Source organism: Lotus japonicus, chromosome 6 (genome assembly GCF_012489685.1).
Source record: "Lotus japonicus ecotype B-129 chromosome 6, LjGifu_v1.2".
In the NCBI taxonomy this organism is placed as follows: Eukaryota; Viridiplantae; Streptophyta; class Magnoliopsida; order Fabales; family Fabaceae; genus Lotus; species Lotus japonicus.
The window spans coordinates 2409671-2525162 of NC_080046.1; the positions used below are offsets into that span (position 1 = coordinate 2409671).

The following is a 115492-nucleotide window of genomic DNA, read 5'->3' on the forward strand; positions in this document are numbered from 1 at the left end:
ATTCTTGCATCCAAACTCTAAGACGAATTCAGAGAGTGCTTAAAATACTTTAAGGAAAGTGATTTCATCACGATCAAGCCTATTCAATTTTTCTAACAATTCTAAGTCCATTTTACTGAAGAATCTATCATCATCTATTTATATACGCAAAAACAATATTTTTCGACCTTTGGTCAATGTCATATCAGCGCCACAATCATTTAGTTTCCATCCAAAGTTTTGAAAATTGGAAAACATTGATAGTAATTCGAAAATACTATTGTTTTAATTCAATAAAAAAAATTATATCATTTGTTTGAATATTTATGGTACATTTTTTATAAGCGAATATTTATGGTATATTCTAAAATACCCAATAATTACCTACTATATTTATATGAATCAATTAATTAATTATTTATAAGAATAGAAATTTTCCTATACACTCTATCTTCTTTAATGGGATTCTTGATTATTGATTTCTGAAATTATTTTATTTTTGGTCGAAATAAATTTCCACCAGTCAATATCAATTAATTATTTTCTTGACTATTTATTGCACGTATTCTAAGATTAACAGTAATTACCATCCATATATATATATATATATATGAATAAATAATAAATTATTTTATTAGATTGAAAGTTTCTTATATATAAAAACATCCTATATAATGTGTTTCATAATTATTTCATATAAAAAATATCACCTTTTAATCATAAAATTTGAGATAAATTGTCCACGTTACGTGTTTGAAAATACTATTGTTTCTTTGGTAATTTTTTTATTTTATATTATTTGTTCGAATATTCATTGTAAATATTCTAATAAACAATAATTATCTTCCATATATATGAATCAATTATTTATAATAATTAAATATATAATAACTCTCATATGAATTCTATATTTAAATGATGAGTTTACTAGTTTTTTTGAATTATTTCATTTTAATTGAATAAAAAATTTCCGCCGAACAATATTGTCAAATTAATTTTTTTTTAATATCTTATTCACTAATTCTAAGATAAATAATAATTACCTTTCATACATATATATGACTCAATTAATAGATAAATAAATTATATAAAATGTGTACTATAAATACATACCTATTGAATGTGTTTCATAATTATTATATTTCGAAAAAAAATTATTTTTATGCGTAATTAATTTACCATTAGTCAATATCAATTTAATTTACTCTAAGTTTCTATTTAAAATTTAAAATCTAAAATTTGAGGAGATCTCAATTTACTCCAAGAGTAACTCTTCAAAGTTACTCCTCATCTCCACCATTGGTTTTAGTAAAAGTTAACGGTTCAGATTTGTTATTAATGTGCCTCATGTGACAACTTAATTTGGTTCACAGAGGTTAATTGGTCTAACACGGTGGTGAGTCAGCAACTCAGCATTGATGAAGAAAAATGGTATCGCACCTTGTCGTAGCCAGATCTAACCTGCCTTTTTCGGCCATCCTCTTCCCCTCTCCACAATCTTCCAACCGTCATGAGGTGCCCTAAGAGCCACCACTTGTGCAATCGTGCTCCATTGAAAGGGGCCAAGGGGGTAAGATTATGGAGTGACTGTTTCTCTGCAACTTCTGAAACAAAAAATAAGCATAAAATTTATGCTACTGGCTGCTAAGAGCAATTTTTGTTGTAATCCATATCAGTCCCCCTTTCATATTATTGTTGTATTGATACTTGAATCAAATCATTCTTGATTTAGGCATTCATGATTTAGGCAAAATGTTTTTTTTTTCGTGCCTTTTGATTTCAATACCCTAGAATCTTAGATTTCCAGATCTCAAATCTTTGTTCACGCCACTTGTATTATTCGAAATTTAATTCTCATTTAGACGGTTTTTTGGGAAATAAATGGAATAAGAACTTAGTTGGATTAAAGGGTGATCAGAGGGGTGGCTATAGTAGGAACAAGGAAGGGAGAGAATACCTCGCCGAGATGAAGGAGATGAAGTAAAACTGGGCAGTGATCGGTGTCACAAGAAAATTCACATATAGATATTTTTTCAAGGAACGCAACTAAAAAGGGATATCACGTGACTGAATATAGGGGGATTAATCTTTGCCATTGACTTTGGTTAAAATGGAGGGCTAAGATGAGGAGTAAGTTTTTTAAGTTACTCCTGGAGTGAATGGAGCCCTCCTCTTAAATTTATACCCTTATTAGTTATTAGTAACTTTACTACTATTATAGGTGAATAACTTAATTATAATTATTAATTATATATAACATATCCTATAAATACTTTTCTAATGAATTGTATTTATTGTAGTATTGACAATTATGAAATTAATTGAGTGAGATTTGACTAATTTAAATTTTTTGTCCTTTGGCCACTCGTCTCCACGGGGGAAAGGACCCCATGTGACTAATCTGACTCGGGATACAGAAGTGATGTCCCTGGCCACAAAGATATTATTTTGAATTTAAATGAATACATTCATCTATTTGAAATTGTTTTTTTTTGCAACAAAAAAACCTTTTATGGAAAACAAAGATTATGGGAACATGCCTCTTCATCCCCATGAGCAATTATTCATATGATAGATATTTTATTATATGAATTTTATAATATATAATTTGAATAATCGTCATATTAATTTTTAAAAATTATTATATTTATTTTTTATTCATTAGAATTTAATAAAATATATTTATTGTGTACATATATTTCACAATTAATTACTAATTGTTTCAAATTTATTTTTAAATTATTGTGATTAGAATTTATTTCCTTTCTTAACTACTATAAAATTCATTAAAAATAATTTTGTTACACTTATTTTAAAATATTTCCTTTTTAATAATAAAAAAAATTACTAATTATTGTAAGAATTGTATTTCTATTCAATTTAGTATATAATAAAGAAAAAATGAATGTCTTCCATATATAAATAGCTATGTACCAAAAAAATAGCTTATTTTTTAATATATTATATTTTGTATACCATTTATAAAACATATTTTTATTGACGAAATACTATAGTCAAGAAGTTAATTATATTGAAATCATATAAAAATACAACTATATATCGCATAAAGAGAAATTAAAGTTAACCTAATAATACCATTGCTATATTAAATAATTGCCTTAATTTATTATTTTTATTATTTTATGTATATTTAAATTTTTTTAATAGTTATTTATCCTATTTAAGATATCAAAATTAAATACTAATTATTATATTAAATGTATTTTGAAATTATTTCTCTTTTAATAACTAAGAAATTAGTTATAAAAAAACTAAGAAATTGATTACTATTACTTTTTCTTTTGGTTACATGGACGGGTTAAGCCCCAAAAAGAAAAGTAAGTATCAGGCTACACCGATCTAGGGGAAGAACCTCCCCCAACATCAAGACTGTTCAAATGATGGCAATCACTAGAACAGAAGGGGAAGACATGAACCCCCATGGGTAACATCAGAGCCACACTAGCCAACCAATCCCCAACAACATTGCACTCTCTATTTGCGTAAGAAAAATAATGCTAAGATCCACCCTATTACACGCGATTAAAATATTATATACATTTTTTTCAAAGTAAAATATTATATATTTAATGAATACTCGCTTTGACTTTCAGTGTGTATACATCATAAATGGTTTATAAGAACCAAACTAGGACCCACTCTATTACACACGATAATCCGCAATGACAAACACATCTTGAATGATTTAATTACAAGAAACAAATAGGCGGCTATTGCACCCTTTCTTGTCTAAATAATCCGCCATAGAATTATCTCTCTATAAACATGTACAACACCTAAATAATTCACCTCAATCATGACAATATCAAATAAGTTCAAATCATTAAATAACTTTCAAAAGGGTTATTAAGTTTGAAACATATCAACTCCAACGCAAGAGTAGAGTCACTTTCAATTATCACATTCTTAAAGCATATGCATACACAACAAGCACCTCATGACAACAACTATATCTACATTTATAAAAGAGAAATTGTCTTAAATTTTACACAATAATAAAAATATCTAAGTTTGATAAGCCTTTCTCTCGATCTTTAAAAATAATTAATATAAAATATTGTAAGTAAACTCGTGCGTTACTCGTGCAATGCACAAGTTTATTTAAATACACATTTTTCCATTTATATAAACTTCGCCTGGCTGAGATGGTTTAGATATATAAGTTATTATCGTATGTCTCTTTTTAAAAATGAATTTTCAAATAAATATGAATTTCTTTTGAAAACATATTTTTGAAAATTCAAAAATATGTTTTCAAAAGAAATTAATGATATTTAATTATTTTTAATCAAATAAAAAAACAATTTATGATATTTTATATATAAATATATTAGTATTAGAACTTAAAAAGGTAGTTTTTTTGGTACATCAGAAACTTAAAAACAGAAAAAAGAAAGCTACAAGGCTAACAAATCCCTAGCCAGGATGGGATTAAGCTCAGGAGGAGGATCCTCCAGGCGAAGATAAGCACATTGGTGATCCGAACCTAACCCATCAAGACAGTCTGTTGCATCATTCGTAGTCCTAGGCACATGAACAAGATGAAAAATGTATTTATGAAACTAAATCTTTTTTATTTCAGTTAGAAAACTTAAAAGACATATCTTGCATATTGCTATTGAACATACAATAGGATAAGTAGTATGTAACGCCTCAATTTCTCAACCAGTGATCACATTAGTAGACTAACAAACTCTAGGGACTAGCTCATAATATTTTAAAAAAAGGTGATATAATTTTCGAAAACTCAATCCATCGCCTCGCTTGAGAAAGTAATTCAATTTTAATTTTTCGAAAACAATATCCTTAATTACGATAGTAATAAATACCCAATATTTAAATATATAACCTCAATTAAATTAATTGTCTTGGACCCATGTTTTCTCATCCAAAACCAAAAGAAAACTAAAATTCAAAAGAATGGGACTAGGAGTTTAGAAGTTCTTGTTATTGGGAGCAAGAGCAGTATATTGTGTTTTTGCAGGTGATAAATTATGTGAGCCCTGCAGTTGCAATAACAGATTCATTGATTTAGAAAGGGGAAAGGCTTGGTTTGTATTCTGTTAAGGGATTATCCTCAGTGGTGGAGGACAAGTGGTTCTTGCAATTTAAATATTTTGGTATTTAAAGGCTTGGTTTGTTAAGGCTTTTACGTCACTTTTAGTCATTCTAAAATTTCTTTGATCACTTTTGGTTTTTCGCATCCCGTTTCCTGTTCTTCCTCTTCCTCCTCCCACCCAAATCGCGGAGCTCTTTGAAAATGCTGGGAACGTCCAGATGGTTGAGTAATCACCAAGTTTTCTTTTTGATGCTTTAATTATGTTCTTCTTTGGAAGAATAAAAATGGGTTCGATGAATTTATATTGGGCTGGCCACACTTTAGATTACCGTTTTTCTGGTTGTGACATTTTTGGTGTTTTGAAGGTGATTTATGATAAATTGACTGAGAAAAGTAGGGGATTTGGTTTCGTGACCATGTCTTCAGCTGTAAAAGTTGAAGCAGCTGCTCAACGGTACAACGGCCATGTATGTTTATCACAATTTGTTTAGTTGTAAAGATAGTTTATGTTCAAAATTCCAATTTAGAGGAAGGTGTGGAGGAAGGGGTTGTGGAAGGGAAGCGAGGAGGAGGTGGGTGGTGGTTGTAGAGGTTAGTTGGGAGGAGGAGGAGGAGGAGGAAGAGGGAGAAGGGAAAAGGGATGAGAAGGACCAAAAGTGATATGAAAAGTCCACGTGCACCGGTCATTTAAGTACCACCGGCCATTTAAGTACCACGACGGCAATCATCCTCATTTAAATTTAAAAAAAAAAATCAAGGACCAAAAGTTATATTCAATAAATTTAGGGGCCCATGAACATATATTTAACCCTTATCATAATTATATGAAAATAATAAAAGAATAGACACTATTGGTGCAATTTTATTTTATTTTGAAATTTAATGGTGTGATTTTGATCCAACATTAAATAGTGCATATTAGGTGGACCTCAAATTGTTACCCAAAAAGTGATTGCATATATTGTTACCGTATAGGAGAATGTGTTGTCTTCCCATCTTCCTACTTTCTAATGGATATCCAAACGATCTCAAATACGTGTTTGGTTTTTTGTAAAAAACAACGTTTAGTGCATTGAAAATTGAGACTACACATTAGGAGGTGCCCAACGTGAAAAGAAGAAAGAAGCTCTGTTGGTGTTCCATTGGCATCAACTGAAAACCAAACATGTTTGGAAACACAAATTATTGTAATGCAACTAATCACAAAATACCAAACATCCTTATATTACCTAACAAGTGACAGTCTATAAGTGTTCAGTAAACAAGCTTGCACTTTTTTCCAATAATGGCTAAATTTGATGTAGTTTTACAAATACAAGAAGCACGCATTACAAGAGCTGCTAGTCTCAAGAGAGAGCACTACACAAGTTTATCCTCATACCCTTTAACTCTAATGGCAGATTTCATGCTTCTTATTCTCTAACCATGTGAGCAATTTGCTCCTAATGTCTACTCAATGATATCAACAAAGTTGAAGTATGAGTTTTCCTCTGTTTTCTCAGCATCCATTCCGCGTTTGAGCTTGTATCCTTTTTATCTCCATTAGTGATATATTGCACACACAAAAAATGAACTAGGGCTAGGCTGCAATCAATCAGAAAACCCCAAAAAAGGTGGCTACAGCAAAAATTAGAAACAGCCCTCCACCCAAGTAACCAACCTGATAGAAGATGAAGTGACTTCAATTAGATATCAAGTTAACACAAGCATTCAATGGCTAATCAGGTTATGACTTGTACCAGTTTTTCAGATATGTAGTTAGCAAGGAATGCTCCTCCAAGAATGGCAATAGTTGTTGCAAGTAGGTGTCCGGCAATTGCTCCGCTTGCTACACCCCAAGGAGACTGTAAAGAATAAGATATTGCTCATGTTAATATATTTATTTAGCAAAACATGTTATGAACCCGTTTGGATGCATACCATACAGCACTTATTGGAGTTTATTTAGTGCTTTTTTTATTAGATAAGACCCAATAAGTGCTCTTTGGTCTGTATTCAAACGAGCTCTGTGTTATTCTCAGAGCTTAAAACTGCACCTGAGCAGCCGCCAGCGCAATTGTTGCAAGCATTGAGCGATCTCCCCATTCCTAGGCAATTCCAGTTACTAAGTTAAAATTCATGCCAGATAACACAAGCCAATATAATATAAATGCTTGATTCTGTATAAGTAGTGCTGATTAGTCACAACAAACAACATGAAATTTAATGTTCCAAGGGGAAATAGTTTGAGACTCGGCATTCTGACATAAAAACAATGGAGATCAATATGAACATTTGAGCAAATACAACAAATAGTAAGATTTTCACAATGCATTAGTTATTAATACACTTTTGTTTTATTAGTGGTGAATTTACAATCAAAATTGCATGCTAAGCTGTTGCCCAAAACAAAAGGATTAGAGAAGAGAAGCCTTACAGCAAAAAATACAAGGCTGAATGATTTCCAGATAATCTCAAGTGGATTTGAAAGCCGTGTTGACGCCTGAAAATGTTTTGGAAAGACATAGTTAAAGGGTGAAATGACAGACAAATTGCCCGTATGAAGGTAAATATAATTTCACCATATATACCAGCCAAGCATATATTACTGAGTAGTTGAGTATTATAAACCGTAGCCAGAAAATTCATATCTTAATAAATGTCCAGGACTCATGTTTATAGGGTTCAAACCTTTTCTTTCACGAGCTCTTCTGCTTCAGCAAGTTCATCAAGTTCAGGACTGCTGTTATCACCTTTCTTTACCACATCTGATGGAAGATCCCACGCATCTTTTATTGATTTTAGGCCAAAAAACAATAGAAGAGTAACGGCCGCATATTCTCCAATTGGCAAGGCTGTAGATAGACCACACAAAGAAAAATAACATAAGATTAAGTTCCCCCGGAGTAAAAAGAGAATTCAGGCCTACAGATTACCTAAAAAGTATTCAATGAAAGTTGAACAAACACTGAAAAGAAATATGGCATACAAATCCAATATTAAAAGTAAAGTGAATAGTGAAGGCAGATTGATAGCCTGAAAATCAAAAGTTAGTTATTGTAGATGAATCAGTTGAAGAAGGTAAATGTAACTTTGCATTCACATGTGTTTCTGACACAACGCGTAGCATTTGTACGACACGTCAGACACTGTCATCAAGTGTCCTATTAAAAATGGAATTTGCTTAATGGCACGAAGCACTCTGCAAGAAAGACCTACAAAACCAATGTGGATTCCTTTCCATCACTTGTTTACTTGTATCATACACTGTCATGTATTCTCTTTCCTTTGCTGATGAGTTAAAATCATTTTTCATCATTTGTTGTGCAGATTGAATCGTGCCAACTAATGCTCATTAAAAATTTATTTTTTTAACACTTAAATAATGTTTGATACTTGAAGGACATGTATAGAAAAAATTCATTTTGCTTTTAAATGACTTAAAAAATATAAAAAATTAAAAATTAAAAAAAATTCAAAACGTGAAAATATTAAGTAACTTTTGAAGAAGCTAACTTATATTATAAAATAAAAAAGCCAATACTTGAAAATATTAAGAAAGGTCTCCAAAACACACTTCACTTTAGGAATGTTACTTCGGCGTTTTTTCATCCTTGTACCTCACACGCAGTATGGGGTCTATCGAGTGAGAACATGAGTCGTAAAAGGAGCTAATCTCAATTAATACACTCCCTACTCACATACACACACACACTTCACCTTGTGGAAAAAGGCTTTAGTTTTGTTGTAAGTTTGAATAAAACTTAGGTCTTATGGAACGTGCAGTGTTGTGTACAACCAGTTAGAGATCATTCCACTAGAGGTGAAAATTTAGCAAGTTCATTGTAGTTTTGACACCGGTACTGAATGCTTCACATGAAAACCAATTTAAAAAATGAGATTAGAGAAGACAAACCAAGCCATGATGTGAAAAGGAATCTAATGACAAAAACCATCTCAAATTCTCATTTGTAACTTGTGTAACATTTCAAAAAAACAGAATATACTATATAATGATTTTCCAATTCCTACTCGCAGAATACTAATTCATTGCCAAGCTGTGCCTGTATTTATCGAACAGATTACACTAAATGAGTACTGCAGTATTACACATCACCATTGATGTTGTGACCTGAATTAATCCACTCGAGAGACATGCTAATATATAGTAATCTTATCAGGATAAAAATACTATATTCTACAACTTACTTGTCTGGAACTGAGCAGGCACTGATTGAAAGATTCGGCCAATGACAACAGATAGGATTGACATGAGTGTAAGAGCACCAATTGATCCCAGTAAGACCTGGTCAATATATATAGTATTTGTTAAAGTGTATATAGTTATTTTCTGAAATATAAGTTGCACTGAGTTATGATAATCGAAGGAGGCTATGAGCACTGATGGGTAGATAGTCCCAAAATGAGTGTGGTGCTAGATTACCGATTAAAATGTGTTCTATCATGATTGAAACTATCTAATTCACAAACGAAGTTAGGAAATGCAGGAAGGAGAGGCAGTGATTTTTACACATCTTACTAGATGTCAAAAAAGTGTTTGATTAAAAATTGTTTGTCTAGGTATGCACATGGATCTCTTGTTAATTGTATGGGACTATGGGTACACTCAATGAGGGAGCTACTCAATAACCACCAATATATAGAAAGTTAGTATATTAAGTTGACTATCACTATCTATCTATAAATGTGTCAAGTATTATAACACTACCCATCAAGCCATTACAATATAGCACAGTTCAGACTCACATGATAGTAGCATACAGGAACAGAGGAATTTGCTAGTCCATAAAGTACAATAGAGAGGAAATAACCATAGTGAAGAAAATTTCAACCTAACAATAAGGAAGTATACAAGTAACAAATTAAAACAATAACAAAGAAAATTAGATATCATGACATCATTAATGAGAAAAGAAGTAAGAGGACTTACCAATCCCTTCTTATATTGCATTGCCAAGAGTGCAGCAATAAAGAATGTCTAGTCAAAAGATAAAAGATACTTTAGGTCCATGAATACACATAAGTGCAATGAATGTTTAATGAAAAATAAAAGCTTACCAATTCTACCTTTTTTGGGATAAGTTTGTAGCCTTACAGAACTAAAACCACCATAAAAGACATTCCAAGAAGGAGTAAAAACAGTACCAAATTATATTCTAAATTTGTAATCTATGTAAGATTTTTTTCATGACTGATTTCATATTTTCTTGGAGCCTGAAGAGTTCTGCTGATCCACATAACCAAAAACATACTAATCTTACAGTTGCTTATTAAGTTTTAAATTGTTAGCTGCGGAACTTGCAACCCCTTTTATCAGATTTGACAGAATGCCTCCTCTTAAATAATTCACTACAGCTGTACGATTAATGAAACAAATACAAGAAATGAATTAGGAGATATTGTATTAATATTCCTTAGGTAAAATGGATTACAGAATATAGCTGAAACACTAAGAAGAAGAAAAAAGCAAAGACACCAAGGAATATTACATCCCACTAAAAACGATTAATCCTTGACTCTTCCCCCCGGATTATCACTTTCCTATAAGTACATTCTCAATCTAACCACATTTCATGGGCCTCCCATGCATTGCCCACTCAACATAACTAATTTCCTAGATCCTCCTCCATGTGGGTCCCCCTTATTTCTCCTAGAATAAACTTTCCATACCTTAGGCTTGCTTCATTCAGCTAAAGGGTCTTATCACTCGCCACCCCTTGAGAACTTGACAAGGGAGGAAAAATTTCTCTCCCATGAAGCTTCATCATCAGGTTGACCCTTCCATTTGATCAGTCACAGAGTGACTCTAGCACCATTTTGTAATATGAACCCGGGTGGCTAACACAGTTTCTCGACTGACTCCTGTAGGTCCCAAGTGGTCTTCCTAGGAAGTTATAAGTAGCAGCTTTAATTAAAGCTATGTACAGTGTACACAGCCACGTGCCGGTTGGGATTGCAAGAGATAGTGGCACGAGTTTGAGGGTAATGGTGAAGGGAGGAGTTGGGAAATGGAGAGATTCATGGTGGATGTGGAGTAACAGGAGACTCAAAGGAAAAATGATTTAGAAACCTCACTTAAGCAATCCCTCACCTACAACCCTACCAATACAGTTAAAGCATAGTTCCTTAGAGTAAAGAAGAATTGCTTCTCTATGAAGGGCATTACCCACAGCATTCTTTGCTGAGCACAGGTTGGTATTCTCACTCAGTGAACTCTAGAGGATTAGCATCTTTAGAGCGCCTAAGTATCTGAGAATATTTTATCCCAAACACCCCCTCCCCACTGCCGGAAAGAATACAGTCTTCTGCATAAACCATTGTCTTGTTGATTCCTTAACACTACTTTCTATTCACAAGTTAATGATAAATTTGGTCTAACAACAAGCAAATGCCTCTAACAAACAACCATAGCATAAACTTAAGCAAACTGAAAATGATTTTACTAGTGACATGTTGAGGTGGTAGAATATAGGTTTCTATCACCAAGCTCTGTGATTCAGATATGTTTCATCAACCCAATAAATTACGCAGAAATACAAATCCCATAACCGAGCTCCGACTTAATAGCTTAAGCTATAAGAAGAGTAAATTCTTATATAGTATTGAAGCCTCTATGACCAAGTGGACTTTTCTCTTGGCCACACTCATTCTTCATACTTAATTAATAAGCAACAGAAAGGTAAGTGAACAAGCGACTATTCATTCGTATTGAAAATGTGACAAAAAAACATTATAGAACCACAACCAAATATTTAGGCATTTAGGCGAGAGTTACTTGACAAACTCATTTAACTTTATCCACAATATGGAGCACTTTTTATGCCTAAAGAATTTTTTAAACCTTTTAAAATCAATTATTTACTTAAAGTAAGCATCAAATAGAAAATTTTAAACAGAGAGGAACGACATAAAATCTTGGCGATAATAGTAAATTACCTTGTCCCCAATCTCAGAAACAAATATTAATGTAAATGCAGCAGTGAATCCTGATTTTGCGATTGCTTCTAGAACTGCTGTAGGTCCCCCTTTCAAAGAGGCTATTAGTGAAAACACAAGAGCGCATCCAAACAGCACAAGAGCTATAGAGATAGGATAAGGGATCCGATTAGGAGGTTTCACACTGCCAAAAAATAACATATATTTATATTAGAATTGTAACAGAGCCATGAATGATGAATGATCATAGTACCAAACAAAAAAATCAATTGAAAAGAATTTAATGACATGTCAAATCTCTCAAGGGAACAAACCCATAAACATAATATCTACTGTCAATCTGCTGAATAAATTGAAGAGTTTTTTTTTTTAATGCACTGAACATGTGAGATATCAGGGAGCAGGGATTTATAAACAACTAATCCTTAATTATTTCCAGCGGTGATATGAATACTGCTATTTCTCTTCAAATTATCACCTTTTATGGAATGCACATTTAATCCTTAATTAAAACCTTCTATGAACACTGCAGAAGGAACATATTTCACACTTCCACAGACTCGCCATGCTAAGCCAGTATGAGGCATACAACAAGTGTTTTATTGCATTGAGAAACACAATTCCTCATTCAAAAATACTAGAACGAACTTGATCTTTGATTGGGTCCAATATAAAGACGATGGTCATCTTAGATTTTTTGAAAAAACAACAACATAATATCACATGCCCTAGCATTTGCATGCAAGAGTAAAAGCACTCTAACAAAAGAATAAAAGTGGATAAGTAAGATTAAATGGGTCAGACACTCAGACTAAAGATTAAAATATGGAATTCCAAACAATCCTTAATTTCATAAGTAAGCATTGCACATATTACAAGGCAAGTTTGCAACAGAGTTTCACATGCAAAATTGAGATTTCAAGGGAGACCACACCATATAAACAACCATTACGCCAAAGAAACAGTGCTGAGACCAAAAGTCATCTCCTGATAAGTTCTTAACGAAGGCTGTCATCTCAATAGCATATGTACGGGTCTAAGGGGCCATCTCTTGCACAACCAAGTAAAATCAATCAAATAGTACTCACATTTTAGGTGAACTGTCATTGATAGGATTTCTTTCAAAGACATTCTGGCTGTCTTTCTCATTACTGCTTCCATGATCTCCAGATCCAACACCAACATTAGATGCTTGGGCTCGAATTATGCCATGGGCCAATTGCAGCCTCAATTTCTGTCTGCCTCTGACTATATACAACATCAATAAGTACCAACACTATAATTTCTATAAAATTAAAAATCTAAGCTGCTAACCAGTGCCCAATAAATGTGAGAAAGCATATAACATCCATAAATAAAATTTGATTCAGATTACTAGGATCAGAACCAGCAGTAAACATGAGATTAGCACAACAACTTAGAGTCATTATCTCACCAATAATGCCGACCAAAAAGAATAACATTAAAATCCAGACAACAAGGAAACACTGCCTCAAACAAAAATACAAAATCAACAACCATGTCACAAAATCTAAAATCATTGATCATTACAACCTCAAACAACATTTTTTTCTTATCAACAACACCACCAAAGTGTGAAAGTTTTGGTTTTGACACAACTGAATCAGATATCCAACTAGTGTTAAAAAGAACAGAACAATAAAGAAATAATCAATGTAAAGTTTAAACTAAAGAACTAGACCAAAACATCAAGCTTGAAACTTCAATCCAAGTCAAACCAAGATGAAACAAAATAAGATAAATGGGGTGTGAGAAAACATCACAAATATTGAGTAGAACTCACATGTGGTTAAGCTAGTGGTTTTAGAGGAACAAGCACAGAATGGTAATGCGTCCACCACTGCCAACAAAGGAGGAGGCTTTCCCTTAGAAAGCAAGGGTGAGTGAAGACCAAAACCTTTCATGTTTCACGAAACTGCTTCTACAATTTCATTTTTCAACTTGTGGGTATTTCGAATCCTAGACAACAAAACTCAGAATTTTCAGAAAGTATGAAACTTTGAATCAAACGAGGTTGTTTCTCGGTTTGGCTAAGGTTGATAGATGCTACAGAGAGAGATAGTTCTTGAAGGCTGCCACGTATGCAGAGAGAAAGATAAATGGACATCTAGTCTTTGTTTGGTTGAGAAAGAAAAGTGAGAGAAAGAAAATAAAAAATTATAAAGGGAAAAGAAAGAAGAAGTAGAAACTAGAAAGTGGGTGCGTTTAATGTGCACCAGTCAATTAGGTGGTGTACTCATACACCACCAAATTTCTGCGGGGAAAATACCAGATTGTCCCTGTCATCCTGGACTGGGCGGGACATAAAGAAGATTATGTCCCGCCCAAAATGAACAATAAACCATTGAAGATAGCCATGGCGGGAAAGGCGACACGACGAGCTTCATTGCCCTCCCTTAGATGATGGACCCACAAGCCAACTGGAAGATTCCTTTGGATTTGTCTTATATGTACAGGGATTTGGGCCCTGATTGTCAGGCCCAAATATAGGAAAGATCCATATCATGACCACCCCCTCTATAAAAGGGGAGGTCACCCACTTGTACGAAACCAACTTTTTCAGCTTTAATGAGAATATTCCTTTTATGGTAGTTTTGCTATTTTAGTGCTCTGCTAGGGTTTACTTTTTGTCTTTCTCTTACGTAAGCTTGCCCTAGTACAGAACACATCCCAAATCTCATCTTCACTGGAGCCCTGGATTTGGCACCCCAGGGCTTAGAAATGCCACCCCACTTAAGTGTGGGAAAATACCATAATGTCCCTGCGTGTTTATTTTCGGAACAACAATATCCGTAGGCTTTCGGATTCCGGTATTCCTAAATGATTCGGAAGGAACAGTTCCGAATGCTGTTAGTATTAAAACAAAACACGGTCAATCCCATTTCATTCCGAAACCTTTCATTCCGAAACCCTTCTTAGTCTCTCATTTCCGAAGCTCTCGCGATTTTCCCCCTCCAAACCTTCATCATCTTCGTCAACTGGAACGGGCTCCTGGAACGGTGCTCCGGTAGAGGTAAGAGCCTTCATCTTCTTCATCATCTAGTTGTTGTATTCAATTCAATTCGTATGTTAGGGTTTGGAATTCGAATAGTTTGGTGCGGTTTGGGGATGAGGTTGTTATTTGGGGTTTTAGGGATTTGGGGATTGTGGGGTGCGGTTTGGTTTAGGGTTTAGGGATTTATGCTGCTGAGATTACCATTGTGGGGTGCGGTTTGCTTTAACTCTCAGGGATTGTGGGGTGTGGGGTGCGATTTGGTTTAACTGCTATGATGAGGAAGAAATTTTGTGGATTTTGGGGTGCCATGAGCAGTCTTGGGTTTGGTCTGCTTGTTTTGGACTGCTGTTACATACATGAAACTCCAACATAGCAGTGAATATAGATAGTTTATAACTGAAGTTACATGAAACTGTTGTTACATTCAATGTTATTTTTTAGTCAATGATTCATGCTTATTGATCTAATATAGATAGTTTATAACTGAAGTATGAAGATCATTCCAACATAGCAGTGAATACACTCATTGACTTTGTTTCTGTATACCTGTCAATTGAACCAAGTTATTCTCTTCTTCCAATAACTTGGTTAGCATTAATGCATTCATGATACGTGAGTAATATCTTTGTACCTTTTTTTTGCTGCTGCTCTGCCCCCTTATATTAGAAAATATGCATTTGAATTAGAAGCTTTCATGGAAGAAAAGATTTCCTGCTGCTGCTCTGCCCCCTTATATTAGAAAATATGCATTTGAATTAGAAGCTTTCATGGAAGAAAAGATTTCCTGCTGCTCTGCCCCCTTATATTAGAAAATATGCATTTGAATTAGAAGCTTTCATGGAAGAAAAGATTTCCTGCTGCTCTGCCCCCTTATATTAGAAAATATGCATTTGAATTAGAAGCTTTCATGGAAGAAAATATTTCCTACTGCTCTGCCAACTGCTATAATTATAAGCTTTGCATTATTAGATTTTCTTTTAAACTAAAACTCTTTCTTTTATAATGACAATATACAAATGTCAGGGACTTATGAGATAAGGTGAAGGCAACATTACACATGCACTTTCAACCTCATTTATATTTGATTGAAGTTTTTTTTTTTTGATTACATGAAAGTATGAAACAAACACACTAGTATAATCTTTGGAACTCCTTCTTCAGAGCTTTCTGCAGCAGCTGCTTTAGCAGTAGTCCCTGAGAACTTCATGACCCTATTCTCTGCCTGTCTAGCTCCCCTGCATGACATTGACACATTTCACTTGTTAATAAAAAATCTGGACAAGACTATGAACCCAATTGATAAGAACTTTGTAATGCCTTTGAATTTGTCATTAAGAGATTGATTAATGATAATTTACCGGAGAATCAGCAAGGTTGATTTGGTGATGCAATTAATACACTATGATTGCAGTTGTACAATAATGTCTCAAATCTCAATACACTGAACTAACTTAACTGCCTCAGTTGCTAAAGCCTCAAAACCTTATATGGCTGTACTCATTTTGATAATGGCAATGTGCTATTCCCCAATTGCTGAGTCATTGTGATAATTGTGAAGTTAATTAGTTAGTCCATTAGATAGTTAGCTAGAAGGGGATTCAAAAGGATTGGAAAATCAAGGTAGGTAGGGATTCATTCTGTACAATTGATTGTTTAAGAATTAAAGAAGAGATTCTCTGTGAAGGAAAAAAACTTAGGTAGTATTTCATTCTCCATTTTCTTCAGTTTTTTCAATTATACATCTTCATTTGTGAACTGTCATAATCAATTCTTCATCTAATATGTGAACTGTCATAATCAATTTTGTTCCATTTCTGTTTGTTTCTTTTACTATTGATCATGTTTAAAGAAAAGTAGATCTAAACATCCTCAACATACTTGATACATGTTTTGCCCTCCGTACTTTCAGTTTTCATTCTTAGAAAACTATCTTCAAGTTGAGTAGCATTTACATATACTGGTTTATTCTTTTCAGTACTTAAATATGCTAGACATGCTTATTGATCAAGTATGTTAGATATTCTTTTTATTTACATATACTTTTGCAATTATCTGATGAGTATTATTTTTTAATAGATGGCTAAGAGGAAGAGCCAAGGGCGCAGGAAATCACATGTTGCTGGGAGCTCCCATGATGCCACGGAGGATGTTGAGGATCGCCACACAGCCCCGGATGATGTTGAGGATCGCCACAGACGGCTGCATGCTTCTTTTCGTAGAGTCAGAGGCAGATTTGGTGAGGACCAGGATGTTGGTGGGACATCAAATGAGGAGCGTCGAGACCCTTGTGAGATGATTCCTGAGCCTTCTCGTCAGACGACTCCCGAGCCTTCTCCGCCTTCTCCGCCTTCTCGTCAGACGACTCCCGTGCCTTCTCCGCCTTCTCGTCAGATGACTCCTCAGAGTTCGGCAGAGAGTGAGCATGAGGTTGATGTGGAGCATGAGGTTGATGTGGAGCTTCAGGTTGATGTGGAGCCTGAGGTTGGTGTGGAGCTTGAGGGTGATGCTGGAGCACGACGGGATGAGGTGCCAGTCCAGACAGAGGCACCGTTTCCAGGGGGGCCTGATGATCTGTCACTGTTGGTCCGTTACCCACATCACGTTGCACCGTGTCTGTGGCATCATATTATAGGCACCGACCCGCGTTACCCCGATAGAGGTGTGTTGAAGTTTGCCAGCGCTGGGATGAAGCTGGCAAAGCTGACATGTGAGGGCGAGGGAGACGATATGAGCGCTGTTCGTCAGCGTGTGGAGGGGACCGGACTCTATCCGCTCTTCAGTTGCACCTATCTGGAGATAGACACACCCCTTCTATCTGCCCTCGTCGAGAGATGGCATGAGGATACCAGCAGCTTCCACATGCCATTCGGGGAGATGACCATCACCCTGGATGACGTGTCATCTATACTTCATTTGCCGATGGGTGATAGGTTTTATACTCCCGGACAGGCCAGCAGAGAACAGGCAGCGGAGACCTGTGTTCTGCTCTTAGGAGGGGTAGCCACGGACTACATCATGGAGTTTAAGGCGGTGAAGACCATTGGCTTGCGATTCGGGTTCTTGCAGACTCTTTACACTAGGGCTCTTGCTGGTTAGTTGTACTGTATACTTAATTTATTTGCAACTATTATATGTGAATTAAATGATTAATGGTTTCTTTGTTGTACTTTAGAGCATCGGCATGACCATGCAGCACGGATGTGGCTACTTCACCTCCTCGGCTCGACCTTGTTTGCGAACAAGAGTGGAGGACACTACACTTCTGTCCATTGGATCGGCATGCTGCAGCACCTTGATCGGGTGTCAGAGGATGCGTGGGGCGCCATTGCACTAGCTACACTGTATGATGCACTTGGTCATGCCTCACGGAGGAAGACCAAGCAGATGAGCGGTTGTTCTTCCCTCCTGGTAGCTTGGGTGTTTGAGCACTTCCCACCCACCATTATTCAGCGGATTGAGGTCCCCGAGTACACGGAGGACCAGCCCAGAGCGTGCAGGTGGATGGAGTCCCGGGCTGGGCATGCTGGACTGATGGAGAGGCGAGTTCTCTTCGATGCGATGACGGCAGAGGACGTCATATGGACACCGTATGAGGAGCACAGGAGTCACAGAGAGCTGGACGTCCGAGCTTTATACTCAGGCTACATCCGGACTCCCATCCGGACGGCCGTGCGACCTCATCTTCCTGAGCGTGTGATGCGGCAGTTTGGGTACGTGCAGCCTATCCCGCGACACCCATCTGTTGTGATGGGCATGAGTTCTGCTGCGGAGGTCGTTGATGCAGCATACCAGGATTATGAGCCACACTTGATTCCAGGGGGGGTCCCTAGTATAGTGGATGGAGCGGCAGTAGATGATTACCTGGACTGGTACACCGGTGTATCTCACCGGTTCATCATCCCGGATGAGAGTAGGGCCGATCTCAGTGCTGTGGTAAGTGTGAACTTAATTTTCTTTATGCATTTGTGGTTTTGTGTATGCGGTTTACTAACATGTATATTGATTTATTTTCAGGCTTCTTTGCGTCGGGCCGTTGATTTGCTAGAGCAGGGACTTGAGGTCGACGACGGTCCCCCTAGAGATACACGCTCCCGCACTTTATTAGAGAAGTGCCTCACTGTCATCAGAGACTTGAGCAGGACCCAGAGCGTCACTTTCGTTGGTGTACGAGGAGGCAGAGGTCGAGGCAGAGGAGGAGGCGGAGATAGAGGAGGTGGCAGAGGCGGAGGCAGAGGTCGTAGGGGTAGGGTGGGTCGTAGGGGCAGGGGGCAGTGACATTATTATTATGTGTACTTTTATCGCACTATTAGTTTATACACGCTTTATTATCGGTCTGTACTTTTATCGCATTATTAGTTTGGATTTCACATTATCACGCTTTACTTGATTTGATTACATTTTTATCTCTTTTTAAATCAGGTAAAATAACAAACAAAATCCAATGGGAAGTGAAATAACGCACATAATCCAATTGAAGCAAAATAACGTACATAATTCAAGGGACGCAACATAGCCTACATAATCCAGGTCAAGGATTTTTTAAAGTTGCAAATAATTCAAAATTAGCCAAATAACATTAATCAATCTTCTGTAATGTCGGTGAATGTTTCAGATGGAGGTCCACAGTCACTGGAGAATACCTGTGACGAAAATTGAGATGTGTAAAAATCCACAGTCACTTTTATTTTAATTATATATGTGTAAAAAAGATTTCCATACCTTAACTATGTTGGGCAATGTTATGTTCAGGTAACAATTAGATTTTCTAAGAGAAAACACAGCTACCTAAAAGCAAAAAAGGAAGAAATAATGTTCAACTTGTCTAAAGAAGTGGAAACAATAGTCAAGTCGGTTAGAAATAATAAACCTTCTGGATAAGCATAACAGATCCAACATTTATGTCCTTCGCGAATTCGCTTTCAGTGAAAACCTTGTGATGGACACTAGCACCGACAGTGCCCGTAGGATCCTGAAACTCAAACCCATATGGCATTGACAGAGGACATTTAAATACCATGACATTGATGAAAAAGAACGCGGAAGATGGAAATACCTTCAGGGTAACTGACACATCGCCGAATCCGTTTGGCGTGCATGATTTGATAACTGCGACGATGAGATCGACCCTTTCTAGATGGTGAGTGATTGAACCCAGAGGAGTTGCAGATCCGCCTAATTGCAGGGCTGAAAGCCAAGCATTGGAGTGAAAATCGGGATCAGTGTCGTGACCGTCTTCGACGACGCGCCTAACAAATTGTTGGGTTGGAATGAGGTGTCCGTCGGTGGTGGAGCTACGTTGAATCATGGCGGCCTGGACAACACCAGCAGGGCCGGGAATGAGAGGACGAGAACTTGCAGAAGAGTTGCCTCGGAGTTTGCAAGGGCGGATGAAGGTGGGCAAATCTTGTTCCATTTTGATTTTGAAGGTTTCGTTGAAAGAATGAAAGGAGAGGATGAATACAAGAAAGCTTAAATCAAGCAAATTTATAGATGAAGGAGTAATGGGGTTGGTTGTTGTTGGTGGTTGATAGTAATTAGGTTGGCTGTGGTTGGATGAGAGTAATGAGGTTGGTTGTGGTTGGTTGTGGATAGTGATGGAGAGACTTAAAATTAAAATGAGAAAAAAAATTAACGTTCGGATCCCCAGATTCCGAAGTTGTTCGGATCCTATAAATCCGAACTGTCTCGGAAACCTAAATGTCGAAGATTGTTTAAACTTGGGGGTGCCAAATTTAAGTATATGACACGGAAATGGAAATGAGTCGTCCGAAAGATTTCGGACTCCGTAGTTCCGAAGTACTTCGGAAACCAAAGTTCCGAAATTTGCTTAACCAGTTAAAATGACAGTACCAGAAACAATGCAGGCAGAATCACAAGTTCTCATAACCAGCTACATTGCAGGGCAGAAACAGATAAAATGCACATGAGAAATAGTTTAATACTACATCATAATACTTTGAACTTCTAATTAGTTGTACATATGTCATTGCTACAAACATCAATCCTAGTCTCAATCTTCTCCAAGGTCTATAAAGACATTCTCTTGAGGACCACCCGTAGGATCAATCCAAGCATTCAATTCTGCCGTAAATGTAGCCAAACGCGCCGCATACGGGAAGATCCATTGGTCGGTGGGTTCTTTGGCCAAAAACGGCCATTGGGGAGCTATTGTTGGCATAGGATGTCCCGGCTTAAGCTTGAGCTACATTTGAGAGTATAGCAATAAAGTTAGATAAGAACAAAGTGGCTGAGTACAAAGTATACTAATTTAACGTGACAAGCGAGTGTAAGGTACTTCATAAAAGTTATACCTGAACAAAGTGGTTGGTGACGTGACCAACTGCTATAACGGGATGTACTTCCGGTGGGGCGCCTCCTCTCAATGGCAGATAAGTGTAACAACCTTTTAGTGAAATGGAGATGAAGACAACTTGCAACCTCGTAGCAATGAGGTACCCCATCTCCGGTAGAGACATCCACTTGTCTTCCGTTGCAATTGTACCAATCGGAAGGATGAGACGATTTTGTAGAGACTGAACCCTCTCATAACCAAATATGTTGCTATAGTAAGCGGTATTCTCTGAGAGTTCTACAAGCAACTCTTCCCTAATCAAAGGCCAACCGTCTTGACCTATGTCGGGTCTGAACAATGCAGCAACTGATCTATAACCACAATTACCATCTGCAATAACATCTATGACTTTTTCTATATATTGATGGAAGAAAGATGGCAAATCATCCAAGTATATGCTGGTGGAGGACTGCTTGCTCTTCTTAGACTTCTTGCTTCGAGGACAAGAGACTTTGTTAGGTGTTGGCTTGAGGCTATTGTTAACATGTTCCCAATAACAAGGATCACGTTGTAAGGATGGTTTTTGTTGACTAGGTGGTTTACTCTCCATAGCCTTGGACGAGCGCTTGGGCTTTATCTTCACTTGAGGAGGACACAGTGAACTACTAGAAGGACAATATAGCTCTTTTACCTTCCTCCTTAGCATACTTTGGCCCGCAACATCCAAAGTGTTGAAATAAGCGGTCAAGCCATCAATCTCTGACTTGAGGTCTCCTTGGTTTGAGGCTTGACTCCCAATGGGTACATGGTCCCAACCAAGTATCTTCCAGAAAGTATGGATTGCCTCATACGGAATTCTATCATAACTATGAAGTGCACACGCACAAGGAAGCCCATGGGTAACTTGGAATGCGCATCCACAACCATCACGCATCACTCTGTTCTGTTCATCTTCCATGAGTTGCATGGCCTTTCTGGACACAAATCCCCTGATATTTGTATACATGGGCGACTTGAAACGATGTTCTACAAGGTTGATACTGCGCTCAAATGATGCCTTGATTTCATTGTGTCGTACAGTGGTCAACCTATCCACTGCATCCCACGAGGCGCACAAGTCACCTCTGCCGTCTTTCAGCATCCTCTTCAAGGTTGAGTGTGCACTTTCAGCCCTGCATACAAAAGATCATACTCTATCAATTTCTGGTAATAAAGCAAGACTATGAAATGAAAGATCACAACCAATAAAGTGTGCATTGTACCTGTTACTCGTTGTAGTTCCAAAATGCAACACAGAATTGGTCCACGCACTCACAAATTTCTCCTTGTGCTTTAACCATGTAGTAGAAATGTAGGATATGAAATCTGGGAAGTCCTTACACATGACACACATTTCCTTCCATTCCTCATCAAATTGTTCCACTGTTTCAGCATAAATCAGGCATTTCCAGTTCTCCATCACTGAAAGGGCAAAATCATCCGTGCCAATCAACACTTTGCACTTTGCCTCCACATTCTTGTTTATGTGGAACCGGCATAATAAATTGGTACAATTGGGAAGACATTGCTTAACAGCACTCAGTAAAGCCAAATCTCTGTCAGTCACAATCACTTGAGGTAATCTGGCATCATCGGCAATAAGAGACTTCATGCACTCCAAGGCCCAAACATAGTCAATTGTGTGCTCCCTAACTATGTAGCAAAATGCTATGGAGAAAGTCAACCCCGTAGAAGTGAGACCAACCATTTCAAGCAAGGGGATCTGATATCTGTTTGTCTTGTACGTGCAATCCATGATGACCACATGAGGGAATGTGTTGAAGAGTCTGACCGCATCAGGATGAGCCCAAAAGAGATCCCTAATCTCACTTGAATCAGCTTGTTGCCTTTCAAAGTGAACATACTTGGCTTCTACCAACTTCTTCATCAAATGTTGCATTTCTGTCAATGGTCCCCTCTCCTCTTTTTTAAACCTTTTGTTGCAACTGTAAACTTGAGTGATTGTAGTCAAGTTACTTGGATTGTTTTCCTTCAATGCCGCTAGTATTTGTCTCGGTGGAGTCCAAGTACTAGTCATGGTGCCCACAAGCCCCTTCTCTTCCTCTGTTAGTCGACCAACGTAGGGGTGGCCAACTAGTGATTTAGCTGGTTCATGGTTGTGTTTACCATCCATCACTTTCAGCCACCACATTCTATCACCCTTCGTAGGTCGTCCTTTGAGATTAAACTTACAATCAGTCTTTTGTGATGCGGTCTTTTTGTACTTGAATGTATTCGGGTCCTTGTATGGCCTGTAAATACCATGCTTCGCACACTTAATAGTAACAAATACCTTTCCTCCACTTATAGCATAGTCAGACCTTGCAATCACCAGCACATAACCATTCGCCTTTCCAACATTCTTAGCCCATTGTTCAAGCTCATCACGAGTATCAAATATCTGTTCAATGATAACATATTGCTTTAGAAATAAAACATCCTACCAACCATCACTAATTATTCAATGATCATCACATCATTTTCCAAATACATAGTAGTATGTTCCAACAAAAATTATTCAATGAATACCTGGTCAGTTGTAAATAAATGTGTGGCGTCCACGCTTATACGAGGGGGCACCCACGGAATGATATTGCTAGGAGGCTCAACATTCCCAGAACCGCATGCGGCATCGCATGCGGCATCAACCAGTAAATCTTCTTCATATAGGTACGGTTCAGTCATTCAGCCTGCATGTAACAAACTGCAACTGGTTAACTACTTCGGACATTGGGATTCCGAACTCGTTCGGATACAGACAATCCGAACTCGTTCGGATACAGACAATCCGAACTCGTTCGGATACAGACAATCCGTATCAAGCTCGACAGCATCAGAATACAAGCAAACAATGGTGGTGCAAAACGAACTTCCAACAAACAACAATGAAATGTAACTACAATGATAAGTAAAGCAGGATATGAAGGGGGAGAGAAATGAAACTTACCAGAAGGAACTTGGTAGCAAGGTGGAACTTGGAAGGAGATGGTGGTTGAGGGTGGAGCAAGTGGAACTTGGAAGGAGATGGTGGTGAGGGGGAGGAAAACAAACGTGGAGGAAGAAGAGGAAGAGTGGTGGTGGTGGAGTTTTTTGAATCTGATTGTAATGGGGGGGGGTGGTGATGGGGTTGGTGGTGGATGAGTAATGGTGATGGAGTTGGTGGTGGAGGAGTAATGGTGCTCAAAAGGTGGCAGTGTGCGACAGGTTTTCGGATTCAACGAATCCGAAGTACTTCGGATTGTACGTTTCCGAATTATGTCTGTCATTTAAGTGTCAGATTCAACAAGGTATTATTCGAAACTTTGGATTCCGAAGTGTTACGGATACCCGGTGTCCGAAAGGGTAGTTCTGGCATTTTTTAAAAAATCTGGGGTGCCATTTCTAAGCCCTGGGGTGCCAAATCCAGGGCTCTCTTCACTGCTATCCCTAAACAAGAAACACCACACCAGAAGGAAGCACACAAGCTGAATTTCTCCCAAACCACTCGCAAACCAAAGCACAAATTTCACTGATCCTATCCTTCCCTTTCACATACGCTCTCTCAAGCTGCTCCGCCGCCACATTTCTCGAACAAACCAAGCTGTTACATTCGTTGAGGTTTTTACCAGAACCTCTCGGCAACGACACATAGAACGAACCAATGAAACTCTCCGATCGATGACCGTTCAGCAACTGCGTCTTGGGGAAACACCAAAACAAACCATTTTCAATCGCAAACCTGTGCTGAAACCCAATTCTCCGAAGCAATTTGATATGGTTGTTTAGATTGAATTTCAGTGCAAGATCTAAATTTCTGGAAGAGTCATATGGATTTTGAAAGCGTGTTCTAGGTATTGGAACAGACCAATGAATAATGTTACCAAAAAAAGTAAACTATTTGGGCTGCAGTTGACAACAATAGAAAATCAAGTGATTAACACTGGTCTCTGTTATTGCTCCGAAAAAATGAACTATAATATTGTTTGTAGGAATTCTGAAATTGTTACTGCCCATATTTATTTATTTATGTAAATGCCCAAAAATCACAGTAAGGCTCCTATTTTATGTAGAGTTCATGGACTAAATGTCTAGCTCAAGTTGGCAGTCCTCGTCAAGTTTCACCTCATAAACAATCGGTTGATGCCCCTCATAGTACATGTGCCCAAGTGACGCATACAAAACCTGAAAACCCAATGCACTCGCACAATCCCAAACACAGATCCACAAATTGTTGATACGTGTGATTGGGATACGATCCGAAATCGTAACCGTAGAAATCAACATGAGGTATGAACTGGATCAGATTTGTTACAAGAGCGTTGGAAATTCGGTTTGCAACCTTGTGTCCAATCTTGATTGTTGATCCAGCTATATCCTGGAATGCAAGAGCATTTTCTCTCAGATCTGGTATCGTAACTGCAAATAGCCAAATACTGTTTGGACCGCAAATCCCTTGAATGAAGCACGGTTCTTGCAGGATCTGCCCTGAAACGGACCACTCTTATTCTCCCAATGTCGCGACACAGCCACCGCCAGCCACTCTGATTCTCCGCTCACCTCCTCCGCAGGAGCGCTGATGAACTTCTTCATGACTATTTTTTTCATTTTATTATAATAGGGTTATGAATGTAATTTAAACCACCTATCTATCTTCAATCTCTGCCGTTAATTTTTGTAATATTATATCCTGTGGTTAATTTTTGTGGTGTATGAATACACCACCTAATTGCATGGTGCACATTAAACGCTCGTCAAGTTTAAAAAAGTTGTTTAGTATCAAAGAAAGTGAAAAGAATCGATTGCCACTTTTCATAAGTGAAAAAATCAAATGAGTGGGGTGCACCTATTTTATGTTCTCTCTCTCATATTTTCTTGCCTTTCATAAGGGTGAAAATTTCTTACAAAAATGTGTTTTCTTTCTTTGATTCATCTCTCTTATTATTTTATCGGCTTCCAAACGAATGATGGATGTTTTTTGGTATTTCTAGATTACTAAGTACTAGCTGACTAATTGCATGTTTGGATAGAAGTAACTTCAATTTAATTTTTAGAGTTGTACCATGATTTTGATTTAACTGTAATTTTTCACTATGCATCCAAATATGCAAAAAGTAATAATCATTTGTTTCTAAAAAATGTAATAATGATGTGTAAAATAAATAAATGTATCTAAAATGTCAATATGTGAAAGGTGCTCTTGGCTTTTTAGGATTAGTGGTTTACTTACAAAAGTGTGTTGTGCATTTTCAAGGTAAAAAACAAGTTATCTTGCCTTTTAGTGTTCTAGGTGGATCTAAAACAAGAAAACTAGCAATATTGTTTTTTAGTGCTAGAATCAAATACATTTGATGCTTCAGTGAGCAGCACTGATTCAATTGTGAAAATATGAATAAACACAAGAACAAGTTGTCTGGTGTTAAATTGAAACTTGAAAGACTAGTGCTCTGGTGAGTATCAATAAACTAAAGAACTGATGAAATTAAACTGCAGAAGTATTTCGAAGTTTATTTCTGCAATTAACCATTCATGCTATTTCGAATTTTTTCAATGCAAATTCTCATGAAATTTACTTTATTTTGCTCAATAAGTTCAAATTGATTAAGATCTTTCTCTCTCACAATTTATGAATTTGCTCAATAAGTTCGAATTGATTAAGATCTTTTCCTCTCACAGTTTATGATTAAATTTGAGATGAAAATTAACTTACGTTTGTCTTAATAACTCAATTTTTTGAACAACTTTTTTCGATGTAAAAGTGGAATATATAAAAATAATAACGGAATAAAAGAATTCGTTACATTTTAGAAATGGTGATGATTTGTCTTAAAAGTTTTTTTTTTGTTGAATAGTCTTTTAATATAGGCTTTACATAAGTAACATAACTGAAACCGTCACATTTCAAAAATGGTGACCATTTCTCGTAAAATTTAGGAGGCATATATTTTTTTGGGTGCATAAATTTAGGAAGCATATAAAAATTCATAATAGATATAGATTCCTTAAATTATGGATTTGAGGCTGAGAACAAATTCATAAACCATAAATTCACTATTTGAAGTAAACATTTTATTTATCTCATTGTTAACATGTTGACAATACTGTTCACCAGAAGTACACAAAATAATGCTTCAGATGGTGCTGGAAGACTTGAGAGACCTATTCGGATAAGGGAAGCCAACTTGCATATAGAAAAAGGCTGGCATCAATTGAAGCTCAAAACTACCCTAAGTGAACAACAAATTGCACTTAATTCAAGAAGAAGCAAAAATCATGGAGGGACTCAAGCATAGTTGCTATGCTTATTAATAAGAGGGGTAGAACAAAGTATGAAAACTCTATTGGTTCTTCTAAATATTTGACCAGTATACACAATAAAAAAAAAGATTAGAACTCTAAATTACCCACAGAAGAAAACTCTAAGCCCAAACGAAAAGAGCTGCTTTTAAATGTACATTCTAAAGCATGAATTCGTCCTCCCTGAAATAAAAGTAACATGATCAGCTTGTTTTTTCAAATAAAAGGATTCTAGAAAGACCAAAGGAAACACTTAGAAATTTGAAATTTAAATTGAATTTGTCCTTCGGGCCAATCCAAATGTTTTTGTGACCTGATCTAAGTTGAATCCTTACCTATCGAATCTCTTCGGGTCTAGGGACGGGTTCTGGTTTAAAAACTGACCCAATTAACATTTAGGACCGTCTAAAAGTCTAGTCGAACCCGTCCCACGAACACCCCTACTATTTTGTATGCTAAATGTGTCTTACCACTTTACAGCGCTTTTATTTAAATCGCTTTTATTTAAATCGTTGTAGTCTGTGTCCATACTCCATATACAAAACGGCTTTAAAATGTGTATCAGTAGTGACAGAATGTTTTGATGATGATCATTTAGAGCGCATTCTGTAAGATGCAAAAACGCTTGTGAAGGCGCTCAAGCACTTCAAAATGACAAAATAAAGCGCTATAAAATGACAACCTCACCCAAGCTTGCAGGTCAAGAAACAACTTAACCTATTCTTCCCTTAATAAAAATTATCTGGTGAAATCTTGGTCAGCTTTTCTATTAAACCTTTAGCAAAGCACAATGATATCCCTTAACAACAATAAGAAGTAACATGCTACATGACAGAGCCAAACTCACCAGTTACTCATGCCCTTAAAATTAAGGCCTCCGGCAAATTTCCACCATTGTAGATTCCAAGATTTCTGAAAATGAAAGTTTTAATATTATGAGATGATTCGACTGAAAAAACAGATATGAAGAGACCATCCCTCATAGAGATCAACAATTTCAACCTGGAGAACGAATCAACAATTTACACTTTTTACCGAATTATCAGTGCGTAGGCTTTTCCCTCCCCCTCCCTCTCTCAACATATCAAATCAAAGTAATATACAACATAATTTACAAACCAAGCTTCTTTGGTCTCAAGTATGTGGAAGAACCCTTTCTTAAACCTGGCACGGAAGTTTGCTGCTGATGCTGAGCCATCTTTTCCTTCTCCTTCTGTTTCCTTTTTCTCTCAACCTCTGCTTGTACCTTCTTCAAATTCTCCATCTCCTCCTCCATGGCTGTTTTCTTGTTTCTTCTTATGTTCCAGTATAACATGTATCAGACTCCTTAATAGACAAAAACATGGGTCCTAAGATCCCATGTATAAGAAACAAAACCAATCAATTAAGGTTTCAAATAGCACCCATAAGAGCCTACAAACGAAGACGATAACAAAGAGAGAAAGCATATTGAAAAATGGTTTGTAAGCTTTTAATATTTTGAGAAAATGATGTAGAAAAGGAATTAGATGCGAATCCCATTTACAAAACATGCTTGACTCTCAATTGTTGAACTTGCAGTAAATATGCTATCAAGGAAATAGGTCCTCTTTTCATCATAGTATCCAATTCAAAAACCAGATCAGTGTGATTATTTGAAGTGTTCTTGATAAATATGCAACATTTCAGAATTAAAATAGGTAAGAGAGAGAGAGAGAGAGAGAGAGAGAGAGAGAACAGATCGGGAATGCCCCATCTTCTAATTTATGCCTGAGCTTGCTCAAAGCCTCAGCATCACGACCAGTTAGCTCTAGACTCTCAATTGCATTTCTTAATTCTCTACCCTGCAACATAGAATGATGGATGGAAACAAAGATTAGATGCCACTCATGCCAGAATTAGTGAAACTGTTCAAATCATAATGATAGCACCTGAGCTGCTATTAAAAAGTGAAGATATTTCCTTGCCACAAATTACCTGCCAAAATTAGAGATTACTGGGTTGTCATATTCAAAATATCAAGTAATCATTTGTATTGATTCAGGTGCATTTAATTGCACACCATTTAATTTCAATGTGTGATTTTGTTCCCATGTAAGGCTTGTTATTAATTAAGCAGCTACCTTCATGGACTCCGGAGATGAGGCTCTAAAATATCTCGGCATGCTTCATGACCTTGATAGTGGTTGCTCCATTTCTTCAGATCTCAGTCAATTCAAAAAGAAGTTTTAACCTTCTCTTTCTCTTGTACGATTTCTCTTTTTCAGTGGTTAATTAAGTGTTCACAAGGAAAAAACAAAAAATGGAAACTAAAAAACCATGGAAACAACTCCACGCGACACATAATGACTTACAAATGCTTGATTTCTGAAGTCGACAAATTTCCGACGTCCGCCACAGAGATGATAAGTTCTGTCACACAAAATTAACGAATAATTAAAATGAAAGTAAGAAGATGGAGTATCAGACCACATACTGCAGTCACTGTAATCCAAATGAAGAAGAGGTAGGATAATGAAAATGGAGAAAATTACGGAAATCGATTAAAAGATGTGAAAAAAGAGGAGGAGATCTGAATCAGGAGAAGATAGATTGAGGGAAGGAGATGACTTAGCGTTTATTCCAGATATAGAGGTATTGAAAGAAGGAAGGAAAAGGTGGAATGAGGGTGGGTGACAACGACAAAGTTGTAGCCTTTGATAGTGCATGTGCTTCATGGGAGAAAAATATTTAGTGTCTGAGAGAGGGAGAAGAGATAAAAAAAAGATGAGGGTTAGGAGGGAGATCTGATTCAAGAGCTTTTTGTTAGATAGAAAGAGATAATACACAATACAATATTTGATAAAAAGCTAAGCATAACATATATCACTCAGAGTCTCAGAAAAGAGAATGGTTCCCCTTCTGCAAGTTATTTCATGGAGACATGTGAGAATTTCTACTATTGAAGGTGAAGCCCTTCATACTTAATTCATAGCAGCATCAAAGGAAGATTAATTAATTATACTTGACCGCCTTTGCTTGCACTCTAGCTAGCATAGCGCCTTCTCGCACCAGTTCCCCTCTGAGCATTGAAGTAGATAAGCCACAGGGGAGCAAGGTCATACTGTGCTGGGAAATTAAATTCCATCAGTGTTGAAATTAAATAGTACATCTCAACAAAATGCTTGAACATTAAGTTATCACTAAAATACCTCTAAGACTATACACGCATAAAGCCTTGGGTCAATAATTATTGGCTTCCCTCTCTTATTTCTGAAAATTGGTATCAAAAGATCAGGACATTAGGCACATAAAACAAAAACATCTTAGAATGAAACAGCACCACCACCTACATTTTCTTACCCAAGGGACTGCTATGGTGAATGAAACTGATATCCTTGGAACCTCAGGAAAGGTTTCGATCAGATCTGAAAATTGGAAAGTTTCATCCACTTTGACTTTGAGTGAGTGAGAAAATATGCAATCACAATTTAGAAAACGCAAAACTCAATGATGAGTCCCATTGGAATTGGAAAATTTTCCAACCACCTATAATGCTTATCTAATACAAGAGCAAAAGATAGCTTGAAGAAGAAAAATAATGAAAATGGATTTTCTATTTCGTTTCCACATATACATAATTAATCTCTTAATTTCCTTCTTAGTTCTTAATTCCTACATTAGCCACCATGTGTTCAATCACAACATGACCAGCTCCCTTTCTATTGCTGAAATTCCATTGAGCACCAACCAACCTACTGAATTGTGGGACACTAACCCTCAGTCACCACTTTCTAGATAAAAAACATTGTAGAAGGACAGGTGTACCCTTCAATTATTGAGCCAGAGTCAAAAAAATAATCTGCAGAAGAATTGTCTTTCTTTCTCCAAATTGATCTTATATTGTTCCCAAGGAAAAAAGAGAGGATCTTAACCCCACTTACTTAATCACCACATTGAATCTTCGCTTTCTTCTTTGGTACATTATCAAACTTCATCAGTAGTGTGTGATATGAAGTTAATTTCTATAAAACTATAAAAGTAACTTTAGGATAGTTTGAAATTAAGACTAGGCACAGAAGTGAATCTAGATCTATGATTTAAAAAAATGTAGAGCTTGTGTAAGAGGTAAGCAAAGGTAAGCTCTGTCTAAACTCTAAAGCATGTGCAGACCTCATCTCAATATCTACCACCAGCAGAGTTTCTACTTTCTACAACTCCAAAGTGAAGCCTCAGCTGCTTTGTGTGTTCTGTATAGAGGAGCTCAACCACTTAAGGAGACGAACTCTGTATAGACTGTATTCTCCTTAAGTTTATATTTACATTCATTCGCTGGACCCAGAATTTTCTATTTGCATCTAGTAATACCAACTACTAATAGTGGCTCATTTTTGTACCAATACTGCAAGAACTCTTGGCAGGATAACAAGAGCTTCTATGATTTTGCATGCTAAGTGCATTCAAACAGTAAAGTTTTCAAACTCAAATCTTAAGGGCATTTGAGATTTCAAAACAGAAGAAGTTCTAGATCTAGACTCACTTGTAATAAAAAAACACAGCACAATCAGATTCAAATTTTAAATAGAAATGCCAATAAACAAAAATCAACAGAAAATGTATATGAACTGAATAGCGTATAGCTAGAAACTTTAGGCACAACTCAAGCTGAGACTAAAGAAATTATGAAAATCCATTCTATGGACACAAGAAATCCTGATGATCTATCATTCAGTATCTGTCAAACTTAATGCAAATATATCTAGGAATAACTAGCAATTTAGAATGACAAACGAAAGTAGTCAATAACTTTCAAAACCAGTAAATATATAAATAAAAATGTCTATTCCTGAAATGAAAAGTATTGATCTGTTTAAATTTTAGAATAGGAAAATGAGTAAGCTAGTAAAAACTTAAAACTGATTATATTTTTAGCACAGATAATTGCATGAACATGTAAAAGTATAACTCATTACTTCCCATCATTTGCTTGAAGACTGTTGAGCATCATTTGAATTTATAAAGAAAAGCTAGATGAGAATTAGAAAAACCAGTAAAGGATACCGTTCACATTCATGAGAAGGGAAAATTTATGTGATGATCTCATCATTCAAAGAAAACACAGACAGCGTACATTCAAACACTTGTAGATCGTTTAAATACCTATTGTCCTTTTTTTTTTGTGCAAAGCAAAATGAAAAATGGAGGTGCATCAAATCACAGCTAAAAGACAGGAAACACATCATACATATGCAGTTTGTGTTGTGGGAATAAAGCCAAAAAAGACATGACTTTCTAATTTTTTATCTTCTTTTTTGATCATATTTTGTATCCAATTTTGAAGCACTATACTACACTGGTATGAATGAATGGGTTGAGTTAGGGATTCATTTATGTTATAGTCCACGACCAATATATCCTCATATGAACCTATTCCTATCAAAAAGCGATGACTTGTTAAAAGTTCCTCATACATAAAAACACTTATGAGTGATTTCAGTAAAAAAAAAAACAATCGAACAGGGATTCTATCTGACACCTCACCCAAGCTTATGGAAAAAGAAATAACTTAACGTATTCTTTCCTTAATAAAGAGTCTCCCGGTGAAACCTTAGTCAGCGTTTCTATTAAACCTTAGCAACAATAAGAAGTGACATGTTAAATGACAGAACAAAACTTACCAGTTACTCATGCCCTTAAAATTAAGGGCCTCGGGTAAATTTCCACCATTATAGCTTCCAAGGTTTCTGAAAATGGAATTTTTAATATTATGAGATAATTGGACTGAAAAACCAGACATAAAATATATCATCCCTCATAGAGATCAACAACAATTTCAACCTAAAGAACTTATTACAATCAGCACATATAACAACATATTTACAAACCAAGCTTCTTTGGTCTCATGTATGTGGAAGAATTCTTTCTTAAACCTGGCATGGAAATTTGCTGCTGATGCTGAGCCATCTTTTCCTTCTCCTTCTGTTTCCTTTTTCTCTCAACCTCTGCTTGTACCTTCTCCAAATTCTCCATCTCCTCCTCCATGCTTGTTTTCTCCTGATTTTGTTTCTTCTTGTGTTCCAGTAACGATGTATCAGACTCCTTAATAGAGAAAAACATGGGTCCCAGTTCGGCCAGCCACTGGGGCTCCACTGCTGTGGTACACTGCATGTACTCCTTCGAGGTCAGGACCAACTCGTGATAGACAACGTACTCGGGAGTGCAACCCATACCGTATAGAGCGCTGCTGGGGTGAAGGTGGCACGGCATCCCACTCCGGCAGTTGATGTATTCCCGTACCCCCTTTGATCTGGCCGAGTTGTGGAAGTAGGCGGAACAAACCGCTTTTCTGACAATGTCAGTATCAGGAAAGCATGTGGTCAAGGGAATGTTAAGCTTCTTGAGGATGTCGAGCAGCTGGGATCTAACCTCTCTAGCCTTTCGTAGACCTTTAACATGTAAAAAGTGGTCATTGCACCAATCCCCTCGGTAGTCATGCTGTTTCCACTGCTGGTAAACGTTGTAGAGGGTCAAATGATCGGATTCCGGAACGGAAAATCTTTCCCGCGCAGCATCACTCTCCTCAGCTCGGTCCTTGGGTCGGAAGAAAACGGATGGTACGGAAAGCATCGAGACGATGGTTAGAACCTCCTCGAGGCAGCCTAGCTTTTCGCCCATCAGAAGCATCTTCGCGAGCGGAGGGTCGAGTGGAAACTCGACCATTTTCCAGCCGAGATCGGTTAATCCTCCTACATTGTTCAGGGCTCCCAACACCCACAACTGGTACATAGAGTTGAGGATGTTATCTCGCGGGGGTGGATCCATGAAATCGAAATCAAGCACGTCTTCAACTCTGAGGGATTTCAGCAGCAAGATCACGTTGCTGAGGTTGGCCCTCTGGATCTCTGGAACGGGACTGGGAAGCATCTCATTCAGGTAAGCGCTCTCAGTATACAGCCGATAGCAAGTACCGGGTCCAGTTCTGCCGGCTCGACCAGCACGCTGGTCCGCAGCAGCACGGCTAACTGGGAAGACTTGGAGAGCGTCCATGCCCAACCTAGGGTTATACACCTTCATTTTACCATAGCCTGTATCTATGACATAGTGAATGCCGTCCACAGTCAAGGATGTCTCTGCAATATTAGTGGCGACAATGCATTTTCGGGCTCCATCTTCAGCTTTCTGAAAAATTTTGGCTTGCAAGTCAGCAGGGAGTTGAGAGTATATGGGAAGGATCAATAGTTTAGGAACTTGTTTCTTTGAAGAAGAAGAGGACACCATGATCTGGTCCATTCTTTCAGCAAGGGCATAGCAAGCTGCCTCAATGTCATCTTGGCCAGTCATGAAGATAAGGATGTCACCTGGAGGGCTGGTTAGGTGAATAGTCATAGCCTGCTTCACTGCACCTTCCACATAGTCTTCACAAGGGGTTTTACTCCATATTGTATTCACATCAAATGTTCTCCCAGGAATATGAAAAACAGGTGCACTTCCAAAGAAATTTGAAAATTTCTGTGCATTGAGGGTAGCTGAAGTGACAATTAGCTTGAAATCGCGACGTTGAGCTACAACTTTCTTGAGAATTCCAAAAAGAACATCTGTGTTTAATGATCTTTCATGGGCTTCATCCATGACAATAACCCGATATTTGTCTAGATCAGAGTCTTTGAGTGTTTCGCGCAGAAGTACCCCATCAGTCATGTACTTTATAATGGTATTTGGGCCAGTGACATCTTCAAAACGGATAGCATAACCAACTTGATCACCCAACTCGGTTTCCATCTCCTCACTAACTCTCTTAGCAACACTCATAGCTGCCACACGCCTCGGCTGCGTGCAACCTACAATACCACCACCTACAGTATAGCCATCCTCATGAAGATACTGTGCCAATTGGGTTGATTTTCCTGAACCAGTTTCTCCAACCACTACCACGACCTGATTTTCGCGAATGACCTGCAATAACTCTTCTCGCACTGAAAAAATTGGCAGGTATTGCCTTTGCTCTGACATGGATTTTGACTTAGCAAACTCACTCACGGCTTCTTCCCTCTTGTTCAAGTGCTGTGAAAACTTAGGTAAATCGATTTTACCATCTTGACCCACTGCATCCATCTCTTCTGCTGTCTTCTCAACTCCTAAGATATCACCAAGCTTTGAACCTGCTAGCTCCCAAAAGTGCTTGCGAGATTTATCCATACTCTGCTTCTCATGGATTTTTCGGACTAGATTGGACCCTTTGCAGGAAATTATGGCCATGTCAGAGGTTGGATCTTTGATTGGCATTATTGGGTCTGCCTGCTTGGTGAAAACAAGTCTGCCATCAAGAAAAGGAGGCTTTGTATCATGGACAAGAAGAGTAACCTTTGTGTGTTCTTCTTCATCATCATCAAATTCACAAGTCTGAATACCTCTTCTAACAACACCTGAATTAATCAATTGTCGGTCCTCCCAGTGAGACAATTTCTTCTTCGCAACAACAGCATCATACACAGAACTGCGTCTACCAACAACATCTTCTCGCACTTTTCTTTTTCTCGCCACAAACTTCACTCTGTCCTCGCCGCCGCCGCCGCCAAACATTAACATCGTCTCTGTCATGACAAAACCCTAACCTAGGAATAACCGAACAAACTAACTCTTTTCGTTTCTCGTTTTCTTTTTCACCAAACCCTTTGTTTATATAAATAAAATACTATATCTATATCTGATTTGTTATAGATTTGTTCTTTTTTTAATAAAGATTTCTTATTTTTTAACAAATCTAAATCTAAATCTAAATCTAACCAATGCTGATTCATTTATAACCAATGCTCCACTCCTTTTCAAAAACTATGCTCCACTCGTTAAAAAAAAAACTATGCTCCACATTATTTCCAAAAAAAAAAATCTTTTAATATAATTTTAATATTCATTTATAATTTTTTTACTTAGAATAATAGATTGTTTTTACCTCCAATTTTAACGACACAAACACTATATTTGATTCATTCGTCAACGTCAAGTCGACACAAGCAACATGGGAAAAAAATACACACTCTTGAATTTAGCATCCGCTTAACCAACGCTACTATACTTTGGCTAAGTAGCTCCATTGTCAGCTTGGGTAAACACTAATATCACCGGCCAATGTGGAGTTCGACTGCTAAAAAAAGGCAACAAAGGGCCGACGCTACATTCGCCGACCAATTTAACATCGATTTTAGCCAACACTAATTCCACTTGAGCGCAACACTTTCATGGGCGGAAAACTTTAGCATCGTTATTAGTCATCAATTCCTCCGCCCATTCTTCATTAACCTCTCTTTCTTCCTTCCCCAGACCTCACATTCACGCTTTCACCTTCTTTTGCCCTTCTTACTTCTCGAGCGCCCTCCCCTACTTTGTCTCCCCACACCCTCCTCTGTCGCCATACACCCCTTCACCCTTCGCCACCACCCATCACCCATAACCCCTCGTCACTTCCTTTCGCCCATAATCCTCACCCGCCACACTCATTCCTCGTTACCTTCCTTCAATGCCTCTCACCCTCCTTCGCCATTGTCACCCTCCCATTAGTACCCCCCTCCGACATAGGTTGTTTCGTCCCCTCCTTCTTTCTCCGCATATTTCAAAGACCCACATTGTTGTGCCAACAAGCTACCATTATGTTAAAGTGATAATAGTAAACAATAGAGAAGAATTGTAAAAGAGGAAATTATATTGAATTCCTAAGTTTAGCAACACCGACATTATGTTTAATTCATTCGCCAACACAAAGTCCACACAAGCAACATGAAGAGAAAACACACACACACACACACACTCTTCAATTTAGCGTCAGCTTAGCCAGTGCTACTTTACTTCGGCTAAGTAGCCCCAGCGTCGATTTAAACCGACACGAATATCACCCGCCAATATGGAGTTCCGCTGCAAAAAAAAGGAAACATAGGGCCGACGCTACATCCGTCGACCAAATTTAGCAACACCGACACTATATTTAAAAAGTTGCATTCAATAAAATCTAGAAAGAAATTCAGAAATTAAAAAGAAGATAAACGTTTGTTTTTGAATAATTAAGACTCTCCAAATCATCTTGTTGTAGCACATAGATAAAAGAAGCTTGTTTGGGGTATTCTTCCTGGAACCACCCTTAGAATTCATGAAGAGGAGCTCCATTCCCTAAATTTCCAGTGGCACATTATCTCAAATCCCTACGGCACATTATTTATATAGCTCCAGTTTGGCAAGAGTAAGGGGGGAACATGCAGAACATGAAAACTATAGAAATTATTGAGCCAGTACTATACTTAGATGAAATATAGTTATATGGTTTCTAAGCTATAAACATAATAAAAGGTTGCTGAATTTTGCTTGAGTAATTATTGATGCAAAAGTCTTTGATTTCTTTTGCTGTCAAATAGGAACATACTTGAAAAGTCCTTTGCAAACAAAAAAACCTCCTGCCTCAAGAGGGATTCATAGGAAACTGTAGAACATATATCTCATTGTGGATATATGAGGTAGAGTCACTCCAATACATAACTCACACTAAAATGAATTGTCAATAAATTTCTTCAACATGAAACAATTTTAGGCTTAGGATTATTATGAAAATGATAAAAGGTCAAGATATGGTTACATAACCACAAGGAAATCATCATGAAGGTTAGAGCACGAGGACACAACAATGGGGTTGAATTATGTCCATATAATTCGATCGTGATTGACTAGATTCTATTGGAATTCATAGATGAATTTATTTGGTTAATCTTGTAGTCCAGAGATGAGTAGTGCGGACAATAAAGTATAAAGTTAAGTAGCGGATAATGCACACAAGTCTTATATCCTGGTTCACCCAATATTAGTGAGCTACGTCCAGTCCTTAGCAACAACAAAGATTTTCACTATCAAGTATCAAGAATTTCTCCTTACAAGTATTAGCGTACGTGCCTCTTCGGGCACATTGAGCATTCTTTAGTCACTGCCTCTCCGGGCATTGTTGAGTATTTTTTTATACACTGCCTCTTCAGGCAAACGAGTATTATTTTATACACTGTCTTTCCAAGCAAATGAATATTCATTTATACCCACCTTTCAAAGAAAAACAAGTATTCTTTTATACACTACATACCTCTCCAAGCAACAAGTATTATTTATCCTGCCTCTCCAGGCATTGTTGAGTATTTTTTTTCTACTTCTTCAGATATTACAAGTATTCTTTTTCACGTCTCTTCAAGCATATTGATATATGAATTGATTACATTCTTGAGTGTTGTTCATACAGACTTATGAGATGTGTGAACTAATTGGTGAGAATTGTAATTGTTTTTTATGCCTCTTATCAGTTTTTATCTTGAATATGAAAGCTTTTCCGACATAAATATCCAATGCAACAGTTGGCATACTCGGCAACTCATCAACCTACGTAAAGTTGAAGAACCCAATTTTTGTTTTGAAGTTATAAAATTTGTAGCATGATATGTATTGAAAATAATCCACAAAAAATAAAAAATAATATAGAAGCATCCAAGTTATCCACTTTCCCTTAGTCATTAATAAGAGGGAAAATAAACTAATCAAATTTAATCACATTTTATTTTTCATTCACACACTATTTATTATAATATAAAACCAATTCATGATCTTATACCTCATCTGCTTCCTTTTGGACAATTGCATCTGACTTTTTGGTCCATATAGAAGCCTCTCGATCCCATATGACAAATTCAGCACTGTCAGTATCATCTCGCATATCTACTTGGACACGACACCTGTTGTTTTTTAGGTGCATAAATTTAATAAATTAGAAAGTTTATAATATGGAATGTCACAAAATAGTGTCTCTAACCAAATCCAAGGATCTCCCCAGATTCTAACACTTTCCCCACAACCAATGACCATCTTCCTTTTCGTCTTAGAAAGTCACAACCCTCCATTATGCTTCTCCAAATCCAAGAGAGCTTTTTACACATAGGGGCATCTAGGAAATCATTTGTAGGGTAATAGATGGCTTTAGGAAGAGGCCCAAAATGTTGATGGATTAGTGATAATGCGTCAAGCTTGTTTTGCCAAACAAGCTAGATTATAGAAGATGAAGTCTCTGAATCCTAAGCCTCATTCACACTTCCTTAGTGTTAGCGTTTTCTACTTTTTATAATGTATGCCCTTTTCTCTTTTGACCCCCCCCCCCCACCAAAATCTAGCAACTGCACCATTAGAGATGAATAGAAGGTTTTAGGAAACTTAACAATTGTCATTGAATAAGTGGGAATGGATTAGATCACCGATAACTTCCTTCCAACTCTCCATTCTACCATGAATACGGTCTTCAATCTAAGATAGAGAATTTTTCTTGTTCGTCCCCTAGATATATAAGAGACCAAGATATTGGCATGGGTTGTTCCACACTTCCATCTTCAGAACGTTAGCTATTTGTATCATCTTTGAGATATGCAGATTTAGGCTACAGACGATTCCTAATTTTATTGTATTAATATGTTGGCCTGAAGCTAAAGATAAGGTATTGAGAATCTCCAAAATCAGGTGCACCTCATGTGGGCTGGCCTTGGCGAAAAAAAAAAAGAGAATCATCTGCAAAAAAGAGATGCGTTAGGCTTAGGGCAGCGCGCTGCTAGTTTTATTCCTTCGATTTTTCCTTCTATCTTGTGAGAGAGGACATTAGCTTCAAGGACAAAGAGATATGGTAAAAGGGGACCCCCCTGCCTTAGACCTCTCTCTGGGTTCAAGTTCTTACTTAGATAGCCATTAATTTTGTATTTATAGGAGGTCCTTCTAACAACAGTCATGACTTGGAGAATACATCTCTCATGGAATTCGTAAGCACTAAGGGCTCTCTCTAGATAGCCAATAAATCTTTCAATTGTCTACCTTTGTGCTTCATCCAGTGGAAACATTATTGGGCAACCATAATGTTGTCTTGAAATAGTCTTCCCCCTACACACGCACTATGATTAGGCGTTACAATTTCATTCAGGGTAGCCTTCAGTCGAGAAACCATGATCCTCAAGATCATCTTTAACAAGAACTTGCAACAGCTTATAGGTCGGAATTGAGCCACACACTCAGGTCCCGACACCTTTGGTATTAGGGCTACAACAATTTCATTTAACTCCCGCGGAAGGGTTCCATCCGTGAAAAAAGTCTGAATAGCAGATCAGACCTCATCCTTAATCGTTTCCTAGTGGATTTTGAAGAAAAGCCATTAAACTCATTTGGACGAGGGATTTTAAGGCTTCTCTAAATGGTTAAGAGCTTATATGATCTCCGCATATATTACTACACTAATTAGTGCACTATTCAGATATTCTAGGACATTTCTAGGCATTGCTTCCAGGAAGCTCTCAATGATTTGTGTGCCTTCTGACTTGTAGGTTCCCTGGTAATGTTGATAGAAGGCATCCATGATGTTTGTTTGACCTTCAGCCTAGTAGCCAATGTCATCCTTGATTCTTTCCAATCTATTTCTATCTCTGCATTGGACAATAGTAACATGAAAAAATTTCATATATTTTGTTCCCATTGTGGCCATTTTAGCCTTGAACTTTGTCAATAGAGGTCCTCATGTTTACATAGCTCTCATATTTTTGTTTTAAGATCAGAGATTAGAGCCTAGTCCCCTTCAGAGTGCGGCTTGTTTTTTTCTTTCTGCATTTCCCATTCAGCTTCTGGATTTCTTTTTTCGCAATTTTGAATGTCTTTTTCTGCCATATAAGGAGAGATTTCCTACTAGTTTTGAGCATAGTTGATAGGTCATCCAACTTGTCTTCCTTCGTCGCTGAATCCATCCACCCCTTCTCCACAATCTCCTTTACATTCCAATTTCCAAGTGTTCGTCCTAAAAGATCTCATACTTGAATTGTACACCATTGTTGGCTTTGGGACACAAGTCTAGCAGGACTTGTGAGTGATCAAAACTTACAAAGCTATTGCATTAGGAAAAAGTGACCTCCACCCTCAGTTTGCCACCACCCTATCTATTCTCTCAATTGTTCTTACTCCACCCCTCTAGTTACTACGCCATGTGAACTTACATCCCTTTAGCTCTAAGTCCGTAAGCCCAGAACCATGTAGAAATTGCCTGAATGTTTGGATTATAGAAGCTAGTTGCGATCTTAACCCTTCCTTTTCGTGGGGAAAGAGAATCTCATTGAAGTCCCCCACACAATTGATCCTTTTTATAACTATGTTTTTGAAACTCTCTGTCTTCTGGTTTGCTCAAGCAAATAAAGCCTTAGCCTATACTGTCTTGCTTAAATATTGAGGTTATTGTTGCCCCTAATTTGTCCTGATCCTCTCACTCATCCTGGTGTTTAATTTTATTTCCTATAATAGAAAAAAAAAACACAATAAAGCCCAATCACTTTGGATATGTTTATTATCCAAATTTTATTATTTTTAATTCTCAATATTTTTATTCTTTTCAATTTCTAAAAATAAATACACAACCCATAAACATATCTATAATAAATTTTTTTGGTTACATGGAGGGGCATGACCCTGAAAGCGTAAACACGCTAAACAACAAGAGCATGAAAAGAAACTAGAGCCTCCTCAACATCCTGAACCAAAATACTACAACACTCTACAAGGGGAGAATGTAACACATGTGTGCCAAAGTTAAAGACATGAGCAGCTTTGGCAAGACAGTCAGCCAAGGAGTTGGCTTCTCGAAGAACATGGTGAAATTTAACCTCCATCCCAGTTGGAATTCCTCGATGAATATCACGGACCAGCTCCAAATAGGAATAAACTAGATTGTCAGGTGCACTTATCGCAACAATGGCCTCAGTAGAGTCACACTCAATCACCACCTTGGGAAGATGGTGAGTACGCAAAACCTCCACCGTTGTACACAGGCCCAAAGCTCAGCCAACAAAGGATTGGAGGTACCTAAGCGACGACAGAAGCCTTGCATCCAGCGACCAGGACTGTTGTGAAGAACCCCTCCACATGTCGCTCCACCATTGTTCCAAACCGAACCATCAACGTTAAATTTACACCACCCAATTGCAGGAAACAACCAACTAGTTCTACTACAACTTCTAGGGCATTTTTCATAATCAAGCAAAGCCATGGTCTCATCATGAAGGTTCAAATTCACTCATCCTTGCACCTGTGCAAAATATCACTGAGCAAGGTTAAAAACAACCTCATTTCTCATGCACCATAAGCTGATAGCAACATGTTTAACCTAAGAGTCCTTGTCCCTCTGCTGCGAGCCTCCCTAAATGTTCCACAACAGCCAAGCGTGCAACTCCAAGGATAAGAAATAAGGCCTATCAACACTAGGTATGAAGGCAAGCCACAGGGTCGAACAACTATGCAATCACGAAGAGCATGGAGCACTAACTGGCGGGCACTACCACACAGGGGACATAGATCACTTTCTGCTAGGTGATTAGCCACACGCTTCTCATTGTCCATCAAGCCATTACTTAGGGCTTTCCACAGAAAAAGACGGACGCGTGGTGCACCCTTCCAGCGCCACAACAACCTCCGCATTGGGTATGTACTAATAACATCATCATTCTCCGTTAACAACTCATAGGCTGATGCTGAGGAGTATAACCCAACACTGTTTTCCCCCATATCGGTTTATCTGGGTCTGTAGAAAGGCATCTAGGCAGCGACTTGATAATCTCCAGGAAAACGACGTTCGGAACAAGCTCGATGAAGCTAGCCACATTCCAAGTTCCATTACTGTCAAAGAAATTAGCGACAACACAGTTCATTGAAGCTGGGGGATAGGCTCGATAACTACCTCCTTCAGCAAAACACCAGAGGCAAGCCATCGATCCTGCCAGAAGTGCACAACCCTGCCATCACCTATCTTCCAGCGGATTTCACGTAAGGACGAATCCCAGGTATTCCTGATCCCTTTCCAGATTGAGGACTCAGATGTCCTTTGGTTAACAACCGGCATCAAGTTCTCACCACATCCATACTTATGACGGAGTACGCGAACCCACAATGCATTCGGTGCAGGTATGAGACCCCAGTTTAATTTCATGAAGATAGCTTTGTTGAACTCATGAAGGCGCTTCAAGGCTAGACCAACCTCTAGCTTTGATGAACAAACCCAATCCCATGCCACATGACTATAACTCCTTCCTCCCTCATCTGCACCCTAGATAAAGCGTCTTTGGTCCCTCTCCAATTTGTTGCAGACATACTTCGGAAGAACCATTATTTGCATACAATAAGTCGGAAGAGAAACCACCACTGATTGGACTAGAGTGACACAGCCAGCAAGACTCAAAGATGCAGTCTATGGTCCGGCGATGTAAGAAAGGTACTCCGAGATATTTACCGAGATTCGACGTAAAGGGAGATGCAAGCCTCCACACTCAGTTGTGAAGCCTTAGCATGATGAACATTGCGAGAGACAAATAAGAGGGACTTCTCCAAGCTAAATTTCTGGCATGATGCTAGATAAAACTACTCCAAGAAAGACCTCATCACCCCAATTTGTTTCGACGATGCTTCTCCAAAGAGGAGCAAATCATCAGCAAAGAACAGGTGGGATATCTGGTGGGCCCCCACGAGACAAGACTATAGGCTTCCAAGCACTATTCAACACTTATCTCTGGATAATGTGTGCCAAACTCTCCATGCACAGTACAAATAAGAGTGGAGAGATCGGGTAGCCTTGACGGATACCACGTGAAGGAATAAAAGGTGTCGTGTTTGAACCATTGAACATAACCTGGAAGGAGCACATGCTTACACAACTAAGCAACAGGTTGAAAAAGTTTTGATTGAGGCCCACCTCCACCAACGTTACATGTTAGAACTCCTAACTGATTCTGTCACAGGCCTTCTCAAGATCAACCTTGATCGCCACCCACCCTTTCTTCCGCTTCATAGTGTGCATGAAATGGAAAACCTCTTGAGCTATGACGATGTTATCTGAGCTATGCCTACCAGGAACAAAACTACACTGGTTAGAAGAAATAAGAGAAACCATGATACCTTTTAACCTGTTTGCCAATGCTTTTGTCATGATTTTTAACACCACGTTGCAGAGGCTAATCGGACGGTATTACCTCAAGCTATCTGGTTTATCTACTTTTGGAATCAGTACCAACAGAGTTTCATTGATCTCACGAATTTTCTCATGGTCAAGACAACACTCCTGAATAAGCTTCATCACTGAATCACCTACCACGTCCCAATGCTTTTGAAAGAAGATAGGTTGGAGCCCATCTGGTCCAGGAGCCTTGAGAGGACCCATGCTAAAAATCGCTTGCTTCACCTCCTCCGTAGTTAAAGGGGACTGAATCTCATCTAAAGTGCTCCTACCAATGGGGGGAAAGTGGCAAGATAAAGAGGAAGTAGGACATGAAGATGTATATAAAGAACGGTAAAACTCAACTGACATTGACTTAAGAGTCTCCAAATCCGTGACCAAATTCCCATCCTTAGTGGTAATGGCCTCAAGTTTATTGCGCTTCCGGCGTGTCTTGGTAGAGGCATGAAAGAATCTGGTATTTCTATCACCATGCTTGACCCACATACATCTCGACTTTTGACGCAAGATCATCTCCTCTTGGAGCAGATCCTTATTATAGAATTTCCACAACTTGCGTTGAAGGTTGTCAAGGAACGAGTTATGGATCATTTGCCGTTTGATAGTGATACCCTCTAAACATCTCATTAATCGACGCTTCTTCTTAAAGGTATCTATAATAATTTTTAACCTTTTGGATTTTATTCATGGCCATATCTCATTAGACACCATTATACCCCATTGGAAAATTATATATTTGTTTGCAAATGGAGATATAATCACGTGAAGAAGAATATTCCATTCAAAATATAATAAATTGATTTTAAAATAGAACATGTTTTTTGGAATGTTAAATGTGAATTATTCTTTTGTATATAAAAAAATTGAGAGAATGGTAAAATTTGTACCTAAAATAGAAATGAGTAAAATATCGGTACACGGAATAACTCGATTGACGTTTTATTTGACCACATAAATCAAAGAATGCTTTGTATTCTTATATCAAGAGATAAATTTATCGACGCTCAACATTTCACGCGAAAAAAAAATACATGTCCGAATGTGTGACAAGAAAATTTTGGACAAAAAAGAAATTCAAAAAGACATTTGAGGACTTGTGGCAAGAACAAAAATCTCAAAATGGGCCTTCCCTAATCCCCTACACGTGCCTCACCATCTCTCGTTCTCTCAGTCCCTCCTCTCTCAACGCTCTTTCTGGGGTTTCTTCTTCTCCTAGCTGCTGCTGCTGCTGCTGCTCACTCCAGTCTCAACCAGCACCCAGCAGGTATTGTTTTGATTCTTACCCATGTTTTCATTTCCCTTAATCTCTGTTCTCATTCCCTTGTTGCTTTGGTTTTTGCTATCTGTATTTCTTCTAACTTTCCTGGGTTAGCTGAATATGCTGTGAATTTGGTTTTTGTTATCCATTTAGAGAAATGGGTATGCATGGTTGGTTAGAAATTTGAATTTTTTGGAATTTGAATTTTTTCTTGCTTGTTTCAGCTTCAGGATTGCCTCTGCTACTCTGTACCTTGTTCCTTGCTTATTTGTTTTTCTTAATTCATAATTCCAGTTTCAATTTTGCTTTCCATTTGTCCAATGCTGTGTAAAATTTATTGAATGGAAATGTGGATTAGTGTGTGTGTGTGTGTGTGTGTGTGTGTGTGTGTGTGCTGGACATGAAGTATGAACTCTTGAATTGTTCTGGTTTTTGTTCTTTATTTTTTTGATTGAAGTTCTTTAATAGTTTCTGACGAACCTCCGTAGCCGCAAAACATATTAAAACCCACTGGTTTTGACTGTGAAAGTAAATATGACTTAATATCAATTTAACCTATGTAAATATGTGATAGCCATGCTTGTTTTGAATAACGATGACAACAAAGAATCCCTACCCTAGTACATATCTGTTAGAGCGACTTTGAATGATTGTGTTTTAGACCAAATAGAAGCCAATAGCTTAATTTTATTCAAAATCAGCTGAAAGCTAGCCGATTTTCCTTTAAAATGCGCACCAAATGCACTAAATAGTAGAACAGCTTGTACATTTTCATAAAAATAGCCTGTTATACTAAAACCATTAAAACTAGCCAGAAAAGATTGGTCCAGGGATCAGGAACCTACAATTCACCTAAAAAGTCATATGATGTCCATATTCCATTGGGAGAGAGCAACAAAACAATGTCAGAATAGATAAGGAACTAATCCGGCATTAGCACCACACGAACCACCCATTGCCTTGTGTGGCCTCCAAACCTGCAACATGTCATAAGTATTAATTCTGCTGAACACCACAGTCCAAATGAAAAGACTTGGCCTTAGAGGGATACCTGGACTTCTAGAGGAGTTTACTATTAGAATAATTTAAATATATTCTGAAACAATCTGTTCAGTTTTTAGCTATATCTGTTTCTCCAGCAATTTACAAAAATAACAAGCTTGACTATAAATGTATTGTTATACTGTGAGATCTTCAGGAACCTAATTTTTTTTTGTCTAAACCATTAAAGTGAACCGCCAAAAATTGCTTCAAAGTAGGGGGACACCTCAATGCACGCCAAAAATCCTAAAAGGATAGCTCCATGAACAAGCATGTGTCTAATGATCCTTTCCTTTTATAATGCTGCTAAACTTGAATTCATCATGAATATCCATATTTTGTAATTTTGGTTAAGTCTATTCAATGCAATGTTTCCTCTTGTTGGCCTATATCTCAGTCTCATCCAGTATGTGCTGATATGACATCTGAATCTTCTAGAGTTCAACTCTTCAATTTTGTAATTTAGAGAGTCATATGTTTATAATTTCTTACACCATGTACTTTTATAGCATAAAGGCAGCCTGTATGTACCTTAACTTGCATTTGCAAGAGGTTGATTCAATGACTCAAATTTGTGACCTCCTAGTCACATGGTTGCAACTTCAATCGTTGCGCTTAGGCTCCCCTTCATGGCATGATCTTCACTATTTTACATTTTCCGTTTGCACATCTATAGCCATTCCTTTATCTATTAATCCTACTTTTAAGCTTCAAAATTTCTTTCTTTTCAGGGATGGTAATGGGGGCTCTTGGTTCTGTGGATGACCTCTTGAATTTCTCATCAGACATTGGTGAGGAAGATGATGATGACGAGAAACCTAACAAAGCCTTTCCTTCACTTAACCCAATATGCAGTGATCCACCATCATTTAACCCATCGGACCTGAACGGTCGTAGTCATTCAGTTCCTGTAAGTTTGACGGTCCATTTTAACCTTTGTCAAATATTTACAAGACCTTGATAAAAATGAGTATGTTGGTTTTTTATTGACTTATGGCTTGTTTTGAGCTTCTGTATTTATGAAAAGAGAAATGGTACATAAAGCTTTAGTGAATTATGGTTTGGTTGGAATCAGCTGGAATTGATATTTAGACTCGGCTGTCTTGGGTGAGGGAACTTCAGAAGGAATTAAGAGGAATAAGATTGTGGATTATCTTCTAGTGGGAACAGAAAGTTTTTATTTGTTTCTCGACTTGTTTTATAATTTATAAAACTGCAGCTTCAGGACAAGTTTGTCCTTGAGGACTCTTATTGGGGTGGTCCGTGGTCATATATTAGTCTTACTTATCTGAATTGCTTAAGGGTGTCTCTGAGATGGTAAAAAAAGTGCTAGTATGACTTCATTTTTTCTTTGTACATGTTAAAGTTTTTTTGTTGGTTGTGGGAGGGGGGGGGGGGTGTCCTATTGTGGCACACTATTATGTATTTCTTGTGAAAAGAAATCTAACAGGTGATAAAAAATTCTTACGTTCTTTTAGCATCATTGTAATGCAAATCCTAGATTGTTAAATGAACAATATATTCTGTCTTGTCATCATATACTTTTCATTTACATGTGTTGATCACTTTATTTCCTAGTTTTCCATGCTGTAGAACCATATGTTTCTCAGTTCAGAAGGAAACAGGGTGGACACTGGTCTCTTGATCCAAAGTTCACAGCATCTATGATTAATTGCATGAGTCCAACGCCTGAGACTGTGTTTGAATGAGGATTGCTTTCAGTTAAACGCCATCGGAGGTCAAAACCTCCTTTCATGTTTTTTACCTGGGAACGTGGAATCCCACTTTCCAAAGCATGCAAACGGAATTTTTAATTTTGAAACAACCATACTCTGAATTGACTTGGAAAACCTTTTCACATTACTAACGGTTGAAGATTGACATGTCCCAGTTTTCATTTTCCAGGCATATGCAGAAGAGGAGCTCGAATGGTTATCTAACAAAGATGCATTTCCTGCCATTGAAACATTTGTCGAGTTATCTTCTATTCATCCAGATCTAGCAAAGCACCAAAAGGCTGCCCCAAAGATTGACTATAGCACAAGCAGTAGCAACAGTAATAACAGCAGTAACAGCATTACCCTCTTAAGTGGCTACGATCACCTGAAAGTCCCTGTCCGTGCACGGAGCAGGCGTCGCAGTAGGCGTCGCCCTATCATTGCTGACAACTCTGGCCAGCAATTCTGGTGGCAACAACTGAGCAATGAAATTTGCAAAGAAGAAGCGATAAAAATCTCAACCATTGGGAGGAAATGTCTTCACTGTGGAGCTGAAAAAACTCCACAATGGCGTGCAGGTCCCCATGGTCCAAAAACACTTTGTAATGCATGTGGTGTTAGATTTAAGTCTGGCAGACTTGTGCCTGAATACCGTCCGGCAAGTAGCCCAACTTTTCGCACTGAATTACATTCCAATTCCCACAGGAAGGTAATGGAGATGAGGAAGCAAAAGCATATGGGAATGGGTTGAAGGCCTTGGATTAATGCCCAGTAGTGAGTGGTTCTTTAGCATTTAACGTGATAGAACTTAGGGCTTTGATTTTCTTTTCCATTTAGATTTATTCTATTAAATTTTTCATCCATTTTTGCTGTGGGATGAGTTTAGATGGGCAGTGAATATTCTTGATAGCATTGAAGTTAGGGAGGTCTTGAATCATTTGTCTTTTTATGATGAAAACAAGAAGCAAATTTGGGATTTTCTTGATTTGGCTTTTTAATGCTTGTATCATGTACTTTCATTGGGGATCAGGGAGAAGGTGAGTTGCTGGAGTAACGATTGTGGTCCCTTTACCGGAGAGAAGCTCTTATGTTTATCTGAACTAATTCTAAACTAATGGACAGTGCTGTTGCTGATTCTAGAGGAATTAAGATACCATCCATGTATTTGAATAAAGAAAAAAAAATGCTGTCTTAGATGCAAAGACAGGTTAGTTCTTTAATTTTTGATCCTCCGTCGGAGGGTCTAGATGTTGGAGTAAAAATTGAATTGATCAATCCTTGACTCATTGGCGGCAACGCAAAATCTCTGTATTCATTGACTCATTGTCTTACTTCTTGACAAATGCAGTTTGAGAAACAGAAAACATTTTGTTTCCTTTCTGCTTACAACTTTGGTTGCTGCTTTATGATTGTTCTTGTCCATTGTGTTTAGGTTAGATGCTGCAATGCAGATTTATATTCTCCTTCCAAACTTATGTAAGATCATCCCAATGAGATCATTAGTATTAGTCACCCATAATTGAATCAGCAAAGGGAAGTATCTTAGGATAGATAGAAATTACAATCAATTTAATTCTAAAAAGATGAAAAAAGGTGCTAATTATAATTGAATATATTTTCACCTTACATGGATAATTTTTCCTATTTTCCGTGGTGAGGGATTTAGACTATTTGATCCATAATCTTTGAGGAAATGAAGTGACTAGTCATTTGAAGGCTTTCATGCCACTTGGGAAAAAGAGTCATCCTTGAATGGCTAGGGAAATGCCTATGCGGCATAGGCTATGCCCTACTACTTCTATGAAAAATAGGGTTTGTTTGTCAACTTCCTCAAATATGTTGGTATGCATTTTATTTAGTCTAAACCAAGTATTCTCACAGCCGATAGTTGCAAGACTAATCTCTCGCCCCATAATCAACGCACTACGCGGTAGAGAGTGGCCAATGAGTTACTTCTATTTACAAGAGTTGATATTTGAATTTCTAACCACTTGCTTAAGGGGTGATGTGCTGAACCACTACGTCAACCTGTTGGTTAGGTTTGGTATTCAACTTTAACTCTTCCATTCTTAGCATGCAAAAAACTGACTTATATCTTTCTAAAAGCTAAAATGTTCATCTATCCTAGATAAAACAAAAAATTAACATAAGCAATATTTACTCATATTTTAAAATATACGCTATATGTTCAACCAAATTTGTGAAAATTTTATGAATATTTTATACTATTGATGTACTCCATAAAATTTCCCAAATTATTATGGCGAAAATAAAATAACAGGAAATGACTGAAATTCCCTAAATTGTTTGGGAAAAAAATTGTGAAATGGGCCCATGGATTTTAGTGGGCCTAGTCCATATTTCAGCTTCTAATCCCCAAATTCAGAAACCCAACCTCACTCAATATCTCTCGCGTTCACTACTCCCATAGCTGCTGCCTAAACCACCTCCGGCCACCGCTCTGCTCATTCCCGACCACCTGCAGCCGCGCGTCCACCGGCGACCACTCACGTCTCTGCTCCGATCAAGCTCTCAGGTACCATTTTCTCTGCAATTTTTTCGTTTTCAAAGACCTAAGTCTCTGTTTAGTGCTGGTGGGTGTTCCTCAACTTGACTTAAGTCTCTGTTACTAGATGGCATTGGCACTCAACTTCACTACACCACATTGGGATTGGATTGGATGATTAGTTATTTAGATTAAATTATACTCTTTAGACTTTATTTTTCATGTCAATTATAACTTCAAGTCTTGCATTTGTCATCATGTTTTGGTATGTAGTATGCTCAATGAGAGTATGAGACTTAATATCTATTGAACTTCTGTATGAGTTTTCGCTATTATATCTATGATATTGAGCCTGTTTTTTATGATATAAGTTGTTACTAGTTAGAAGAATTTTTATTTGTTGCATTGTATAATTGCATTATGCAGGTTTTTTATTAAGGCCGCCATGGCATCCGCCATAGTTCTATGGCGATATTTTGGCTTTCCGCCATGGACTGCCATCCGCAATTGATAACACTGCTGAATACTATTTTCAATTATCTAGCAACTATTATTACTTTTTTTTTTGTTTCTTGTTTCACTTTTGCTTTTCTTTTTTTTGTTGACAGTATATTAATATATAAAAAAGTGAATGGGGTTGCCCAATACATCTGAGGACTTATCATCTGAAATGGAGGTTGATGCCTTTAGACGCCTTTTCCCACTTAGATTTTTTGAGCGTCATCTTTCTGAATCTATACGCCCTGATGGTAGACCACTTGCGAAAGCGAGAGATACAAGCATATTTCTTGGTTAGTTGCTTTTTTTACTTAGTAGCAATCGGCTAAATCTTTGCTTTGTAGTATGCTATTCACTCTTGGAGCGAAACTGAGATGGTTAGCTCTTTTAATCAGGTGCTGTTGCATCTGCTAACGGCTCAGCTCTTGTGAAGATTGGATCAACTGTTAGTTGTTCTTCCTGTGTCTATTTGTGCTATGTCCTTGTGCATTTGAGTTCTTGACTTGATTATTGAATGAGTTTAACGATTTCATGTGTCTTCTTTGTTCAGACTATGTTGACTGCAATAAAAATGGAAGTTATGGCTCCCTCCTTGGAGTCACCAGATGTGGGTTGTATAGGTTGACTTTGCCACTTGTTCATTAGTTATTGATTCCTGCCCACATATACCATGAGATTTTAACGTGTTAATCTCTGCTATTTCAGCTATTGATTTCCACATGCCTCCAATTTGTTCTCCAATTGTTAGGCCCGGAAGGCCTGCTGAAGCATCACCAGTTGTGACAAAGCAGTTGTCTGACACCATTTCAAGGCAAGTTATAATCATTCATGTCTCTTTCTCAGGTTCAGTTATTTCGGATGATGCAAGAAGCTACCTCTCCCAAAGTCACTCTACCCAGCTTTTTTACTAGAATAGAAAAAGCAAGCAAGAGAAAAAGAATAAAATAAAAAGAGAACTTTTTAGATTTAGCTCTTCGATATTAAGGAAGATTTTGTTAATATCTGTGCATAATTTGTTTCTTTGAACTCTCTACCAAAGACAGTTCACCCACATTTGTATCAGTCATACTTCATACAAATGTTTTCTGTTTTGATGAGGATGTGCATATGTGATTGTGTTTGCTGCCTTGAGGGCTCATTTTTTGACATATTCTTATTAAAAAGTGCCCATAATTATTGATGTTTACTATGATCATTAGTGAATTAACTTTTAGCTGAAAGTCTGTTGTTTAAATTGGTCATGGATCAGATAATTCCCCACTCTCGGTTGTAAAATTTTTCATATGGTGATTTTTCGCCTCCTTTTTTATGGACATGGGCTTGTATTTGTATCTGTCTATGCCAACCTTCATGGTGGTCAATAATCTTGGTTGCACTTGTTGTCTGTTAAATTTGGTTTCAATTTAATTTAAATTATCCTATGTTTTATGACTTTTTTTGTCTTGCAGTTCTGGAATGATTGATTTGAAAGAATTGTCCTTGGTCAGTGGGAAAGCTGCATGGATGGCTTACTTGGTAAGCTTTTATATTGACCGCACTTATCAACCATAAAAAGATGCACAGTACTCGAATTTTGGTGCTAAGTACCCTATCTTTGTTTGCTTTGATTGTGTAGTTGTAGTTATCAATCTATTGAATATATAATGCTGTCTTCTTTATCATACAGGATGTCTATTGTTTGGATGCTGATGGTGCTCTTTTTGATGCTGCTTTACTTTCTGTAGTTGCTGCTTTATCTCATTGTAAGTAGTGCATCTTCAGTCCTATTATGAATCATTCAGAAGATAGATCATTCTTGCCTCAAGCCACTGTAAAATAATAATTCCCAACTTTATGGATTGTTTCTTTAAATCACATAAAGAAATGAATGGCAATCTTAACAAATTCATTCCAATTGGGAGATCTTAATAATAATATTAGGACTGAGACGGTGAGTTGGAGACCTTAGAAAATCGGCCCTGGTTGGACCCCCCTTTGATTCATGCTGTTCAACATCAGGACAAGTTGAATGTTTAGACTTTAGGGGGGGGGGGGGGTGGAGTATTGGTAGGTATATTTTGTTAATCAAATAGTAGTTAGTTGGTTAGGTATATTTAGTTAATCAAATAGTAGTTAGTTGGTTAAGGTATGCTAGGGGTGAGAGGGAGAACTGGCCTGTCATTTCAATGTAATCGGGGATCATTGAAAGGATAACTCCAGATCTCTCGAATACTTGGTCTGATTTAGTTTTATTATCAATTAACAATATTCTTTGTATTCCGATCCAGTTTCTGACTCACTGCAAGTCCAATCAACTTTATTCATAAATAGACTTGGTTTAAGCACGAGCAGCCAATCCTTGTGTATTAAAGGCTATTTTTTTTTTGCCTTGTTGTATCGAAACAGCTCAAAGTCTTTTCCATATTCATCACTTTTTATAATGAATGTCTTATCAAAATTAGGAATAGCCAATATCGATGAAGTTGCCATGGCTGTTTTAAGAGCATCATAAGTGTCTTAGGCATCATGCCGCTTTAAAACCGAACAGCTGCATTAGTTGTCTTGCGATCTAGCATATCTTTAAGGACAAAACTAACCTACAGTACTATATGTACTGTTTGTGCTGTTGCCAATTGAAAACTCAACCACACACTCTTATATTTTATTAATTTTATTAATGTGATAACTTCTCTCAACTTCTCCTTTTCCAACCCACATGTCATGTAATTGGACAAAAGTAAAAACAACATATTGAACTGTACCAAAGTTTCGTCCTATCTTTAATTCTGTGACCAAGGTACTCTGGTTTGGCCTGCCCAAAACTATTCTTGTTGTTTTCTTCCACAAACAACTGGTTTTCTATAGTTGATGGAAGACTATCAGTAAATGACCTAACTGCAGCTGCTGCTCCTTACTGTAAACTAGAATATGATCAAAATATACTAGTACAAACTTCCTGAGAAAAGGACTTAAATAGCACATTCATCAATGATTGAAATGTTGAAGGGACATATGGTTAGCCAAACTGCATCACGAGATTGACAATGGCTTCCATGAGTTTAGAGAGCTGTCAAGAACATCATTTCCGTATACTAATTTGGTGATAACCAGCCTTCAAATATGACTTGGAAAACATTGTTGCTCCTCCCTCCTCCCTATTCTTTGAGTAGTTCATAGATGGCGGGTATGGGAAACTTGTCTGTAACTTGTCCAATAGCCTCATAATCTACACCGAAACTCCAGCGCCATCTTTCTTCCTAACCAATATGATTGTACTTGAGAAAGGATTAATGCTGGGTTTAGGGTTTAGGGTTTAGGATTGGGTTTGGTCCGTAGTTCTGTGAATCCTATCTTCCCAGTATCAGAGTAGAATTGGGTTTGGTCTGTAGTTCTATGAAAGCATTTAGACCATGCTGATATCTTTTTGGGCATTCCTTTTTTAGCAGACCCAATCTCTTTCCTCTCCACTGCCTTATTCCACTCCTCCACTTATTGGGCCTTGTTCATTAATTAAATATCAAAGTGAGCTCACACGATGTAATTTCACTTCAGCCTTAATATCTCATTAAGGCCATTCATAAATATTCCCTTCAATATCTTCTTAATGTGATTCAATGATCGTGTAAGCATTTTGAATTGTTCCCATTATCTGCTGTTGCATTAGATTGATACAAATGCAGCAAGAACTCCTGATTTTGTGCTAAGAGATGGCTGACACGGGTGACAACAATCTTTGACGTAAACTCCCCCACCCCCACACAATGTCACATTCAGGATATTATGCCATCCTAGTGGGAAAAGACTATTTGTTCTAATATCTTAAGCAAAGGGAAAAGGCTATTTGTTTAGTCGATGTAAATGTAACCAACCCAACCTAGTGGGAAAATACTATTTGTTCTAATATCTTAAGCAATGGTGTATAATGAGTTACCGAGACCAAATTATTGAAATAAGGATTTTTGTTGAGAAGTCCTACATTGACTAAAGATATGAGTATGACCAAATAAGTGTTTATAAAGGGTAGAACAACCCTTATAAGCGCTTTGAGGTGAGTTAGGCCTAACCCAAATTGTAAGAGTTTTGTTATGAAGTTTTGGTCCTTAAATATTTCTTTCTTAATACTGAATTTGGTTTTATTTTGAATTATGTTGACAGTGCAAATTCCTTCTGTTGCCATGAACGATGACGGCAAAATAGTACTCGTATCCGATGAAGATGGACAAAAGCAGGCACAGGAGTTGGTTAATAAGGAAAAGAGGAAGCTTACATTAAGAAACATTCCATTCTCATTAACATGCATACTTTACAAAAATTACATCTTGGCAGATCCTACTGCAGAAGAAGAATCCATTATGGAAACCCATATGACTGTAGTTTTGAATACATCTGGTCAACTTATATCTCTTTACAAGCCTGGCGGGCCAGTTCTTGCCTATACTTCTGCTCTCCAGGTTAGTTTGCATATAACCGCATTACATTTATTGAATTAACATTATTTGTCTCATTTTGGATTAGCATGCTAATCAAATAATTATGAGCAATTTTGCTCATAGAAACTTCAACAATTTAGTATTAGAAATTGGGTGTTTTGGGATAGAGTTATTAGAGCCTATCATAGAACGTTTATTGGAGACCACCCATATATGAGCTGCATGCAGATGTTCATTCCTGCAAATCCCACGCTTCAGATGTCCAGTATTGGGCATAATGAGTGTGTTGAGAAGTCTCTCACAATGATTAGAGATATGACCAAGATAACCTTGATATATGGCAAGACAATCCTCACCTCAGCTCAAATTCTAAGATCTACCCACAAGGATGTGGTGTTTAGGGCTAACAAAACACGAAACATTGAAAATAGGGTATCAGGGTATGAGTTTTGTAATTTAAAATTGAAAACGACAAATAAAAACAGAAAATGAAAATAAACCAATATATCATTAGTATCGTAATGAATCATTTACAAATATATCATTAGTATCGAATTATTCAGATGGGAAGTTAACGATTTTTGTGGTTTCAGGACTGTGTTGCATTGACCAGGCAAAGAGTTAAAGAACTTAAGAGCCTCTTAGACAGAGAAAATTCGGCTGCTATGGAAGTTGAGTAGAATTATAAATTAACCTTCATTGTTTTGGCCTTTTGGGTGATTATCTTAAGGAATTTCAGTATGTCTTTATTTTAAAAGTACTCTTCACATTTCGGCTTTGATTTCAATTATTCGGTTAATATTTTTCTGATATAACAAATTTCAACGTTATCAAATTATATATATGGAAATCATTTCGACCATTCAAGTACGAACAAATGATTGGAAAGTTTTACTATAATCAATTACCAAATTAATTAGTTTCTGCGTAGAAAACGTATAAGCTTAAAAGATTGAGATTGATGGATAGAGGAGGAGGACAGAGGAAGAGGAAGGGTGGGAGGAAAAGATGAACGCGAGTGAAGGGGGGTGGGGGATGACACCGCATGAGGGCGGCGCGATGACCACCCAAGACCGGAATGGTGAAAGAAGAAAAAGATGGGGAGAGGTTTTATAGTGAGAAAGTTTTTGGAGAGATGAGTAATTACTTAAATTACTAGTTTCCTCTAAGATGTTAATTTTAATTGAAAAAATAAAAAATGAAGTAAATAAATGAAAACAGAATATAAGTGAGACTAAATAAGAAAATGGAAATGACACAATATTCGATTCCATTTCAAAAAAAGAATAAAACTGGATTTCGGGTACTAGCCGATTTTAATATTTATACATGCTTTTGAGTTCAGCTATCGTACTCTATATCGAAGCTTTTGAGTAAAGCCAGTGGCGGATCCAGGACCCCGAGGTCAGGGGGTTCAAAATTTTCAAAAGAACACATCAATTAAAATACTGAACTGCTGAAGAACTGGACAGAGAAATACACGAAATGCACAAATCCTATGTTGGGAAAGCTTAAAAAATGAAAAGAATTCAGTTGAATGAAAATGATTTACAAATCCATTAAAAGTAACAAATTATGAGATATTACAATTTACAAACACGATGATTGGTAAATGAATTAAAGTCTTAAACCATGACAATTTAAAACCAGATTCATACGAGAATTCATTCCAATTCCATGATGATTTTAAGGATTCCAAACACAGCGAAAGGGAAAAGACTTTCATATACCTTTGTAACCTGAACTAAACAGATAACCGAAATAAACTGTACCCCAAGGTTTCAATATGCGTTAAACACCAAAGCTTCTGATAACTCTCTCCAAAAAGCCCTACCTTGGCAATGGAAGTTCCCACATTAATCACCTACAATTTTGTAAACAAGAAATTTATTGATTTTGCATGCCAAAAAAACAGCAGTTCAAAATACAAAAGACACAAAGAAACCTTCTATTTTTTAAAATGTGAAGCTTGAGCTCTGCATAAATAAGCATCCTAGCAACAGATAGGATCAGTAATATCAATTTCACCATTAATTTGCATAGCTACGGAAGTAAAATAAAAAGTAACTAAAAGAAACAAAAAAGAGAAGAAACTCAAAGAGACCATTTTGAAACTTTCTTCATGAAAACAATACATACATAAATACAAAGAACATTTTTATTTAAACAAAGAAGGAAAAAATACCGCTAAAGAAGATATGAAATCCATTCAAAATGAAGAGCATGATACATCAAGTGAAATGGAATTAAAAATGTAGCAACTAGCAAGACTGCTGAATTCCTAAATACCCAATAGCATATAACCAGAGAGACCAAGAACACAATTTTTCATATGATTGCTTAGCTCTTTGATATCTTTGGTCATTTAAGAAGGTTGCAAGGTGCAAGAATTACACACAGATTGCAATTCAATTTGAAGTCCTGGACTTACTGACTCTAGATGATCATCATCATTGATATCTCCCGTGGTATCAAATGTGCAGATCAAACCATCTTCTGAAGCAGAAATAAGCTAGCCTCGTTCATCAGGGACAAAATGAACCTAGCACCAATCACACACTTTCAACATATCAGACATGAATACACACCTCCCATTAAATAAATAAATAATTAAAGCCATTTTATTCATCAATTCTCATATACCCACATCAAATTTTACCCAATAAAGCAACTTTCAAGCAAATCAATTTTATACTACATAGCTGCAAATTGAATCAAGAAACAATGTCAAATACAAATTGAAGATTACCTTTGCATCCTGTTGCGCAGGACCATTCTCTTGCTGATTCTGGGCTTGCCTTCTAAGAAGGAACATGTTGACTCCAAAACCTATGCAAGAAATCTTCAAATAAAATTAGTGTTCCTCTTCAAACCTAATTTACAATATCACAGAAATCCCAGAAGGCGAAACAAAAGTAGAAAATAATCAAAAAATCAGAAATATCTAATATTCCAGCCAACAATTGACAAATTGATTTCAGCAAATTCAACAATTGACAACATACGCTACTTTCAAACTCAGAAAAGGGAAAGCAAATCAAAATAATAGCAGTTAGGGTTTTCAATTTGGGGTTTAGGTTTTCAATTTGGGGTTTTTCAATTTGGGGGTTTTCAATTCCAACCAACCTTCAAGCTTCAACAGAGAGAGAGAGAGTGGGTGGTGGCGTTGTGCAGTGTGCGCCGGCCGCCGGTGGTGGTGGACTGGTGGCGTGGCCGCGTGGTGTCACTGGTGTGTGTTGTGCTTGAGAGTTGAGAAGTAGAAGTGTAGAACCAGAGTCGTGAGAGAGAGAGAAGGTAGTGAGCAGAGAAGGATTGTGGTGGGCTGGTGGCCGGTGGCGGTGGTGCGTCGGCTGGTGGTGGTGGACTGGATCGGTGGTGGTCAAGAGAAGGAGAAGAGGTGTGACCGTGTGAATGACAGAATCGTGATTCGTGAGTGTGGTGAGAGAGAGACTGAGAGTGAGAATGAGTGCGTGAGAGAGAGTGAGGCTGTCTGGGACCTGGGTGCAATTTTTTAATTTCAGGGGGTTCAAAAAAAATTTACTATAGGGGGGGGTATGTAGGAATTTTTTTTTTCCAGGGGGTTCAACTGAACCCCCTGAACTGAACGTGGGTCCGCCCCTGAGTAAAGCTATCTTGCTATTTTACTATATTGAAGCTTTTAAGTTCAGCTATTTCACTCTATCGATACTTTGTAACTTTGACTATTATTGATATAAAAAGGGGAATAATGCTGTTAAACTTCTAACGAAATACAGTGTTATCTATAAATAGAATTAAATACCATGTGAAAGCTATTATCAGTCCAATACATCAGCACCAACATAATAATAATACAACAGCTATGTATACTATCATAGAGGCACAATCTTTATAAAGACATGTTTGGCCTTTCTAGTAGTGTAACGATTTTCATCGAAGGTTAGATCTGAATTAAATTTAATAATTAGAGTTTAATTTAGTCAGTCAAACTTTGAAGTGTTGATTTTTCTTACAGTTGTCAAATTAATTAAACGCTGCAAGCCGGCGTCTAGTTTACCAAAATTCAAGTTCAACCATACGTAATATAAATAGACAATGTCCCCCCTAAAAAAATATAAATAGACAATTTGCAGGGTAAAATAAAATATATATGCACCGACTTTTAGACTTCATTTTCCCATCTAGATTTTTCATTAACCAATCAACTTCAACTAAAATTTTTGAATTACACTACAGCTCATTCCCATTTTTCATGAAAGTGCAACGTTAACACAAGGATTTGACTCATTTAAAATGTAATAAAAAAATTAATGGAACTTTATTTAACCGTAAAATAAATCTGAAAATAAGTACATTGACTTTTAACAAATCTTTTTTTAGATAAGCCACTTTTAACAAATCTAGTATATAGATCAAATCTTAACCTCCATTCGAACACAATTCACTTAACTAGCTACTGATAAAGAGTTATGTTAACATATGACTCATGAGTTTAACTTAGTTAACAGCTAAAAGAGATTAATTTGCTAATCGAACATACTAACTACTGTAGCAATTCTCCACTAATCAACATTGTAGAAAGACGTCGGTAATTTTAATAAAGGCTAAATAGGACAAACGCCTCCTTCATCACTGACGCAACCTCCTTAATTAAGTTAATTATTCATAAACCTAATAAACACCACTTGAACTTTTCGTAGTCATAAATCATTGCAGCACCAAAAAAACTTAATGCACTTTTAGCATAATAAATTCAATTGTAGCTCCACTAAGAACATGATTTAATGTTTACGGCTTATTAGCACTTTTGGTCCCCCAGGTTTGACATTTGTGCAAACGAGGTCCCTTAAGTTTTAATATAGCATTTCAGTACCTCCACGTTTATCTCCGTCAACAGTTTTAGTCCCCCAGCACCTTTCCGTCCAAAAGTTAACGATTCTGAGGGTAAATATGTAATTAAGCACGAAAAAATTAATTAAAAAATAAACATAAAAATTTTAAACCCAGAAAAATATCTCCTCTTCATCTCCCTTATCATCTTCATCACCTTGCCCAGAAAAAAAAAAATCTTCCTCTTCCAAACGCAGAGCCCCAAGCTGAGCACAATCCACATCCTCCTTCTACCTCTCGACCTCTCCATCTTCTGTTCCCTATCCCTCAAACCCCATAATGTTAGAGAGACAAGAAGCAGAAAACTAACCGCCAACAACTCCTTCAATCGTAGAGAGAGGGAAAGAGCGAAGTGCAGATTGAAGGAGGAGGGTGGAAGCTGTGGCGGTGTCATGGTGGCTCCATGGTGGCGCCGGCGGCTCTAATTTGGTGAATAGAACATGGATCCCGTGATTCCATTCTCCATTACTGTTAGGGTTTCCCGATTCCGCTAATAACACAAGTCTTGATCCGCGATCAATAAAACGACACCATATTCGCTTGATTTTCTTGTTTTCGTTGATGCGAGTTTTTTTTTTTTGTCAGATTTGGAATGAATTGGTTGTTTTGAGTTGCAGATTGTGAATTGAATGGAAGGAACTGGAGGCAGCAGTGCCTCTGCTTCTGCACCCGTGAACCAATGGTGGCAGGAATTTTTGCGTCGATCTATGTTTCAAGGGCAAGTACAATTGGAGTTTGAATTCGAAGGAGGACCTCGTGAACCATGGATTACTTGCAGTTCTTAGAATACAGATGAAGTCTTATTATAACCTTGCATACTACAATGTGAAGAATTCCTAATTACTTTTATTCCCTGATATTGTACAGATACGAAGAGCTAAGTATTGTTTGCCCTGATGAATGATGTTGCATACATATTTTTACTTCCAAAGATGGACTCTTTTTGCTTCTAGTGGATTTGTTTTGTTTTCCATATTTGGATTTTAATAATTTTCTGGTTTTTTGACGTATGTTGATGAGGTTTGGGGAAAAATTATTTTTCTGGGTTTGTTCTCCATTTTGATGAGGTTTGGGGAAAAGTTATTTTTCTGGGTTTGTTCTCCATTTTGTGGGTTTCAGGTGGTGGTGGCTGAGGAGGTAGGAGGAGTGGTGGTTGAGGAGAGAAAGTTTCATGAGAGAATATGTTTTGTGTCAATTTCAGTTTTGGGTTTGAAGATAATAGAGGAAGAAGATGAAGATCAAGGGTTTTAATTTTTTTCTATTTTTAAAATTAATTTTTGGGTTCAATTGTAATTTTAGTCCCTAAAACCGTTAACTTTTGGACGGAAAGGTGCTGGGGGACTAAAACTGTTGACGGAGATAAACATGGAGGTACTGAAATGCTATATTTAAATTTAAGGGACCTCGTTTGCACAAATGTCAAACCTGGGGGACCAAAAGTGCTAATAAGCTATATATCTAGCTTAACAATATGATATGTTACTTTTTTAGTTGAACTTTTTAGTGGACACCGTTATACTGTTGTGAAAAATGTCCAGGAAAAAGTAAAGTACATGGAATAGGTTATGGCCAAAAGACAACTCTGACAAGTTGATTTAATTAAACTAATTAGCATGTACAAAAAATTAAACTATTTAGTATTTTCCTTTGGTTTTGATTTCATGTGTTTTTGGAACTTAATTTTTCTTCGAGTAAATTAAGTTCATACACTTAAAAAAATAAGTATATTTGACAACTTTGTGATTTTCATTTTAAAAATAATCTTATATCTAATATATGTAACATTCCTGGAGAGTGCAATTTATCTTTCCGATGTACCCAAGAAAAAGGAAAAAAATGTGAGTTTTTTAATATTTCGTGAAATTTAATATTTTTGTGGGTGGATTTTGAGTGACAATTTTAATAATCATATTGATTTATAAATATTTCAATTAGAAAATTAGAATTCAAGGTTTTTAACTAGAAAAAAATGCTTGACATATATTTGATTGTAATAATTTTAAAAATTGATGGATTAAAATTTCTAAAAAAAATATAGGATGATGAACAAAATAAAACATCAACTACAAGACAAGTAATATAAAGTGTAATTAAATCTATTTAACTTTATGTAATTAACTTTTTTATAAGAAAAAAAATATATTAGTAATATAAAATCGAGCACAAGATGTGCTCGACAAAAAAAAAAAGTTTAAAAAAAATAAGCCAAGAATAACTTTATTTGAAAATTAAAGTTTGTCAGCACCCAACGCTTGTTACGTCCTTGAGGAGGTTGTTAACAGAGTTGTCAACCAATTGAAATTTTATTGGATGCAAGAATCGAGAACTCTTGACCTATAGAGGTGGAAGAGTTAAACTCATATAACGTGGGGCTAATTGCACCCACCTAAGTTTCATAATTTAACCGTTTAGGGCTTATTTTACATGAACTTAAATGTTTAGTGCATTGAGTTAAAAAAGTTGTTTAAATCATCTAAGGTAAATATTTGATAAAATCATCATATATAGTTTTAGATGGACTAATAATATATTTAAGACAAATGAACTCGAAGATTTCAAATTCTATTTTTTATAAACAATTCTATTAGTCCATTAACGTGAGATAAAATCACCTTCGTCCTCGTATAATAACTCAAGTGGTAGGAGTTGGAGATATTTGGGTTGGGTAGGGGGATGTCCAGGGATCGATTCTTGACGGATGCAATTTATCTTTCCAATGTAAAAAAAAAAAAAAAATAAAATCACCCTTCATGAGTAATTTAGACAACCATTAATTAAAATGTTATTATAATTTGGACCTAGAATCGTTATCTTTTTATTGAAACAAGAATCGTTATCCAAACCTTGGTAAGATAGTGAAAAGATAACGGGTAGAGTCGAGAAGATAGAGATCGAAGATTTGGTGAAGTGTAAAATTTTTGGCGTTTATACTATGTAATTTTCAAAAGGACAGTAATGTCAACATAATAAGCAATCTATAATTCTACCCATTAGTGGTGAAGGATTTGAAAGTGGAATGAAGCCAACCCTGTGACGGGTTTTAAGTGGAATCAAGCCAAACCGCAGATGATAGAGCATGCACACACTTGTAAAGTGCAGATTGAGCACACAATAAAATCCTATAAAGTCATCAGAAAGTGATGGCCTCCCCTCACATGTGCTCCAATTGCCTCTTTGTGGGGACACAAGGTCACTCATGCCTTTTCAAGATTGCATGATGAGAAGTGAGAAAGAAAAACCCACAATGGGGGACCCCTTGATAGGGACATAAATGCAATTAAGATAGAATAGAAAACTCAAGCAGCATCTCACCCAACCCCTAGTGTGTGTCCTTCAGATTAGTAGGGCCACTAGTATAACTGGTTGGATATTATTTGGTAGGGTTGAATTTCCTTAAATTGACTACAATTAGAGTTTTATAGACCCCCATCAAAGATTATACGATACTTTTCCAGCCCCCTAAATGTGTTGTGTGGTTTATAACATTTTTTTTTATAAGAATTCACATCTAAATTCTAGCTCCACTTTACAGAAAAATTTAAATAGAAAAATAGAAATGTGATATGAAAATAAGAGAGATAAAATAGAAGATAACTAAAATGAAATAGAAGAGTAGTGGGTTGATTTATTTCTGCTTTAAGAAAATGAGTTTCTTAACATTTACACTTGAATTCTTAGCATTTTTTCCTCTTATAAAAAGAAGAGTTCTTAGCATATACACTTGAGTTCTTATTGAGTCTATGAGATTCTCTCCAACACTCGCGCTGATATGAGTCTTAGTGTGTCTTCTGCAAGTACCTCATTCCATTCATGACGAACCTAGAGCCCTGTCCTGACCTACGGGACAACAACCACATCATTCCATTGTGATCCACTGTCGCCGCCTAGAAAGACTCCATTCAAATTCTCATAACCGAACATTTTTCATTTTCTTTTTCTATTTTCTCACTCCTCTACTAGAGCAAACCAATTGAAAGCACCCGGGGAGGTGGAATGGATGCGATAGAACTTTTCTAGGGCATGATATTTCTTCCCAAATCATGGTTATGGCTTTCTTGGTTTCCTTTTCTCTTTCTTTCTTCGATGTATCTATGGTAGCTAAAACTCATGTGTTAGACAATAGTTTTGTTGATTCTATGATTATCTCATTCAGTTTATACATATGAGTCTCTTGGCAGTGACGAATTCAGAAATTTAATGTTGGGGGGGGGGGTGGGGCATTATATACTTGTAAATTTGTAATAAAAAAATTAACATACTATTAGAAGTGATGACATTTTTTACCAAATGAAATACAAGTGATGACATTTTTTAACAAATGAGTCATAAAAAACCACATACTTTTACTACTCAAGTGAAGGCATTTAGTAATGTGAGACACAAGTGAGGACATTTTTTTTACCAAAAAGGTCATCTAAAACCACATACTTTTACTAAAAAAAATTTCTAATGATTTTTTTCAAAATTAAGTGAGGGCATTTGCCCTCATGCTTCCTAAGACCATGTACAATGGTGTAAACAAGTTTTTCCCATTCAACACCACTTTTTATCTTCCCAACACTCCACATCATCTTCTCTCTCCAATTCAACACACTTTCAACAAATACCCACTCCAATGGTTTTCTCTCTCAACACCCTACCCCACCACTCACCCTACCCCACCACTTTTTATTTCATATTTTTATTTAATTTTATGTTTTTGTTTTTTTTATTTACATAAAATTACAATTATTATTTTAAATTAAATTAAATAATAAACACTTAACGAATTAATTTTTTTTAATATAGATAATAATTTATTTTATTTCCTTAACTAAAAAATGGAAGACGATAAACGAAGCACACAATAATTTATTTTATTTTCTTAACTTAAAATGCAAGACAACAAACTAAGCACACAACACACAAATAACGTAATTAGTACGATACAAATCATCTTCCATCACGAAGCATTTGCAAACTTTGTCCATATGTGCTTCACTAGATCTGCTTGCAGTTCGTGATGAACGTTCGAATCACGCAACTCGGATCTAGCACGCACATGATTTGCAAAAGCGGGTAACACCTCGGTCGAGTATGGTTGCGGTGTACTAGATCCACCTTCCCCAGATTGCTCAAAATCGGTCCAACGTTGAGCAAATGTATCTCGTTCATCCTCAACAATCATATTATGTAATATGATGCATGACCTCATAATGATACCCAAATCAGCTATGTCCCACAAACGAGCTGGTTCACGGATGATTTTAAAACGAGCTTGAAGAACTCCAAATGCACGTTCGATGTCCTTCCGACATCTCTCCTGAACTTGTGCAAACAACTTATCCGGTTCACTTTGAGGAAGTCTGATCGATTTGACGAAAGTTGGATAAGAAGGGTAGATACCATCAGCTAGATAGTATGCCATATTATAGGGACGTTGATTCACAATGAAACTCACAGTTGGAGCCTTTCCCTGTTCCACATCATCAAACACTGGTGATCGATCTAGAACGTTTATGTCGTTCAACGTTCCCGGACATCCAAAAAAGGCATGCCAGATCCATAGATCATGAGATGCAACTGCTTCAAGAATAACTGTAGTGGTTCCCTTATCCCCTCTAGTAAATTGACCTTCCCATGCTTTAGGACAATTTTTCCACTCCCAGTGCATGCAGTCAATACTCCCGATCATGCCTGGGAACCCCCTTTGTTCACTAACCTGTAGTATTCTTTGCAGGTCCTCTTGAGTTGGTGCTCTCAGGTACTCGTGCTCATACAATCGTATGATTCCATTACAGAATCTACGTAAACACTCCAGTGCTGTAGTACCTCCTATTTTGATGTACTCATCGACTGCATCTGCTGCCACACCATATGCTAACATTCGCATTGCTGTGGTACATTTTGCTAAGGGTGATATACCTTCTTTCTTGGCTGCATCAACTCGCTGGGTGAAGTAGTTATCACTACTTGAAAGGTCCCCAACGATTCGAAGGAAAACGTGTTTTTGCATCCGGTACCGACGACGAAACATTGAATCGTCATATGTAGGCTCATTGGCAAAGTAGTCGTCAATTAGCCTTCGGTTTGCTGCTGCATGATCTCTACGGACATACTTTCTACGAGGTGCACTATCTTCCAAATTTTGGTTTGGACCCAACCCTAATTGGTTGAGTATAAAAGCTTCTTCAAGTTGAGAATTTTGAAGGTATGTTGCAATATCAAAAGGATTTTCACAAGGATTCTCAAAAGGATCAAAAGGATCCATTTGTTGTGAAATTCGAAGTAGAAAGTAAGAGGTTTTGGATATTGGTACATAAATTGATCTATGAATCCATATATATAAGTAAATTGAATGGTGGACACTGACGGATTCAAAACAAGTTACCCACTAGAGTTAATAATCGGAAAAGGACTAGATTCGAATTGAGTGGAGCATATTCAAACCCAATAACCCATACACTAAAGCCGAACACTGCAGACTTGACACTACTGGCAAATTATTAAAGCAAACCCCACCGACTTGACACCACTGGCAAATTATTAAAGCAAACCCCACCGACTTGACACCACTGACAGATTCGAAACAAGTTACCCACTAGAGTTAATAATCGGAAAATGACTAGATTCGAATTGAGTGGAGCATATTCAAACCCAATAACCCATACACTAAAGCCGAACACTGCAGACTTGACACCACTGGCAAATTATTAAAGCAAACCCCACCGACTTGACACCACTGGCAAATTATTAAAGCAAACCCCACCGACTTGACACCACTGACAGATTCGAAACAAGTTACCCACTAGAGTTAATAATCGGAAAATGACTAGATTCGAATTGAGTGGAGCATATTCAAACCCAATAACCCATACACTAAAGCCGAACACTGCAGACTTGACACCACTGGCAAATTATTAAAGCAAACCCCACCGACTTGACACCACTGGCAAATTATTAAAGCAAACCCCACCGACTTGACACCACTGACAGATTCGAAACAAGTTACCCACTAGAGTTAATAATCGGAAAAGGAGTAGATTCGAATTGAGTGGAACATATTCAAACACAATAACTCATACATTAAAGCCGAACATTACAGACTTGCCATCACTGACAAATTATTAAAGCAAACACAACATACTTGACGACAACACTGACAAATGGTTAAAGCAAACACCACAGACTTGACACCACTGGCGGGTTTGACCGAATACAGACAAATACTCGATTGAAATTAATTACCAAATAGGTCTTGGGCCAACTTACTCAACAGCTCTTTCTTACGGTCATCGAGATCCTCTTCAGAACTTAGCTTGAGATACAAATTGGTTTTCATCAATTGGTTAGTTTGTTCTTGCACCATTGTTAGCTTATCAATTCGTGCAATCTCTTGAGCCTTCAAATCTTTGTATTCAACCCAAACTTTCCCCTTCTCCTCAACGACAGGTTCTTTACTTTTCTTTTTATTCTTTCTTTTAGCTGCCTCCCTACCCATTGGACGAGGAATTGATCCTATAGTGGTTGAGCCACATGCATCACTGTCGTGAGATCTCTTAGATCCACTACTTGCTGAGCCACCATTTCCTCCTACTTGACTACAAAAACGTGGTAGATCACGGAGAGCGATCCATTCTTCCATCAAAGTAAATTGAACATTCTTCCCACATGCGAATAATTCCTGCGCTTTTGCCAAAACATCATTATCCGACCAACCGCTTCCTTGTTGACGCTTAGCGGCATCATAAGCGCCAATCCATTTACCCAGTATTTTGTTCATATAATTCCAACGGTTTCGACATGCAATTCCATCACGCGGAGGATCGAATGAGCAATGCTCATTACAATACTCAGCAATATCTCTCCAAAATGTTTCTCCTTTCTGGTTTTTCCCCACAACACTGCTTGTTCCACAGTTAATCCACCCACTAATTAGCACCATATTTTGTGCAGTGTTCCATGCGGGTGCATGCGTTTTTTTGCTCTTAGGAGTGACTTCATTGACTTCATTATCAGCTGACCCGTCACCAAGATTGACTTGTGTTGAAAATTCCGGAAATTCCGGTCCATCAACACTAGGAAAATTTGCACGAACCATTGGCATATAACCACTAGACTGGGGTGTTTGAGATGGATATCTCACAGATCCATAAGATGGATGAAAGTTTGGAACAAATGATGACTGGTTCGAATACTGATTTGGATCTGGATAATAGTTTGGATTTTGAGGATGTTGGTTGGAGAATTGATGTGGGACTTGAAAATAGTTTGGATTTTGAGGACGTTGGTTGGAGAATTGATGTGGGACTTGATAATTGGTGGGATTTTGAGGACGTGGGTAAGAAAATTGATTTGGATCTTCATAGTTGTTGGGATTTTGGTTGGAAATTGGGTAGCTTGAAGAATTCTGGGTGTTGTAATGGTGATTGTTGGGATCCATTTCAAAACAAATGCTAATATAAGGATAATAAGATGGTGAGAGAGATAATAAAGATGGGGAAAAACTTGGTTTTTTTTTCTGTGTCCAAATCTATCAAACCAAGTCTCTATTTATAGAGAAAAAAAAGTTATGAATTTTGGTAAAAAAAAAAAAAAAAAAAAATTTCAACAAGATAATTCAGTTTAAAGTTTTTTAAAAAAAAAAATCCGGCTGGCCAATGGGACGCTGCCACGCGTCCCATCCTCACCCACTCGGTCTTCTCTCTCCTCTCCCACTGACACGCCACGCGCGTTGTCGGCGCGTGTCCTGCACGCGCCTAGCGTTCTCCAATCCGGAGCTGCCACGTGGCTCCGGATGCTCCTCTCAACAATGTTGAACGGTTTCAACATTTTCCCAACTTCAACAACATTCAACAGACCAATGCAAGGGCTAAACATGTTTCAACAACATTCAACATCAGTTTCAACAGACCATTGTACATGGTCTAACATAGATCCGTAACTGTTCCTTGGTTTCTTCTTATTCTTCTTCCTTCTTTGTATCTATGGGTGGCTAAACCTCACATGTTAAACAAATCCGTCACAAAATTCTAGTACTCCATAACAAATGAGATACCGTCACTAACAGTTTGCGACGGAAATATTCCCTCTCAAAATTCCGTCGCTAACTTATTTTCCATAATTTACTAGGATTTTGTGACGGAATAAATCTCGTCGCAAAGAATATTCCGTCACTAAAAACTATAATACAACTTTTTTTTTTTTAATTTAGAAACCAGATTTGATTCCAGCATTACTTTGTTTTCCCAATTTTCTTGATGGTGTTAAAGCTTGGTAGCTAAAAAAATGTTCTAGAGGAATCCAAACTTTCAATTGAATCCTTTCACCAATGCTCCCCGTTATTTTCAATCAAAATTATCATGTCGTTGATTCCAAATCTCAATCTTGAGCATCACATCACAAGTCCATAAAAACCAGCCGATTAAGCCACTTATTTAACTGGAAAGAAATCAAAAACTGCTGAAAATAACAGTGGGAAGAAGAGTTAGAGAGAGAAGCGGGATAAGGGGAGAATATTATAGGTGAAATGATGTGAAAGAAAAATATATAAAATTAGGATAAAAAGAGAAATATGGAATATGAGTCTATCAGTATATCACAATTATTTATTTAATTTATTAATAAAAATGTGAGATTCATTAGGAAAAAAAAAGTGAGATTTACCGAACTACTAGATATTATACTCGTGCGTTGCACGAGTTTACTTACAATATTTTTTAACAATATGTAAAAATTATTATAGTTTAACTAAATAAAAGGTAAAATATTTTTTAATTATAAATATAAAAAATTTGTGTTAAGACATTTCAATAAATATTATTATATTTCTTTTTGTATAAATAATTAATATTACTCAAATTTAATTATTAGAATAGAAATAATTTTAACAATTAAAAAATTTATTTATTTAATAATATGAAAAATTATTAACTTACTTTGAAATATTTAAATTACGTAAAAAATGATAATTAATAAGTATTTAATGTCATGAAATTAGTTTTAATATTTGTTTTTGTACTTTTTACCTGGAAAGTCATTTGCTATGACATGTCATGACCAAGAAGAATAAATTCATTTTAACTATTTGAATTACAATAAGTGATAACTTAATAAATACCCTTTTGACAACAAAATAGCCTAAAATATTATCTTGTGAATTTAATTTTTTTCAACTTATTTGGTATGCAAATGTTTTCTCACAGTTGATAGCAATGAGACTAATACCTGGAGGCTCTACGATCAGTTAAGTGGATAGGTTAGGCCTCTCACAACAAACATTTATCCAATTGTGGTTATTAACTCATTATTATTTTTTTCTAAAATATCATAGATTAAAAAGTATGTTTAAATAATTTTTTAAATAATGCACATATATGTTATAGTTAAAAATAAATACCTTTTTGCAGCATTTTTCAATTTTAAAATATTTTATACATATTATTTATTATTAAATAATTTTAATTTTTTATCTTTGGCAAATGCAAAACTGAAGATAATTTCAGTTTTTTTTAAGTCAATTTTAAGTTGATGAATTTTGTTATTTAATGTAAGTGGTTGAATTTCTTTATGACCATAAAATTTGTGATCATGTATATTTTCCCTTCTTTTAAAATATTCTTGAATCTGGATGCAAAATTCTCCCTATAGTAGCATGTAAGTAGTTACTCTGAAAGAATTGTAACAATGAGAAATCAAGAGTAAAAATTAGAAATCAAGAGAAGTTTATTTAGTGATAATAAAAATCTATTAGACAATATAAAATTCAAACCTTCTCATCAATTAGAACCATGTAGCTAATTAATTCCTTGTTTCTGTATATATTGAGAGTGCCTCATATTCGTGAAACTCGCACTTTTATTTTCCAATCACCCGCAGTGGAGGATAAATCACTAAGGAATGTGTGTTCTTTGTTGTTGTTGATGATCTTTCTCCTGAAACAAAGAAATACGAAATGAGTAATATGTAATAAGGACAAGCAATTTTTTTTTGCTAATGTGATGAAAAATGACATGCTTATTAAAATAGGTTGTGACAGTTGCCATTCTTTTCTTGTAAGATGTTGAAGTCTAAGGCATGTATGATTTGAGTGTGATTGAGTTGTTTATATAGAGATATACAATAGTGTATGGTTTAATGTAATTCATTTTTTTAAATTAATGTAGGTAGATGAATAGGCTCTTTTTATTATCAAATTTTATCAGTTTTTGCAGGGTGATTTATTGCTTTGAAATGACAGGTTATGAATTTGTGCAGAATTGATAAAATTGAGGGACAATAGATTAATTTCAATTTACATTGTTATAGAAAAAGGTGCTCAAAATTCCAATGGGTAAAAATTTATTGTATTTCATGGCTGTGCTAATTTATTGCACTGTGTATTTTTCACGGTTTCGAATGTATCTTTCAAATGTGCTTTTCATGTATATAGAAGATTACTTTGAGCCGTTGAAGAAAATTCCGTTGGAAAAATTTCTTTAAGTTGACTATGTAGTCAGTTTCATTAAGTAACAAAAAAAAAATGATTCCATTTAACTTAAGTAACTGAAAATGAAAATTAAAATAAATTGTTAATGTGTTTAATGCAATTTTTCAAGTATTTAATACTTATAGCTCAAGTGAGCTTTACATATATATATATAGAAGATAGAGCCCAAATTATTATACGATCGTAGAGAATCCGAGTTTAAGTCTAAGTGAATGAGACTGTTAAATATCTCTGATATGAAAAACTTTATCACTTATAATAATCTTATCCGACTTGAACAAAATTGTGTCGGTTCAAGATACATGAATAATGTTTGTTCACGATTCATTTTTACTTACATCTGAGCCAAATAGAAAAAAAAATTAATGATATGATATGTGATATGATAATAGAAAAACAATGAAAATAAAGTGTGAATCAATCATTCATTACTCGGGTATAAATAAGGAAATTATTGTATGATTTTTTGATGCTAAATTATTGTATGATTAGAAATGAAATGAACCTTTTTTTGAAAGATGCAAAATAGAAAATGGAATCTTTTCAACCATGTTGTTGTGTGAGTGCAAAAACAAGGTTGGGTTGAATGAATGACGCGTAGAAAAAAGGAAGCCATACATACCCAACCCATGTAGTGATTGAGTATAACTTGAGCTACGACTTGGACTACAACTATACAGCGATTTCAGCGCCCACCTACCAACAAAATCAACACAAACAAAGGAAGAAGAGGCTCCATCATCATCATCATCATCATCATCACAAGCAAAATCTTCACATTCATTCATTTCCATTCTCTACTTTTCTGCAACCCTTTTCTCACTTGAAAACAAGACAAGAATAAAAGAACCACCCTTTTGTTGTTGTGGAGAGACAATGAAAACAAATGATCCTATGAATATGATCAGAGAAAGATGAAAGCATGCTTTGTCGGCCAATAAACCTTCACACCCCATAAAGATCCTTTCACTCTCACCATCCATTCTTTCTTTCTCTTCCCTTACAGTGCCACCCCCACTTACCCGGATATTCATTGAACTTCGAGCCTAAAGGCTTTTGGATTTTTCTCATCAAAATCTTGTCCTTTTCCTCTTCAGATTAAAGATCCCCACTTTTCATGCCAAAAAGCCAGGTGGGTATATTCTATTTCTGGCTAGAGTTTCACTCACTTCAGGGTCCTTCTCAATTTTACTTCACCAGGAATCATTGATTTGATTTGATTTGATTCCAACTGGTGGACTTGCTGGACTGGTTTTGTTCTTATCGAGTGCTGATGGTGGGGTTTCAAAGGTATGATATGAGTTTATGTCTTTGTTTTTTGCCTTTACCCTGATTCATTCAGATTCTGGGAATGGCATTTGGAATTGTTCTGTTCTGTTCTGTTCTGTATTACTTTAAGTTCATGAGCCTATTCATTATGAATTTTCAGATTATGTAGTTATAAAAGGTTACCAAATTTTTTCTGGTTTCAGTCAGAATAAAAACCATTTGGGTTAGGCAATTGACTGGTTAATTGTTTGCTTGTGCAGGTGTTGAGAATTAAGATGTCTTTGAACATCAGGGGGGGGAGAGGTTTGTCAGAAGGGTATTTCGTAATTTTACTGCTCTTGACTTTACTTTGTGGCATAGAGGGGTTGAACACAGAGGGGCATATCCTTCTAGAGCTGAAGAATGGACTTCATGACAAGTTTAATCTATTGGGGAGTTGGAAGTCTTCTGATGAAACCCCATGTGGATGGGTTGGTGTAAATTGTAGTGACAATAGCATCAACTCAGTGGTCATGTCTCTTAATTTGAGTTCTATAGGTCTTTCTGGAACTCTAAATGCTACTAGCATTGGGGGTTTGACCCATCTAACTTATGTAAATCTTGCTTTCAATGAGCTCACTGGAAATATCCCCAGGGAGATTGGTGAGTGCTTGAATTTGGAATCTCTATATTTGAACAACAATCAATTTGAGGGACCAATTCCTGCTGAATTAGGTAAGCTGTCTGTTTTGAGAAATTTGAACATTTGCAACAATAAACTCTCTGGTGTTCTTCCGGGCGAGTTTGGAAGCATGTCTTCATTGGTTGAGTTAGTGGCCTATAGCAACTTTCTTGTTGGCCCCCTGCCTAACTCCATCGGAAATTTGAACAATCTTGTGACTTTCAGAGCCGGGGCAAATAACATTACCGGTAGCTTGCCGAAGGAAATTGGCAGATGTAAGAGCTTGGAACGTCTTGGTCTTGCTCAAAATCAGCTCACAGGGGAGCTACCGAGTGAGATTGGCATGCTTAACAGCTTAAAAGAACTCGTTTTATGGGAAAACCGGTTCTCCGGAGCTATTCCTAAAGAGCTAGGGAATTGCAGTAATCTTGAGACCCTTGCTTTATATGGGAATAATCTTGTTGGGCCTTTACCTAGGGAGATTGGGAACCTCAAATCAGTGAAGTCGTTGTATCTTTACAGAAATAAGTTAAATGGGACCATCCCAAGGGAAATTGGAAATCTTTCTTCAGTTTTAAGCATTGATTTCTCAGAGAATTCTTTTGTAGGTGACATCCCTTCGGAGTTGAGCAAAATAAGTGGTCTGAGTTTGCTCTTTCTCTTTGAGAATCATCTAACTGGTGTTATACCTGACGAGTTTAGCAACTTGAGGAACCTGTCTCAGCTGGACCTATCAATAAACAATCTTAGAGGTCCAATTCCACTTGGCTTCCAATATCTGTCTCGAATGTATCAGTTGCAACTTTTTGACAACTCTCTAAGTGGTGTTATTCCTCAGGGACTCGGACTTCGTAGTCCTCTTTGGGTGGTTGATTTCTCCGACAACAACTTGACCGGAAGAATACCTCCTCATCTTTGCCGAAATTCCCGCTTGATGTTGTTGAATTTGGCAGCTAACCAGCTTAATAGAAATATACCCACAGGGATACTGAACTGTGAATCACTGACACAGCTGCTGTTGTTTGGAAACAAGCTTACCGGCGGCTTCCCTTCAAAACTGTGTAAACTGGAGAACCTTACTGCCGTTGATTTGAACGAGAACAGGTTCAGCGGTCCACTTCCTCCTGAGATTGCGTACTGCCGTAAATTGCAAAGGCTTCATATTGCAAACAATTATTTCGTATCAGAGTTACCTAAGGAAATAGGAAACCTCTCTCAGTTGGTGACTTTTAATGTTTCATCAAATCTTTTCACTGGTGGAATCCCACCTGAAATTTTTTGGTGCCAAAGGCTCCAGCGGCTTGATCTCAGTCACAATAGCTTTACTGGTTCCTTGCCAAGTGAGCTTGGAACACTTCAACACTTGGAGATTCTCAAGCTCTCAAATAATAAGCTGTCTGGATATATTCCTGGAGCATTAGGTAATCTGTCTCATTTGAACTGGTTGCTGATGGATGGAAATTCATTTTCTGGTGAAATACCTTCCCACTTGGGTTATCTTTCAAGCTTACAGATTGCAATGGATCTCAGTTACAATAATCTTTCTGGACGAATACCGTCTCAGCTCGGGAATCTCAACATGCTTGAATATCTGTTTCTGAATAACAACCATTTGGATGGTGACATTCCCAGCTCCTTCAGTGAGCTTTCAAGCTTGCTAGGATGTAATTTCTCACACAATAACCTCTCTGGACCTATACCTTCCACTAAGATTTTCCAAGATATGGATGCAAGTAGCTTTATTGGTGGTAACAAAGGCCTTTGCGGTGCACCTCTCGGTAGCTGCAACACCAATCGAGCTTCTCGTTCTGTTCGTCCAGGGAAAAATGTTGAGTCTCCTCGCGCTAAAATTGTCATGATCATTGCAGCTGTTGTTGGTGGTGTTTCTCTCATTTTTATTGTAGTTATTTTGTATTATATGAGACGTCCTAGGGAGACAATTGATTCCTTTGGAGACGCTGAGAGTGAGACTCCCTCCGCGAATTCAGATATGTATTTGCCTCCAAAGGATGGTTTCACATTTCAAGATCTAGTTGAAGCTACAAAAAGGTTTCATGAAAGCTATGTTATTGGCCGCGGAGCTTGTGGAACAGTTTACAAGGCAGTGATGAAATCTGGTAAAACTATTGCTGTAAAGAAGTTAGCATCTAACAGGGAGGGGAATAACATTGAGAACAGTTTCAGGGCTGAGATAATGACTCTGGGAAGGATAAGGCATCGGAATATAGTGAAGTTGTATGGTTTTTGCTATCACCAGGGCTCCAATCTCCTACTTTATGAGTACATGGAAAGGGGTAGCTTAGGAGAACTATTGCATGGTTCTGCAGCTAGTTTGGAGTGGCCGACTCGGTTCATGATTGCGCTTGGAGCTGCTGAGGGTCTTGCCTACTTGCATCATGACTGCAAACCAAAGATTGTTCACCGTGACATAAAATCTAATAACATTCTACTTGATGAAAGTTTTGAGGCCCATGTTGGTGATTTTGGCTTGGCAAAAGTGATTGACATGCCACAGTCAAAATCAATGTCTGCAATTGCTGGATCTTATGGGTATATTGCTCCTGGTAAGCTCCAATATTTTCATAATTAGTTAACCAAGCAAAGACTTTCTTCTTGACTTTATATCTTGTTTTAACATATATAAAACCTCGTTTGGATGCAAAGCAAAGAGTGCTTATTGGAGCTTTTATATTGCATTTTCTAGTGAATAAGTTCCAATAAGTCCGTATCCAAATGGGCTCATAGTCTAGTCTGTCTAGGTAGATCATATTATTGTGAATCCTATTTTGAGTCTTATTGGGACTTGCTATTTCACTTCATGCTTGTAGACAATATATACTTTCAAGTTTTTGAAGAAATTGAGTTTTTTATATAAAGAAGTTCTGGTATTGCTTTCATTTTGATGATCTAAGAGAGTATCTGATATTTTTTACAATGATTTGTTGCCTCTAAAACTGACCAATTTTTACAATTGGTTAGTTTCGTTCAATTATAATTCTACTTTTGACTTTGTCAATTATAGTATTTCCTTTGTATAAACTTTTAATGTATAGATAAATAAATTAATTCGTTTTAGGCACATAGGTGCAAGGGCTGCTGAAGCTGAGATTATCAGAAGAATCACTTTTATACATGACCATGTGCTGGGCCAATTTCATGTCGGCAAATTCAGTTAGATTCTATCTTCGAAAATTTAAGATGGAAAATTTTCATACATATCTCATCCTTGAATATATATATATATATATATATATATATATATATATATATATATATATTGTTTCATAGCTGGTCCTAAGCTCAGATAAAGGAGAAATGTTGTGTTAGGCTTGCGGCAGTCAACGTAAAACTAGCTTTATCTTTCATATAGATCAAGTGATCTATATAGCTGATCTCCCTACCTCATTTTGTGGGATAAGACTTTTGTTGTTATTGTTGTTATCGTTTATCATTAGAGATTAAACTTTATTTCCTGTCAATTATTGTTTGCTGAACCATTTATCCTGCATTACAGAGTATGCATATACCATGAAGGTCACAGAAAAGTGTGACATATACAGTTACGGCGTTGTGCTCTTGGAACTGCTAACCGGAAAATCTCCAGTTCAGCCACTGGAGCAAGGAGGTGATCTTGTCACATGGGTGAGGAACCATATTCGGGACCATGACAATACATTGTCATCAGAGATACTCGACAGTCGTCTTGAACTTGAAGAACAAATCACCAGGAATCACATGCTCACTGTTTTGAAACTTGCTTTACTATGCACAAGCATGTCTCCTTCAAAGAGGCCAACAATGCGCGAAGTTGTGTCAATGCTCATTCTGTCCAATGAGCGAGAAGGAAACCTAACACTCACTCAAACATATAACCATGATCTTCCTTCAAAAGGTGTCATATGAAACTATGCAGCTTCTCTTGAGATTTTGTTAACAAAGAGCCGCCCGGTTCATCAAAGCTCAAGCTATGTGCAGCGTCCAGGGAAGAGTCTGACAACATGATCTAATATATGCAGGCTTGTCTAATGTACACAGACTTACCTTGGTTTTTAACAAGGGACTGTTTCCAGGACTTGAATCCGTGATCTCTGTCACATGACAACAACTTTTTACCAATGCGCCAAGGCTCGCCTTCTCTTGATTTGTTAACAAAATGATTTTGTTAACTCATTTTGTTAACAAATCTGATAATTTTTTTCCTGGTCATTTTCATTAGTATTGTTTTCCACAAGAGAGAGTAGAAGATGATTCTTGTACATCCTTTCACCCCATTATTCCACTAGACTTAATTTGTTTTTTCATAGCAGCCTTTGTTAATGATTTCACTTCTTTATATTTTCTTTTGGAATTCAATATAGTAACTTTATTGTACAGGTTGGGGTTGGAATTACCATTTAATGTGCATCACTATCATCCACATTATGCTCTTGTGTAGGGAAGGATAAATATTTTAGCTGCTCAATCAAACTAATTCTTATTTTAACATATTAAAGTTCATTTTCTTTGACTGAATTGTGAACAGCTTATAGAATTTTCAGATATTTGGATACACGTTATAGCGATGAAACTTTTTTTTGCATTTGAACTTTAAGACAATATCTTTTCTTTTGTCATTTATGTAATACATGTTTCTGGGGCGTATCAAGTGAGAGTAATGTTTACTGTGAGAGATGAGAACAACAAATTGTGACCATACAATTATAAATAGATGGTTGAGATTCAATATCATTTAATGATCATGTGACTTTTTTAAAAAGGCATGCAACTTTTTTTATGTTTTAATCTTAACCATTTATGTTACATTTAATGGTTACAATTTGATGCTCTCATTTCTCATAATAAACATTGTTCTCACTTGGTACGCCCTTACAAATTCTATTCCTTATTTAAAAGCTTACATTTGATTTAAATTCTTAGTCTTATCTTCATAGATTACAAAGAAAAAGAAGTTTTATAGTTTTCATAATTCAAATAAACATCTTATTATAGTATAATGTGAATAGACCCTGATTCATAAGAAAGAGTTATATTTACCCTTTTTTTCTTGAAATGGCCAACATTCTAACTTAAAAGTCTGTTTAGAGTTCACATGTTAAAGCTCATTTACACTAGGGCTAGTAAAATATTCAAACATAGGCTTAGTTATTAACTACAAATAACAACAGTGTCTTTTTTTTCTTTCTATATATAACTCAAATTTGAAATCTTATTTAAAGCGAATCAAGCATGTACCTTTAAATTAACCACTCCTCGCTGTAAAACTTTCTCAGATTGGCGTTACTCATTACTTTATTATAATCAAAACCATCATGAAAGAAGCATTCACATTACATTTTTCGTGTAACCAAAATGATTGGAGTACATTTTTCAAAGCCTATTCTATTATTATATATATAAAAGGAAAGACAAAATAATGTATAATGGATGAAAAACTGTAAAGAAAAGGTCATAATTAGAATCAGATCCAATTTAAAGGTTAACAATATCCAGAATCCAAATTGTGATATAATCTAGTTAGGCACACAAGTTGAATTAAAGAATATCCATTGGTCGAACAATAATTAGAAAGTGGGAAAAAAAATGAAGTTGCTTCTAGATAAAGGGAAATTATAAACTTTTTAATTCTTTACTTGCATTGTTATGTATGCACTTGCGTTGGCAATACATAATTCCATGCATCTAAGTCTCAATTTTATGTTATCTGCATGTGAAATCTTTTACTCAATGCTTAATTTTCGGTAGATGTATTGTTTTTTTCGATACTTTTCTATGTGCTTTCGTCAATATACTTTGAATTGTAAGCACAAGCAACTTATTTTAATGAAAACTTCATGGACCATTTGAATAGTTCAAATCAAAATAGTAACGATTATGCTAGTTTGTACTTATATTAACATCTTAATAAAACAGTACAATCCGTGTGAATGCAGCTACATAGTTAAATATTTGGTATGAAAAGATTTTTCGCCACATATCTACACTTTACTCGAACAAGGTTGCTTCAATATAGAATTAATGTGGTTAAAGATATCTTATAATAAGACAATAACACATAGTTTTGGTTTGTTTTATCTGATTTAACACCAAATTAAAATATTGCAGGCATCTAGATCTCATGTGTTCTTGGCCTTCGTAACTGAATAAAAAGCATTTCTTGCTTTGACCCACAATTTAGGTTCGAAGACTGTTTGGAATAAAACAAGAAATTATCCATCTTGACAAATTCTAATAATGAAGAAATGTTTAATATCTGAACTTTGTCAGTTTGTCTGCATCATAGAGCATTAAAAATTAATTAAATGATATATTATTGAGAATAAATGTTATTCTTAATTAAAATCAATTATTTATAGAATGTTTTATTTAATTTTTAAAATTCAAATTATATATATATAATTTTAATTCAGTAAGAACACAATTTTATCAAGATAGTACGGAATAGGAGAAAAGAGCATCTATGTTTAATTGACACGTGGTTTAACTTCACTTGTTGTATATTGTGTTTTTCTATGTCGGAAAGATAAATTGCTTCGTCCAGAGATTAATTACTGGACCTCCCCACCCTAATTCGTATGTCCCTTAACTTTTACCATTTAAGTTATCATACAGGGACATTTATTGCACATATTGTGTTTAATATAGATTTTTTGTGTTGTTTTTGAAATATGGATTTAATTGATATGAATTCATATAAAATGGTTTATACATGCATCCAATTAATCTCTCTGATCTATTTTTCATTTTAAATAAAATTGCCTAGTAAATTGATAAATTCTAATTGAATAAATGAGTAAAACTTCTTCACATATTGTCGGTTTATATTAATTAAAATAAAAATATTAAGACACATGCAAAGAGTCAACATAATTGGAATACTAGCAAGGCACATACTGTAGATATCATGTGCAATCAAAAGAAAGATTTTTATAGATATGAACTTATAGGCTAAAGCAATCACTTATCTCAAATGTAATTAGATGATGAATTATTTAACCCAAACTTTATCATGGGTTATTTAGACAACCCCAAGAAGTAATGTTTAATTCATTTAATTTAATTTAATTTAATTTATTAATGGCTTAATTGCACTTTTGGTCCCCCAACTATACCCTTCCTGCGAAAATCGTCCTTAAACTTCAAAATTAGCAAAAAACGACCCTGAAGTTTACACCCGGTTGCAAAACTGGTCTGCCGTCCAAAACCATCCAAAACTTAACGGATTCTGGGTTAAAAAATGAATTAAAAATTAAAAAAATGAAACCCAACAACCTTCATTCATTATTCATCTTCTTCAAACATCTTCTTCTTCATTTTCATCCCTGTCATTTTCTTCCCACATCATCCTCAATTCTTCTATTTTGATTCAAAATTCTATTGGAGAAAAAAACTAAAAGGAGCAGCAGCAACTTCCATTTGGTGTTTCAAAAGAGCGTAGGTGGCAGAAGCGACAACAGAAGCGATGAAAGGTGGCAGAGATGGAGAAAAAGGTGAACGAAGATACCCATAGCTTTGCAGACGAAGTTGAGGTTGCTGATTCGGTCAATGGTTCGGCGACGGTGGCGGGTGATGGTGAAGGAGGCAGATTCAAGCCACCACCTTTCTTCTTCAGATCTGGTCTCTGTTGATTCTGTGTCTCTCTCATTTCATATATTCCTCCCTCCACGACTCCTTCCTCTTTAAAACTCATAAAAATCCCCCTTTGTTCACCCCCAGAACCCAGAAAACCCACCGATTTTGGAACACCAACACACTTGCATTTTCAAGTTCTGGGTTTTATGGTTGTTTATGGTTTGAGTACTAGATTTGAAGGGGGTCAATTGATCTTCTGCTTCAATTGCTTGGATGTGATGGTGAATTTTGGTTTCGATTGAAGAAGCAGAGAGAAAATGCAGGTTGAGGTGGAAAGGGATAACAAACAAGAAACGATAAAACTCACCTCTTCAGTTTTTCAGGATTTGTTTTTCCTGGATTTGGTTTCCTTTTAATCTGAACAATTTTTTTTTGGATTAAAATTTCAGGTTGTGATCATTTGAATCTCAAATGCTCTCATGAATTGATGTAATATTCTGGGTATTTCTGGATTTCAATTAAAATACTATTATTTTCTCAATTTTATTTTTTATTTATTTTTTAATACATTTTTAACAGAATATTCTGTTAGTTTTTAGACGGAATCTAACGGAAAACCAATTTTGCAACCGGGTGTAAACTTTAGGGTCGTTTTTTGCTAATTTTAAAGTTTGAGGACGATTTTCGCAGGAAGGGTATAGTTGGGGGACCAAAAGTGCAATTAAGCCTTTATTAATTAAAATAATGATGTGATAAATTTTTTAAACATATTTAATCTTCAAACAAGTAACATGATACAACAGCTTAGGATTAACCTGCTTCGTGAAATAGAAAACATGCCGAACAAATTTCGACACTTCAACTTGTAGAATTTGCTCATCCTCGCACCATTACCCACCTAGCACATTAAAGGGCCAAAATTCCGTGATTCTTTGTGATTGACAATCGTTTGAACATGGAAATATCTAGAGTTAAGATCCCTAATATGAATAAACTGCTCACGAATTTTTGGAACCACAACATTTCCACCTGAGAAAAGGGTACAACATTAGGATCATGTAGCAGTTGGCTAGGAGAAAGATAAAGAAGCTGAATCCACCCATTCCATTTTTTGCTTCACTCTCGAATTCTTACCTCAATCTCATGCTTCCGAGCATAAATATTACAAAGACATCTTTATTAAAAGCAAGACAAGAGGTACGGATGACATCCAACTTCTAGTGTAAATCTCCCTATTAGCCCAAGCCACCATAAAAATATTTGCATACTCAACATATGCCATCCAACTAGCTTCAAAATGAAAAGGTTGAGGACCCCTACTAGCACCCCTGCCTCCACACTGCAGATATAAAACATGATGATCCGAATAAACACGCGAGAGAACCTCCACAAAAGCATCTGGAAACGACGTACTCCAAGCATGATACCCAAAGCGCTAACCACGCTTCTTAAGAACCTGATTCTCCACTCTCCTATGCTGACATCAAGTAAACTTACTTCCCAGGGATCGAGTCTCCAGAAAATTGCAACCGTCAATGACACTTGAAAACCTCTCTTCCCTGCTCCGCAAGAGCGTACCACCCTTTTGGTCACGCGCAACTAAAGACTCATTGAAATCACCAATAACGGTGTAAGGAACTACGATGGACTACCTCAACTAAACCAGATACTCCCAACAAAGGTTTCTCTCATTTAGGATGGGGCTCGCATACACCCCAAATAAAACCCATACCTCAGTGCCCAACTACAATCTAACAGTAAGTACTAGTTGAATGCACTCCCTAGTGAACATGTGAGATTGGTGGCATCTTGAAGCAAGCATCAAATTCTGAGAATAAATTAGAGTAACAAAAGGCTTAATCCAGTTTTTGGTCCCCAACTTTTGTCATAAATATGGCTTTAGTCCCTCGTCGGAGTAAAGGTGGGGATTGGTCCCCAGTTTTTGGCAAAATAATTGGCTTTGGTCCTTCCGGTCGGTTGGGTCAACGCCGGAACGCCGGAGCTCCGGGAGCTGACGTGGCTTTTGCCACGTCAATTAATGAGTCTCGTTGGATTTTATTTTTCCTTTTTCATTAAAAAATAAAAATATTAAGACACACTAATTAAACACCCTAAATTAATAAAAAAATAATTAAAAAACAAAACTCTAGAAAATGATGAATGTTCATCTTTTTCAAAAACTTTTATCCTCATCTTCATCATTTTACCCAGAAAACACAGATTAATCAGGTTCTTCATTTTCCCCAAACATCCTGCCACCATCGTCTTCAAATTATTTCTAGAACATTCATTCTCCAAACATCACAATCTTTTTATTTAAATTATTTCCAAAACATTCATCCTCTAGAAAGGGGGTGGTTGCGGTGGTCTTGGATCTGTAGGTTCGATGGAGGTTGATGGGTCCGAATGAAGGGGGAAATCGTGACGTGGAGGGGAGAAGAGTGTGGTGGCTATTGGTGGCTTCTTCCTCAGATCTGCATTTTGGGAGTGGTGGTGAGTTTTCTGGGTTGTTGATTTTGGGTTTTATTGGGTGATTTTGGGGGTGGTGGTTTTTCTGGAAGAGTGTATGTACTTCAAGAATTATGAATCAAGGCTGTAAATGAATTCTGAATCAGCTTGCCAATAACTTACCATGAGCCAGTGCTTAGGTTTGTTGTGAGAAAATGTTGTGAGAAAACGCATATGAATGATGAAAAGGGATGATGAAAGGGTTTAATAAAGTGATTGAATCTGGATTTAAATTAGAGATTTTGTCTGGTTCAGATTTAGTAGTAATTTAAGGAATTGTTAATTAGGGATTAGATTTTGTTAATTAGGGATTTAAGAATTAATGTTGTTATGGGTTTCTTAATTTTTTTAAATGAAAAAGAAAAGAAAAAAGCCAACTGGACTCATTAATTGACGTGGCAAGGCCACATCAGCTCCCGGAGCTCCGGCGTTGACCTAGCCGGCCGGAAGGACCAAAGCCAATCATTTTGCAAAAAACTGGGGACGAATCCCCACCTTTACTCCGGCGAGGGACTAAAGCCATATTTATGGCAAAGGTTGAGGACCAAAAACTTGATTAAGCCGTAACAAAATACTATAGAGTAATCAGAGAATATGATAAACAACTGAATCATTACATATTAAAGAGTGTAAGTCTAAACAGACACCAAAGTGTGTTTACTCATCATTTACCACTCAATATTTTAACCAGCAAGTCCTCATTGAACCCAACTTCAATCTTAATCAAACGAGGTTTATAATCATCTTTTAAGGAAACAACTTCTACTTTCTAAATTTTTCCATTTTTACCATTGACACTCGCAGTTCTTTGAATGTTGTGTTAGTTATTGTCAGTCATTAGAACTTGCTGAACTTGATTATCGACACTCATGTTAATGTATGTTTGGGTTGGCAACCCATCAGCACAAAATTTCTGGATGGAGGTGATCTTCCTACGACAACATTTGTCGGAATAGAAAATGAAGATTGTCTGATTGTAGTTCATTTTAGAGGAGTTGATGAAGCCTATCAGACTACAACATTTGTTGGAACTGATTGCAAGCGTCCGCTCGGAGGTTGATTTGAAGAGCCTCTTCCAGTCGCAAATATCTTAACATATGTTTCTGACATGGCCGGGGGCAGTGGTTGCTAGGGAGTCCATAGACTAGCGGTAGGTCAACCATTCGACTGTTGGCAACATGGATTGACTTTGTCTTTGGTATCATAACCAACATTGTGATTTGTTAGCTTGTAAGATTGGCACTTCTCACTACCCTTGGTTTCTAGTTGTATGATCACTCATGTTCTCGAAACTTTTAGAAGATGAGGAAGTACTTGACATCTGAGAAATCACTAAATTGTTGCCTAGGCGCATGAACTCGTTTGAGCTGTTTCACTAGAGATCTTTGACCAAGTTCCACTAATCTTGGTAATTTGTTTCACGCTAGGAATAATGTGAGGTTGGAGAATCTAACACTGCTAAGGTTGAGTCTTGCTCCTCAACGCGATGAATGTTACATATAGTACCTTGGCACAAGAGGATTCTTGGTCAAGATAGAGCCTTTATGTCAGTTGATGGTTGATGTATACCAGAAATGTGTGTGTGCTGACAATGGGAAACAAATCGATTGTCTCGAAGGCCAAGTTGTACCATATCTTGAAAAATCACACTACCACAAGTGTTTGTACAACCAGAAATATAAAAAACAACTTGCAACTCAAAGGTCATGGTTAAGAGAATGTAGAAAACTGCAAAAGGAAGAAAGGGAAATACGCAGGTTAAACTAACTCATCTATGAATACCGAATAGACATAATTAACATGCCTAAATTCTTGTTTTTGTAACTCATCTCTTGGAAGCCATGATCTGGTAATCGCTGATCGCAGTCTGACAATGCCGAAGAGGTTTGTGCTGAAGAGCTTGTTTTTGGTGCTCTTCCATAGGCATAAAATCCTGAGTATTTTCTCCATGAAATCCGTCGATGATGGTACTGCTTTCGGTATCCGCAACAGTAATTTCAGCAATAAAAATTAATAACTCTATGAGACCTGATCCAGAAGCGTCAAATGGGCCTTGTTGGATTATCCTTTTTATTTTATTTTATCTAACCTACTTGACGTATGCTTTCTAGCTTGGATTCTTTATATCGGTGCAATCATTCTCGACACCAACACTTAACCGGTCATATTATGTCGAACCTTATCCTTTTGTCCTCCTCTCTTACTCTTCTTTCAGCTGTATGTAAACGGACATTTTGTGAATGTAGCACATGAAACTTTTTCGCCGAATATGTTTCTCATTGTTGGTTTTGCTTTAGATGTTATGAATTCTCACTAACAACAAAAAACTAAAGACTAACCTCTTCTGCAGCAATATTTGTTTTTTGAAGATAAACTCGTGTTGTTGGTCGGAATACAAGATGGGTTGGGTATAGTATAATAGTTTACGTGAGATTTCTTGCAGTTCACTTTGTAATAAGTAGTCTTCTCCCTTCATTTTAAGTCATGTTATTTTGATGCTTCTTTTACCGCGTCCTCTTAGTTGGTTTTGGTGTTAAGCACACTTTTCCTTACGACGGCGACTTCAGCTTCCCTTGTAGTTTTATCTCTTGTGCTTGTTGAGGCTATGTGTTTTTTATGGGTTCTTTCTCTGTATGTTGATCTTTGTTTTCGTAGGGTTTGTTTTGAGACGAATTGCCTGCTCATGTTTGAGGCTTGCAAGAGACATTCCGGAGGCCATTTCCATTTATCAGTTATTTATGACGTTGTGATTTAGTTTCATGTATTAATTTTGTTGATCGGTTTTTTAGGATGCATCAACTGCATACATCATTGTACTTTCACTTGACACCTATCGTGTGTGACCTTCTCCTAAATCTCAAAGCTTCTTTCGCTCTGTCCTTGTAAGGGCAGAGAACCCATCGCTATCTCTACTGCGCTACCGGCGGCTCCAGGAAGTCAGTGTGCAATAGTTTCCTCGTGCCAGACAGAGATTGACCCTCGAGTGCAAAGGCAGAAGGGAGCTTGACTGCCAGACCCGCTTGTTTATCTTTTGTTCGTAGAACTGGTAATTCAATGACAAATGGTTTGGAAAATTTTTCTTTTTTGTTGACTTTGATTGAATTGAACAAAGTTTTGCCAAAGTTTATTTCCTTGATTCAAGATGATGTATTTACTTCTGCGCCTAACACTTCTTCTTAATGCATTTTGATTTGTTTAAAAGAAAATACCTCTCCACCAATCATATTTGCTTTTTGAAGTTAAATCCGTTTTGTTTGTTGGAATAAAGTTTAATCCCTCTTTACTTTTTCGCACTTCTCTCATTGTTATGTTTAGTAACTAGTTCCACATAAAACTTTTTTTTGTCTTGGGGTCAAAACATCAAACTAGTTGTTTTGTTTTTTTGGACAAACTTTTGTTCGAGTAGTAGCAAGGCATTGGGCCGTCTTATGTAATTGGGCTTCACCCATTTTACTATGAATTCTCATCAGATCTGAAAAAAAAAGTCCAGAAATAATTTTCCCTAAAGTATGTCATCTTATGAATAGTTTTTTTTTTTTGAAATGTCTTATGAATAGTATAGTAGTACTAAAGGAGATATTTTAGTAAAGTATATAGAGATAGACTTGTTCTGAATTTTTTTTTTGTAATTTTTCAATTTTCAGAATTTTATTACTATTACTCTTACCATTTTTAAGCTTTAATTTGTCCTATAATTTTAAAATTTCTACTTTTATTTTTTCATTTTTTTTTGAAACAATCTACTTTTATTTTTAACTGTTATGTTTTGTTTTTTAAATTTTTTAACTGAATAGATTATAGATTTAATTGGTATGGATTAACCGTGTAAAGAATTTACACATGCATCCAATCATATCTCTTCATTTTGCGCTTTAAATAATTTTAAATTCAAAATTTAGTATGAAAGGATAAATTGATGGATTCTAATTAAATTACCATGTAAAAAAAATTTACACTATGAATACATAACAATTAAACTTATAAACTACTGTGTTAAGGGAAGGGTTGAAGCTGGTGTGGGATATGGGGTTTCAAAAGTTGGATTGTTTCACAGATTGTAATGAGTTGGCGGGGGTGATCAATGAAAGTATTAATACATTTGGGTATTGGCACCACACAACAATTCAACATGTTCTTCGGGATTTGGCTCGGTGGAGGTGGGATATCAAGCGTACTCATTATTGCGCGAAAGGAACATGGTGGCAGATGAGTTAGCGAGATATGCAACTTGGGTGGGCTGTAGATAGCAGATTTGGAAGTACCCCTCCAATGTTGTGCCTCTATTATATCAGGATGTGTTAGTAGTTTGTTTCTTTTCCTTTAATTTGTACCAAAAAAAAACTTTAAATTATAAAAAAATTAAAATAAAAGAAATGAATGACCTACACAAATTGGGCATTCACAATAATAGTGACAAAATGGAAAAAAGTTGTGAACGCCAAAGCTTTTTTTTTTTTTTTTTTTTTGAACTTGTGAACGCCAAAGCTAATATATCCTTGAATATAATACGTGAAATAATTAATTTAAAATCTTCTATTGTACACTATATTTATTTCTATTTAATAAAAAGTGCATAATTTTTATATGAATTTAATGGTAATGCAATGTCAGTGTAAACAATTTTTACACAGACATCCAATGATGAGTTGCCAAATCAGAAAATAAGTTTTTGATTTAATTAAAATAAAAAGGATCATAAATGCTTTTGAATATGTGACACACTATTATTGGATGTCTGTGTAAAAAAATGTTTACATTGACAGTGCACAACCATTAAACTCTTTTTATATTGGGTAAACATGTAATTTTGGTCTTTATTTTTATCAGGTAAAAAAAAATGCCAAAATTGAAAATTAAAAGGAAAATAATCCGGCAATTTGTGCGATGGATGCTTTCTTTCTTTGGCTTTTATTGATCTCCTCTGTTTGTTCTTCGTCATGATTTCAACAAGCAAAATAGAATTCAACAACAGATTAGGTTGATTTTTAACTTATATTCTTTGCTTTTTTAAGGTGAAATTTCACACCACTTGTTTGATTTGTCACATGTCATCACTAGAATAATAGCAATTATATGTGTAAATTACTAAATTTTGTGTCACTTTCTTTTTCACTATCAATACATGCATGTACAAACCCAAGATTTTCGGTTTTGGTAAGGTTATTCTTTGATCATAGGTATTTAGATTTCAATATTGCTAATAGAAGAAGGGACTGGGCACAAATGTTAATGGTACAGAGATGTTATTGGGGATTATATGTAAGAAATAATATTCTGAAATAATTTGAAATTCTATTGTGTCTTCATGGTTTTTCAGATTGATTCTCTTCTTTTTCCTGAGAAACTAAGCAATTCTCTGATCTCAGGGCTTCTGGGAATTTCATCATTTTTCTCTGGACACAGAAGGGAAAATGTTTGTATATTGTCGATAAGGTTTCTATTTCTTTCTTCTCTCTTTTCTTTCCTCATGTATATATTTCAAACATTGAAGCCTAAATTATTCATAATAATTCCTAATTATTGTTACTTGCGCTTAACCCAATTGGCAACTTTGGTGAATTGCCCTTTATAGAGAAAAAATCATGATTAATGGCCTTTTAAGTGATACAAATTCTCTTTGTTTCATTTCCCAACGGGAAACCCTAGAATCAATTCTAACATAGGAAAAGCAATCTCTTTGAAAATATTAATGTTCGAGAGTCATTTTGAAGAGTTGATTTCAGATCAAGAATTAATTCTGGTAGAAGATAGGGAGACTAGCTTTCGTGTTGAACAAAATCAGTTATGAGATTTTACAAATGAATTTCACAAATTTACCCAAAAAAAAACCACTTCACTTTCAACTCGCTTTTATCATAATCAATTTTACTAAAATCACTTGTGACAAACACTGATCCACACTGGTGCTAAACCTGTAGAACTACTTGTTATCTGGCTCTTGATATATATATTTGCTGTGTGACATGGATCAGGTTTCTTAGGCTTGAAGTAACATAAACTGGAGTAACTTGATCAAAGAGACTATGGGGAAGCAATTCCGGGAGAAGGAGTATGCAATGTGCAATGGAAACAATAGTCATCATACTCATCCAGGACGAGTTTGGGGAATTCTTCATATCATAAAGTACCATCATTGGCGTCATGTCAAGAGAAGGCTCACACAGAGGAGGCATGGTTGTGGAAGACCCTTTGCAAGTAAGCATACACTTTATCATAAGTAAATTCGGGAGCATTATGAGCCAGTGATATATGTCTGATTCTCCTTAAATAAGTTATTGGGTTCAAGTTTGTGTATAGAAAAAATTTCCACCGAGAGAACTAGCCCCACCATGACGACGTGGATGCTGCTGGAACATGCATGGTTGTCTCTTATGGAGGATACATTTTACCGGCAATAAATAAGAAATTTATTACAACCATTGTTTTATTCCTATAAATTATAATACACAATTATGCATTCTCTTTACTATTGGTAAAATGTAACAATGTTTCTCTTTCCACTTCACAAATGTCACAACTAATTTCTTTTACTTCGCAGGAGATGAAATTTCATGTAGTTTTGATGACTCTGAGGTTGATAATATGCAGGAACATTATCATCCAAATACAAACTTGGCTGATGTAAGTAAAGGATTTCATCTAATTATGGTGTTATTGGACTTTCTGTTATTCTGGTGACTTTAATTTGGCAGGTTATCAACCAGTTCCTCCCCCCTTTAGAATTTTGTTGTGTTTTCTTTATGTTACTGTGTTGATCAACCAGTTCCTCCCTGTAGAATTAATTTGTCATTTTGATTTTCATTTTTGATGTCACGTGTGGACTTATAAAGCCACTACTTCCTTATTTTTCAATGGTATGTTCATAAAGGGACACAAAGAAAGTAGTATCTGATATGAAGTTTTCCAGGATGAAGAAAAGGTGGTACACTCCACTCCATCATCCAAATATTCCATCAAATCCAAAATAAAAGCACTTCTTCATGAGGATGTATACAAAAAGAAGGGTAGTCGACACAAGAGAAGCTCAACCTGTCCTACAAAGTCACAGCTAACCCGCATCAATTCCGTTCATCATTTGGAGGTTGATCCACTGAGTGAACTCTTATTAACTGTTGAAAGTCCTGAACCAGTTCTAGAAACCTTTCAGAACCATCTTGCTGCTGGCACATTGGATGTTTTGTCACCAGTTTTCTCAGGGAAACCTGTTAACAACAATGACAAATGTTTAGACTGTGGCACAATGTTTTCCAATGACATCTTGGAGCATAAACATCATAGGCAATTAACTGATGCAAACTTGAGTTCCCCTAGTGAAGGCGCGCCAGAAGAGAAGCTGATGAATGCAAAGATTTTCACAACTGATGCTTCACCCCACCTTTTCAAGGATTTTCTTGATGCTCTAGATGTTATCAACACAAACAAGGACTTTCTGTTAAAATATATTCAGGATCCAGGCTCTCCTTTGCCATTCCATAGTCATGATCAACAATCTTTCAGAAGTAAATCGAGACGTACGAAATCTATCTCGTTTCCTGTGTCTGGCTCATCATCAGGAACCAAAGATTCTGAGCCAGGACCTCTCATAAACCAAATGGTAGATGAGTGGTTCAATGCAAAAGAGGAGGGTCACATGCCAAATGTATCCATGTCTGAGTGTTCAGAAGATTTTCACCGACATTCAATGTCTTCAGGTTCTTCACATAAAGATGAACAATTCTTCTGTCCAGATGATAATTGGGTTGAAAGAGATCAAAGTTCTTCCTCAGTTTCATCCAACCAAGTGAGAACTAGGCATTTCAAGGATCTCAGACAGAAGATAAAGCATATAATTGAAGAGAGCAAAAATGAAAAGCACCGCATAACCATGGATGCTATACTCGATAAAATTCCTCGTGGAAATAGGTTCTCCAGAAATGTAAAGAATTTGATCCATGACAACCAATCCAAAGACCCCAATGGAGAAGGAAAAGACAGTGCCACGAATGGCTATAGTAATCGTCTCTCTTCGCGTTCCTTCAACAAGCGCCAACTATCGCCCACAAGGACTTCATCTTTGAGAGAATCAGCTAACAGATATTCTCAACTATATGAGACTTGTTTTAACAGTGAAGCCAAGTATCCTAAGACCGATAGCTTGAAATTGAGAACAGAAGAGAGAAGCTCATTGTTAAAGACCCCAAAATCCTTTAAAAGGTTTCTTTCATTGCCTAATCTGAAATCTTACTTCCACCAGAATGAGGAGCCTTCTGTTCCTTCATCTCCCCAAAGTTCAATTAAAAAAACTGGAGATAGAACCACAAGCACAAGTGTTAGTGATGACTCAAAGAGTCAAATTGTGCTACCTGTGCTTGCTGATAACACAATTCCAGAAAGCAGCTTGAAAGCTGACCAAAAGAACCTTCTTGTGAGGAGTGCTTCAAAATCAGGATTAGATATTAATAGTGAGGCAAAGGATGATAAGAGTACAGAAATTGATGGTTTAGAAAACAGTGAAGGTGCTGATTGCAATGAACTGGCAATTGGATCTGCAACTCCTATGCTGGTAGAAACAAACTCTGCCTTCTCTTCTGACACCAGCTTTCTGGATGTTACATTTGAGTTGGAGAACTTAAATGCATTGGAAGGTAGTATTTGATCCTTTTATACTTGTACATTGGAATATGTCACTTTTAAGACTCAATTTATCTCGCTTCTATGTCTCTGCATACTTGATTCTGTGAAAAAACACTCTTCTCATTTTTTATTTTCCCAAATAAACTTTGCTTAGGTGTGGTTTTTATAATTGACTTTGAAATGTTTCAGCATAAATGTACTTGAGTGAAATTTTATTTTGTAGTTGTTTGATTTTGCCACTATCAATGTGGAGGAAGTCATGTACATGCAGTCCTATTATACATGAGATACTTTAAATGCTTAGTGTTTGTAACAAGAAATGTAGTTTTAACATTATGTTTTTTAAATTATCAGATTATTTTAAGTTGAATTGTTCATTTCTTTACAAAGATTATATCAATAAATTCCCTATATGAACTTACAACCTGAACAGAGTTATATGGCTAGTCTTGCTGATTCTACTTATATGGATTCTGAAAACAACCTGTTACTCTAACTAGGGTAAAGCTGTATGAATTGACTCTTCTAACAATGGTGGTTTTACAGAATCAGATTCAGAATTAAAGCCAGGGACGGATGATGGATTGGATAATATAGATGAGCAACAAGAGGAAAAACTGGATCACACTGAGGTGGTTGAGAATGGAGAGAATTTTCAGAAATTCGAAACTCTAAGCAAACGATTCGTCTATGAAATTCCATGTATTGAAGTGCATGCAAGTCATAAAGCGGCATTTAATTATGTGAGGAAGGTTTTAGAGCTCTCAGGGTTCACTAGCCATGAATCTCTTGGAATATGGTATGCTGATGACCAGCCAGTTGATCCTTCAGTATATGAAGAATTGGAAGGTTGCTTGCTTCTGGATCCTGATTGTTCTGGTAATTGTGATGAAGATGGACAGTGTAATCATCTGCTTCTCTTTGATGTAATCAATGAGGGATTGTTAGAGATTTTTGGGAGATCATACAGCTATTATCCAAGACCCTTGTCCTATCTCTCTCATGTTCATCCCTTGCCAGCAGGAGGTGATGTTCTTCATAAAGTATGGACACTCATTAGCTGGTATCTGAACTCAACTTCTGATGCTTACCAATCATTGGATTACTATGTGAGCAAAGATTTAGGAAGAAGTGATGGGTGGATGAACCTCCAATTTGATTCTGAATGTGTGGGGCTTGAGCTAGATGACTTGATTTTTGATGATCTTTTAGAGGAAATTATCTGCACTTAAGTTTTGGCTTGGTATTTTCCTCATATATACTACTTCTCATAGCATTATGGTTAAGTTTTGATGTAAGAGTTAATGTAGCTACTAGTGTTTATTCTTCCTCTTGCTATTCCTTCTCAAAGAGAATGATTCAAGGAAATATATTTGTAAATTAATCACGCACAGCTGGATAGTTGTTTGAATCTTACACAACCATATAAAATTGAATATCTGTGCATCTGAATAAAATTAAAAATGTAATGACAGTGGTTTATGTTGAAGTGTTTACCATCACATATTGTGTGACCCATTTATGTTGTCTGAGTCTTACAGGCTTCATGTGTTGTCCTCAATCTGGGCTGGCCTCACCTTCGAGGTGGTACGGTCAATCCAACAACAATAATCATTCAGACAAAGATTTGATGATAACGGAGCTTGTTGTCCAAGCTATTTTGGTTACACACTAGTAAAAATATTCACCACATAGGCACAACCTACAAAAATAAAACCCAAACAAAATAACATCCAAAACCTGTTAAGCAAACATTTCACAAATTATTTTAATATCATGGACGTACATGTGCACAAATTTCCCTTGACATTGCCCTTGATCCTGAATTTTACTTTACAAAACTATTCATAACATATCTTATTGAATAGCACTAACAGACCTAACATAGGAAAATATAATTAGGTAAAGTCAGCAAAATAAAACTTATCATAAGAAAATTAAACATACAAATGTGGTGAATGTAGTGAATACTTCGATAGCCGGCTATATGTAGTGAATATTGTGACGGTGCGATATTGAGGCGACGGAAATGAGGCAATGTGGTGCCGGTAGTGCAACAACCAACAATATGAGGCTTAGCCGTATAGGGTGTGCGAAAGACAATGTGACGTAGCCTAGCAGTATGATTGTGGGGGTAGTGTCACTGATATGTAGCAGTGGGAGTAGGGCGACCGGAGAGCACGAGGCAGGGGAAGTCCGTAAAAGTGGCAGATATGGTTTCCGAGGGAGAATGTGAGTTTTGTTGAAGAGGACGCACGGGGAAGAACATTTGGCTTCGCTACAGGGAGGGTTATAGTGGCAGAGGAGGTGAGACCAAGGAGGGTCATAGTAACGGAGAACGGTCACAAGAACGAGTAGCAAACAAGAGAGAGGGACAGAGGAGGAGTGTGACGAGGGGCGATAGAGGAAGGAAATGGGCGGTAGAGAGAGCAGACAAGGAACATAAGAGAGAAAATTGGGTTTAGAACTACACCAGAGAGAGGTTTATAAGGAAGCCTTTGTCGGGAAACCTAAAGAAAGTAGTGTCGGTTCTAGCTGATGCCAACTTTCACGCCCACAAAAGTAGGTCGCATCTACACAAAGTTAATGTTAGTCACGTCGACCCAATACTTGTCCATGAATGTAGAGTCGGTCATCTTCCATTGCTATGTGTCAGTGGGCAGAAGCTAAGTTGTTTAATGCTTTAAGCGTCTGCTGCAACTGAAATCAATGAAATGAAATTATGAATTGTCGAATGCTGACGCTAAGTTGCGACAGCCTGACCGACGCTAAATGCAAGTGGTTTTTTTCCTTGTAGCTTTGGTTTAGCTATGCAAACAAGTCTGATTTAGCGTTGACGCTTAATTTTGACGCTAAATCTCACCTTTATTGTAGTTGTATATAGGACTAGGAAGGCTAAAAAAAATCTATGTTTGAGGCTGCAAAGACTATCCAAGGTTGAACACGGAAAAACTATGTGTGTAAATACAGGGCAATGTACAGACTTTTCGGGGTCTAAGGCGAAAATGTGAAAGGGGTCTTTTCTTATAATAATTATAAAGAGACTTAATATATTATATAAAATATAAATTTATATATTAATCTTCTATTTTTTTTAGCTGCAAAATCATTTGTTGTATCATGTTTTCACCATTGTCAGTATCATCTCTAGGTAGTTGTTCTACACCGTTGTCAGTATTATTTAAAGGTGGTTATTCTATAACATTTTCCTCGTTGGTTAGGGAATTGAGATAGGTTAATAGGGATTTTTTTTTTGTGATACTTTAAATGACATTAATTATAATATTGATTAATTTAAAAAAAGATGATTTTGATTGACTAATTTTTAGGAAAGAGAGAGATTCTAAATTATTTTACCTTGATCAGTTAAAATTTGTTAATAGTTACTACTAATAAAAAAAATTGGGGCTAAAAATATTTTGTTTTTTTGTGGGGCCTTAGGCTGGTGCTTTTTCTTAACATACTACACGGCCCTGTGTAAATTTTTTTTTTTAGATAGGCCGGCCCTGTGTAAATAATATGGAACAGTTTGGGAGGGAAATAAATCATATCTAGTTGATTTTGTGAAGACTAAGTGTGAAAAATAATATCTAGTTGTAAGTTTGAATAGTCTGCGAATACTTTTTGTAATCTTTGTTGAAAGATAGTAGAAAATTTTAAAGACTGGAACTGGAGGCAGCCCGAGAATGGTGAACCAAGATAAAAAATTTACTTGTGTGTTCTTATCTTCTTTTATCTAAGGGTTTGAATTAATTCTTTATGTTGTCAAATTATTTTAACTATTTATCCAAAGAATTTTAAAAAGATTTTAACCAATTTTAACATCCTCTTCCTTCCTTGTGTTATCTTTTCACTCTCAAATGGAAATTTAAATGATGACTTATATTATTTGTTGGTTTCATTAGATCTTTGAGTTATTGGGTATCATGATGATAAATAAATGTCTCTTGTGTCGTGTTATAAGAGTTTGGGGTGGATTGGAAACTGACCAAAATGGATATAGTAATAAGACGTGGGAGAGATACTACTCATCGAGTACATACTTACCAACTTAAATACCCTCAAGAAGCGAATAAAGAACGCTAACTTCTCATTTAAATTTGGTTAAATATGTTTTTAATCTCCCTAGAATAGCGACTAATTGATTTTGGCCCCCCTTAAATTTTTGTTAATTTTAGTTACCCTAAAATAACGAATTATTGATTATTGTTCCTTCATTTTTGTGACGGTTTAAACCGCAACAAACACATTTTGTGGCAGTTGCTTATAAAAAAAACATTTATTGTTTATTATTATTCATTGACACATCATGATAATCAAATGGATCTGGATCACCGTGGATAAAAGTGGTTATTTCAACTCTTAAGGTTGAGAGTTCGATTTATAGGAGATGCACTTTTGGAGAGACATTTTCACCATATACGAGTCGAACATAATTATACCCATGGAAGATACTTTTAGTTAAAGAAAAAAAATATAATCCTTGTGAGTCATATTTGACTTACTATTAATATATAAAATGATACAAATTATATAACTTTGGGTCAACACTTATAAAGATATATTACAATTAATTAGAAGAACAAAATATCTTTGCATCTCAAAGTAACTCGCATTGTCCCCGTAGAATAGCTCAAGTGGTAGGAGTTGTGAGACATATGAGTTGAGTATGGAGAAGTCCAGGGATCGATTCTTGGTGGGTGTAATTTATCTTTCTGATGTACAAAAAAAAAGTAACTCGCATTCAGTTAGAAATGGAAAGAAAAGATAGGGAGACTCAACAATAAATTGAGAAAAGATAGATAAATCGGTACTGTAATGAGCAATGTGATATAAAATAAAGTAAAACAAAAATCGCTAATGTTTATATTCAAAGGTGAACAACACCCTAGCCTCTAGGGTTCGCTGCCTTTCCCAGGCCGGAGATAGGAAACTACTACTCACCTTTATAATTATATAAGTTCATTTAATTTTCATAGAAGACAACTTATTCATTTATTTTTATTTTGATACATGGAAGCAAAGGTTAAGACCATACATATAGATAGTTGGTCACCTTTACCCTCATCAACATAAGGGGAAAGTAAGCAAAGTAGATTCTCTCAATGAGTATGATCATGAACCATATTCAGGAAACTCAATGTCCAAAGCCAACGACACGTCCTGGACCATTTCTAGGCGTATTGTCACTGCCACCGCCAGAGCTTCCACCCCCACCAAAGCCACTGCCACTTCCTGATCCAGTTCCTATCCCAAAACCACCACCTTCTCCACCACCACCTTGACTACCCCCACTCCCTCTTCCTCTACCAATTCCAAAGCCCGAGCCACCACCGCTTCCACTTCCACTTCCACCACCTCCTCCAAAAATAGGAGAGTCAGAAGGAGTTATGTTATCAATGAGACCAAATCGTTCCGGACCTTTTGCACCACTACCACCAGAGCCTCCTCCCCCACCACCGCCTCTACCACTCCCAGAGCCAGTTCCTATCCCAACACCAACACCTTCTCCACCACCACCTTGACTACCCCCACTCCCTCTTCCTCTGCCAATTCCATAGCCCGAGCCACCACCACTTCCACTTCCACCTCCACCACCTCCTCCAAAAATAGGTGAGTCAGAAGGAGTTTTGACATCAATTGGACCAGATAGTCCTGGACCTTTTCTACCACCACCGCCATTGCCTCCACCAGAGCTTCCACCCCTACCAATGCCACTACCACTACCGGAGCCCGTTCCTATTCCAACTCCACCTCCTTCTCCACCACCACCTTGGCCACCCCCACTCCCTCTTCCTCTGCCTATTCCATATCCCGAGCCACCACCACTTCCACTTCCACCTCCACCACCTCCTCCAAAAATAGGTGAGTCAGAAGGGGTTTTGACATCGATAGGACCAGAGCGTCCTGGACCATTTCTTCCACCACCGCCAGAGCGTCCGCCGCCACCAAAGCCGCTACCACTACCTGAGCCAGTTCCCACCCCAATACCACCTCCTTCTCCACCACCGCCTTGGCTACCACCGCTCCCTCTTCCAGAGCCCTGTCCAACACCGGAGCCACCACCCCTTCCAGTACCACTTCCACCACCTCCTCCAAAACTAGGAGAATCAGAGAGAGCTTTGTCTTCAACGGGACCACCAGAACGTGATGGATATTGTGGGTCGAGTTTTTCGGTCATGACCGTGGAGCTTAGAAGAAAAAGAGAAAATGCTACGCAGAACAAAACTAGCCGAGCCATGTTTGTCGTCTAAACTCTACGAAGTGTTTACTCTTTTTATTTTTTTTATGACAAAATGTGCTCATTGCAGGTGCATTTTATAGTGATTTGAATGAAGCGGTGGTTATGGCCATTACTTTGAGGTGGCATTTTAAGCACAGTATGCGGAACATCATGATGTCGTCGATCATTACTTACACGTTATGATTGCGACTCTTTAGAGACATGAACACTCTACACGTAATGTAGGCATGTATATCATTCTTTGAAGGAAAAAGATGGTTTCACATTCACTCGAGGCACACTCCAACCGTCCAATGAATGAGATAGGACTATTGGTCAAGAAAGGTGAGAATTAACAACAATAATATATGCATACTCATTTTCAAAACATTACATTTCCACATATTTTTATTTTTATCTCTTTCCTCTTACGATTTATCAATAATGATATATACACACCTCATTTTTTAAACACTCTATTTCCATATCTTTTATTTTTATCTCTCTTCTATTATCATCTATCACATTTCATATTTTCTCTCTCTTACTTTTTTTTTCTTTCTATCTCTCTCCTCATTCCACATCTTTTTATCTCAAAGAGAGGTGTGAATGAAACATTATTCTATCATCTATCACATCTCATACTTTCTCTCTCTCACTTTTCTTTTTTTCATATCTCTCTCTTCATTTCACCTCCAAGAGAGGTGTGAATAGAACATTATTCGAGAATTGCGATAGAATAAAACAAAAATAAAAGTGCGTTTCTTTCAAAATAGATTTTTGGAAACACTATGACTATGTTTGACATGTCATTTCAGCTAGCTTAAAACTTATTTTACTAGTTTAAAGCTTATTTGACTAACTTAAAAACTTGTTAAAAGTGTTTGATAAATGAGCTTATTTTAGTAGCTTAAAGCTTTAAGCTATAAATTATCTGAGGTAGCTTATAGTTTAAAGCTTATTGAATTTATTCTCATTTTTATCCTTATCATTTTAATAAAATTATGTTATTACCCTTTTATATTATGAAAACAATAAACTCTAATTATTTTTAATTTTAAAATAATTAGTACCATTTAGGTCATCCATACCACTACAATTTTTAGGCTTAAATGTATTTTAAGTCACTATATAACTTTGTAACAGAAATTAAAATTACTTTTTTGACTTTCATATCTGTTGAATGCTTTATTTTTTACAAACAAATCAATTTGAATGTTATTTCCCTGAGGAATTTTTAATTAAATATATTTTAAGTCGACTTAGTAAACTTTGTAACAGAAATTAAAATTAGCTTTTTAAAATTCATATCTGTTGAATTTTTTTTTACAAACAAATCTGTTGAATATAATGTTATTTCCCTGAGAAAACTTTAATTAAATTAAGTCTAATTCCTTTCATGTTAGCAAATTTTGATCAATCAACACAGTTCATTTGTGAATGTAGTCGACGGAAAGTAATCATATATAAAAAAAAAAATTTACATCAATTTTAGTGTTTATAAATTTTTGGAATCATATAACAGTCTCTCCTCTATCACTACCTTCTTCTTCTCCTCTTTCATTTTCATCTTCATTTTCCTCCTCTATAACTTAACTCATGCATATATTTCTTCTAGAAACTACTCCCTCCGTTCCTGATTTTTTATTGTTTTAACTTTTGGCATAAATTCCAAAACTTTTGTTGTTTTACAAACTAAATGCATTTTTTCTCTATTTTTTCCATGTATACCCTCATTTAGTACTATATCTCTCACATATATACACTAGACTTGAAAAGTGAGCTTGTATGTACTCTAAAGTTTGAGTAAAGTACACTCACCCCTCTCAAGGTTTGTTAGAATTACATTCCACCCCATTCTTGTCTAAAATCTACACCCCACCCCATTTTATATAGATGCAAATTTAGTGACGAAAAATATTCTTCATTAATAATTAGTTATTATTTAAATTGTTAATCAATTATTTCAAAAAATATTTTCAATATAATCCAATAAATTTAAAAATGAAAACATCACAGTCCTCCTCATTCTCTCAATCGCGGTCTTCCTCCATAAATTCAAAATGCAAATTCTGCAATAGCACACCCGACCGGTTTACAAACCATATCTCGAACATAGGGAAACATGCTTGTGTTTTCATATTTGGTAATAATTCAATTTTAATCAAAATAATCTCTTTATACCTCAAATTTTGAAAATTGGATTGTAGACCCAAAAAGCAAGACAAATGGGTGAAGAAAATAGAGAAACAAAATTAAGAAATATGAAGTGTGAAATTCTGGTTCTCGCACAGGACAGATGTCGAACGCGATGTTGGGACAATCGGTTCGACAATTGCACAACAGTACATAAATTAAATCAACGAAAAAAACACAGGGAATTGTTAACCCAGTTCGGTGCAACATCACCTACATCTGGAGGATACCAATCCAGGAGTCAATTCACTATCAAATAATAGCTCTCAGGTCACATGAAAGTCCCTCCTATACCTAAGTACTCCCCCTTAGTATAGAGTCTCTTCAATGTCTACCACTATTACATAAGTGAATCTAGCTTAGCCCTTCTCCTCTAAGCTATGAGGAAACTTCCCCTAACTCCTAATGATCACTGCCACAGTGACCGATCCCTTACAAGAGATTGAAAGATAGATCTCATGATCAAACAACAATTTGAAGAGATTACAACTCAACTAAACAAACCAACTCTAAGCCATATGATTATCAATGGAGGCAGTAGAGAGGTGTACAAAATAACAGAACAAGGACTCACAAAACAAAACCCTAAAAACCCAATCCTTGGGTGCCCAAGGCACACTTTGCAACTAGGGTTAAGCCTCCTTAAATAGTCATTCTTCAGGTCTTGATCTTCAATGGGCTTGTACGAAAATAGAGTCCACAAAACAGATCTGGAACAAATCTTTTAAACCAGTAACAAATCTTATCAAATAAGATTTGAACAAAAGATAACAACTTTCACAATTTAAACCAAATCAAATCCTCTTCAACAGATTTGATTCCACTATATTATATTCCAGATAGCACAGAGAAGCTTCTTTAATAACCCTAACTTGATTATCACGAAATCCATCCAAAGCTTCTAGAAAAATCAGCCAAACACACAGCAGATCCGCAGGGACAAATGTCACAGCACGATGTTACAACATCAGCTTCGACATCAGGTTGTTTTTGAAAAAATGCAGACAACCAAAAGTAACAACAATCTCCCCCTTTGTCAAATTTTGTCTAAAACAACTTGAGATTCAGAGAAGATAAACATAACTCCCCCTCAGCAGCGGAACTCCCCCTCAAACGGTGCACATCATTGGGTTGCATATCAGAGACACAACATAAAAAGCAGCAGATACATGAGATCACAAGATCAGATCTATTTATTGATCCCTCTTCCTTGGCGTTGTCCATGAAACCAGAATATATTCCCTGGAGCTCACCCAACAGAATAGGGTGCCAGCTCTGATACCAATTGTAAAAACAGTTCTCGCACATGACAGATGTCGAACGCGATGCTGGGACAACCGGTTCGACAACTGACTAACAGTAACAAAACCAGAAAAAATAATAAAGTAGAACACAGAAGATTGGTAACCCAGTTCGGTGAAACTTCACCTACGTCTGGAGGATTTGCACCCAAAGAAAGGAAATCCACTATCTCAAGATTCAGGAATTACAGACACTCATGAACACCACAGTTCATAGTTCACTTCCTAATCTACCCAAGTGTATTTCTACTTAGTATCTCAACCTAAGTATGAGAGTCCCTCTCCCTTTCTCTCAATCACTGCCACAGTGATTGGTAACAAACAATCAACAATCAGAGTTTGAAGAATTAAAGAACACAGAACACAACTTTGCTTTATAGAATCAGGGAGCAAAGTTTGTTCACAAGAAACAAGGATAAAGAACAATAAACAACCCTAAAACACTTGATCTCTCTCTATTAGCTTCAGTGGTCTTCAAGCTTTAGGTCTTCATCCTTTTTATAGACTTCAGCAGCAGCAGGTAGGCACTAGGGTTTGCTTGGGCTGAAGTAACAGATTGCAACAATAATCAAATCAAAACAGAATCTCCAAAGATCTTGTTGCGTTTTACCCAAGTAAAGATAGAAACAAATCTTTTATCAAAGATTGTTTCAACAAATAACAACCCAACAATTAAAACCCTTCTGGAATGGCTACTTGCTCCTCAAGTAACTCAAAAACATATCTTCAGTAAATCTTCAGAGGGCCCACAAAATTAAACTTCAGCAAAGGACTGATGTCCTAGCTTCACAAAATCAGATGCCACGGCATCTGCTTCGACAAGCAGTTGTTTTTGACAAAATGCATGACAAAATGTTCCAACAAAGTGGATCGGAGGTTATTAGAACCCAACGATGCGGTGGAGCACCTTTTTTAACAAAATCCAACGACATCTTAAACCAACAGAGCGTTCGCTTGCAACTTAAAGGGGGTGAAGTTCACAAGAAGTAGTTGAACATATAGCTTTGGGAATGTGCGATTCATGTTCTGTGGTTCAGGTCGCAACAAAACTTTGATGCATGGTGGTGCCATGGGGTTTCACATTCTGGGACAGTGGCCGTCGTGTTAAAGGGAGCAAAGGCTTGGCGGTGACCGTTTGTGGTGAGAAATATGATTTGGAGACAGATGGGACGTGGACTTAACAGACAGAGTGGATTGTTTTTTTAAATTTAATTCAGTAAAATTATTTTCATAAATTAATGTATGATAGTGTATATGCATTAAACTTATTTAAATTTTAACTAATTAGTAATTATTTTTTATTAGTGACGAATTTGTTTTCGTCACTAAATTTTGCCTTTATAAAAAATGGGGTGGAGTGTAGATTTAAAAAAAGAATGGGGTGGAGTGTCATTCTGGCAAACCTTGAGGGGGGTGAGTGTATTTTACTCCTAAAGTTTTCTCATCTGAGTATGTATTTAACATTAGATACTACCATTGGAGATGCTCTAAGTCACTCTTTGTGAATTTTTTTTGTCCCGAAATATAAGTCACTTTACAATATCTATGCAACATTAATATTTTTTCTCCATATTTACCCTTATAGCATTTAAAGAACTTTCCTACTTTCCAATATTTTTCTTTAGTTTCAAGACCACTTTCATTTATATCTACTCCAAAAACTTTCAAACTTTATTTTTTATTGGTAGAAGGAGGTTTTCAAGATAGTAGAACATTAATATGGAAAGAGAAGTATATGAAATTAATTGAATTAATATACTTTTAAATGAGGGTAATTTAGGAAAAAGATATAAATTTATTGTTACTAACTAATTCTAACCACTTTTCTTAATCCTAGAGAATTATGTAAAAGTAACTTATAATATGGGACGGAGGAAGTATCATTTTATCTCTTCATTCTAACTCAACATTAAATAAGGATGTTTATGTCAATAAATATATTAATGATTGCACTCTTAAACAATGTGCATAACCTTAAAAAAAAAAATTAGAACTGAGGGAGTGAATAAAAATCCCAAAAATTCAATGCTCTCTAAATATTTTCATCTTCCTCGTTCCACCCACCACGATCCTCTTTCTTCATCACTTCCCAACCTCAACTCCAATTGTTTAATGTTATTCAATCAGGGTCCTGAATTAAAACATATTAAAACAGTGCAGAAAGTCAAAAGTCAAAACCCAGTATGAGAGTAGCATTCATGTGTGGTCAGACGTTGTGGCGGTTCCAAATTAAGTAATGTATGACAGTAAACACACACACACACAACACATGTACATAGAGTACAGGTGTTTTCGCGGCAGGAGAGTCTTCAGCCGTACAGGTGGTAGCCATGCAAGCAGCAAGCTCAGAATTCAACTATTTATTTCATCACCAAAACGTTAAATTAAAATCAAATATAAAACAGAAATCGATTAATTATTGAGTGGAAATCTAAACAAGTTTTATGAGATTTGTTGACATGTACGTAACAGAGAAATGTGCCATGCCATCTTGATTCTTGAGGCAAAAATGAAAAGAATTGTTCCAACATTAGGATATGTTTGGTTTTGTTCATCATTTTCTATTTTTCATTTTCAAAAGTGAAGAAGTTGAAAACATGCTTTTCTTTTTGTGAATGAGAAAGAAAGTTGAAAACATGCTTGATAAATTTTCTAATTAAAATATGATCACAACAGTAATAAGAATTATTTTTTTATTTTCGATAAAATTGAAATGATTGAGACTACGTTTTGTTTACAATTATATAAAATGTTTTTTAGCTTTTTAAAAATGAGTTTTTTTTTTAACTGAAAATGAGATTATCTTTTAGAGATTTGTGTTTATTAAAAAAAAAAAAAAAACCTTCATTCGGGATAAATTGAGGTGGAGGAGTTAGTTTGTGGGAAAGGAAGAATTATTCTTTAAATTGAGAAATTTATTTGGTGGTACAATCGCATTGTATAATTGTGAAATTTGATAAGGGTTGTTTAGTACACCATCTATGAAAACATCAACATTTTCACTATTTACAAATCTTATATTTTTTCCAGCTAAAATTGCTTAATTTTTGGGTAAGCAAATAAATATATTAATTAAAGCATAAAGGATTCTAACGCATAAATAAATAGGAAAAAATAATGCCAATTATGTTAAGTTCAGCTAAAAATAATGTCAATTATGTTAAGTTCAAACGCATCATAACGTTTTTAAAATCTTATTTTGATCATAACAATTTTATAATAAAAGTTTCTTTGAAAATTTATTCACTGATAACATTCTTAATTACAGGAGAAACTTGGCTCTATATCACACGCCTCAACGTTCTGTCATTTATTAAGAAGAAATTTTTCTCCAGGAAAAGAAGGAACCTTGCAACTACTGTACCCTAGCTGAAAATTCTGATCGTTCAATGACACATCATCAGTCATATATTTCAAGCAATATTTTGAGCGCCAAAGATTCAGTTTGATTTCAACCAGTTGTCTCACATTCAAATCTTATGACAATCACTTGAATTTCATTCAAACTAAATCAGATGAAGACAAAACTTGCTTTAGCAAAAGGCACGCTGACCAACGAGGAAAAGTACAAGCCGTCAACATCAAATTGCCAAATTGTCTCTTATCTGAAAAGTAGTCCAAAGTCTATCACCACCTACTAGCTGACAAACATCACCTTTCAAGCTAAAGGATAGACTTGCTTCAGAAGTAACATTTAATGAAGCTACCAACCAAGCCAATTGAATCAACGGTCCGATATCAAAACTCAACGGCTATCTCAACGGTTGGATTGTGTCTCACAACGGCTACAACACTAGCAAGCAAGTATTTAAGGGATCCTTGAAGATCTGAAGACAAGAAGAATTAACTCTGAGAATCCAAGCATTCAAGCATTCATATTCAAACTTCTCAACATCATTCAAAGCTTGAGCAGATATTCCCAAGTGTCAAACACAAGTCATAAATTCTGCCCAATGGAAGAGAAAACCTCGTACCTTAAAAGAGTCACATCTTTTATTCTCTTCACACTATTGTAGTAACTCTGAAGTGAATTCAATAGTCAAATCTGAACCCAAACACTTAGAGTTCCAGTGCCATAAAGTCTCTACCCTCACTCTTGAAAGAAGAGAACCATTGCAGAGTATCATAAATCTTTGTAAAGATTTAGGAGAAGTCCTGTACAATACTTATAGGAGGAGTCCTGCAGAATACTTGGAGAAGTCCGTGATAATACTTGGAGAAGTCCTGGATAATACTTGTATTGGAGAAGTCCTTGATACTTGCTAGTGAAAATCTTGGTGGTGGCCAAGTACTGGACGTAACCCAATCGTTTAGGGTGAACCAGTATAAATCTCTGTGTGCTGATCGTTATGTTCTGTTTACTGTTTTACTTCCGCTGCACTAAACAGTTTGTGAAAAGTCACTCTTAAACGTTTTGCCTAAGAACTAATATTCTTTTCATAAAACAAAGTTTTAAAAAGTAATTTTCAAGAACACAATTCAAACCCCCCTTTCTTGTGTTACTTTATTGCATCTCAAATTATATAGGAACAGAGGGAGTAGTCTCTTGCTGATGTTTTGTTAGTTTCCTTTGTGTTTGTTATTTCTATTGTATTTGCTAGTACTCTTTTATCTTACTTGGGAGAGTTTGTTCCCAAGGCTCTTTTTTATTAATCCATGATATTTGTTTCTCAAAAAAAAAAAAACATTTACCAAAACATGCAATGTTAGTGGCGGAACTTAGCCAAAATATTAAAGATTTTTTTTAATAAAACTAACCTTTTAAGGAAACCCTCTTGATTAATGATCGATCATATTTTCATTTCATCCAAAATTGAACACATTCAAAATTTTGCATAATATACTACTTAGTTCATATTTTATATATCCCAAGCCTGGCCTCCGTTATAATTGTATGGTCAAAGCTTGGCATGCGACCTATAAGCTACTTCCTCCGTTTCTATTTATCTGTCTAGGAAGAAAAGGTTCACACAAATTAAGGAAAGCAATTAATTATGTTGATTTTCATAAAAGTATTATTTGTTTTCCAATTCACTAAGGCAAGGAGGGTCACAGTTCCAATTCGGTTCTCTTTGGTAACTGGTGATGGAGTCTGAGTTGTCCCCTGGTCATGGTGTCTCTTCCTCCGTCAGGGTTCTTCGGATTGAGATCGTGTCTGACAGCAAAAACGGTTCTTTACTCTCCCTCTCTCTTCGTTCATTCTTCACTGGTATTAAATAAAAAAATGGTTAAAAGCGAGCACATGACTCAACTCAAGACCAAGTTGAAGTGCATCTAGTTACGTCATGGGGGGCGGCAACTGGATCCCTGTTCTGAACGGAAAACGCCGTGGTACACCCTCTCGTTCTCAGGCTTTGGACGGTGACAATGGTAGGGATAAGGTGCATAGGTTACCCCAATTGCAAGCAGGACCCACAGGACTAGATAGACATGACTTAACAACTCTATTTCTTGATGGCTTGCCAGATCATGTATCTTACTCCATTGTCAAAGAGTGCTTCTCCAGATTTGGGATCGTGAAATGGGTCTTTGTTCAGAGAGAACGTAGGCTCAACCGGAGAACCAAATTCGGTTTTGTGCGATTTATCCATAAGGAGGAGGCTCTAAAAGCTATCGCAAGCATGAACTTGAAATTGTTCCTAGGGGTTCTAATAAGGGTCACATTGGCCCGGGCATCTCCAAAGAAAAGCCATCCTCAATCTTTACAGGCTAATGATCCAGTTCGTGGTAAGAAGGTTTGGGTTCAAAAACGAGTTCATGGACACAGATCAAACAACGCGGGCTACGAATGTAGGTATAAGTCTGTTGATGAGGAACAGAGATGGGTAGAAAAGCACTTGATTGCTTCTCTACGAGACTCGCATACAGCAGAGGATGTCCAATGGTGCCTCCTGGAGATGGGATGGATGATCAAGGTGCGGTCTATGGGACCCAAGGAGGTCGCACTTGAATTTGAAGATGCAGACAAAAGAAGATCTTTTCTGGAGAATGATTCGGATGCCCTTCGAGATGTTTGTGACCTAATTTTCCCGGCGACGAATTTGTCGACGGCAACAAGACACCTACTCTGGATTAGACTCTTGAAGGTTCCGCTCGTGGCTTGGAATCTGGGCTTTTTTCAAGCAGTGGCATGCTCTATGGGGAATTTTGTGGGACTTGATGCTGGGACAAAGGAACGCAGGCACCTTGATTTTGCAAGGATGTTGATTATTCGTCTTCCCCAACCCTGGAAAATAGGTACATGGATGTTTATATTGATGATATGAAGGTAAGCATTTGGATGGAGGTGGAGTACGGCGGCGGAGTAGATCGTTGTGCCTCTTCCTGCCAGCCAGGTATGTCCGACAACGAGAATAGCCCTCCTCCCGGGGGCTCTTTTTCTTGCCCTGGGACGGTGGTTCAAGAGACAGAGGAGCTTGTAACGGTGACCTCCTCTAGGGGTTCCGGGGCAGCGGAGATCAGTTCCGATGATAGCGTTCCTGGGCCCCCGTGCGTGGATTGTGCCGCCGGAGTACAGTTAGGACAACGATGGGCTCTGACGTGTCACAGTGGTGACACACTAACAGTACCTTACCTAGGAAATAATTTGAATAACCCTATGGTCATGAGAGATACTGATGACTACTTTCAGGGAGTCTCTTTTCTTGCAGAGGGTAGCATCCTTATCAAGATCCCACCTTTTGTGCTTTCCCCTGCTCTGTGTTTTTGCCTCGATGAAGTCAAGGTTGCTTATGCACAGCTCATATGATGGGTCCCTTTCTACTGGTTTCAATCTTTCAACTGGTTTCTCTACATCTGGGCCTCGTGAGTTTGGGCCTTGGTGTGGCTCTTTTGAACCAAGTATTCATCTTTCTGTGGACTTGGGTAAAGTTCAGGTATCTAATAATGAAATATTAATCAATACCAACAGTTCTGTGGTTCACAATTCTCCAGCATTAAAGTTGAAACACGACGTCGTTGTCTCCAATCTTATTGTTGACTCACCAGACATTTTTTCCCCTGTCTCCCATCCTAGTGTTTCTCGTTCTATCCTCCAACGCAACATCAGGAAAGTTTTGGGCGGAAAATTGACCACGAGGAGATCCAAACGAGTGCGCTCGTTGTCTAGGAACCAAGTCGTGAGCCTGTCTTCTTCTTCCCCTGTAGCGTCTCAGGATGCAAGTGACCTTTTATCTGGCGAACAAGACACTCCTTTTAATGATTCACCAACTACTGTGAAAGCTCGTCGTGCTTACAGAATTGGAACAACAGTTGGTGTGGTTTTCAATTGCACCGAGTCTGAAGCTATTGAAGGTTTTGCTAGACAAATTTCCTCACGGAGATCAAGTCGCTAAGGTGGTGCTGTGAGGATGGGTAGAGTGTGGGCCTCTTGGAATGTGAGGGGCCTGGGTAGCTCCACAAAGAGGGAGGCAACAAAGAAGGTTTTTAAGAAGATCAAGCCAGAAGTCTGCTTTCTACAGGAATCAAAATTAGATGAGAACAGAATGAAGTTGCTTGTGAGCTAGGCTAAATCTCTTGGAATGGAATTCGATTATGTCCCTGCGGTTGGCGTGGCTGGCAGCTTGGTGTCTCTTTGGAGAAAATCTGCTCTCAAGGTTGTGCAGACAAAGAAAAATCAAAGGTATCTTTTGCTGTTTATCCAATTTAGGAATTCCTCTGGTATTGATGTGGTTGGTAATGTGTATGGGCCTAATAATGTTGGGGATAGAGTAGCTTTTTTTAATTCCCTGGGTGCTGATTTACGTATGGCAACTGGAAGTATTATTCTGGGTGGGGATTTTAATGCCATATTAAATGATGGTGAAAGAAGTGGTAGCGAGGAAGCAAACAGTGTGGGAGACGCTTCGTTCAAAAGCTTTGTCGAAGAGTTTGAGCTTACTGATCTTCCTCTCTGGAATGGGGATTCCACTTGGGGTAGTACAAGGGGTGGGGGGCTGTGGAGCAAGTTAGATAGGTGGCTGTTAAATAGTGAGGCAATCTTCCGGCTTGATGGGGCTTGTCAATCTATGGAAGATTGAGGGACCTCTGACCATAGGGTTGTCACTTTAAAAATTGGCTCTCACGATTTTGGTCCGAAACCTTTTACGTTTTTTAACTGTTGGCTGTTGGAGGAGGGTTTCAAGAACCTTGTGGAGGTGTGGTGGAACTCAGCTTTGGTTGAAGGCTGGTCAAGTTTCATGCTCCAAGAAAAATTAAAAGGTCTCAAAGGGGAAATTAAAGAGTGGCGCCTGAGAAAGGGGGCTTGGGGGTCTGAGAAAATTAAAGAGCTTGAGGAGAAACTCCATGATACTATGTCAAGGATGGAGCGGGAAGGTGTGTCCGATGAGTTGAGAAGAGGGCGTTTGGCAATTCTGAATCATCTTTGGGCTGAATACAGGAAAGATGAGAGCAAATGGCTTCAGAAATCGAGGTTGAGGTGGCTGAAACTGGGGGACACAAATTCTCATTACTTCCATAATTGTTGCAAAGTTAGAGAATCTCATAATAGTTTGGCCAATCTGATCTTCAATGGTGTTTGTCTATCTGACCCCGGCGCAATCAAATTGGCCATTTTTAATCATTTCCATGCTTTCTTCAAGAGGGATCCGAGGTGGGGAGCAAAACTAGAGTGTGATAACCTTCCAAGGGTATGTGCTGCTGATATCATCATGCTTGAAGCTTCTTTCACAGAGGAAGAGATCTGGTCAGTGATTCAGTCTTGCGATGGAAATAGGGCCCCGGGACCGAATGGTTTCAATCTGAATTTCTTTAAGGCTTTTTGGGATACTTTAAAAGCTGATGTTCTCAAAGTCTTTCAAGATTTCCATTCCCGTGGGAAACTTGTGAGGGGTATGAATGCGGCCTTCATTGCTCTTATTCCAAAGAGTGGGAATCCAAGCTCTATTTCTGATTTCCGTCCGATTAGCTTGATCGGAAGTGTATATAAGCTCATCTCTAAGGTCCTTGCCTCTCGCTTCCAAAAGGTCTTGCCTCTCATCATCTCTGAAAATCAATTTGCTTTCACCCCGGGACGTCAAATAGCTGATTGCATTATAATAGCAAGTGAAATTATTCATGCCATGGAAGGTCGAAGGGAGGGGGGCTGATTGTGAAATTGGATTTTGCTAAGGCCTATGATAACATCGATTGGCGCTTCTTGCTAGATATGTTGGAGGAATTGGGTTTTGGCAAACGTTGGATCCAATGGATTGATGAGTGTGTTTCTACGGCAACTCTTGCGCTCTTGGTAAACGGGTCACCCACCAACTTCTTTAATATAGAAAAAGGGCTTCGTCAAGGAGACCCGTTATCTCCGCTACTTTTCAATATCTGTGTAAATGGGCTATCGTGCATCTTAAATAAGCTACTTTCTTTTGAGGAACCGTGTGGTTTTCGTGTGGCGGATGACCTTTGGATCAACCACTTACAGTTCGCAGATGACACGCTTATCGTTTGTGGGAATGATATCTCGCACTTGGAAAACATAGCGGCTGCTCTTGAAGTCTTCCTGGCAATTTCTGGTCTCAAAGTTAATTATTCCAAATCTTAGATTTTTGGTTGTAATGTCTCTCATGATGATCTGTCTCGAGCAGCGGATGTTCTTGGTGTGCAGGTTGGTACTTTCCCAATTAAGTATCTCGGTGCACCTCTTGGTGATAATCCACGTAGGAAAAGGTTTTGGCAGCCTCTGATCGAAAATATGTGATTGCGGCTAGGTTCTTGGGGATCCAAGTATCTTTCCCTTAGCGGAAGGCTTGTGATGCTCAAGGTGGTTTTGAGCGCCATACCTATTTATCACGTCTTTATTTCTGGCGCCTATTGGGGTGGTGGGTGAACTTGAGAAACTAATGAGGTCTTTCTTATGGGGGAGGTTGGACGGCGGCCGAGGCATCTCTTGGATAGCTTGGGAGAAAATTTGTAAAAGTGCTCAGGTTGGAGGGCTTGGGGTTGGTTTCCTTGGTTGGAAAAACAAAGTTTTGATCCTTAAGTCGGCTTGGAGGTTTGGGAGGGAGAAAAATTCCTTGTGGAGAAAGGTCATTGGTGCAAAGTACGGTTGTGATGGTAGAATTCTGCTCTTACACCTTGCTGCAATCAAGTCCAATCACTGTTCCATATTGGTTCTTGATATCCTTAAAGTGTTGTTCCAAGACTCGGTTTTTGCTAGAGTGTTTAGAGAGGGCTGCCGCTGCTGTGTTGGGAGGGGAAACCATATCCGCTTCTGGCATGACCCTTGGCTGGACATGATTCCGCTTCATGCGATTTTTCCTCGTCTGTTTGCCCTTGCCACTAACAAAAATGCCATGGTAGCGGATTTAGGCTCTTTCCAAGCTGGGCGTTGGACCTGGGACTTGGGTCTCCGTCGCCGGCTTTTCGATTGGGAGCTTTCGTGGTTTCATGAACTAATGTCAAGTCTGAATTTAGTTTTCCCTTGTGATGATGAAGATACCATAGTTTGGTCGGGAGCTTCTAATGGAGTTTTCACTGTCAAAGAAGGATATTCTGCTGCTGAATTGCGTATTTTTGGCCCTGTTTCGTGGATGATCTCAAACCAATGTAGAACAATTGTCCCCCCCCCCCCCCCAAGGTTGGGCTATTTGTTTGGCAACTATTGGGGAATCGAGTGGCGGTTAAGGAAAATCTGATAAAAAGAGGTATTTTAATCGAAAATGCTGGTTTTTGTGATCTATGTGGCTTGTGTGTTGAATCTGTTCAACATTTGATGGTTTGTTGTGACACTCCATGGAGGTTTTGGTCCAAAATTATGGCGAGGGAATGATTCCAATGGTGTATTCCGGGATCTGTTCTTGATTTGTTTAAGGAATGGCCTTCCCTACGTGCTATATCGGACCGAGTGCTGTGGGAATTGGTGCCATGTGTAGTGGTTTGGTCAATTTGGCTTGCCCGGAATGACCTGGTTTTTAATCAAAAGGAATTCGTATTTGAGACCATTTGGGACCTTCAGCTGATGAGGGTTATGTGGTGGACCAAGGCATGGTGGAAAGATTTCCCCTATTCTTCCACTGATTTCTCTCTAAACTTTGTAAACATAAAAACCATGTGGAAGGTGCGGAAGGTGAGGCAGTGTGTTTGGAACCCTCCGCCGGTGAACACTCTCAAGTTCAACGTCGACGGTTCTGCGAGGGGCGCCCCAGGCATTAGTGGTGCTGGCGGAATACTGAAAAACGCGACCGGATCCATCTTGGGGAGGTTTTCCAAGTCATTGGGGGGTTCTTTGGGCTCATCAGGCTGAAGTGAAAGCCATCTTTTTGGCGCTGTCTTTCTCCAAAGAGTTTGGTTTTTCCCAGCTGCTCGTCGAAAGTGATTCCATCCTCGTTGTGGGGTGGGTGAATGGGAAATATAACAGGCCCTTGGCCCTCATTAACGATCTGAACGCTATTGATTGGCTCTTGAAGGAAGTGAATTGTGTGGGAGTGGTTCATACTCTTAGAGAAGCTAATGGTGAAGCCGATGAATTAGCTAAATCGGGTTGTGATCGCGTTGTTCCTCTGTGGGAGAAACTATAGTGTGACTGGTTTTATGATGTTGCTCCCTAGTTCTCTGCCTCTGATTGGTATCAATTTACCGGGTTCTGTTCTGCTGCGTGTTTTGGCCACATTCTGAAGAAGCTCGATTTTTGTCTGGGGGGGGGGGGAGGGGTGCTTTTTGCTTCTAATTGGCAAGCCTCTTAGTTTCCAGTCTCTATGGCCTTGCTGCTTTGTGCTCTTTTGCTGCTGTATCTGGTTTTGCAGCGTTTCTATCTTCTTTTCCTATTGTCCTTTGCTATTGTAACCTTAGTTGTAGTTGTTGTTCTTTCATTTACCTACTGTACTACGTCTGTTTTGTGTGTAAAAGGGCCTTTTGATCTTTTTGGCCTCTTTTGCTTGCTTGGTATGCTTTATTCTGATGATATAATATTCAGCTTTAAAAAAAATTATTTATTTTCCAATATCACCCATTAAAATATATTTTATCTTTCTTCATTTATTGTTTCTGTAAGGATATTTCTTGGAAAAACATCAATTAATGATCTCTTGAAACTCTAAGTGGACAGATATATAGAAACAATTTTTTTTCTTCAAAGTGGACAGTTAATAAGGAACGGATGGAGTAAATTTTTGCAAAATGTTGCATTGGTACGTCAACTTATTTAATTATCTAATTCTTGCACCCTCGATAAATTGTAGCGTCTCTAACTCAACTTATTGTTAAATTTACTTTAATTTGAATTATTTTATATTTCTAAATTAATAAATTGATTAAAATTAAACATTAAATTCATGAGCTTTACACATTCACATATTTATTTATTTTATTCATAAATATATGCATCATTGTATATACTCTTTTACTTTTCATCTTTTTTATTGTTCAAAACTTTAATTAACTATATTTTCCTACCTTCCAATTTTATAATATTTATAGCGATTATATTATCGTATATACACTCTCTAATTAAATAAATTTAAAATATTTTTAAATAAATCTGCGCAATGTGCATCTTGTGTCCATCATTTAACTTCTTATTCATTTTCAACTTTTAAAATGTAATTGAAGAATAATTTTTCTTTATTTTTATTTCATTTTGTGTCATTTGAATATCATCATTATAGTATTTCTTTTACTATGACTAACACCATATTAAACACTTTAAAAACATGATACTATCATGATGGAAATAACAATTGCATTTTATTGAACAACCAATATATTATGAGCCTACAAAATATGATGATGACAAAATATATATATAATATAAATAGACATAAAGTAAAAGTTTGATAGTAAAAAATGCTTTCAAGAGGTT

The 115492-nt window shown here is 36.9% G+C and overlaps 10 protein-coding genes and 1 long non-coding RNA gene across 31 annotated transcripts; 5 read left to right on the forward strand and 6 right to left on the reverse strand.

The window, feature by feature from the left end:
• Positions 1–6310: 6310 nt before the first annotated feature.
• LOC130724260 (protein PAM71-homolog, chloroplastic) lies at positions 6311–14072 on the reverse strand. The gene is made up of 10 exons (XM_057575455.1): positions 13800–14072; positions 13084–13243; positions 11996–12179; positions 9990–10037; positions 9248–9344; positions 7730–7893; positions 7476–7541; positions 7096–7146; positions 6799–6903; positions 6311–6719 (listed from the first exon to the last, which is right to left on the reverse strand). Exons 1-10 carry the CDS (start codon positions 13918–13920, stop codon positions 6654–6656), a joined length of 1062 nt encoding a protein of 353 aa, XP_057431438.1. The 5' UTR covers positions 13921–14072; the 3' UTR covers positions 6311–6653.
• A 2924-nt stretch (positions 14073–16996) lies between these two features.
• Positions 16997–19382, forward strand: LOC130721985 (protein MAIN-LIKE 1-like). Its single transcript, XM_057572574.1, has 3 exons — positions 16997–18102; positions 18184–18944; positions 19026–19382. Exons 1-3 carry the CDS (start codon positions 17088–17090, stop codon positions 19284–19286), a joined length of 2037 nt encoding a protein of 678 aa, XP_057428557.1. The 5' UTR covers positions 16997–17087; the 3' UTR covers positions 19287–19382.
• On the reverse strand, positions 19363–20749 carry LOC130721986 (uncharacterized). The gene is made up of 4 exons (XM_057572575.1): positions 20065–20749; positions 19879–19980; positions 19731–19796; positions 19363–19651 (listed from the first exon to the last, which is right to left on the reverse strand). Exons 1-4 carry the CDS (start codon positions 20422–20424, stop codon positions 19592–19594), a joined length of 588 nt encoding a protein of 195 aa, XP_057428558.1. The 5' UTR covers positions 20425–20749; the 3' UTR covers positions 19363–19591.
• A 48-nt stretch (positions 20750–20797) lies between these two features.
• LOC130721855 (protein FAR1-RELATED SEQUENCE 5-like) lies at positions 20798–24436 on the reverse strand. 2 transcript variants are annotated; one of them, XM_057572435.1, is made up of 5 exons: positions 24290–24436; positions 23872–24032; positions 22566–23743; positions 21323–22475; positions 20798–21213 (listed from the first exon to the last, which is right to left on the reverse strand). In XM_057572435.1, exons 2-5 carry the CDS (start codon positions 24025–24027, stop codon positions 21022–21024), a joined length of 2679 nt encoding a protein of 892 aa, XP_057428418.1. In that variant the 5' UTR covers positions 24028–24032; positions 24290–24436; the 3' UTR covers positions 20798–21021. The 2 variants fall into 2 exon arrangements, with proteins under 2 accessions (XP_057428418.1, XP_057428419.1); XM_057572436.1 differs by having other exon boundaries at positions 23872–24046.
• A 3156-nt stretch (positions 24437–27592) lies between these two features.
• LOC130726468 (pre-mRNA-splicing factor ATP-dependent RNA helicase DEAH7-like) lies at positions 27593–36240 on the reverse strand. 19 transcript variants are annotated; one of them, XM_057577740.1, is made up of 10 exons: positions 33459–36240; positions 33252–33317; positions 30937–31001; positions 30786–30846; positions 30599–30697; positions 29949–30006; positions 29718–29791; positions 29526–29571; positions 28463–29438; positions 27593–27798 (listed from the first exon to the last, which is right to left on the reverse strand). In XM_057577740.1, the coding sequence occupies exons 1-2, from the start codon at positions 36169–36171 to the stop codon at positions 33259–33261; spliced, it is 2772 nt and encodes a 923-aa protein (XP_057433723.1). In that variant the 5' UTR covers positions 36172–36240; the 3' UTR covers positions 27593–27798; positions 28463–29438; positions 29526–29571; positions 29718–29791; positions 29949–30006; positions 30599–30697; positions 30786–30846; positions 30937–31001; positions 33252–33258. The 19 variants fall into 19 exon arrangements, with proteins under 19 accessions (XP_057433723.1, XP_057433728.1, XP_057433716.1 ...); XM_057577745.1 differs by having other exon boundaries at positions 30558–30697; XM_057577733.1 differs by having other exon boundaries at positions 29718–30006.
• Positions 36241–45709: 9469 nt separating this feature from the next.
• Positions 45710–49894, forward strand: LOC130726076 (GATA transcription factor 1). Its single transcript, XM_057577298.1, has 3 exons — positions 45710–45866; positions 47633–47811; positions 48807–49894. Exons 2-3 carry the CDS (start codon positions 47635–47637, stop codon positions 49368–49370), a joined length of 741 nt encoding a protein of 246 aa, XP_057433281.1. The 5' UTR covers positions 45710–45866; positions 47633–47634; the 3' UTR covers positions 49371–49894.
• A 1105-nt stretch (positions 49895–50999) lies between these two features.
• Positions 51000–56894, forward strand: LOC130725967 (uncharacterized). The gene is made up of 9 exons (XM_057577164.1): positions 51000–51155; positions 51734–51916; positions 52019–52068; positions 52174–52243; positions 52329–52434; positions 53072–53138; positions 53290–53365; positions 55758–56053; positions 56626–56894. Exons 2-9 carry the CDS (start codon positions 51757–51759, stop codon positions 56710–56712), a joined length of 912 nt encoding a protein of 303 aa, XP_057433147.1. The 5' UTR covers positions 51000–51155; positions 51734–51756; the 3' UTR covers positions 56713–56894.
• A 500-nt stretch (positions 56895–57394) lies between these two features.
• LOC130725969 (uncharacterized) lies at positions 57395–59520 on the reverse strand. The gene is made up of 4 exons (XR_009014656.1): positions 59159–59520; positions 58782–58861; positions 58464–58574; positions 57395–57896 (listed from the first exon to the last, which is right to left on the reverse strand). It is a non-coding gene; the product is annotated as an uncharacterized LOC130725969 (long non-coding RNA).
• A 13538-nt stretch (positions 59521–73058) lies between these two features.
• LOC130722157 (probable leucine-rich repeat receptor-like protein kinase At2g33170) lies at positions 73059–78705 on the forward strand. The gene is made up of 3 exons (XM_057572804.1): positions 73059–73658; positions 73898–76862; positions 77813–78705. Exons 2-3 carry the CDS (start codon positions 73913–73915, stop codon positions 78199–78201), a joined length of 3339 nt encoding a protein of 1112 aa, XP_057428787.1. The 5' UTR covers positions 73059–73658; positions 73898–73912; the 3' UTR covers positions 78202–78705.
• A 10798-nt stretch (positions 78706–89503) lies between these two features.
• On the forward strand, positions 89504–94457 carry LOC130721921 (uncharacterized). 2 transcript variants are annotated; one of them, XM_057572508.1, is made up of 6 exons: positions 89504–89634; positions 89742–89808; positions 90348–90570; positions 90914–90996; positions 91283–92999; positions 93535–94457. In XM_057572508.1, the coding sequence occupies exons 3-6, from the start codon at positions 90399–90401 to the stop codon at positions 94218–94220; spliced, it is 2658 nt and encodes an 885-aa protein (XP_057428491.1). In that variant the 5' UTR covers positions 89504–89634; positions 89742–89808; positions 90348–90398; the 3' UTR covers positions 94221–94457. The 2 variants fall into 2 exon arrangements, with proteins under 2 accessions (XP_057428491.1, XP_057428492.1); XM_057572509.1 differs by lacking the exons at positions 89504–89634; positions 89742–89808 and having other exon boundaries at positions 90383–90570; positions 90964–90996.
• Positions 94458–98125: 3668 nt separating this feature from the next.
• LOC130722899 (glycine-rich cell wall structural protein 1.0-like) lies at positions 98126–99169 on the reverse strand. The gene has a single exon (XM_057573783.1). The coding sequence runs from the start codon at positions 99167–99169 to the stop codon at positions 98126–98128; it is 1044 nt and encodes a 347-aa protein (XP_057429766.1).
• Between the last annotated feature and the right edge of the window lie 16323 nt (positions 99170–115492).

What these genes read in the sequence shown, in the direction of transcription:
- LOC130724260 (XM_057575455.1), bottom strand. Translation starts at nt 13,920, where the DNA reads ATGAAAGGTTTTGGTCTTCACTCACCCTTGCTTTCTAAGGGAAAGCCT. An exon ending in TTTCTGAGATTGGGGACAAG is followed by an intron (nt 10,038 to 11,995) that starts GTAATTTACTAT and finishes TCTTTTGACTAG; the next exon opens with ACATTCTTTATTGCTGCACT. An exon ending in AAGAGCTCGTGAAAGAAAAG is followed by an intron (nt 7,542 to 7,729) that starts GTTTGAACCCTA and finishes AAACATTTTCAG; the next exon opens with GCGTCAACACGGCTTTCAAA.
- LOC130721985 (XM_057572574.1), top strand. Translation starts at nt 17,088, where the DNA reads ATGGCTAAGAGGAAGAGCCAAGGGCGCAGGAAATCACATGTTGCTGGG. An exon ending in TTACACTAGGGCTCTTGCTG is followed by an intron (nt 18,103 to 18,183) that starts GTTAGTTGTACT and finishes GTTGTACTTTAG; the next exon opens with AGCATCGGCATGACCATGCA. An exon ending in GGGCCGATCTCAGTGCTGTG is followed by an intron (nt 18,945 to 19,025) that starts GTAAGTGTGAAC and finishes ATTTATTTTCAG; the next exon opens with GCTTCTTTGCGTCGGGCCGT.
- LOC130721986 (XM_057572575.1), bottom strand. Translation starts at nt 20,424, where the DNA reads ATGGAACAAGATTTGCCCACCTTCATCCGCCCTTGCAAACTCCGAGGC. An exon ending in CTGTTATGCTTATCCAGAAG is followed by an intron (nt 19,797 to 19,878) that starts GTTTATTATTTC and finishes TTTTGCTTTTAG; the next exon opens with GTAGCTGTGTTTTCTCTTAG. An exon ending in CATTGCCCAACATAGTTAAG is followed by an intron (nt 19,652 to 19,730) that starts GTATGGAAATCT and finishes TTTTCGTCACAG; the next exon opens with GTATTCTCCAGTGACTGTGG.
- LOC130721855 (XM_057572435.1), bottom strand. Translation starts at nt 24,027, where the DNA reads ATGACTGAACCGTACCTATATGAAGAAGATTTACTGGTTGATGCCGCA. An exon ending in ATTTATTTACAACTGACCAG is followed by an intron (nt 23,744 to 23,871) that starts GTATTCATTGAA and finishes ATCATTGAACAG; the next exon opens with ATATTTGATACTCGTGATGA. An exon ending in GGAACTACAACGAGTAACAG is followed by an intron (nt 22,476 to 22,565) that starts GTACAATGCACA and finishes TTTTGTATGCAG; the next exon opens with GGCTGAAAGTGCACACTCAA.
- LOC130726468 (XM_057577750.1), bottom strand. Translation starts at nt 36,171, where the DNA reads ATGACAGAGACGATGTTAATGTTTGGCGGCGGCGGCGGCGAGGACAGA. An exon ending in CATGAGACCAAAGAAGCTTG is followed by an intron (nt 33,318 to 33,458) that starts GTTTGTAAATAT and finishes TTCCATTTTCAG; the next exon opens with AAACCTTGGAAGCTATAATG.
- LOC130726076 (XM_057577298.1), top strand. Translation starts at nt 47,635, where the DNA reads ATGGTAATGGGGGCTCTTGGTTCTGTGGATGACCTCTTGAATTTCTCA. An exon ending in GTCGTAGTCATTCAGTTCCT is followed by an intron (nt 47,812 to 48,806) that starts GTAAGTTTGACG and finishes TTCATTTTCCAG; the next exon opens with GCATATGCAGAAGAGGAGCT.
- LOC130725967 (XM_057577164.1), top strand. Translation starts at nt 51,757, where the DNA reads ATGGGGTTGCCCAATACATCTGAGGACTTATCATCTGAAATGGAGGTT. An exon ending in TTGTGAAGATTGGATCAACT is followed by an intron (nt 52,069 to 52,173) that starts GTTAGTTGTTCT and finishes TTCTTTGTTCAG; the next exon opens with ACTATGTTGACTGCAATAAA. An exon ending in ACCAGATGTGGGTTGTATAG is followed by an intron (nt 52,244 to 52,328) that starts GTTGACTTTGCC and finishes CTGCTATTTCAG; the next exon opens with CTATTGATTTCCACATGCCT.
- LOC130722157 (XM_057572804.1), top strand. Translation starts at nt 73,913, where the DNA reads ATGTCTTTGAACATCAGGGGGGGGAGAGGTTTGTCAGAAGGGTATTTC. An exon ending in TTATGGGTATATTGCTCCTG is followed by an intron (nt 76,863 to 77,812) that starts GTAAGCTCCAAT and finishes CCTGCATTACAG; the next exon opens with AGTATGCATATACCATGAAG.
- LOC130721921 (XM_057572508.1), top strand. Translation starts at nt 90,399, where the DNA reads ATGGGGAAGCAATTCCGGGAGAAGGAGTATGCAATGTGCAATGGAAAC. An exon ending in TTGTGGAAGACCCTTTGCAA is followed by an intron (nt 90,571 to 90,913) that starts GTAAGCATACAC and finishes TTTACTTCGCAG; the next exon opens with GAGATGAAATTTCATGTAGT. An exon ending in CAAATACAAACTTGGCTGAT is followed by an intron (nt 90,997 to 91,282) that starts GTAAGTAAAGGA and finishes GAAGTTTTCCAG; the next exon opens with GATGAAGAAAAGGTGGTACA.
- LOC130722899 (XM_057573783.1), bottom strand. Translation starts at nt 99,169, where the DNA reads ATGACCGAAAAACTCGACCCACAATATCCATCACGTTCTGGTGGTCCC.